The sequence below is a fragment of the Gallinula chloropus genome (assembly GCF_964237585.1).
Source record: "Gallinula chloropus genome assembly, contig: HAP1_SCAFFOLD_78, whole genome shotgun sequence".
NCBI lineage: Eukaryota > Metazoa > Chordata > Aves > Gruiformes > Rallidae > Gallinula > Gallinula chloropus.
In genome coordinates, this window is record NW_028168139.1 from 295,087 (window position 1) to 439,265 (window position 144,179).

At 41.5% G+C, this 144,179-nt stretch overlaps 2 protein-coding genes and 1 long non-coding RNA gene across 3 annotated transcripts; all 3 read left to right on the top strand.

Moving 5' to 3' along the window:
* The first annotated feature begins 21,090 nt into the window (after positions 1–21,090).
* Positions 21,091–22,603, top strand: LOC311204784. The gene is made up of 3 exons (XR_014618116.1): positions 21,091–21,182; positions 21,607–21,728; positions 22,510–22,603. It is a non-coding gene; the product is annotated as an uncharacterized lncRNA (long non-coding RNA).
* Positions 22,604–25,959: 3,356 nt separating this feature from the next.
* On the top strand, positions 25,960–27,165 carry LOC311204777 (ephrin-A4-like; the record flags this gene model as incomplete). Its single annotated transcript, XM_084281137.1, has 4 exons — positions 25,960–26,290; positions 26,672–26,740; positions 26,933–26,992; positions 27,077–27,165. 4 exons carry the CDS (start codon positions 25,960–25,962, stop codon positions 27,163–27,165), a joined length of 549 nt encoding a protein of 182 aa, XP_084137263.1.
* A 9,060-nt stretch (positions 27,166–36,225) lies between these two features.
* Positions 36,226–78,052, top strand: LOC311204779 (DNA mismatch repair protein Msh3-like; the record flags this gene model as incomplete). Its single annotated transcript, XM_084281138.1, has 12 exons — positions 36,226–36,243; positions 36,827–37,014; positions 39,049–39,217; positions 42,539–42,603; positions 43,855–43,971; positions 45,637–45,744; positions 49,246–49,360; positions 52,665–52,822; positions 71,851–72,037; positions 72,241–72,370; positions 74,525–74,699; positions 77,754–78,052. 12 exons carry the CDS (start codon positions 36,226–36,228, stop codon positions 77,860–77,862), a joined length of 1,539 nt encoding a protein of 512 aa, XP_084137264.1. The 3' UTR covers positions 77,863–78,052.
* Positions 78,053–144,179: the final 66,127 nt, after the last annotated feature.

Here is a 144,179-nt window from a genome sequence, read left to right on the forward strand (position 1 = left end):
AAGTCATATAGTACCTGCTTTCCAGAGATTATATGTTAGTATGTCTTCCAAAATAAGGTTTCAGTTCTTTTACCACTCTATCCATCTTTGAATGGAATAATATGTTAGATACTTACAAGGGAACGTGGGGTCAACAAATGACAGTTTTACAAAAATATCATAGAAATACAGTATGGGATTTAAAAAAACAAAAGCCAAATCTAATTCCATGTTCTGACTACACTAGTCACACCACTTTCAACAGTAACACTACTTCAAATAGGAGATTCTGTCTGCTGGGGACAAGAATGGCCAATGTGATGATGCAAGGAGTCAGAATAAGCCTAATATTTCTTTCAGAAATAATTATTAGCTTTTGATTTCTGATTTGTTCAGAGACTTGATGTTGCAGTTCAGGAAAGCATTCACCAGAGTTTTGGAAAAGACAAGCATGGTGGAACACAAAAATCTTTTCATCTTTGGCCTGATTCAGTATCTCCATCCCTGTGAAGGTAGCCAGTTTCATATTCATGGGCATGAGAAAGAAGGAATTTGCAGCAAGGCTTGAGTCAGATGGAAAAATCACTTTGTGAAATTAGACCTACTGAATATTGTAGGATTCCTATAGATGAGTCAAGTAGTTAACTCATACATAAATGCTTACCACTGTGTTATCTCGGTTAACCTAATGGTTTTTCTCCTTTTTGTTTTGAATTGTGGATTCATAATAATTTACACACATCTTTTGAGATCTGTATTGCAGCATCTTACATTAGCTCTCTCCTTCTGAAATTCCCCATTCTGGGCTTTATCTATATAGTGTAAATGTAAAGTTAAAATGTTATACTTAAAGGAAAAAGTCTGAAACCATTTTCATGTTAGTCCTATATAACTATGTCATCATGTAGCTTAAAATATCCTCTCTGAAATTAACTGATGTGTTGCAGCAAATTGTTCTCTGGGTGGGCAGAAAGAAATTCTATTAAAGCTAATGAAAAATGCACATCTGTGGCACAAGACCGTATCTCCAGAAGATAGAAGCAGTATGTGGAATAACTTTCTTTCAAATTTAAGCCTGATCACTGAGCTCTTCCTATGAGAGAGGCAAGCTCATCAGACTTTGGAGAACTCTGGGAAAGTTTGATACTCTGAAAAATTTTGAAGCAGAAACCTTGTCAAAATAGTAAGCAAATCAAATTAAGTAAAGAATTAGGTTGTTTTTTTTTTTTTTTAATATGGCTTGATTCTGACACATAATTTTAATTATTTCTTTTTAATTTCAAATATTCTGAACAAGTTGCACCCAGTCCTCACAAAGCAGAATGACTTTGTTAAGCCTAAATCTCAGGTTTCACCATGTTAAGAAGTACTTTAGATACATTACATACACATAAAATCATTGTTTGTAATTTACAAAGGACAGAGAAACCATTAGTAATATTAGGATCTGTGCTTTCATGAAGGAGGTGTAGTGTTGGTACATTAGAAGATGGATTTACTAGTGGAGCAGAGCCAAACATCTGTGTTTCACTGCATACATTAGTTTTGGTCCCAGAAAACCAGGAACCAACAGAACTGAGCAGAGAACATCAAACTCTACCAGTCAAATATTGCTAGGTTTTTCTTTACAGAGCTTTTTTTAACATGTCAAGGAATAAAAAGTCAATGATGCCTTTAGTATAACCATTATTTTTGTGATGGTTTTAATACAAAAGGATTCTTGTCATTCTGTGGAACCTCTTCATGGCAAGTATGTTTTTATCAGAAAAATATGCTTCTCCCCATCCCTCCCATGATATACACAGTGCTCAAATCTTCTTCGTTTGCTTTCTCATACTCAAAGGTTAACTCAGGGGTCTTTGGAATAGCTGAAGCGCTGTTTTAGCCAGATAGAGGTTGAGCTTAGTCCTTACGACTGGACCCTGAATTAACTTCTGGACTTCTGAGGAATAAATTTGCAACTCTTAGAGATTCATTTTGGCCTAAGATAGCTTGCAAAATTAATGAAAGCCAGGACATTATTTCAGAATGAGATAAATGTTCCTCTTCAAATGGATGTTGTGGATGTCCATGGCAGTGTTCAAGGCCAGGGTGGATAGGCCTTTGGACAACCTGATCTAGTGGAGGGTGTCCCTGTCCATGGCAGTGGGGGCTGGAACTAGATGATCTTTGAGGTCCCTTCAAATGCAAACCATTCTGTGATTCTGAGATTCTAAATAGAGTGCTTATGACTAATAACCAAGAATATTCATTGCTACAGACACTAGAGACAGCTTTCTGAATATGGCCTTTCTTCATTACTGTGTCTCTGTATCTATGATTACCTTATCTGTAATTCTCCTGTAATTGTTGATAATCTCTTAGAGACCAGCCCTCTAACTTTGGCACAGACTGTAAGCAGGAGTCACCACTGCATATTTCTGTCATTAAGATTTCCTCTGCCAAGGCTCACACACACTGTATTTTCAGAAAAAAAAAAAAAAGTATAGTGCCTTTTCTTGAATGCAAGATGGGAACTTGGGGGACAAAGTCCATCACACTGTAAGTGAAGACAAGGTTCGTGACCTTGAAACTTGAGTATCCCCAAGTGCATAGGACATGATGAGATGCACCCAAGAATCCCAAAGGAATTGGCTGATGTAGTTGCCAAGCCACTCTCTATGATACTTGAAAAGTCATGGCAGTCAGCTGAAGTCCCTCATGACTGGAAGAAGGGAATAATTACAGCCAGTTTTTTTAAAAGGGTACAAAGGACAATCCTGGGAACTATTGCCCTGTCAGCCTCACCTCTGTGCCTGGGAAGATTATGGAATAGGTTCTTCTAGAAGCTATGCTAAGGCACATGGAGGACAGGGAGGCAATTCAAGACAGCCAGGGTGGCTTCACCAAGGACAAGCCCTGCTTGACCAACCTAGTGGGTTTCTACAATGGAGAAAAGAAAGCTCTGGGAAGACCTTATAGCAGCCGTCCAGTACCTGAAGGGGACCTGCAGGAAAGCTGGGGATGAACTGTTTATAAGGGCATGTAGCAACAGGGGCAATGGTTTTAAACTAGAGCAGGGTAGGTTTAGGTTGTTCATTATAAGTTCTTTATTAGGAGGGTGATGAGACACTAAAACAGGTTTCCCAGAGAGTTAGGGGAGGCCTCATCCCTGGAGACTTCAAGGTCAGGCTTGATGAAGCTCTGAGCAATCCAATCTAGTTAAAGGTGTCCCTGCCTACTGCAGGGGGATTGGACTAGATGACCTTTAAATGACCCTTCCAACCTCACACATTCTATGATTCCGATGGAAGTGAAGTACTTGAAAGCTGTTTCTTCTTCCTTCTGACTCTGTTCCAGCTGTTTGATCCCATGTCTGTAAGTTATACATCATTAACTACAAACCAGCAGAAACAGTGTTTGAGGTCAATCTGTATGTCACTTATTTTTAGCTTTTTTTGGCACCATAATATAACTACCCAGCTCAAAATAAGTGCAATGACCTATGTTTCTTCAAATCACAAGGTCTCACTTCACCATAATTTGCATGAAAAATAGTATATACTCTTTTTTTTTTTTAAGAAAAGAAGACAGGATTACAAGGAAAAAAGAACAGATGCATAACATAAGCAACATAAACTTTTTTTTTCCATAGTGGCTTTTTATCTTGCCTTTCTCTTATGTCTTGCCTTTTCTATTCATATAACAAGACAAATATGATGACAATTTATTTGTTTTCATAGTCAGTAATTCTGGGATTACTTTTTAACTTTGGGATTTTTTTTTTTAACTGTGGGAGAACAGGGGTAAAACCAAGAAGTATATTTCATCTGGCAAAGTAGGGTTTTTTTTATTGTTTGTCTTTTTTATTATTCAATTCTTAGACATTTCAAGAGTAGACATGAAGTTTATGAGTCTAAATGTTGAAAGTAAACAGAATTCAAGCTTCTACATTTTAAAAACACTTTTAAAACCAGAACTTCAACTCCAAAGTCCTATAAAAGTTTTGTGTATTTTACCATTCTCTCTTCTGCAGTATTAATTGAGTTTAACCAAAATATTTAAATACTGCATTTATTAGCAATTTAGGAAAAACATTTTCAGATATTTAAAAATAAAATGTCCATTCAGTTTTCTAGTAACATATTGACTGAAATCAGAATTGTCATTAAACTAGTATTTGGGATTTCCAGTAACTCATCCTTTGATATATGAATGTAAATACCACTCATTATCAATGTTCATGACAATTAGAAGACTGCTTTGTGTTACCTGCTACAGAAAAAAACAGTAGAGGAAAGAAGCTATGCTTCCAAAGGAAACACCCAGTCCAGAATTAAAATCCTGGACCCTGAATGCTCCAATAAATCAGCTCTGCCTCACATCATGTCCTGACTAAGGCCACTGTTCACCTTTTCCAACAATTTTGTGCTTTATTGCATAGACTGAGGAATCTAGAAAACTTCACAGATGTACTTTATGATATAATGTATAAAATTTAGAATGTATAATAAATAATATAGAATATCAAGTGTGTAATTATACTATATAATCCACAGTGTACATATAGCTATACCGAATATAACATGTATAGAATATATGTGGCACATGAGATATACATAAATATATATAACTTTCAATATATTTATATGCATACATTTACTATATAGGATATCATATGTAACAGTCTCACCCTTTAAAACCATTTAAGTTTATAACTTCTGATAAGGCTCACAAGCTAAACATGGACATCACATAATTGAATATTATACCAGGCAACATAAACCTCAATTGGTGGAAGAAATTTAGCTGCAATAAATGCCTTTAGCTTCACCTTTTACTTTGGTTGAAACTCCTGGAACATCAATGTTAGAACTGATTTCACTGGGGAAAAGACATTATGCACTGGAAAAGATTTATGTCAACACACCAATTTTCTATTCTTTTTTTTTTTTCTGCCCTGAGCTCAAGTGGAAGAAAAAGAATTGTCTGTGGGAAAGTTACAGCACTTCCAAGTTTACATAATGTGCTGTGGCTGCTCTCAGGTTGGCTGCAGATCGTGGAAGCATCAATAAATTTGGTATCTCAGCAAAATAGACAAGTTCTTTATAGTGATCTTTTCATGACCATAATTTGCTGTTTTCCCACTAGAGTATTTCATAATAAAGACTTTGAATTTGTTCCCTTACAGAAGACTACATAGGTGAGGCATATTTTTTTCACTAAGTACCTACAATAAGGTCGGGAAAATTAATTCTCTTTCATGGAGACCAAAGTTCATATTGATTATATGTTCAAATAAACTATAAAGGAATATACAAATAGGCAGTATTTCATAAATTCTCACTTGGGTATCCAAAGAACCTATCTGAAAATGCAAACAATATTGTAATAGCATTCTGATTGATCCCTTACTCATTCTTGGGTGTTCTTCATATCTGCCCCTCATGAAATAGTGTTATGGGGGCCCTAATTATGTTGTTTATACTTGATTATGAAGTTAGAGGAAAAGAAAATAAAACCTTACCTCATAATTTACCATTTTATAGCAGTGGGTTTATTTCCTGGTTTGATAAATACCTGAACAATATCAAACATACTTTAAAAAAAAAACAAACTTGACTCATGAGTTCTCATCTTATTTTATATGGATTTTTTTGCCATGTCAAAAGTGCAGACCCATAATTATCATTATACTCTGCTAAAATATTACACATCTGGCTACATGCCTTTGGCCTTTACAGCAGAAGATGTCCCTTTCTCCAAAATAAAGCAAACACCAAACACAGAGACATCCCCATATTAAGCTTCAAAATTGCAGAATTTTGATCTACCTGCATCTCCCGAATCAAAGGCGCTACTGGCAGCCAGCAGAAAGTCACTTCACTCCTCTTAACACCAGTTTAGAAGCCTGATTGTAAAGAAACCTCCGAGTGAAGTGCTCCTCAGGCACATGCTGCAGTTGCAGGCTCAGCCATCTCCCCTTGCAAAGAGTTCTATCCCTCTCAGGAGTTAGGGGGCATTTGCTCAGAATGATCTGTTAACAACTGAGCAAACTGTTATCCCCTCTCCTGGCTGATGCAGCAGCCTCGGGTCAGCTTTCAGAACTTTTAACCACAACATTCCTATCCAAAAGGTTGTCCCACCTTAGGGGTGGCTTTCCTTACCATGACAAAGCACTAAACCAGGAACAAATTCACATCTCTAATGAACAAGAGGCCAGGCACAGAGAGCTGAAACAAAGCATCATCAAGCCCAGTTTCATTTTTCCAAACAACTCCCTAGCAAACCTCTTTAAACCCAACACAAATGGCATCGTGGCTGGGAAGATTTTATTTCCAGCCCATTCGTAACAAATCAAACCAGACTCCACAATGTCCTGGGAGCAACCCAGGAAAGAGGCCCACAGTGCACAGAAAAAACCCCACAGCCACAAAGTCATAAGGACGTCATGCAATTAAAAGATTTATAAAGACACCAGGGTGTGCGAGATGTTTCAAGCAAGTTTCCTTGGGCTGCCACTCAGGACCCAGCGACCTGGATTATACAGACTCCCCGTGACCGGCTTTCACACCACTTCCCCTACAGCCAGCAGCACGTCCAGCGCCTGCAAAGCTGTGAAGATGTAGCTCGTTGCTGTTGCCTCCCTACGGATATGGTATTACTGGGCTCATCTGCACACACCTGGGTAAGAAAGACAGCCAGCTGTACACTGTAACCCCTTGAGTAACGTGGCATCTTAGATTGTAGAAAGATATTCTCATTGTCAGGTCACAAGTACAATTGATCACTGTTACAAAACATTCGGTAACACTGGAATATCCAGCTCAGGAAGAATTTTGTTCTTATTGCTGCTATACGCAGTTTTAAAAGGCAGCAAGAACCTTCTGATTCCCCAGTGAGGTAGAACAATTAACCTTCTTAACATGCCACTCTGGTGCAGGCATTCACCTGTAGCAAAGCCAGGATCCTGTCTCCATCTCTCTAAGTTGGGATAATGTTTTCTTAGTGTGAAAAAAACAGTTTGACAATTTGGAGGCTCCAGCCCTGCTACCAGCACCTCTTTTGAATAGTATTTCCCTTCTTGCCAGTCCTCCAGCTTCTCTAACTTTCTTCTTATGTTCCCCCAGCCCCCGGATTTAGCTACAAATTGTCCCATTTTTGCCCTCCCGGGGGTCCTGCCTGGTTCTGTCTTTCCCAAATTCTTGGTCCAGCTTGTCTAATCATTCCCTTCTCCTCAGCAGTGAACAAAATCCCTAAAATGGACTGTATTTCTTCCCAGGTAGAAGTATTAGGGCCTAGGAATTGGTCCAGTTTTTCGGCTACTCGGAGGGGATCATCTAACAGGGTCCCCGCTTCTTACACCTGCAGCCGGAGGTCGGTCTAGTGCCGGTGCTGCTGATGGTGGAGGCGCAGGGGCAGCGCTGGTACCGCTGGAAATGCCACGACTCCCGGAGGGGCAGCCGCCGCCGGGCTTGGCAACGGCTCCCACGGATCTTCAAGCCCTTCTCCTGCTTTTAGTGCAAACATTGAAGCTGGAAAAGGACGTCAAGTCCTGACTGCACAATCCCTCTCCTCCTGACTAAAAGGCCTTTGTGAATTTACACGCCTGTTTGTCCAGCTGGGGGTTTCAAAGGAGCCAAAACCAGGCCAAAGGACAGGCAGCCTCACAAGCCCCTCTGGCCATCCCACACACAACTCTGAACTCAGTTTCATTTACTTTTTCCTTCTCTGGGGCCCCGATCATTCCAATTTTTAATCAGCATTTCTAATGGACGTTGGGTAATTTGCTCCCTTTTCTTCTGGTCCCGGGGTCTGTCGTCTGACCCACCTCGGAATTTCACTCCGGCAATTCCTACAGCCCTCGGTTACCCGTAAGAGTGTCTTGCAGGGGGCTGGGGACCTGTCACCCCCCCGAGTCCTATAGGACTCGCTCCGGCCCTTCCCTGACGAGTCGCTGGCGGGAGATCGGAGCCGCGGTCAGAAGAACCTCCGCACTCGCTTCGGAACCACGTTCCGTCTCAGTCGCACTCTCACACACACAGGCAACCGAATCCCACCCAACCCAACGCTACACGCAAAATACTTACGACTCTGTCGTCTTCACTCGGCCCCAACCCCATGGGCCGGGCCGACGGACACGGCTCCTGCCGGCCTCGCTCGGGCAGCCGAACGTAACCCGCCTCACGCTGCATGACTGGCGTCTCCTTTGGGTCTCTGCGCGCACAATTCCGGGCACAAAAACCTGCTGCAGCCGGCAAGGGAGCTCGTAAAAATCTGATTCTCAGGTTCAGGATGGCGTTAGTCCCGACCCGAGCAGGAGCCACCGAATGGCGCGGCGCCCCTCCTAGATCACCTCAGCGTTCAGTACTAGAGCCATCCCGGACGAGCCCCCAGTTGTTACAAGTGACTCGGTCCCAAACAGGATTAGAACCAAACGGAACGATTTTTTAAACGAACAAAGGCGAGCAGACGGCACCGGGCTGCAGGCGGCTGCTGCGGGAGGCTCCGCTCCGCCAGGCTCCGCTCCGCCAGGCCGCACCCCGTACAGCCCCAGCCCCTGGCTTAGATCTCTTCCAGGGCCAGCACCGCCGGCCGCCCCACTGACAGGCTGGAGCGCCCGCCAGGCCACCCCCACCAGGCATCCTTTAGGGCAGCTTTAGCTTTTGTCTTGCTAACAAAGTCAGGCAGCTGGTTCTGCAGACTTGAGGCAGATTTCAGGAGCCTTCCTATTCTTCTGTTCCTCTTCATCACCTCCTCCTCAGAGACCAGTTGTTTCTCCTCAGGTATCACAATGCACACAATGTGCTAACACTGTGGTCCTTTAGGCAAAGCTTTGCACATCCTTTATCTAGTTTGTTGCTGCTTCAACATCCTTCATTCAGCACATGCAAGAATCTTAAACTGTCCCTCCCAGGCCCCTGGCCATACAAGGGTAGGTCATGATGCACCCCCAACATGATTCCATATTAACACGAATCAGATGGACATATATCACACTAGGGAAGCAATTGTACCAGCTGGAGCATCTAAACATGCTGCAGTCCAAGAGCAGAAGTTCACCTCGAGGCTGTTAAATGCAGCAGAGCTTTGAGGCTGCAGATACCTGTCGCTGGCTGCAGCGTAACACGGAGCCAGGAATCTCCAGGGAGGGAAAGTTGCCCTTAAATATTGCTTTGAAGTTTCAGTGAGTGGGGGTGGTGGCACGAAGCCTAATGCGGTCACTGGACTGCTGTCAAGTGCTGGCTCTGCCGGAGACCCCATGGCCAGGGCTGGAGACCCCATGGCCAGGGCCGACTCACCTAAAGCAGTTGGATGGCAGGTTTTCTGGCACCCCCATGGCTGCAGTCATTCAGCATTTCCAACTCACTGTTCCATTTCAATGTGTTAGAAATGCCAATGGTCCTAAAGAAAGGACTTGAGGTAGAAACATTAGTGAAACAGTAATTTATTATACATTCCTGCAAGAGCGTGTGACCTAACTAAGTAGGCACAGCTTTGGTCAGAGTTTGTAGCACTGTGGAAAATGCTGGGAAATGTTGCTTTTGCAAATTGAAAAGGGTTATTGTATTTTCTGTAGAAGAATTTATATATAGAAACTCTTGATTAACTGAACCAAACTAAACTTTATTGGTGTACAGAGCTGTAACAACAATAGAAACCAGCCACCACCAAAACCAAAACCAAAACCAAAATAGCAACAGCTCATAACAGTGCATAGAATTCTATCAGACGGCATCTGCAACCCTGCGAGGAGAAGCATGGGGCCTCTGCCTAGAAGGAAAGTGTTATAAATTGAGACTACAATGGATCATAATCCAATTAGAATTTTATTAATTATAGCAAGTAGAATATGAGCAAAGACAGTGCTGGACGGCAGGAGAGTCTGCGCTCCGCCAACTGCCGTGCTGATCAGTTCAAACAGTCCCTTTTTATATATTTTTTACTTCCGTGTTCATGAAGTAGTGGAGGTACTCTGCGCATGCTTCAGTTGTTGTTAGGGGGTCGTTTTCTGCCTCTTGGTGGTCTTTGAGGCCGGAGTAAGAAGTCTTCCTCCTTTGTCCTATCTGTGGTTCCTGGACATCTGGCGGTTATCTTGCACAAGCGGTATCTGGTTTAGTTTGTGTAAGCAATTGTGGTTATCTTATCCTGGACAAGCGGTGTCTGGTAGCTTGCATAAGCAATTGCACATTTTTGGTAGCTGCTGGCATAAGTGATTTCATATTAAGCTTAGCATAAGCCTTAATAAAAAATACTCTGGTCCATAGTTCCTCACAGTTATTTTTACAAAATAAGATGTGGTGACCGATTTCGAAATGTGTCAGCAGATGTTGTGACGGGTTTCGAGATATAAGTCAGCAACCTCCCTGATATTAGAACTAATATTAGAAGCTAAGTGGTTTCCTGTCATTCATACCTTGTTTCAATGAACAAAATATTAACCCATTCACCACAGTATCATTACTTGGTTGAAATACTGATTGCGGGAAAAGACTGAGACGTTGAAAGTTTGATTGATGAGTGAACTGCATTTGAGAAGCAAGGGGTTCCAGGGAAAATTCCAAGGAAGCCAGTGTGAAAATATTTGGATGTTCAAAAGTTGCCTGAATTGTTTCATCAGTCTGCTAAGGTGCTTTAGCTACAATACCACTTCTTTGTTTACTGAGGCTAAAGGGGTTGCACAGTCACCTGGACTGTCAGCAATTCCCCAGCGGCCTTGCCCCTGGCCTGAAACCTTGTGGCACAGGCACACGGGAGGTTTTGGACGGCACAAACGCGGGAATCTGGTAACCGTGTCCAATGCCATGTACCCCGTGAAATCAAAATGGACAACAGCCCAGGATATACAGCACAAACAATACAAACCTCTTTCCAATTGTGGGACATTACCTATGTTACAGGGACACCACATTGGCCTGCAGGTCAGGCCATGGTGGAACGTATGAATCAAACTCTCAAGTGTTTTTGCTTCACAAACAAAAAGGGGGAGAGAAGGACATCTCTCCAGCTGATCAATTAAACAAAGCTCTGTATGTTTTGAGTTGTTTATGTCTGCCACAGAACAGCTTGGTACCTCCAATGTGAAATATGCAGGAGGTTTAAAAGGAGGTTTAAAAAAAAAAAAAGAAAAGATGAAAAGAAAAAAAGTCAATGTCAAGTGTTAGTAAAAAATTAAATTACAGGTAGTAATTTGGGGAAAGGAGATCTGGCTGTGTCATTACAGATGCCATGGATCCAGAAAAAAGCAAGCCTGTGTGAACCAGGCGGAGATCCTGTGACACGCGGAAAACACACTTTACAACTTAGAAAGTTATAAAGAAGGTATGTTTAATCGCCGGCGGACGCACGGGGGATAGCTCCTCCAAAGACGTGCGTGCCCAGTACAGTAACGCACTCATATTTATACCGCAAATTGTTACAAAATTCATAAGGTCGCCCAACCCGCCTATACATATGCATGGCCTGTCCCGCTTCGTATTAAAATGCGCATTTCCATAGTCTCCTCCTAGTGGCGCAGGCGCAGTGTCTTTTGAGGGTGGTCGTCGGGGGTCCCAAGATGAAGGCTCAAAGTCTTCCTCAGAAATAAACTTTTCACCTTTCTTCTTGACGCATGCGTACTAGGCAAGCTGGGCTTTTATCTAAGCAGGGGGTAACACCAGGCGCCCGTTATCTAAGCAGGGGGTAACACCAGTCCTTGGGAGTTTCCCGTTATCTAAGCAGGCCATCCATGGAATAAAGGGTGTGACATTCTTACTGGCCAGACCCTCAACCATTTAATTCTATAACAAACATTCCTATAACCTTCCTATAACCTAACATTCCCATATATAACATAACATTCCTATAACATTCCCCGTTTCAATTCCCCCCTTTTCTACAAAGTTAGTAAATTCTTTTACTACATATCCCTCCAATGTCATGAGACTTTAGTTGATATGCGCTCAATGTCATAAAGTATGCAATTGGTTACATGGTGCCACGATTCATTCATTCCCTTGTAGATTGCCCTTTTTCTAAAAGCTCTTTTGTATAATGCATTGGAGACATTGTATGCTGGTCTCAACCACAATACAAAATCCAATAATGATGATAATTATCATAATGAGGTGTCTTACCCATATCCATGGTACTGATATCCAAGATGTCAGTTATCCCCAAACCTCAGCAAACCTCCAAGAAGTATCATCTTTATTTATTCCTATTCCAACTTACAGATAATACTTCATATCCTGCTGATTGGGGTTTGGTAAAAGCACATTGCAAGAGCACTGACTCCCCTTCGGCAACTTCATATTGTTTATGTGGGGCCCATACTTCGAATCCGGCACCAATGTATACCAGGTACATACTTACAAACACAGTCACATGAGTTATCATTGTTGGAGTTGCCTCTGTAGTCGGATCTTCAAGGGTCCAGCAGGCTCACTTCTCCACCTTCCTGGGGCCTTCTTTCTGTTAATACCAATAGATATCTGTACCCCCCTTTTCTTGGAAGTTCCGAGAAATCAATTTGCCAATGTTGTCCCAGCCCCTTTCCTCGTCCAGTTTGACCCATTCTCAATTTTGGTGTTTGATTCAGTACGTCACTTGCAGGTTATTGTTGGATACAATGGGGAATTCACTATTGCAGTTTGGAAGTATGACCACACTGATTACAATCACAAAAGATCCACAAAATACTCTTATTACAATCACTGTGGCTTCCCTAAAACATAGGATCACAGCTCTCAAGCACACAAAATATTACCCATACATTAGTCACTCAGAACGACACACTTAAAACCTTAAAACATATCAAATAGTCACTTATCCCGTCTCTCAGGTAAGGGTTCCCAATACGTTATCTCAGCCAGCCACCCGGCTAAGGGGGAAGGGTCTCCTCCTAAGGTTGGAGGAACGGCTCCCAATACGAGCTCGAATGCCAGGGCTTTCATTTGGTTCATTTTGCTGATGTGTGTGACAGGATGCAGGGCTGGGCCTGACACCTCCGGCCCTGTCTCTTGCATATTCCCATTGTCTTGGCCCATCGAAACCAAATGCGGACCCTTAGGGCTTGTCAAACAGTTTGAGTAGTGGTTTGACTGGGACTCAGGACATATGTCTGTGGAAGGAAGCCAAGGCTTAGCAAGGTTCCATGCAGGTTTTTCAGGTTCTGTGAAGTGCTGGCTTCAGTCTGTTTACACACAACTCAAGTCGGAGCCATCTACACAGCTCCCCATGAGGTGTCTCTGCAGATAAAGAGCTTAAAAGCAGCCCAAGACTGAGTTGTGTATTACAACTCCCCGTAGGCCGCATGCTCTGCCTAGGCACTATTGAAACCTGTGTGTGTAGCTCAGCCTTACATTCCACACCGTGATCTGAGTCACAATTCAACCACTTATATATTACTATTGGCAGATGCATGGGTTTCATCTGCATACTTTAGCAGAGCTACATATTCCTTGGTTTTTAAGTGAACCCTTATGTGAGAGATGGATTTTACCATGATTCTTTTGATACAACTGATAGCAATACTTACTATAATAATGCAAATTATAATAACAATTAAGGTCTGCAGCAGGTTAGTAACCCACTCTGAAAATACCCATCCTATTCTACCAAAAATATTTCCCAACCAAGTGTCCTCTATTTGTTCTTGCAGCTCATGCGTGACTTCAGCTATCTTCTTCCGTGACACCCGGTATCCCTGTAGCCCTAAAAAGTTCAGTAAGCTTACAGTCCAAGAAATGCATACCTCCTTTGTTTTGGTAGCGATTAGGATGTCATCCGCATATTGTAGTATTTGACCTTCTCCTGCATTTTGGTGGTATCACAGATTCTAAGGCCTTGCTGATCGGCCATTCCGATAAATTTATCAGTGTGCGAATAATCTCTGTGGATTGCCCATCTAGGGCCGCCTGCGGTATCCCTAATGCTAGCGGTATCCCTAATGCTAGCGCCTTTTTTTCACAGCTCATTGCGCTGAGATTTGAAATGGAGATTGGTTTGTCGAGGAGGGTGGGGATTATTTCTCTCGAAAAACCGTGCTTGGCGGACCCGGCGCTGCAAATTTGGACCCTCTTCTAACCAGCCTATCTCTCTGCCATAAATCACCATTTCTTGTAATAGCTCCCCCCACGTTAAAACAGGCTGTAGCTGGTTTGGGTTGTGAGCATTACAGTCAATTGTCTGTGCAATCTTTTCCTTTAGGGTTTGCATATAGATTTTCAAGGCATGCGGGAGACCCCTAATCAATGGTTTAAGGCGGGTGGGGTCAATTGGAGCAGCAAGGGGAACACCCTGTCTCCCACGCTCATACATGGCTTGTATACACACAGCCTTTTGGCACTGATTCAGCCAGCCCAGATGATTTAAAGGAGCTAGCAGTTGTTCACCCAATCCTGTCCCTGGTGTAAGGGACGAGATCAGTGCATCTCAAGATTGTCTTATCTATCCCCTGGGCCAGGGAAGAGACATCATTAGATATTGACTGCCTTAGGGGCGGCCATCCTATAATTAGGTACAAACTTCACAGGGGCAATACATCCTGAGAGGGCCACACCTTAGTATCCAAATTTCCCCTATTCACTCTCAGGAGGTCACACTGTAGCTACACAGTTATGTTACAAACTTCACAGGGGCAATACATCCTGAGAGGGCCACACCTTAGTATCCAAATTTCCCCTATTCACTCTCAGGAGGTCACACTGTAGTTACACAGTTACGTTACAAACTTCACAGTCAGACCACTTCTCATTCATTCATTCATTCATTCACTCAGGTCACTCACACGATAAACAGTTACACTCAGTTATAGCAAAAGGACGCACGTGCAATAGAACAAGACAAAACAGTACACAGATGACTCGAGTCAACCAGTTACCAGGTACTAGACGCATGGGCCATAAGTCACAGTTCAGTGACCCCCCCACTACTCTAGCACTTCCAGGTCCAGGACAAGGGGACTCCGTCGTGCGCGAGACGTCTCTCCGCGACTTATAGACCGCCCCGATCGCGATCACACTCAGTTAATACAGGTGCACGATACGGGTGCATGATACGGGTGCACGATACGGGTGCACGATACGGATGCACGATCCCAGAAATATTATTTCACATACCTTGTCCGCAAAGAAGATGGTCCTTGTCTACCCCTGTAGTGACCAGCTGAGAGCGGAGTCCCTCCGAAAAAAGTGTCTCGGGCTGCAGCTAGGGCGTCCGCGCCTCAGGCGGTCCTGCAGCCAGGCAGAGGAGGTCCCATCTGGGGTGCCAAAACTGATACGCGGAAAACACACTTTACAACTTAGAAAGTTATAAAGAAGGTATGTTTAATCGCCGGCGGACGCACGGGGGATAGCTCCTCCAAAGACGTGCGTGCCCAGTACAGTAACGCACTCATATTTATACCGCAAATTGTTACAAAATTCATAAGGTCGCCCCACACGCCTATACATATGCATGGCCTGCCCCGCTTCCTATTAAAATGAGCATTTCCATAGTCTCCTCCTAGTGGCGCAGGTGCAGTGTCTTTTGAGGGTGGTCGTCGGGGGTCCCAAGATGAAGGCTCAAAGTCTTCCTCAGAAATAAACTTTTCACCTTTCTCCTTGAGGCATGCGCACTAGGCAAGCTGGGCTCTTATCTGAGCAAGGGGTAACACCAGGCACCACCAGTCCTCGGGAGCTTCCCGTTATCTAGTCCATATCTCTCTGGTCGTTTACATATCTTAAGCAGGCCATCCATGGAATAAAGAGTGTGACACTCCTACTGGCCAGACCCTCAACCATTTAATCCTATAGCAAACATCCCTATGACATTTCTACTTGCCAGACCCTCAACCATTTACTCCTATAACAAACATTCCTATAACCTTCCTATAACAAACAAACATTCCTTTTCCAGTACTTTCTGTGGGGAGGTGGTGAGGGAAAACTGCGCATGCGCGTTTCCGAAAGCACACGGGTAGCTGAACACGCAGCTGAGCAGCAGAGCCGTACAAAATGGCCGGCGTTAGAGAAGACGAGACCCCAATTCCCCCGCCTGAATCGCAGGATTCGTATGCAACTCCACGAGTGGTAAATGTTCCTTTCTACAGCACTATAGCCAGGCAGTAGGGGCAATGTCCTTGCTATGGCTCTAGTGGTATATTGTTCCCCTGCCATTAGACTTTCAGGTTGTCGCCTTCGGAACGAGTGCGGCTTTACCCACCGGAGCAACCGGACAGGTGGGTGTTACTGAGACTGAAAGGTCTCTTCCAGCTCAGATAATTTAGAAAGAATCAAGATTTTCCTTTTCTGTTAATTGTTTTAATTCTAGGCAGACTACCCAGGCTTCTCATGAAAATGATCTGGAGATGTGGGAGCGACGCTTTAAAATTGAATGTTATATATTGTCAGGACTTATTATTATTTTGATTCTTTTTCTTGTTGCGGCTGGTTCTATTGTTGTTATAGTTGTGCACAGCAATAAAGTTTAGTTTTTGTTCAGTTATGTGCACCAATAAAGTTTAGCTTTGTTCAGTTAATCAAGAGTTTCCATCTGTGTCTCTATTAGACCTCAGGGGGAGAAAGTTGCTACACCACGTGACTAATAACTTTATAGCAAGCATAGAAGGGATAGGGTTATATGATCCTAACAGTTACTTGTTTTGTGGGTTTTAGAAACCTGATGTTTTATTCTGTCACGGTAACCGCTTGCATGCGGTTCACCACGTGTTGGATCCATAGGATCAGACACGGTAGAAATACTGAATTTGCCATATACTCTCTCGAGATTGTTGATTCAGGAGATCTGTAGCATTGGCAGTTTTGTTGGAAATTATTTCCAAAACTGCTTGCAAGCGAATTATGCAGTTCAGGTTGTAAATTGGTTCCCATGCCCCTGTTATCAATTCATTAGGCTTCCACGTGGCCAGCCTGTAATGCTTTGTTCTTTTGGGAGGCCACTCATTTTTCCCCCTAATTTTGTGTTCCACCTATTTCAATCTCGACAGATCTTTTACAACTGCCTTGTAACTCCAGCTGCTGAGTTGAGGCTTGTATTTCCTCTAATACCAGTTCCTGTTATTTTCCATTTTCTTTGCTACGTAACCAGCCTTGCTCTCAGTTAGCTAATTCGTGAACGCTGCAAACCGACCCACCACATAAGCAACATTGCAAGATGCAAGTTGCTACATTCCATTGGCTTCCCTCTACCCCCATAAATGAGGGCAGGGATAAACACAGCTGATAAGGCAGGCATCCTCACTGTGACTTCTTTCTTCTCCCTGGAAAGAAAATAAACAAATTCGCTTCTTGGTGAGAAGAGGAAAAAACAGCAAGGGGGGAAAAGGGGAAAGTGAGCCCTTAATGTTAAAGGCAGCAACAAGGCAATTTCTTATAAAACTATGCAGATAGCATCTTCTTTTCTAAGTGTGGAGATAAACTGTAGTGTCTACCAAAAATGTTACAGGTATTAACTTAGGTTCTACAAAACAAGTAATCAGTAAATCACCTCAGTGGTTTTTCAGTGAGTTTTCTGATATATATATACACCCTTTGCCCCCCACTCACTTACAAGGGGACGAAGGAGCTAGCCTCCCGGCAGCTTGGGGGACACGGTTAAATGCAATAAAAGAGCACTAGGAACAGGATTTTCGACCTTGATTTGTGGATTTTTGGGTTGTCTTAGTACTAACTTTACCAATTTATCTGTCGGCACCCCATCATGAGTTCTCAGGGAATGCCTTTTTGCCATCCCATTGCTTCCGTAATTATTTCCCTTTTTCTTCTCTTTCTGATAACAAAATTCCATCTCCTACTGACAGGGACACTCTCAACACATAGTCTGACTCCTGTCCACACAAACAGCTTAAATTTGCCACTTGCTTTGTCTGTCTCCAGCTGCTCTCCTTGCGGAGACACAGAACCACCGATCAGCACTCACACTCGCTTCACAGTCAGACTGCATCTCAGTCAAACACTTAAATCATTCAAACAACACACGGTACCAGGTACAAGGATTTCTTGCATGTGCAAAGCACGACAATGGGTATGAAAAGGTTTTTCTCTCTCTCACAGATACGCTGCAGCTCAGTCACTCACCACTCACACCAGAGTCAACTCGTTTCACTCACACAAAGAGTTCATCACATTTAAATCGATTTCCAAAACTCAGTTCCTTTTGGCAATATCTGAAGTCGATACCAATAAATCAATGTCACCAGGAAAGGACTCCCTGTTGGGGAATGGAACCCCGGTCTCCTGCGTGACAGGCAGGAGTTCTCTCTCTTAGCAGCAACTGTTGGTTCACTTCTACCGACTGCCATAGGGGCAGCCATCCTATACAACTCAAAGGGGCAATACATCCTGAGAGGGTCCAACTTAAGCATCAAAGTTCCCCTATTCACTCTCAGGACCTCACACCTTTCTGTTCTCCGAGAATCCTGCCAACCTACACTATTAAAATGTCACGATCCACACCCAGATCAGCGGCTTTGGCAGAGGTTAAACCCCCTCGCATTCCAACCGACCTCAGGTTGCTCTGGGGGGCTGGGGGCGGCTGGGCTGAACCCCTGAGTGATGTCCAATGAGGTGCTTTATCGTGAGGAGGTCTCCACAATTCTCGGGAACAGAATTAAGACTCAAAACTGAGTCAAGGTTTAAGTTACTTTATTCAGCCTGCAACATGCGCACACTAACAATGATACTTACTCATTAGGTGACCTCATACCCCTGTACATATTCCTAACTCGTCCCGCTTCATATTAAAATGTGCCCCAAGAAGTGATTTCCATCAACTCCTCCCCATTGTGCCTGCGCACTGCTGTTTGGGGGTGGTCGTGGAGGGTCGTGGGGATGAAGTCGGATGGCTCCTCTTCCTCACCGCAAGTAACCTTCTGTCTTGCGCAGACTCAGTTACCCCTTGACTCTGATCCCAACTACAAGTTGGATTTAGCAGGTTTTGTGTACCTTGAAGGACAAGGGGAGCTTGAACTAGTTAAAGTGAGATGCTTTGCCTGCATTTGTGACCAATTAGAGACAAGCAAGGAATTCATGAACAAATAAGGAGGAGGGGGGTACTGGAACTCATTAAAGAAGTCATTTTATTTCCACAGAGCACATAGTCCTTGAGTGTGCAATTTACTTAAGACATGGTGTTAGACCCAAACTTACATCCCTTTTGATGTTTCTTCTTTATCAGTGAGGCAGAGTCGTTCAAGCCAGGCATTGTTCATGGGAGGTCACTGCTAGGGCACTTCAAGCCATCCTGGTAGCAAGTCTTCCTTAACCCTTTACAAGCATCTTAATGTAATATTTCAGCAATGTTGAGACATAAGTCCTCTGGTACAGGCATTCGTTGAGGGACATGGTATGTCACACCACCCCGTGGCTCAACATTGCCATCTTATTGATGGTACCTACTCCGTGATGGATAGAGGATGGAGATAAAGTAAGGAGGAAGGAAAAGTAAAATGTGTGCACAACAGCTCAACAGCGACAATCAAAACATTCAAACAATAAACAGTTTTCCAATTGCATTTGCAATAGTCAGTAAGAACTGTGAACATTCGACAGACATTAATTAACAATTTGAATTTGTCCCATTGCAAAAATCCCAATCACGTCCTATTGCTGCCCCTTGTAGCTCAGGGGCTGGGGGAAAACCAACCAATGATACTTTACACGAACTTTTACGAGGCGTATCGCCCTCTCGATCTTTGGGCTCAGCAGGCTCGTCACCGTCTGGGGGCTGCAAAGTTTGTGTGGCCGCCCCGATTCCCAGTTGTGGGGTGACCCACAAACATTCTTTCACCACCCTCCAAGTGTCCTGCTCTTGGGTCACCTTCCGGAGGGCCTGCACGCCTCTCCCCCACGATTTCAGGGTTTTCCCACTACCTGAGGACATAGTTTCTGCCGCAGCTGAGAGACGGGACACCGCTTCATGTAAGCAAAGTGATGGGTTGATGATGGCCAACGGCTTTCTTTTATCCTATCCTTAATGCATATTATAACTGTTACTCATGCCTATTAGAATTGTCACCACTTGATTGGTTCTTGGTTAAAGGTTACATCCCTCACCTTGCAATCTGGGTGTGATAGATGAGCCTTTGGTTCAGTAAACCACATGTACCTTGAAACAGGTTGTAACGTTCTGATTTTGTAAGAATGATTGTGTAACGTACATTGTGAGTCGCTAACGAGACATGGAATTGAGTTATAGGTCACTTAGAAGTGGAAACCACAGAAATTAAGTAGCCAATGGATGAGCTTGCTGTTAAAGATGAGCAAATATGGGAGAGGGGCCAACTAAGGGACAAGTGAACGTTTGCTGATTCCTCCGATAATAGTTGAAATAGTACGAGGTTTGGATGAATGATCATCAACGGAATGCTTTAGAAGCTTTTCTGCTTGCCTAGACTCGATCAAAATAAACTGCAGGAGGAGGGAATGATTCTTTTTATGCTTGTACGAGTTAAAACAAAGGTAAAGTATTTTGAAGTTAATATTAAGCTTATTTTGTATTATGCTTTGCTTATGGAATGGAACGAGCGATCAGAGGAAGAGAAAGAAGACGAAGCGGATTTGGAAAACATCCTATAAAAAGAGTCTGTGACCACACTAGTGTGAAAGGAAACCATGTGCGAAATACATCTGACACCAGGGTCATCGATAAGGAGGAATGAAAAAGTCTGTTTAATGATTGGACAAGAAGACGAAGAAAAACGAATATATGAACTTTGCTTGGCTAATCACAAAAATGAATGAATAACTGGAAAATAGATTGCTTTGTTTATTAAAGAGTATAAATCCTTGTATCCTACCTCTCCACAGCGCGGAGTGGTGAGACTCAGGTCTCCTCCCGCCCAGCGCTGTGTCTTTCTCTCTGAATAAACTGCTGCTAAGCACACTCCCCGCGTGAGCGTCTCGCTTGTCGGTAACCCTGGGAACAGCGTTTATTTCCCTTTCTCAGGAACAGCAGATCCTTGAAACAAACCTCTTGCTTCTCCTTCTTGTCCCTGTGTAACATTCGCTCTCAAAAACACCGACCTTCCTCTCCATCGTTTGCGTCGGGATGGGGCAACGCCTACTCCTACTAGTAAGTTACACAGGAGACTGCTCGACCAATGGCTCCATAGAGCCATGGCCTGGCATCTCACGGAGCCACTCCTCCACACCCCCCTCTCCCTCTCTCTGCAGCCGGCTGCCCCCGGCTCGGCACGGCCCGACCCGCCCTCCCGGCCCCTCCCGCCGGACCCTCCTCCCAAGGTAAAGCCCGGGCTGGGGGGCTGGGGGGGGGCGGTCCTGGCTGCCCCGGCCCAGCCGCTGCTGCATGGCTGGCTCTGCATGCGGGGGGGTCCGGGCTGCAGCCCCTGGGGGCACCCCCCCACCCCCACTCCTCCTCCTCTTCCTCCTCCTCCTCCTCCTCCCCCTCCGTGCCCGGAGCTGCCTCAGTGTCCCCGCTCTGTCCGCCCCAGGCCCCCCCTTCGGACAGGCCGCCCCCCCCCACACGCCCGCTGCCCGCAGACCCCGTGGCACCCGGCGCTCAGGTAACGGCGGCACCGGCGGCGCCGGCGTGTGGGGCAGGACGGCGTCTGCCCGGGCTGGGCCCCCCCGGGCAAGGGATGGGGGTTAGGGGACCCCCCCCCCTCTCCCCCCCATTGGAGCTCTGACCCCCCCGCTTTCCACACAGCCCCCAGGGCCCAGCAAGCCGCCCCCGCCCCAGCGCCCGCTGCCTTCAGGGCCCCCTGTGCCTTCGCTGCCCCCCAGCGAGACCCCCCCGGATCACCCCTATGTCACGGTGATTCCCTCCAGGTGAGGGGGGGGACACAGGCACGGCTGGGATGGGGGGGGGGCAGAGGAGGGATGGGGGGGCAGACACGAGATATGGGGGGGAAGGAGGAGCAGAGGGGTCTCTGCGGGGGAGACAGGAGGGATGGGGGCAGAAGGGGTTGGGGGGGACTATGGGGGGGGCAGAAGGGGTTGGGGGGGCTATGGGGGGACAGACAGGAGGGATGTGGGGCTGAAGGGGTTGGGGGGGGCTATGGGGGGGCAGAAGGGGTTGGGGGGGACTATGGGGGGGACAGAAGGGGTTGGGGGGGACTATGGGGGGGGCAGAAGGGGTTGGGGGGGCTATGGGGGGACAGACAGGAGAGATGTGGGGCTGAAGGGGTTGGGGGGGGCTATGGGGGGGCAGAAGGGGTTGGGGGGGCTATGGGGGGGGCAGAAGGGGTTGTGGGGGGGCTGTGAGGGGGCAGGCAGGAGGGATGTGGGGCTGAAGGGGTTGGGGGGGCTATGGGGGGGCAGAAGGGGTTGTGGGGGCTATGGGGGGGGCAGAAGGGGTTGGGGGGGCTATGGGGGGACAGACAGGAGGGATGTGGGGCTGAAGGGGTTGGGGGGGGCTATGGGGGGGCAGAAGGGGTTGTGGGGTGCTCGGGGGGGCAGGCAGGAGGGATGGGGGGCTGGGGGGTCGGACAGGGAGGCGGGAGGGATGGGGGCAGAGGGCTGCAGCGAGGGGGGGCGGGGCGGGAGAGCCGGGCTGCGCCCCATGGCCCCCCCTTCTCCCCCCTCTCTCCCCCTCCCCTTCTCTCCCCAGGCCCGCGCCCCCCCCGCCTGAGGCCTGAGCGCGGCCCGGGACCGTCGCAGCGCCGGACTCCGGGGGGTGGGGAGGGAAGGGCCGCGCCGGGGGGTAACGGGGAGGAGTTGGGGGGGGGGGAACCACCACACAGGGGCCGGGACTACATCTCCCAGCAGCCCCCGCGGCGCCCACCGGAAGTACCGCCCTGGGCGCAGCAACCCCAGGTAGCCCTCCCCGCCCCCTTGGTGAGCCCCCCGGGCCCCGCCGAGGCAGCCCCCCCCCCCTCTCCCCCCTATCCGGGGGGCCCCGCGCTACTGGGAGGGTCGGGAAGGCAGGACGTTGAGGGGAGGAGGGGGTGGTGCCCCCCCCGGGGGGAGCAGCGGGTTACCGGGTGCCCCCCAGGTGAGACCGAGGTGGGGTGGTACCCCCCCCCCCCCCTCCGGGATGCGGTGTCGCTCGGTGATGCCCGGTGGGTTGGTACCGGGGCTGGTACCCAACCAACATCACCGAGCGACACCGCATCCCGGGGGGGGGGGTACCGAGCCACCGAGCGCTTCTGGGCGTTACCGAGCCGGTGGGTACCCCCGGGGCGGTACCGAGCCCGTAGCAGCACCGGGCATCCCCCCGTGAGCCCGAGCCCCGGGGCGGCACCGGGCGGCACCGGCAGGTGAAGCACCCGGGGGTTGGGGGGGGCACCCAGGCCGGTGGGTGTTTTGGGTGGGGTGTGGGGGGGGGTTCGAGTCCCTGGTACCAACCTGCACCTGGCCCCGGTACCGGCGGTGTGGGGCCGGTGGCACCCGGCACAGCACCGAGCCTGGGGTCAGGTGGGGCTGCTGCGGGGGGGGGGTGGTACCGGGCACCGCAGCCCCCCAAACTGCCCCCCCGCCCCGGATTGGGGGGGCTGCCCACGGGCTGTGCCGTGGTGTCCGGGCTGGGGTCCAGCCCCATCCCTCCTCCTGCCCTCTCCTCTTCAGGCACTCCCGAGCTCCGGGCTGGGTGGGACCAGGGGGGTGGGTTTGGGGGTGGGAGTGAGGGGGCTGCACCCCCCCACACACAGAAGGGGTCTCATCACCCCACCAAACCCGGCTGGGGTGGGCAGGTGCTCCCCGGGCAGCGACGCTGGGGTGGGGTGACAGGGATGGGAGCTGTGGGAACCCACCACCCATGGGTGCCCTGGGGATGGGGAGGTGTGGGGGGGGTGTGGGGGGGGCTTTTGGCCCTTCACGGGGTCAGGGCAGCGCCCCAGCCCCCCGGCAGCTCTTGGCCGTGCCCGGGCCCGTCCCGGCCGGCGTGGGGATGCTGTGAGTCAGCAGGGAGCCTGCGCCCCGTCCTGGCCGCTGAGAGCCCCCGGCTTTGGGGGGTGGGGGTGGGGGGGGGCAAGGGGGGGACCCCCAAACCTCCCAGCACCGCCAGCCTGGGGAGCGATGCTGCGGCCTCCGCCCAGGCCGCCGGAACCGGCGCTGGTGTCAGCGCTGCCGGTGCCCGTGCTGGGGGCACGAGGGGGCTGCAGCCAGTGTTGGGGTGTCCCCCCGCCCCAGCCCGTGGGACGGGGTGACCCTGCGGGCCCCGCAGCAGCTGGGTGAGGCGGGGGGGGTGCAGCAGTGCCGAGGACGGGCCCGGCTGGGAGAGGCGGGCGCAGGCCGCAGCCTGGGCAGGGGGCTGGGGGGCTGCTGCTCCGTCCCCCCCCGCCCCCCCGGGCAGGCAGGGCCCAGGCGTGTGCACACACATGTGCACGGGAGCACACGCGTGTGGGTGCCCGTGGCAGCGGCTGCTCCACCCCGGCCTGGCTGGCTGCTCTGTTTGCACAGGCGGGAGTGAGCTCACGCCATGGCAGCGCCCGGACCGGGGCTGGGGCCCCCCCCCTGCTCACCCACCCCCCCCTACCCGGCTGGGCCCCCTCCCCTGCTCACCCACCCCCCACTACCCGGCTGGGCCCCCTCCCCTGCTCACCACCCCACCCTCGGAGCCCCCGTGCCCCCCACGCCAGCCAGCGCAGGGGTGTCACAGGGGGCAGCCCCCAGTCAGGTTGGGGGTGATGGCCATGAGGTGGGTGCCTGGGGCAGGGGGCTTCGTCGCCTTCCCCCCCCTCCAACCCCCCAGCCAAACCCATTCAGCTCCAGCAACCACAGCTGGTTGCTGATGATGCAGTGGTTCCAACTCAACCCCCCCATCCACCTGCTCCATGGGACAGGGGCGCAGTGGGGCATCCCACCCCATGGCCCACAGGACCCCCCCCCCAGTGGGACATCCCACCCCATGGCCCACAGGACCCCCCCCCCCAGCAGGGCATCCCACCCCATAGCCCACAGGCCCCCTCCCCCAGCAGGGCATCCCACCCCATGGTTCACAGGACCCCCCCCCCCAGCAGGGCATCCCACCCCATGGCCCACAGGACCCCCCCCCCAGCAGGGCATCCCACCCCATGGCCCACAGGACCCCCCCCCCCCAGCAGGGCATCCCACCCCATAGCCCACAGGCCCCCTCCCCCAGCAGGGCATCCCACCCCATGGCCCACAGGACCCCCCCCCCCAGCAGGGCATCCCACCCCATAGCCTACAGGCCCCCTCCCCCAGCAGGGCATCCCACCCCATGGTTCACAGGACCCCCCCCCCCAGCAGGGCATCCCACCCCATGGCCCACAGGACCCCCCCCCCAGCAGGGCATCCCACCCCATGGCCCACAGGACCCCCCCAGTGGGGCATCCCACCCCATGGCCCACAGGCCCCCCCCCCCCCAGCAGGGCATCCCACCCCATGGCCCACAGCACCCCCCCTGTGGGGCATCCCACCCCATGGCCCACAGGACCCCCCAGCAGGGCATCCCACCCCATAGCCCACAGGCCCCCCCCCCAGCGGGGCATCCCACCCCATGGCCCACAGGACCCCCCCCCGTGGGGCATCCCACCCCATGGCCCACAGGACCCCCCAGCGGGGCATCCCACCCCATGGCCCACAGGACCCCCCCAGTGGGGCATCCCACCCCATGGCCCACAGGACCCCCCCTGTGGGGCATCCTACCCCATGGCCCACAGGACCCCCCAGCAGGGCATCCCACCCCATGGCCCACAGGACCCCCCCCCCCAGTGGGACATCCCACCCCATGGCCCACAGGACCCCCCCCCCCCCAGTGGGACATCCCACCCCATGGCCCACAGGACCCCCCCCCCCCCAGTGGGGCATCCCACCCCATGGCCCACAGGACCCCCCCCCCCCCAATGGGGCATCTCACCCCATAGCCCACAGGCCCCCCCCCCAGCAGGGCATCCCACCCCATGGTTCACAGGACCTCCCCCCCCAGTGGGGCATCCCACCCCATGGCCCACAGGACCCCCCCCCCCAGCAGGGCATCCCACCCCATGGCCCACAGGACCCGCCCTGTGGGGCATCCCACCCCATGGCCCACAGGACCCCCCAGCAGGGCATCCCACCCCATGGCCCACAGGACCCCCCCTGTGGGGCATCCCACCCCATGGCCCACAGGACCCGCCGTCTCTCCCCCTCCATCAGGTTCCTACGGGACGACTACACCATCCAGGTGGCCATCAATGACTACCTGGACATCTACTGCCCGCACTACGAGGGGGCCGCGCCCGGCGGGCGGGCAGAGACCTTCACGCTCTTCATGGTGGATCTGGAGGGTCACCGCGGCTGCAACAAGACCCCCGGCGCCTTCAAGCGCTGGGAGTGCAACCGGCCCCGGGCGCCCTTCGGCCCCGTCCGCTTTCCGGAGAAGATCCAGCGCTTCACCCCCTTTCCTCTGGGCGTCGAGTTCCAGCCTGGGGAGACCTATTACTACATCTGTGAGATGGGGAGGGGGGGGGGGGGGCGGGCAAAGGGGGTGGTCCTGAGGGATGGGGTTACCTGGGGATGGGTCTCAGCGGGGTTGGGTTGTGTCCTGAAAAAGGAGGGGGAGGGGTCTTTGAGGGAGGAGGTGGGCGGTGGGGGTGTGCACAGGGAGGGGGTGTATGTGGGGAGGGGGGTATCCGGTTGCACATGGAGGGGGGGTGATGAAGGGGGGGTGGGTCGGGGGTCTGCGTGGCCCGGGGTGCGGCCGCTGTTGGCCAGGAGGGGGAGCCCCAGGCCCGGTTCTGGCCCGTGGCGGTGGGGGGGGGGTCCCGTCTCGGGCTGGAGCTCTGGGGGGGACACCCCCCCCCCCCACGCTGATCTGTCCCCACTCCCAGCTGTCCCCAACCCCGGGAGCGCCGGGTGCTGCCTGAAGCTGCAAGTCTCCGTCTGCTGCAGACACACCAGTGAGTCCAGTCCGGGGTGGGGTGGGTGGGGTGGGGTGGTCTGCACCCCCAAAAAGTCTAGGGGTTCCCCCTTCTCCTGAATCTGGGGCAGCCTGGTCCTTGCTGGGGACCCTGGTTTGCTCTGGAGCACTGGGGGGGGGGGGCACAGACCCCCCCATTCCACCCATCCTGACTCGGGTGGGTTTGTTCCAGCGCCGGAGCCGGTGACAGAGGTTCCCAATTCGCAGCCCCACGGGCGTGGGGGGCCAGAGGGTGAGTGTTGGGGTGGGGGTGGGGGGTGAGGGGGGCACTGGGGGGCTGCGAGGTTTGCCCTCACCTCTCACCCTGTCCTGGCAGAGCCGGTGCCCGCCCGGGACAGGGCGGCCCCGCTGCAGCCCCGCGCCCCATGCCTGGTGCTCGCGCTCCTCACCCTGCTCCGGATCTGACCCCGGCATCGCCCACGGAGGGGACACAGGTCCTGCTGCCCCACTGCCCCTTCTGGACTCTTCCTCTGCTGCCTTCAACCCCCGAGCCCATGGGGCAGCCCGGGCCACCCCTCACCCACCGGACCCCCTCCTCAAGGAGCCGAGCTGGGGCCAGGAGCTGCAGGCTGGAAGGTGAGGGGGGGGGATGCAGTGGGCTCCCAGGCAGCGGGTGTCCCTGGGGGCTTCGCCCCCCCTTGCCACAGCATCCCCTGATGGGCCTAGAATGAGACCTTTTGCTTCGTTAAGCGCATTAGTCAGTTAATAAACTAATTAATTAAATTAATCAAAATAAACATGAAAGTTGGCAGCCCTCAATATGCCAATGAGCAGAAAGCTGTGCGTGCTAAACGTGGGTGACTATAGGACTTGAATCTCCACCCAAGTCACGTTGAGCATCACCACCAGGAAAGCGTCTTCAAGATGAGGGTATTGAGGGTATTAAGGGTATTGAGAAAGCGACCACCTGGAGGGGGGAGAGAAGAAACTGAAGACCCCCGAAGAGGCAGTTGCTGGGCTGTGCTGCTTCTCCTCCACCCAAGACACAGTTACGCCGCGCGGTTGCGATTTCACCCCTTTGTTTTTGTGGTGAGAATACCCAGGGTGGTATTTCGCTAACATTTGGTTATAGTCTCAGCATTTTGTTAGAATCATAGCATTGTCATTGGCATTCTAGTCCTATATCAGTAAGTGCATTTATCAACAGCAATCGGGAACTTTTATATCTGTCCCTTTAATAAACTTTCTACTGGTTTCCGCTCTGTGAAGCTGTTTCAGTGAAAGTCCTCTGGGGGCTCTGGCTGGCAAACATTGACTCTGACATGTAGTTTTATATCTAATCCTTCAGACATAAATTGTTGACCAAGTCTGGAACTAAGACTGGACCTAGCTGCACCTTGGCTCCTCTCTCCGGAGGAGTTTGGAAAGCAAGGGGGTCCTTTCTGAACCTTGTGGCTCAGCACGATGGCCTCTGTCGGGCACACATCAGACACATCCTCTTGACGTGAGATGGGAAGGGGTAGCAACGTGTTCTGTGTGTTCAAAACGTGTCCTCTTTTCAAAATGACTTCTGCAAGAGCAGAGAAAGACCCGCCAAGGGCCAACGCTCAAAGCCATCTCATGACTGCAGCATCCTCTTGAACATTTGGCAAGAGTAAGTTAAGAGGTCTGGTAACTTCCCTGGATTTATTGCTTGAGGAGCATGAGCATTGCAAAAGAGATGTCTTTCCCAGGATGGTCCTTTTGTGAATCTACTCGATGCATCTGTCTCCTCCTTGATTTAACCAAGAGTACCAAAAAAATGATTTCAGGCTTGATTTTTAGTGCTTCCTATGCAGATGACATGGCTTATAGTTGATATGGACAGCTGATTTAAAAGGGTTTCCTCCCATTCCAGAACAGATTAGGATTTTTCAGATAGTGGAGAAAAGAGTTCACAATTCAGACCAACACACAGCCTGGCAGCCAGGTTGGCGGGTCTGTATTTGGGACAAAAAGACTCAGACCCTCGTTCTCTCTGACTTGGCCCTGGAAATTAAACTGGCAGTTCGTTTTTCCCCCATGTTGATCTTGTTTGCGATTTTGGGGGGTACAAGAGGGTTCACTCTGGACTCAGCCTCACCTTGTGGTGGTTTGCAATTGCTGTCAGACGACTTATGGTCTTTGAGCTGAGCCATTGTAAAACCACATGTATGTTCTCGGCTTGCAACAAATTTTAGTCATTTCATGATGCTTAAGACAGCTCCAACATCAAGATGACACCCTATTAAAAACAGTACATCAGGCTATGCAAGCATGGCAGCTGAATTGGAGTCTGAGCTATTCCATTGTCTTTATATTCTGCTTCTTCCCTGATATGTACACACACAGACATAGAAACTATTTGCATTTACAGCTTTGCCATTCCATGTGTTTCTTACAGCTACAAGACATTTTTTAAGAAGACAGCACAGATTTTGGGCTCTTCACAACACTGAACCAGGTATCCCCGGTAACGCCGGGTTTGCCTCCTGGAATCCTCCTGGGTTCATTCCTTCCTGTCCAAACTGAGGATCTTCACAAACCGCATTTTGAAGTATCTCACAGGAAGAGGAAATACCCGAATCATGACAAAATCGGTTTCCCGGTACCACTGTCTGAGGGGGGGAAGAAGTAGGGGGAAAAATTCCTTTTCTTGGTGCTGCACTGAAGGATTCCAGCAGCAGCCACATCCCAGTGGTGTGGACAAGGGAGAAACCCCAGCAAAGGCACTGGGACATGAGAAGGCATCTTGAACTGTGTCCAACCCTAATTTCTGTTTTCTTGTGTGGAACACCACTCCCTGTCCGCTCTGGCAGATGAGGTTTATCTGATGGGCTCTCTGGATGAGAGATTGGTACCTGTATGATCTCTGGCTTCAGAATGTGCTCAGTAACTACTTCCTCTCTTCCCACCTTCAGCTTCTTGTATTCTTTTCACATCTCAGACTATGGGTACGGAAAGTTCTTCCATCTTTTGACTTTCAAGGATGCGAGGCAACACTGCTTAAAATTCCAGAGGCCTGTCTTTCCTATTCCATGAGCCCCTGGGAAGTCCATAAATGTCAAAGAAATGTTGGATTATTTATGTATTTGTTAGGTCTATGCTGTGTTTCTGAGAAGGCCTTGTGGCATTTGGTCAGTATATCTTTAGAAGACATAACACAGACTAAGAGCACTGTACATAGATCAAAAGAATTTTGATGTTTCCCATATTATGATCAATCTGTCTTGTTCTTGAGACATTATTGTGTAGAAAAAGCACTTTTCATCCTTTCCTTTGCCAAATTACTTTTTCAGCTCTTTGTGCCTGTGTGTGTGTTTTTAAAGGATCCTTAAGCAAGGATGTTTAGTGCAAGAAAGAACGAGGCTGGTCTTAGACTTTGTGGATTTCACACGATGATTTTTCTCTGAGTCAGTTCCAAGGCTTGAGTGCTCTGTTATAACACACACAAAGAGAAGAATCCCATCAGGATGATGCTTAAGTCCTTCAGTAGGATTCAGGTAAAGATTTATGTCTGTATCATGATAGCTACTGTGTCTCTCTAATTGCATCATTGGTGCTCTCTAATGAATTGTACTCCCCACTGATGCTGTTTGACCATTCATACTCTGTCACTCAACTTCTGGCTAGTTTCAGGTAGGGTCAGCACCATCTACCCATGGTGTTTGAATAAGACAGTGCAGACAACAGCTCTCTTTTCAATCTGGGTGTCCCACCCGTGGATATGCCAAGCACTCTCTTGCCATGCCCTGCTGTGATCTCTCTGAAAGCCACACAGTGACCTCTCTGAAGCCACACTGTGATCACACTCTGAAGACACACTGTGATCTCTCTGAAAGCCACACAGTTTCAACAGCCTTTGGATTAGAAATTACCTGTAGAGACTAGAGAACCCAATCTTGGTGTCAGGCAGTACCAGGGGCTCCCCCACCCCTATTCCCCTTGTTTTGACCATGGCCTGTATTTCACAGCTTAGCTGAATTTGCCTTATGGCTCCGTATTCCAATTGAATCGGGAACTAAAAACTAACACTCTCTCTGTTGATTTTCTCAGTGGTGGTATTGCCTGGGAAAGGAATTGGAAAGACAGAACCTGTCGCTTTTGTGGCCTGCACCAATCTTTCAGATTGGTGTGACAAGGCAAAGGATTGCACGGGAACAGAGATCTGTGGTGTGCACAGGATGAAAAACCCTTGTCCACAGCTTGGCAACACACAGCATCACATAATGGTAGGCGTTGGAAGGGATCTCTGCAGATCATCTGGTCTAACCCCTCTGCCAAAGCAGGCTCTCCTAGAGCAGGTTGCACAGGATTGCATCCGGGTAGGTTTGGACTTGAGACGATGATGTTTGGCTAAGCATACTGCTGACTAATTCTTTTCCTGAAATTAAAAGCTAAGATGAGATTGTTCTCATCCTGGCAGGGGAGGCTGCTTTCCAAGTCTTCTCTGTGTTCAGTAAACATCCTGACATGTGGCCTGTCATCCGTACAGGGACAACAGGTTTTGCTGATGCCTGGATTCAAACCAGTAGCTCATGGGCATTCCAATACTTCAAACACATTGTGCTGCTCACACTACTGAGGAATGTCTTCTGAGATCTGGTGTCTCAGATAGTTAAAGCCAGTAAACTAGGAACTCTCATGTAACGAATTCTAATCACTTCTCTTTAGGACTCATCTGTCAATAGGCCCTGTTGTCTCTATGCATTTGTCCATCGACCTGTTGACATAAACAGCTTTCGCTCTGTTATTTACAAATCATTTTCTGACCCTGTTGCTCTCGTTTTGGAAAGTGCTGACAGCAGAGTGGACAAGATGTTGGTTTCGGTCAGATAATCAATGACAGATCGTTTATGCCTAACAAGAAGTAAATCACAACCCACTCAGAATGGTCCACTGGACGTTACTGGCCATTGGCAGTTATGGTGGCATGTTTATTCTCCACAGTCAGTTGTGTGCACAAATCCATCACTTGTTACTTGTTAAACAGGAAGAGCTGATACCACGCTACAAGGGAACAAATGTCCACTAATGCTTTAGTGCTGTTCTGTATTATTTTTAAAGCTCCTGGGCATGTGTTGGTCGCTTTGCACTCCAGACAAGGGATGTAAGGATGGATTGTCCAGATGATCATCACAGAATTGTAGGGATTAGAAGGGACCTCGAGAGATCATTGTGTCCAACCCCCCTGCCAGAGCAGGTTCTGCAAGAAGACAGCGTGTAAGCGAGATGTCAGGCAGCAAGGGAGAGAACTGTACAGGGGAATAAAGGCTGCCTCTAACATATTAGAGCCAGGGAAGTCCACTGATGGATGGCTTACTCACTTGGATGTCAGCACGTTCACCTGAGTGTGCACAACGTCTTACTGCTTTTCTAATGTGTTAATTCAGGACTAAGTTCAAGAATTCTAAGGTCAATTATTTGTATTTTTCATTACTGTAGATAATAAATAAAATGGCTCCAAATGTCACTGAGGTGCCATTTTACAGAGTGTGAAGGTAGAGTACTGTAAGATCTGCAAGGGGGGGTGATAATTTTTGGCAACACAAGTCTGCAAGTGTGAAAGGAGTTCATGACTGGCAGAATTTTTATGATGCTGGCTGTAAGTTTATTAAGCACTACACTGCGTAATTTCTGTCAGCATACTGCACCATTTTCTGAGCCATATAGTAATATTGCTTTGAACTTCTACAGTGCCTTCCATTTCTGTAGCTTCCTAGAAAGTGTTACCCATGTTAATTGCCACGGCATCTCAGAGGGGTAAAGAAATAGGACTTTTAGCAGTGAAAGCGAAGTGACTGTATGTCTTGCTCTTCGTCTTGGCTTTTGTGGGAGCTGGTTCCTTGGGGCAGTATGCTTTCTGGAGCGTGCTTTGCTCAGTGAGGATGGCTGAGTTCTTTGGGCTGCTACAGTAATTACCAAAAGCTCCTCCCAAAATAACAGTGTTGATCTTCTCAGGAGCGTCATTTTCTGCTAGGCAGCGATAGTCAGGCCTTCCCTGTATAGTATGGCACAGCCATGCTTCCTCCTGTGACAGCTGATGGAGTCAGCTGAGGGTGGAACCCAGTGTCTGTGATTATATCAGCATGCACCCAGGGCGCCAACACTCCAGGGATGCTGAGCTCATCACTCTTCAGAAGCTGGCCAGAACTTGGAGATGAAGGCTGCAAGGGAAGCCCAGGATGCTGTAGGCCACCGAACTGGAGATTTCTCTCACTGGCCTCGCCAAAAGTACACACTGATGTCAGGATGCACGATGCCTCCTTAATAACTGCCATTTAGCTTGAGCACAAGATGAAGCCTGATTGTTTGTAGGAGTTAATTAGGAAGTGTCAGGCTTTCTAACGCAAAGCCTGTGAGCCCTGTAACCTGTAATAGTGTGGCCTGTGCTCTGCCTGCCTGCAATGCTTCTTGATTACCGGTTATCATCTTCTGCAGCGCTGTTCCTCTGTGCTGTGGCTGTGCTGCAGCGGTGGGTGTGGTGAGCAGACCCTATTTCAAATCGAGTACTGGGATTCCAGCTGGAATAGGCACCAACTGCTTTGTGATGCTTTGTTTCGAACTACAGAAACAACCCACCCGCTTCAGGATGAAACAATCTCACTTTCTTGTCGTGGCGGAGCAGGTGACTCGGTACAGGTGGAAAAAAATATGTCCCCTTCCACAGCCTTTCTTATCCTGTTGCCATAGCAGCTGCAAGTGAGGTTTCTGCAGAAGAGGACTAGGTCTTTCCAGCCTAGAGCAGTAGATCTGTTAGTTGCCACCTTGACTCGGTGTGAGTGCCCTGGCTCCCTGCCTGGGATGCACAAATACAGCTGAGGGCTCTCAGCCCTGTTGCCTGCTTCTCACAAGTGAACACTTCTGCTGCATGGAGCCAGCTTCTCATGTTACAGAGATGAGAAATAAGAGGGTTAGTGTTTGGCTTCTGTTTACCGTAGTATTCTTTAAACCACGACCCCACTGTAGAGATACATCCCAGAAAACATGTATTCCTTTCTTCCTTCATCTCAACCCCATCAACCTTTGTAGCTGTTAACACGTCAGTGGGACCAGCTCTATGCAGGCACAGTGTGCTGCTCTAAGCAGGTCAGCAGACAAATCTCTTATAAGGGGGGTCACTGACATCCTTCTGTCTGTCTGTGGTGGCTTGATGCTGGCTGAAGACCAGGTACCCACCAAAGCTGCTCTATCACTCCCTCTCCTTAGCTGGACAGGAGAGAGAACAGATGACGAAAGGCTTGTGGGTCACCATAGGGACAGGGAGAGATCGTTGGGCAGTTACAGTCACAGGCAAAACAGAGACAACTAGGAAAAAATTATTATCCAATGAAAACAGAGTAGGATAAGGAGAAATAATTCCAAACACCTCCTCCCATGCCTCCCTTCTTGCCGGGCTCAACTTTATTCCTCATTTCTTTTCTCTCCTCCCCCTGAGTGGCATGGAGGCGAGGAATGGGGGTTCAGTCAGTTCATCACACCTTGTCTCAGTTGCTCCTTCCTCCTCAAGGGGAGGACTCCTCACGGTCTTCCCTGGCTCTAGCAAGGGATCCCTCTCGCAGGAGACAGTTCTCCATGAACTTCTTTAATGTGAGCCCTTCCCATGGGCTACAGTTCTTCACAAATTGCTTCAGCATGGTTGTCATGGGGTACAGACCTTCAGCACCAGACTGCTCCAGGGTCAGACCCCAACAGGGTCACAAGTCCTGCCAGAAAACCTGGTCCAGTGTGGTCGCCTCTCTCCGTGGGCTGCAGGTCCTGCCAGGATCTTGCTCCAGCACGGGCTTCTCATGGGGTCACAGCCTCCTTCATATGTCTCCGCATAGGGTCCTCCACAGGCTTGAGGTGGAATCTTTACTCCCCATCATCTTCCACGGGCTGCAGGGGGGGGCAGCCTGTCTCACCATGGTCCACCATGGACTGCAGGGAAAGCTCTCCCTTGTTCAGTGGTGGGTCTGTCCTTGAGCCCAGCTGGTGTTGACACTCTTGGGCCTAGGGGAAGCTTCTAGCAGCTTCTTGCAGAAGCCACCTCTGCAGGTTGCCCCCCCCCCCCCCCCCCTACATTTCTCTTCCACCCCTGTCAATCCTGGGAATATTAAGATTAGGTTTTCTGGTTGGGCAGGAAATTTCCTTGGAGAACTAAGGAAGAGAGAAACAGGGCTCAAACAGTCCTAGAGGAGTCCTAACTGAAGAGGTAAGGTCTGGCGCTCTAAAGAAGAATTTGTAATGTTCAGGATTTTGACTTCCAAGACACTTTCTCAAGTGTTGTTGATCCCTCCTTTTACGTCAACAGAGCAACCAGAGACTGCTGTTCCACTCCGTGACATCAGAGCAATAGGGAAATATCAAGTGCTTTGGAAAATAAGGCAAAATGTAATTTGGGAGCTATTTGTAGGCTTAATCAAAAGGATTGATTAAGCATCCACAACTTGAGCAGACTTGAAGAGCTTTGTGATGAACACCACTTCAGAATCAGTCCATATCAAGCTGTAGCATATATACTGCACCAGACTGATGCCTTGGTCTTTTGTCATCTTCTTCAATCTGCCTAATCTACCCATTTATCTTTATTCTAAAGAGGACTATTGAAAAACCTGCATGAAAACAATACCTTATTTTTGATAGGTCTTGTGAAAGCAGTGCCTGTGTTTCATGGGAGCACAAAAAAAGGCAGTGGAACTGGGTGTTTACCCATCAAAACAAAGAACACAAGCGAATCCCAGAGTGAATTTTTCCAATTAATAGACCTGTGTCGTGGTTTCACCCGGCTGAGGGCCAAGATCCACGCAGCTGCCTGCTCCTTAAAGGAAAAGAGCAGGTGAAAGGGAAGGGGAGGGGGGGGGTGAGAAGTAAGGGAAGGGAAAAGGAAGAGGAAGGGGCAAATAACCCCAAGATCAAGAAATTAAGAGGCCCGTGGGTTGGGATAAGGATAGTTTACTAAGATAACAGAAAGATACAATATAACAATGTAATAAAAGAGCAAAAATACATGAAGCTGTTGATACACAATGCAGTTTCTCACCGAACCCACAGCTCAGGCCGTGCCACCCAGAGCCGTCCCAGAACCCGACCGTCCCCCACGAACCGCGCATCCCGGAGCCGCCCCCGTTCTTCCTCCCGTCAGCCCCCGATATCCTGGGCAGGACGTAACTGGCGTGGAATACTCTCTTTGGTCAGTTCGGTCACCTGTCCTGGCTTCGCCCCTCCTTTCTCATGAAGAGCTGAGAATGTCCTTGACTGTCTGACAGCAACTAGAAACATCAGGGTGTTATCAGCACTACTCCCATCTTACTCTCAAACACAGCATTCATCTGCTGTTACAAATGAAATTAACTCCATCCTGACCAAAACCAGGACAGGGAACCAATATGCTCCTGCTCTGTGGATATCATGAAGCAAGCTCTGAAAGTGCTGTGTGGTATTGGCTGAAATCTGGAAGATTCCTCTTCTGTGGTACCTGGCTAACTGTCTGACATAGGTAGAACAATCTCTTTCTACCAATTGAGGATGAAAGGCAAAGTCCAGGTTAGTGTGTTCTTATTACATAGACCTAGGAGTGACCTGACAGAGGCTGAAACTGGCAATAGCTACAAGCACTTTAAGCAATGACTGCTGGTTTTCTCTTTCTGTGGGTTTTTTTTTCTTTTATTTTCTGTGTTCTTATTCCAAGACTCTGCCTCTTAGTGCCTGACCTTGTCTTTCCAAACCCCCTCTTGCCAAAACAGCAGCCTGGGGATTCAGATAACAGCACATAGATGCAGAAATCCATATGGAGAAGTTGTGGTACTCATAAAGTTTCTCAGCCTGCGTTTTTGATTCTTGGACATAATTAGTCCATTTTTCAGCTATTTGTGTACTGCATATGTGCTACAGACCACCATCCAGCAAAAAGTGTAATGTACATCAGCTCTCAACTGTTTGTTGACAACAATGGTTAAAACAATTAGTATGCTTTATTAACCTTTTGAATGTGATGATTATGCAACTGTGTTACAGTTAATTCATTTAAACTGTATTTTATGTCATTTTCCGAATGCAAAAAAACCCCAACTATGTAGGATTAAATGAAAATACACTGTAATGGTTTACATATTGCCTTCTTTCTCAGTGCTCAACCCAAGAGTTTTTCTTGATACTCAGCACCCTGTCCCGTCTGGATTTGGAAATTCAAGCTCTTGTTCCAGTCATACATTCTCAAGTGAAAACTCCACTATTACAAAATGTGCTTTTGGAAATCCCAGAACTTCTCTCCCCAGTAAAACATTATTTAAAGATCCTTAATGAAGAAGCAGCCAAGTAAGTAGAGAAAATAGATTAGTCTTCTGTGCCTTGTGGGCTTGCTGACTACATGTATTCAGTTATGTGAATTACACATCTTATTTTAATATACCCTAGGTTTATATTTTTGATTTTATATATGTACAGGTTGCTTATAGTTAAGCAGAGATTGTGCTTTTCTACAGCTCATACCCTTCCCCTAAACCAGGCAAGCAAATATTTTGCCTAGTGGATATCTGCCTCAGGTTGAAGAGTTTTTTAGTTTCTTGGCTCTTTGGGGGAATGAATTTATAGCAAAATGTGTTTTGCTCATGTTAAATTGTTTAACAATGTATGAAATACTTTGTTTTTAAGCTATTTCTTTTGAAGTGAGACTTGACCTTTAGCAAAGTGGCTGCTTTGCAGTCAGGAATGTGGCTTCTACTATTGTTTGTGAAAATTTTTCAAAGCTTTGCATGTCCCACCATCCTTCTTAAAAATACATTTATATGCTCACTAACAACAGAGAATATGCAGTTGACAGCTACATGCATGCTTGCACGTGCATGTGTATATTGCATTGTGTTAGTTGTATAGTGCAGGTAAATCCTGTAATAGTTTTCAAAAGTGGCCCTTTGCTCCAGGGAGGAGTTTGAGATTAAGGGTTAAGGGGAGTTTGAGATGTTGGGTTTTATGTTGGGGTTTTTAAACTGTCAGGTTTTGAATTTTTGGTGTACATCACATAGTGACAGTCTTCACAATCAGCTGCTGGCTACTACCGATCATTTTATCCTTTCCATTCCCATGGAAACAAGTCTAATTAGCACAAAATCATTTCTAAAAATTAGTACTGTATTTACAAATGGCATCTTTACTGTCACTTATATAATAATCCTGTGTAATGCAAAATCAAAGTCCAGCTTTGCGTTACCTGTATGGTCACTGGCTCCATCTGTAGTTTCATTCTCAAGCAAAAGGGGTATTGATATAAGTAGAAAATGAGACTTTCTATTATTTTTGTGTTTTAGTACTTTCAGTTTGCTAACTATTTGTTCTCCAAATATTAGATTTCAAGGTAATTATCTAATTAAATGGTACAGTTTTGTATTTGCTCTAAAGTACAAATGTATACTTCAGTTCATTTAGGCCTGTTTGTACTACTTTTTGTTGTTTGCCTGATAGTTATTAGGACAACTTAAATTTTTGTTACTTTTGATGACAACAATATTTTTAATAGTTTGTTCGGCTTCCAGTTTTAAATATTTGAATGATGTTATTTCAGGTTTCAATCCTGAGCTGAGATATTGCAGCCAAAACTATTTTGTCATTTTCTGACATTAAGACTAGAAAAGAGCAGATTTTTTGCATGTATTAAAAACTGCTCTGGTTAATCATTTCTTTAGAAAAGAAGCAAGGTACTCTGAAAAACTCCTGGTGATATTCTGCTTTGATGAGAACTTTATAGGATGTTTTTTTTCTTTGTAATCCTCATTAAAATCTGTCCAAATTTGGACAAATTCTAAATATGCAAAAAAATCTGTGTTCCTGTTATGCAGAAATTATCTAGAGCTTCACTTTTGATCATGGTAAAAGGGGTTGTCTGTACTTGGGATCCTCCATGTTGGGACAACAGTTGTATTCTGAAATTCTGGATTGAGCCAGAAGGGAATGATCTGTCTTGTGATTCCTTTTCTTGCTTTACTTGACTAAGGGAAAACAAGCATAAAGCCGCAGGATGCACACTGAGAGATGACAGAAATCCAAGTCAGCAGGGTTTGGCATAGAAGGGCAAATATAATGTAGACGAGTAGAAAGCAATAGCAATAGATGGGTTTTTTAATACAATGGGGAAAGGACTATCAGTGTTTAAATGCCTTTGTGTTTATATACTGTGCATAGCAGCTTTTGGTAAATGTGCTGTACTATGAACAAATAACAGAAAAAACTTACTGAGAGAGGAATGAAGCTAGTATTAAGTGAGAATAACAAATAAAAATATGGACACAGCCAGTAGAATTGGGGAGTGTGTCTTTTGGTTTTACCATTACTATATCTTTTGCTTCTTATGGATAGGACTGGAGATAAAACCCAATTGTTCAAGGACCTTACGGACTTCCCTGTCATCAGAAAGAAAAAAGAGGAGATCTCGGATGTGCTTTCTAAAATCCAGTTGCATCTGGTAGACATTCGTAAACAGATCAAGAATCCTTCTGCCGAGTATGTTACAGTTTCTGGTCAAGAGGTAATATGGTGTCTATTATGGATGGCTGTTCCCTTGCTTGTCTAGAAAATAGCTTAAAAGCTAGGCTTAACTAGAACTCTCTTCATTTAGTATGGTACTTGATCAGGTCATTTGCCTATATTTGCACAACTTCAAAAAACAGGTTTTTGACAGTGTCACTTTATTTAAGTCAATTTCTTTGGTGATTTAAATAATAAAACCACATTACTGCAGTCAAATTTGTTTCAGTAATGCTTTGCTTTCTTGTGTATTGAATTGAAAGTATCAGTGAGATACCACTGTTCAGCATTGCGCTGGAACTGAGAGTGGGAGACCTGGGGAAAACTCCACAGAAAGTTGGGAAAAGAAATTAGCTTGGCAACTGAATGAGGGTTGAGAGTAAAAGAGATGAATCAGTGAGGACAGTGTGGTATGAAGCTGGAAGCAGATCACCGTCCCACTGAGGACCTGGGACGCTGAGAAAGACCCAAGAGATGCAGCAGGGAGCAAATAGACAATGCTGAGAGGGGATGGGAGAAGGGATGAGTTAGAGTATCACTTGATAAAGACCTTGGGTGGATATTTCTTTTGCTACTGAGGTTCAGAAGAACAAACATGTGGCAGGAGAGTCGGGGAGGATGTCAGCTAAGATGCTAAGTCCAAGAGGAAATGTGGAAGAGTGCATTTCGGTATTGCATGAGGAAGGAAAGAGCCAGGATTTGAAGGATTTCTCTGAAATACTGGCTTAAGAGTTGGATGATGACATGTGTGTGAAAGAGGGAAGAGTTGATGAAAGAGGAGAGTATCAAGAAAGTAGCCAGGTCTGAACTGGAGAGTTTCAGAAACCACCAGTTAACTATGCCTGTTTTAGAGGGGCCCCTTGTAGCAGCAGACAGCTCAGAAACCATTGCAGGCAAAGAGCTCTATCTTGGGAAATTCATTAATGGAGCTGCACAAGTTAAAGCTATCTGTCATTTAATTACATCTGGTATGAGTGTATTGCAGACATCAAAAGACACAAAAGAGGAAGGGTTAGAGAAGAGGGTCAGTGAGGAAAGGGAATTGAAGGGGAGGAGCAAAGCATAGACACGAGTCTGAGTTAAGCTCAGCCTTCCTCAGAACTTGTGCTGTTGTAGCACTCTAGCACTCTGATAGATGTTGTGTTCAAGCACTTCTTTGCAACAGGACTGGTCAGAAGTAGGTTTATGGTTTGCTGGTTCTGGAAGAAAAAGAAGCTGCCAGGAAATCTGTTCTCTTTATCTTCCCACTCTGAACACATTCAGAGAACAGACGTTCTGTCAGGGAGGCACTCAGATTCTTTGCTCCTGCATGTGTGCCCTCCAAACACACTCTTATGAATGCAGTCAGCCCACAGTTTATTAACTTAAATTTGTGAAGATCCACTTGACATACACCTTTTCAAAAATATGAGGTTACATCCATATCTATCTTATCTTTCATTTCCAGACCTCTAATGTAACTAATAGCATCACTAAACAGGACAGAAAGCTGTCCAGATAGTGATAGCATTGCTATTCTTTTCAGGCAGGATTTAGAGAGAAATTGCTACATTTGGGAAAAGTTTGCTTCCTGATAAGCAGTGCTTCAGGCCCAGTTTATTTAATACTGCACATATTTATATAATAGGCCTAAGAATTAAAGGGTAAAAAAGGAAATGTTTTTGTTGTTTTGAAGAAGATTGCAACCTCTCTACTTATTTCTTGCTAGCCACACAAACACACCAGGCAATTGAACTGGCTGTGTAACTGTTCTGAGTTCAGTTAGTCGTCTAGCATAGACACAAATATGGTCTTGTTTTCTGACTACTCTTCATGAACACAGCTTGCTTAATTGTTTTGAGCTAAAATTCAAGAAAAAAATGCAATACTAGCACATCAGCAACACTACTAGTAGCAGCAGCAGTTGATTCATTTTCAAATCTTTGTCTTGTGTATTATGCAACTTCAGGGTTTCAGAGGTACCGATTATTTTCAAGGTGTTTTAGGTAAATTAAGAACTAGTGTAGTCTGTCCATTCTGGAGTGTGCTCATGTTAGGGTTATTCTTCTTGTTTGTAGTCTAAGGTGATTGCTGGGTATTCTGGTGAGGTGTGGAAGGTTTTATCTAAATCATACTAACTGTAATGTAAGAGCTTTGTCAGATGAGTCTTGGGCATTTCTGTAAAGGTGATCAGATACTGGGCTAATCTAATCTCTGCTGGAAATTAATTTTCCATCTGTGTTTTTTATTCTTTGACGTCTAGAACCTCAGGCTGGTGTTATAAAAATAACTGACATGAATTGTATAAAATACTGCAGGAAAGACGTAATGTAAATTTCACTGGACTAAGCTTCTTGCCATTACTGCTGGTTTCCTCTGTTCTTTCCATTTCTGAACTCCAATTGATCCAAACGTGAAGGAAGGTACTGTACATGCAGTGCTAGCATTTGAGGTTTTGAGCTCTTGTCTGTGAAATACTGTAGGTAAATATGGCTCAATAGGAATCACTGATCCCTGGGCAGGAAAGCACATCTTACTCGTAAGGCTGAGGGACTTGGGACTCTTTAGCCTAGGTGAGACTGAGGGAGGATCTTACCAGTCCTTTTAAATACTTGTAGGCTGGGTGTCAGGAGAACAGGGTCAGTCTTTTGACAGTGATGCCCTGCAACAGGACAGAGGCAATGGGTACAAAGTGAAATATAGGAAGTTCCAGCTAAACATGAGGAGGAACTTCTTTACTGTGGGGGTGGCAGAGCTCAGGGCCAGGGCTGCCTAGAGAGGTTGTGGAGTCTCCATCTCTGGAGACATTCAAAACCTGCCTGGATTGTGTCCTGTGCAACCTGCTCAAGGTGACCCTGCTCTGGCAGGGGGGTTGGACTAGATGATCTTCAAAGGCCCCTTCCAACCCTGATCATTATGTGATTCTGTGAAACAGCCTGAGTACAGCTTGTGTATAGTGTAGAGTCTGTGTAAATGCTGAATTCTCTGCGAGGCCCAGTCAGGATCAGGTAAGTCTTAACTAGCTTTAGTCTGGGTTTGGCTTGGTAAGAGGGAGGTGAGCAGAACATTTTAGTAGATGGAGGAGCAAAAGGGCAAAGATGAGGCAGGAACATGGCAGAGCAAAAGAACAGCTCAGGGTAGAAGTTGCTCTATTGGCAGCAAATGTACGTGATTACCCTCCTTTTTAGGGAAGAAAGAACATTAGCTTCTGGTCTGCTCAGTCTCTTCAGGATGAGTATGGGTTTCGTCTGATGCTTGCAGATTTCTTGATTTCATTATGGTTATGCTTCTGTAGTCTTCTTAACTTCCCATGATGTGTAATATTATATTTCTGTTTGTTTAGTTTATGATAGAAGTCAAGAATTCCAATAAATCATCCGTTCCATCTGACTGGGTTATGGTTAGTAGGTATGTAAAATGTCTTTAAAGTTTGCTGTATTTTAATATATAAGGAAAAAAATATAGTATGGGCCATTTTGGTTTTACAGTTAATTAGATACACATTGTCACAGCTCCATGTGTGTTTGTGGTTTGGGGTTTCTTTAAACTAAAAGCAACCAATGAAAATGGTTACATTGATTTATTGCCATAGTAAGTTTTGCTTAAAACCAAACAAGACCAAGCTGAAAAACCGGAACTTTTAAAAGTGTTTATTTTTAAATAGTACTTAATGTTTCAAAGCAGATGTATTGGCATGAAAATTACGGTTTTGATTCAGTTGTGCCTGTAGATTGTAGATATACATTTTTCATAAAATTTTAGTTGTTCTTACTTTATTCAGAAAGGTAAAAGTAGCTGTGCAAAATATCTCAGTATCTAAGACTTAGTGTATTAAAAATGTTTTAATTTTATTTGTTCATACAAACAAGCTTTGCTTGCTTTGTTACTTAGTGTTGTGTAAGCATGATTTTAGATAGTTTAGATACTTTTTCCAGTACATGAAACAGAGGTGAACTGGAAGATCATTTATTATTTAAACAGGTAGAATACCTTATGTTATGATGTGTACACAGAGCCATGTCTCATCAGAAGTAGGCATAATAAAGGTGAACTCTGAAGCGATGTTCTATTCACTTATGCAAGAATTCGATATTGAAGTGCACAGAGTAGACAGAATTAAGGCGATGAAGGAAAAATACAGCTATTCTGGATATTGTAAAAGAATGCCTGGGAATGCCAACATGAGTCCTTAATGGAAATACATAAATAAAGAGCAAGTGCCTTAAATGGAAACTAGTATCCATGCAATACAGTCTGTATTTACTAAGTTTATTCCAGGTTTATTGTGAAGTTTCAGCTTTAAAGTAGAAATTTTTTTGTTGGAGGTTGTTGTATATGCAGCCAGTCAAAGAAAAATCATCTTTGTGAAGCCTGTTGCTGAAGAGAATTTTGTGAGATATATAAGCTTCAGTGATACATAATACATTGTGAAAAATGCAGCCTTCAGAATGGGCAGCAGTACAGTAGCCAATCACTTTATTCACAGTGAAGATCACTGGTATCAATAGAGTTTGGTACCACAATAAAAGAACTGGCTTTTTTACCGTGCATTTTCAAGGCTCAGAGTGAGTTAGAAAACTAGTCCAATTTTGCATGTAGATGGTGTAACTGATTGCTTAGTAACCTTGATTTCCTATTTGGCTTCTCTCTGTTTTCCAGCACAAAAGCTGTCAGCCGTTTCCACTCGCCGTTTGTTATAGAAAATGACAAACATCTGAATCAGCTCCGGGAGCAGCTAGTCCTTGACTGCAACGCTGAATGGCTAAACTTTTTAGAGTGAGTTGACAAAATAGACTCATTTTTTATTATTTTATTTATTGCTGTAAGAACAGAAGAAGAAAGAGTTTTATCTTAACAAAAAAAAAACAACCAAAGGAAAAAACGCAGTTGATAACTCAGCTATGCTGCCCATGGTAAAATACTGTTCTTCAACATAAAGCATTTGAAAGCGAGACCTTTACACACTAAGTCCTGAAGGCAGCAGTGATGTCTCTAGATTTTAAAATTCTGATGACAGCACACTATTAAATATATACAGTGGCTCTCAAAATTTGAAAATGGAGTGAAACGGAATCTAGTACAGTGTAACTGAGATGAGAATAGAATTTATTATACAACAATTGCAGTGTTACAGTTTTTCAGTTAGGAATGTTCAGGGTGTTTGGGCAGTTGCTTGTGTGAGTGTGATTCTCCCTACCCCTGTATGGAAAGCGGCCTGGTGAGCACTTCTGCTAGCTCCTTCAGCACCCTGGGATGGATCCCATCTGGCCCCATAGACCTGTGTATGTTAAGTTTAAAATATATTTCTCAAACTTCTGAACACCTTTAATTTTCAGGTGTCAGGTTATAAATCACTGCTTTACTTCCAGGAATTTCTAGCACACTGAAATTATCCCTCAATTCTTGCAATAATAATTAACTCACTTGTGCTTTTTTCCATACCACAAAAACTTCCTTCTGAAATTGCCTCACTGGATGTAACTGATGCCAAGTTTTGCCTCTTGGTAGGAACCCAGAGGTTCTGTAAACTTTATTAGAAACTGAAATTCCAATTCACTCTTCCAGATGTATTGCCTTTGCAATACCATAAAAATAGTTACATTATTTTTTTTGTTACTATATTAGCTATATAAGTTTTAGTAGACCTTTCTTTACTTAGATCTGCTGCTTTTCATGTTCACTTTGATGATTTCAATAGTGTCATATGATAGCAGCGTACAGCAAGGAAAGATGTGTAGAGAGTGATCTTCCCCAGCCCTCCATTTATTTATTTATTCATTTTTGCTCCCTTACTTGCTTTATATTCCCCAATTGTATCTTTGAGGCTAGGAGTGGAGAGAAATAAATTCTACAGTACTAAAAGAATGAACTCTGCTTTCTCCTGGTAATGTTATTGTTGTACTAGGGGCATCGGTACCATAAATGGAAGGTGAATTCTTGAATTTTCTATTGTACTTACCATATTTTATTGATATTGTAGACAAATCCTGTATTCAGGCACTTCAGGGTTTGAGGGGTTTTTTTTATTGTTTGGAGGGGGGGTTATTTGACTGTAACTTACAGCTGAAGTGAATTGGCAGTTGCGATTCAGCTGCCACTGTGATAAACAGTGGCATTTTCAGAGACCTTATTTAGGCAGCAGGGATCAACTGTGGACCCTTTATATGCTATTAAATGAGTTTCATTTTGCCGCCTTTTTGTGCTTAAAAATAATGCCCTGTTACAAGGGAAGCACGAAGTCTGCTGTGAGCAAGATTGTGTCCTCATACTGTAAGTTAATACACTGCTGGGAGATTTGAATTCAGAGTAATTTAGAGACTGTAGAGAGCTCTGTGAGAAGCATGCACGAGGTGTATTTTGACAGTACATTCCTATCTGTATGAAATGATTTTTTTTTTTCCTCTTTTCTTCCTCCTGTTATTTTCCCCTGTTTTGGTGTAGCCATTTCAGTGAACATTATCACCCCGTGTCTAAAGCAACTGGTCACCTAGCAACTATCGACTGTCTGTTCTCATTGGCTCAGGTGGCTAAACAAGGAGACTACTGCAGGTAATAAATGTTTAATTTTTATGTAAGATTTTATAGGGAATTATGAGAGAGCTTTTTAAATAAATTTGATTTTAATATGTGTACCGTGATAAAATGCATTATTGAAATTGTTTGCAGTAGTTTCGACTTAATCTGATTTTGCAAAGCGGCACTTCTGGGCTTAATTCAAGTCTGTAAACATTGCGGTTTAAATTTGACATCTCATGTTTGTCTGGTTTTCAAACTGTGTGTGGTTGGTAGATGATATCTCACAAACATAAATATATGTTGGACTTTGCATGGAAATTTTTTTCCTCCTATTTCTTTTCTCCTCATCAAAGTCTGACTTTATAGTGTATAATACCTAAGATTTTAAGGTGTATGAGGTATGTTTCAAAGATGTATTTCAGGTAAATAATAGGTAATTAGAGCCAGCTTCCAGAGCAGGGATGGTGCCTTACCTAGGAATGTGTGTTAAATCTGATGAGCTGTGCCCTTCCCTCTGTGCAAGACCCACACGTGCACACCAGGCACCACAGCCTGCTGCATTCTGCCATGAGGAAGCATGAACCCTTAAGGCTTTCTGCCTCAGAGATTGGTCCAGAGCTGGCTCCTGAGTGTGTACAATCTGCAACTTGGGTCTTCCTCCCCCTCGCAAACCCACATCCCTTGCACCTACACAGAGATAGTCAGTCTTATTGGTGTGTTTTCTTCTATATCACGAGGTCTGTGTCCCCAGAGAGACTCGACGCTCGCTGAACCACTGCTTCAGCTTGCTGAGTGCTGTCCTAGAGATTGGCATTTACTGTTTCTGAGGCTTACTGTGAACACCCTTGTGAGGGCTATCTGTTTCCAGTCCTCAGCCATTCCTTCTTCCATACAGTCCACATACTCTTTTTTTGAAAAGTGCTGTGTGGTTTTTAAATGTCATTGTGGGGCTACATTGCAAGTAATTGGGCAATTGCTTATGTATAACCATATGAATTGGTAACATTTGTGACCCGTGGAAATAACAGCAAATCATGTATTAAATGTGTGTGGATAAAGGGAAATCCACTTAGATATCCTTCTGCATTTATACAGCATTAAAGACAGTATTGATCACTTCTGGATTCTTGATCATGCCTGCTGCTAATCAAAATCTCTTTAAAAGTAATTGCTCGTTTATTCTGTATACTGAGATGAGAAAACAAACTGAAATTTTATTAATTCACTGTGCAGTGTTTAAATAATTCACTGAATTTTAAAGAGTGGCTTAGAGCTTATAAACTGGCAGGAAGGAGACTTCTCAGTGAAACTTCAGCTGCAGGGAAGGTGTCAATAATTAATTTTGGAGGACTACTGAAGGAAAGACGGGACATCCATATTAACCAACTTGAGTATTTCGGGAGAATGTTTTTTTGATTGAGGATTGTTTCATATCATCCTACCTGAGGCAGGTAAACAAGTTGTGAGGTTGGGAGCACTGGTGCTCCACATGGTTGTTGGAGAGTAGTAAGCATATCTTGGAGTTTCAACCTGTCTCTGGAACCCTGCTTTGGGAGACTCAACCCTGACATGGACAATGTAAGGCATTGGGCTCCCAGGACACAAAGTTAGATGCCTAACTGGTGTAGGTAGCCCAGAGATCATCATCTGAAGTTTGAGTATCCATTCTGCAAGCAGTGAGTTTGTTTAAGGAGCACCATTGAAAAGATGCATGAATAAAGGACGTTATACATTCCAGAGCAATTTCCACCCCCGTCCCCCAGTTCTCTCTTACTGCATGACATGTGATTGTCTAACTGGGACAGGGAAGAACTTTTAAATGACTGTGGCTGAGGGCCTGCCTCTGCAAGCCCCATTGTGTGAAACCAGAATAGGCAGAGTCAGCAAGGCTCATGGCATCTGAAACTCACATCATATTTCACAGTTACGTGTATGGAGGCTTGAGCAGTTAGGATAAAGACAATTATGCCCAAAGTAGAGGGCAGAATTATAAAATGGCAAATGGATCATTCAGCTGTTATGCCTCTCTTCTGAATGCAAAGTGGAGAAATCCAGAAGGAAGTGCTTCTAGGGATGTTCTCCCTTTTAGGACTATCATATTACAGCTCCAAACAGCTTACCAGTTCATCAGATGGAGGGTGACATTTCCTTTCTTTATCCCAAAGGCCTAAGACTCTGTCCATATTGGTTTAATCTCAGCTATTCAACTGCTGGAAATATCTTCGTGCTAAAAAGAAACCAACCCACACCATTCTTAACTTGCACCTCTTTCTCCAGTGCATTGTGCTCCTAATATGTCATTTATTTTATCTCCATGTTCTTTTCAAATTGCATCATCATTCTTCCACTCAGGAAAAATCACGCTCCTCGCGTCTATTCTTCCCTCCACTCTAAAGTCCATCCAAAGTGTTAGTTAATTTCCAGTAAAAAAAATATGTGTCTTTATTCCAGTATTACTCTTTTACTCAGCTGTCGTCACTTTCCTAAATTACTGCTCTTATTTCAGAGTGATTATACTTCTTGTGTAACAGAATGTTGCTGAGACATGACACCACATTTACCTCTCCATTGAATGCTGCACTTCAGTTTGCAATGAAAAAGTAAATTTAAGTTGCAAGAGAACAAAAGGAAATCACAGTCATTATTTAGTGGAACATGCTTCTTTTGCATTTTTCTCTCTGTGAAGAGCACACAGCTCTTGGAGGTAGAACTTTGTTGATGTGAAGATGTATAACGTGGAATTACACATGTATGACTAGACACATAGATAAATTTGTAGCTAAGGTGGAAGCATTAAAGGCAAAACTTTTTACATGGTTTGGAGATGAGAGAAGAAAGTAAGTAGTATTGATCTGGTTTGCATACTAATCTCTGAAAAGGTACTGTCATTTCAGTATGTCAACTTAAATAGTAAGCTCTTTCTATAGACTGTTATGGTTTGATGACTCATATGTTTGGGAGTTGCTGTCACATTATGAGAGCTGCTAATGTTTATAGGAGAGTTACAGCTCTGTCATACTGTACTCTTTGATTTATATCATTTAATGTGTTATCAGTCATAATATACAAAGTTGGACAATTATTTTTCCACTCCCCACACTAGTTAGGGTTTAATGCAGTAGCAGGTTGGACTAGTTCAGCAAGATCATTCTGAGAGTATGAAATGTGTCTGCAAAAGGTGGCACTTGCAGAAGCCACTGTAGTGGTGGGAAGAAAGCAGTCCCCTCCAGTTTGCGTATTTTTGCTACTGCTTGTTCATTTTGTAGTTCCTAGTATTCCTTTAGAATACAACTAAACAAACGAAAACATTCCCTAGGGAGTGGAAAAATGAAGAATTCTAAAATTTTGTTACCCAATCTGCTAATACTTTTTTATCACTGAATGAAACCAGGGAAGTCCTTAGAAATATTTGACAGCATTAATTAATTTTTGTCATTTCTATTTTTTTCCTACCCTTCTTCAGGCTTTAGCTGCAGTACTTCTAAGTAATCAGTTACAATGAATGTTGAAATTAATGTCTCTTCCTTTCTGCAGACCAACTGTGCAAGATAATCGTCGAGAAATAATTATAAAAAATGGGAGGCACCCTGTGATTGATGTGCTACTGGGAGAACAGGATCAGTATGTTCCAAATACCACTAACCTTTCAGTAAGTACTGAGAAATGGTTTGAGCTTCAGCGTCATCCAAGGGGGGGGAATTTGGCATCTGCATCCTGGCCACGAAGTTAAAATAAATAATTTAATCATACAGCTTTCTGCTTGGTTACATTTCAGAGAGATATGGCTAGATGTGATCACATCTGTTGTGTCCTTTTTCTGCTATCTAGCAGCCAGACACTCTCTTTACAACGTTGTTCGCTTTTCACGGCATTAAGAAAGATCACAGGATCACAGGGTTGCAAAAGACCTTTGAAGATCATCAAGTCCAACCAATCCCTTCCTAAGCTAAAACAGATGATCTCAAAACTAGGAAAATAAAAGTTTAAAGTGGCTCTTTTTGAAAAACAAATTAATAATTCCAGGGGTTTTACCAGTGTTATCAGAAGAAGTCTACATTTTGTCATAACTTTATGTGAGATTAGTGGAACTTTTTAATGTTCAAATGCACAACAAATGTTTCCATGTCTTACAGGCTCACTTTCCAAGACAGTTCTAAGATAGCTCAGATCATTTTTGGTGGTATTACTTTACTATGTGTTTTCCTTTCTTTCTGGAGGTATTGATTTCATGCAGCCTTTTTTAATCTGACAGAGCAGATTTGGAGCTCTGACTCTTGACTGTGTAGTGGCAAGTCCATTCTTTGTAGATTGCACACTGGTTGGAAGAAGCCTTTCATATTAACATATGCTAAAGATCCCCCATGCTTAGCTTGCAGGCAGTGTGTTGCCCCTAAGTCTCCTTCTGGCTGTTGTTTTCTGCAATAGAGAGTGATGTTGAGAAGTAGTAAGACTCTTGCTTGTTATTGTTGCCAAGTCGTCAAAGAAAGTGGGTAGGTTATTTCCTGACATTTTCTATGCAACATTACCTAAATTGCATGACCTACATTACCTAAAATTGCTATAAATACACAATTACCACAGGTAGGAAATATTGTCATATTTTACTTCACTTAATCTGTTTCTGATAAACATCTTTTATTTTGTTTCCTCCTTTTTTTTCATCAAAACCTAAATTTGTTTTTTTAAGTGGCATGCCCTTTTGGCGTTTTTTATTAAATATTTACCTTTCTGAACCTTTTTTTAAATACTGTGTTTCTGTTCTTAATACAAAAAATGCACTGAACTGTGTATACGTAACTGCTTTTTCATACAGTTGATATATAAAAGGTATGTCAGTGTGGAGCATGGGCTGTGATAAATACCATTCAAATGTGTATGTATTTCTCTGGAGATATTTTTAAACCATGTTATATACTGAACAATGATACAGATATTGTGCAATACATCAGGGAATGTTTTCAAAATTATTTGTCAACTCCAAACAAACGACAGATGGCATTTACAGAAAACTCATCATTTCATTCAGTAATCATCATGCACTTTCCCCTGTTAGCCCCATTCTTATGTTGGCTTTCTAAATACTGAATATTACAAAATCAACTGATCGTGGTGGAATTGTTTTTGCCTCTACTGTTAGAGTTCTGTCTTTTTTGAGAGAGGTAGGTGGGAACCAGTTTATTAAAACGTGTCTGGTTTTAAGCTGATGTATTTGAATCAACAGTAAAATGCAATTGCTGTCATGTTTTCAGCTGAAATGTTGTCAAATAACTAACTTTAGGAAAAGCTTTCTTGCAGTGCCCCGAAATAAACATCTTATTTTTCAGTTCTCCCTCTCTCATCCAAATATTCATGGAAATTCTAACTTCATCCATAAATTCCACTAAGATGTTAGCTTATGGTTCTGTGCAATTATAAGGGCAGATGGGCTCTCTGGTCTGATGTTACAGCATATGTTCTTTCTGAAAGCTGGCTTTGCAAGCCAGCCACCAGTGTCAGAACATGGCTGGAGGGACCCCAGAGGGATACCAAACACATGGAAGAAGTTTGTGGGTTCTAACAGATTAACTCATCCTGGATTTAAGTATCTGTAATTCTGTTGTGTTGAGCCAAATGGTGGTCCTGATGAAGTTTCAGTTGCTGTATTGAAACTACACCTCAGAGACTAGAATGTTGTGAGTTTTGTTCTCATGTAGTCATATGCATGTTATTACTTCCATTCTTTATTCCTGATAATGACATTTTTTGGGTTTTGACTTTATTGTGACTTCCTTATGGACAGGGTTTTTTTTTTTTTCCAGCAAAAGCTAAACAGTTTTCTGCATTGACCTAAGACTGATTCCATCCATCTTTTCTATGATGTGGATTATGACATGTGACATATAAATCTTATTTGCCTCCCTCTTAACAAAATGAAATCCCTGTAAAGATAATCATGTTTATTCCTCAGAGATATGTTGTTGTCATCACAGTGCCTGGTCAGTTCCAACTTCCCTAAGTAGTGTGTCTAATGTTCATTATGCTTGTCCTGTCTGACATGCCCCGCCTGTGGAGCAGTGAAATATGCTGACTTTTGGTTAGTTCATCAGTTGTTGGATTTCATTGTATGTATGTAGTAGAAAGTAAAAACTCTAGTTATTCAACATCCTTGCATAATCTAATTTCCTAGTTTTGATGCAGGCTGTGATAAGGCTTTATAGACTCATTGATGAGTTTTAATTTTGTATTAGCAACTGTCTTCCACCAGAAGATGACAGTTTTATTCTGGAGCCATAGACCTACAGCAGTACTGTAGGGACTTTTACAGCTGAGACAAGCTCTTGCATCTGATTCATTTTTCTGTAAGATTTCAGTGGTTGGATGCACCAGTCAATCAGAGATTGGATACAATCTGCTCACAATATCTGTGTTGCAGTCAAGTATTGCCAAACTCAAAAATGTCTTGATTTCTTCTTGTAGCCCTTCTGTTTGAATGTGTGTGTGTTGTAGCAAGGCAAGCAGTTATGAAGGGGTCTAGGTCTGATCTTTGGCTGCCAGATTTCCCCCCCATTTGGCAATGAGAACTCCTTAACTGGAGCAGAATCCAAATTAGGACAGCACTGGCTGTGCTGAAAGCTGGTGAAGTTCCCCCTTCAAATGAAATTGTACAGATGCTTCATGGATTCTCTTGGTTCCTTGATGGACCAAGAAGGTTCTCCTCACTTTGTTTTGCTCAAGAGTAATGAAAGATGATAGTGATGCTCCTCTCTTATGAGCCTGGAGAGGACTTAGGAAGATTTTTGATACGTGGCATCATAAACTCTTGAAAACTGAATGCTGTGAAGGAAGCTTTTTCAACTACAGACTGTGTCCTGAGGGCTTGTCCTTTATCCCTGTAGGCACATACACTCAGCAGCCTTTCTTAGAACAGCACCATGTGCAGGACAATATGTTTCACCAATGTTTTATGTTTCCAGGGAGATGGTGAAAGGGTCATGATAATAACTGGACCCAACATGGGAGGAAAGAGTTCATATATAAAGCAAGTTGCATTGATCACAGTCATGGCACAGATTGGTTCTTATGTTCCCGCAGAGGAGTCGACGATTGGTATTGTGGATGGTATTTTTACCAGGTAATCTTTCAAACTTTGCTGTATGTTTATGAAAATGTTACTGTGGTGGGGCATGTGTGTGCACATCCAAGTATAATTTAATGTTTCACTTAGAGCTTTAGAATTTATATTTGATGTTTCCCTTTTTCATTTTAAATACGTGCATTGGTTGTTGGGTTTTGGTTCTGATTTCCTGCTAAGCTATGGTACTTGTTTTGGAGTCTTTGAATCTCTAAAGGATAAAAATGTTAATGTGTCTCTCTTGATTAAGATGCAGGTATTGAACATCATGTGTCTGAATGGACACCTCAGCCAAATTTATTCTGCCAGGTGATAGCCAAATGATGTTTCCCCTAAAATGAATACTGTCACCTCTAAAAATCAGATCGGTTTCTGCAGGGCAGCACAGTTGTACATACAGTATTTGACACTGAGAATTTTGGGGTTTTGTCCTTTCTGTACTATCAGTCTTGAACACACTTCAGGTATTTTAAAAAAATTAATAATGGCAGTTCATTTCACTTAACATGTCTCATTTTCAGGACAGTGCTGAGTAATTTTTGAAGTCAAAACTTCCCTATTTTACTGTCTAATGTTTGCCAAGGATCATCCAGCTGGTTTTCCCCCCTTTTTTTTAGTCTGTTTTTGTAATCAGCAGAAGTTCTGTGTTACTGGTGGTACGGGAGATGGAAACTTATTTGTGGTTTTAAGTTTCACAACAATTATATATCTGTAGTAGGATTATTTTTTCTGAAATTCTAGTTCTGTGATGGCAGAGTGCATTTCTTAATTTTACAAGGAATCTAAATACTGGTCATTTGGGATTGCTTCATCATATAATGATGATATGTTCTTAGGCCTCACTGTGTCATGACAAAAATGAATGCAGTTGTGCTTTGATGCACTTTGGTGCTAAGCAGGTGAATAAATTAGAAAACAATTTCTGTTATCTTTATAAAATTAATTGGAGCTGAAAATTCAAAATGGTTACCTTTTTCCCTGTCCTGCGTTGAAAGTAATTGACTGGTTGATTGGATGAGCTTTTCTCAAGGGAATATAGGACACACAAGATCTGAATTACTTTACAGAAAAAAATTACAACATTATTAACAATTTGAACATTATTTTTGCTTTCCTTTGTAAGTGAACAGAGTACTTATCTTGTGTTCACACTGACAATTTCTAACCATACTTGCAAAAGTCTGTTACTCTTAAGCTTAATCTCCCCTTTTCTCTATTTTTATTTGGCTGTAATTGCTTATTTTTGCAGAAAAATTAAGAAATGTGACAGAGTCACTGGGCATGCCATTTCATTTTGTACCTTCTAGAAAGAGAATAAATTGGTTCTTATCCTCTACAGTACCTTGAAATGTATGTATCTGAGTTCCACCTGTTCTGCACTGCATTTCTCTGATTCTACTTGGCTTTTCTCTACATTATTGATATTGTTCAGATCTGTTCTGATAATGTAGTGTGGTTGAAGATAGAATTTATTCTTTCAGGTTTCAAGCCAAGCAGACACAGAGCATGTTACTTACTGACTGAGGTTTCAGACCATTAATTTGGAGCCCAGACAAATTCTAACACAGGGGATTGATTGATTTATTTTTTTCCCTTGTCTAAATTAGCTTTGGAAGCTCAGCTAGATATGCCATTCTTCATTTAATGTGAAATGTGTCAAACACCAGATGAATATGGTAAAGAATTACTTAAAATCTTGTCATTGTGCTGGCAATTAAGAGTAAGCTAATTGGCTCAATATTAATCAAGAAGAAATTGAACATACATTGAGATAGGAAGAGTCATGCATTAGTTAAAAGGTTAACAGGAAGGATAAAAAAATAGAAAAGAAGCTGAGCTTATGTAATGCATTCCTTCAGAAATCCAGGGTGGTCACTTCAGTTTGTAAAAGACTGTAAGTGGATCTGCTTGTCTGCATCTCTTTAAACTTCTCTCTTCTGTATAGTGTATTTTGAGGGAATTGATTGTACTGGTGGGACAGGCATTAACTGTGGTGTTCTTACAGGATCTTGACCCAGTTGTAGCTTTTCTTTCGGTAAAAATGCTTAAAATACTTGGATCATTTTGCTTCAGCCTATGGAGTATAGCCCTTCCTTGCTGTACATATCCAAGTGATCATCATCCATGCTGATGATTGTAGGTCAGTTGTCAGTGCTCTTTTCTCTTCTGCTGTGTTGGATTGTCAGTAGCCACAGAGTGGTCTTTTGTCCCCAGTCTGGGCATGCCTACTTCCTGCTTTGTCCACATCTTCTCCAAATCGTGAACTTTGCTCTCTGCCATGAGAAAAGGAGAAACTTAGCAGATTCTGCAACTCAGAGGGAAAACGTGTACAGAGACTGTCCAGAAAGTTGGTACCTCTGTTTTGGTTAGTTTGAGAGTTTGGGGTAGGGTTTTTTGGGGTTTTTTTTCAGTGTTCTGGGAAGGCCTTAAAGTATGTAAGTCTAGGTTAACGTGGTGTTACACTCATAGTATTTCTTAGCCCTAGGAAGTAATTGATGAGTAGTTTTTAATGCCTGGTTGGAAGAGAAAACCAATAAATTCAGCTACCATGCAAAATGTCTTACATTGTTTCTTTAGTGCTCTCACTGAACAGACATGTATAAAGCCTTAGAAAAAGTTCTCTGCTTTTGCCAAGAACTCTGCTCTAGTAGGGAATGAGCTTGAAATTATTAGATTTTTCTCTTGACTTGCCCCCAGTTTTGGTTTGGCTTTTTTAGTTGTTTTCTTCTTCTGTGTTTTGGATTTTGGTATCTTTTTAATCTTTAAAAAACATTGCATGGGAAGATGTCAGTTTCCAAGTTATTTTCATCACTGCCATGGTGTGTTGTTTTCTAGCACCCCTGCTGTGAGGGATGCTTTACAGGCTGACTCTGAGGAGTTCTGTGCATAAGGAGCACCAACAGTTCTGCTGCTTGCTAAATTTTTTGAGATACTGGTGCTTTATATTGCAGACTCTTTTGTTTGTAGACTGCATCTTTGAAGTGTGAATTTATATAGATTTAAGAGATTAACATTCATGTAAGATTTGATCATGTGTTGTAAGTAGGGTTTCCATGGAAATGGAGAGGTTGCTACTATGGTTATTCCTTTGGATCTGCCTAGTATTTATGTATGATAGCTTCTCTAAACTGGCTTTAAATACAGCATTATATTAAACATTTTTAAAGATGCAAAAGGAATTATATTGGTTACAGGTACGGTGAAAATAAAAGTGATTAATCTTCATTACTGGGTGTATACACACAGTAGAGTGCTAAGGCTGCTCTGAACATTTCACAGTAGTGTTGAGCATTCCATCCTAAAGAGGTATAATAGGAGAAAATCTTCTACTGCAAAATGTCCCTAAGCCCAGATGATATGCTGTTACAAGTCTGTGAATTGAAAATTTGGAGGGGTGGGGGTGAAAAGTATTCAGCTCGTGTTATTCACGTAAGTATCTTGAGTGCTCTGATAGACTCTCCCAAATCTCACCATGTTTTATGCTTAAAAATAGCCTTAAGTGTTTCCATTGATAGGATTTTGTTCCTAAACCTGAGAAGAGGGTGATAGTGGTTGTTAGTAAGCAAAAAGTTTGCATTACTGTTTGGTGGTCCGAGCTTCATAACATCAGACTAAAAAAACCACTGAAATATTCTTCATATTGCTGTATTTAAAGCTGTGTTTAGCGTAGTTTTGGAAAGATCAGTGCTCAATTTATATTGACTTTCAGTGTGATTTGAGTACTTAGTTCTCTGATGTTTGAAAATTCCTAATCAAGTTTCTCCGTTCAGTAAATGGGTTGAATTTCTGCTTCAAATTTGAACATTCAATTTGTTCTTCTACTACAGTTATTCAAACATGGAAATTAACATGTTTGTGTTTGTGTAGAAAGACAAAGCAAGTGTGGAGATGTACATATGGAGGAACTAATGAGAGAAATTCTGTTGACCTAATCATGTGGTCAGAAGAGATGATGTTTAGCTGCTGAAGAAATCTGACCTTTAAAAGAGGTCTCACTTAATTACTAATGCAGTTTCTTAGAGCTAGAAAAGTACCTGTAAGTCACCAGTAGCTTTTCATGAGGGTCAATTTTCAAAATCGAGAATAAGAATGCTAGAACAACTTCAAGGTAAAATGTGTTCAAATAAACAAGGTAATTAATAATTCAAATTACTGAGTGCCTTGTATTCAAGATTCTGACTCAATTTATTAAATCACAAGCTGCCATTAGAAAGAATACTGTGAAAGAGGCCAACTCCTACCAACTCTAGATGATGGTGAAGGGACAAAGAAGAATTTCCTTCCTAGAGCGCCTACCTGCCTGGCTCTCCCTGTGTGCTGAATTAAAAGCAGTTTCACTTATATTCAGTGATCAGATGCACAGTCACACTTTGGTGACATGCATCTTCCAAGGACATTTAACACCATCAGTCAAATTGGGCTTACTGTTGAAGGTGCAGCTTCAGTTGACTGAGCTAATACATTGCGTTGTGCTTCAGTTTGGAAATTGCCTCTTGCAGGTTACGTGCCACATGCTTAAACGTTGCAGGAATAAATAGAAGCATCAGTAAGATCCATGTAGATTATCCTTTTGTGCACTTTGTCTCTTCTGAAAGTTATCCTGCTGTCTACTGATTCTCAGCATGTCTTTAATCTTCATGATAGCAAAGAAATATAGAGTTTGAGTTGTCTATGGAGGTGTATTAAGAAGAGAGAGAGGTGGTGGAGGTTGGCAGTACAGGTTAGTGAGTGATAGTGGTGGGTTGCCTGGGTAAGCAGCAGTTTAATGCTTTTGCTTTATGTAAGACATGCAGTTGCCTGCACTTCCAGGCAGTTGTCTTGGTAGAGGCTCTGTGCATTGCGTGATCTGTATGAAGGTTTACAGAACTTTGTCCTACATTTTATCCTTGTAACAGATGATTTAAATGTATTTTTAACATGGAGGGCACTCCTTATTGCTAAATCTATAGCTAGGAGATACTCAGCTCAAATTCCCCTGTGTATCTGAAAATGCTGTGAAAACAGATGGTAGTTGTTCACCTCAGCTGGGGAGGAATGGTTTTGTTCTTCTGGCTTGTATTGAGTGTCTGTATACAGGGTCTTTCTTATAGACAAGGCCACAGTGGAATCCTGAATCCGTTCTTGGGCTTAAGTGACATAGCTGTGTCACTGGCTTGTCTGTCTGTCTTTGTATAATGATTTTGAACATGTGTAATAGTTGCTCATTCAACTAAAACTGGAGTGCAAAGATCTTCAGGCAGCTGATCTTTAACACGTCTGTTTGGCATAACAAAGTTGCAGAGCCATATAAATTAGGCCCTCTGACTTTGAGCTGTTGCCATCATACAGTAACTTGATGCTTCTGATCGATGCAGCAGAAGCTGTTTCCTGCTGAGGTACTTGTGTGTGTCCCTGGCTTGCACACAGCCTACTTGTGTTTGCAGATATGGAAACCAAGGGAAAGCATCAGGTTCAGGCTGAGCTTCTGAAAGGTGACTTTGAAGGCAGTCTTCAAACCTCTGCTCAGAGACCTACCTCATTGTCCTTCACACACAGGACACATTTGTGGTCTTTGCTTTCATAAGGAGAGAGGGGAGGCAGAGGAAAGGAAAGGATGTTTTTCTATATTGGTTGAGAACTGCCAGCCTCATTTAATACTGAAATAATGAGGCAAATTCATCCTCCTGGCTGCTGGCCTTAGTTGGGTCGTTTATTTCAAGTCCAGCATCCAAGATCCAGTTCCAGCCACATACCTCGGCCAGGAGTGGTGGTTCTGAGTTGATCAGGGGGTTGGTAAAGGGAAGGAGTTTTGATTGCTACAAGGAACAACAGTGCTATTGAGATTTGCCAACTGAAGATCAACTCCTGCTATTGAAAACTGCATTTCAGGCCCAACCCATGGTAAGCATCAGCTATGTCCTCACAGCTGTTAGATGTGGTGACAGAGTTCAGGGGCCTCTCTCACCTCATTGATCTTTTTCGAGTCTAAGAAATCATCTCTGAACAGGCAGGCTTTACCCTTGAAAAGACATCCCAGGTGGCTGCATTGCTTGGTTTGCCATTGCAGTGTCATTGAGCAAGACACAGCCAGTCAGTCACAGACCAGCACATCACTCCAGCCTGGATTTTTTATTCCAGTTGAGCCTTCTTGTGGCAGAGTGGCACTCTGTTTTAGAGGCATCCTAGTAGTTCCCACCTTCTTTCTCATCTATGAAAGAGAATAGGTGTAAGGAAACAAAGCTCTTTTTGTGTTCTCAGCTCTTTGAACAAAGTGACCGTGCATGTTTTCAGTCCTCTTCACAAGTCAGTCAGTCAGCTTCCATTGTGTGTTCCAGAGTAAAGAAGAAATGGCATTATTTGTATGTATGCCTGGCTTCACATGGTGACGCTGATGAGATTAAGTCTCTCTTTGTTAGTAGGAAGCTGCTTTAGAGGCCAAGACATTTCATCACCAAGTTCCTCAATGCATCGTGCTGTTCTGCCAGCTGGTGGCTGTACTTCCCTTACTGCTTGTCATTGCTTGCTCTGCTACTGCTCTGGTAGCACCTTTAACTGGTCCTGAAATGCACAAAGCTGACATGTGGGCCATTACACTTTACCTGTGAACACTGCATGCTTGCATGGGTAGTGAGAGCTGATGTTAGATCTAAAAAAGCAACATCTCAATGCTTGCTGATGTGACTTATTTCCATCATCCTGTGAGCAGAAAGACTTTTGTCAGTCACGTGCAATGGGATTCATGAAGATGGAAGAAAGAGCACTTATGTCATCCTGAAGTGACATTTCTTCTATGAGGTGCTACAGCCGTCATGGACTCTTCACCCATTTTATTTCTCAGCCTTGGTAGTTGGTGGCACAATGAGAATTTACTGGCCAGAGAGTAAGGGAAAGCTTCTGGCTGCACCTCTGTAGGCTCAAGCACAAATGCAGAATGTGTGGAGCTGTTGGCTTGTTCACATAATCCCTCCAAGGACTGCAGGTATCTCTGCTTCTGCAAGGTGTGTGAAGAGAAATCTTTTCCCATTGGTGTGCCCAGCTTTTGGGGATGAGAGGGTTGTTTTCCTTGTGCCAGAAAAATCTCACGTATTGTCAGTGGCATGATCATCAGCTGAAGCACACAAACATGAGATGCATAAGACTCAGGGGAGTGTAGATAATGTATTCTTTCTGTCAGGTCTTCTACTGTGCACAGCAGAGTGTGGCTATTCTCTGCCAAGGTGAGAAAACAAACTGGGATCAGCTTCTGACTGACACATTGTTCTCCCATGTAGGAGAAGTATGTTTATTCCACCTATAGTTGTATATTACAAGACAGAACTGTGACTAGTTGTAGTAATTTCTTACATATGATACAAAGGACCTTTAGAAACAACTGAATTTGTTTTGAAGCCCTTAATCCTTACCTTGTCTAGAAGATGAGATGATACTCTGGAAAGAAATGCTGTTAAAGCTGAGAAGATGGTGTAGATATGAAGGATTTCTTCAAAGTAAGCTAAAAAACCCAGGAAAATTCAGCCCTTATAAATCCACATTTCTTAAAAGGCTGTCCATCAAACATGCCATAATGCTTTCTTCTCTGTGTTTTATTCTGTCTGTTCTCTAAGTTTTGGACTTTCAAAAAGGTTGGGTCTCACAATAGATAAATTTTGTATGTTACCTCCCTAAGTACTTTAACAGCTATTTAATTCTGACAACTTGACAAACTCATTCTACAGTTTTGTCATGAGTGTGTGGAGCTGAAAGAAACTATTAGACAAACCTCACTATTTTCACTCTAGACAAGCTTTTAAAAAAATCTATAAAATGTACATATTTATGGCATCATTACAGATCTAATTACAATTAAAAACTGTGATGCAAAGCAAATACTGTGCATAAAACCAGCAAACATTTGGGCAGTCAGTTTTAGATGTTTGCATTTGTTTTTTTCTTTGCTTCACTGGACTGTCACTGTCTCAATAATTTTACAGATATTTAAATGGGGATGATTTACTTTTACACAGGTTAAAATGTTTCAAGGCTTAAGATTACCTTTTATAAGAAATCTTGAAAAAATCCGAAAGCACAGGATGGAGTGGTATGTGAAGCAGGAAAAAGAGAACGTTTCTGTTTGAGTGGAAATTGAGTGGAAGATGTTTCCCAGGTGCCTTTCACAATAAATTGAAATCTGAGGTAAATCACTTAAGAATAAAAACAAAGTAGTGCTTGTAAATATTAATGGAAATGAATTATGATTGAAATTATGAAGAATTTTTGCCACCAGCATTGATGTAGCTGCTGGTGGCAAAAATTCTTCCCAGCTTTTTCGAACTACACAAATAATGTTGCCCTTAATTTCATTCCAGTTTTACCAGTTGGTCAGTTGGAGGGAGGTGCACAGGAGCAGAGGGAAGATTTTTGTATTTAAAATAATAAGTAACAAGCTCCATTTTTTCAGAGCTCCACTGCAGAGATGGTGCTATTCGGACAGCAGTAGGCAAAAAGAACAGTTTGTAACCAGGATGCAGCTTGTTAGATTTTTATGCATTGCTTGGTTCACAGATGAGCTGTATTTGGATAGAGATTGTCCAGGAACACGCTTGCTTGAAAGTGGGTTAGAAGTGTTCTTCATTAGAAATCTCTTCCTACAGAGTGATTTCACTAAACACGATAAAGAAATGGACATCATCCACCCAAAGCTGCTCTGTGTGTTTCATCTTGATTGCTGAGGGAGCAGCACACTGATGACATTTTAAAATGGTTAGCAGACCACAGGAGATTTGGGGGGCTTTTATGTCTTACATGTGCCTTTCCTATCTTCTTGTTAGTCTTTTATTCTCTGGATGGAGTATGATGGTACTGTTTTTCACCCCTTGAGGGGGTCTGCATTAATTCTGTTTTGTAAGAAATCTTAACCAACATATCCTATAGTATATTCTATTATGCACTAGAGATTACATAATCATGACTTTTTTTTTTTAAATCTATGGAAAAGCCTTTTCCTGAAATCACTACATCACTACCATTTACAGGTTTCTGCGTCTTTCTCAGAATTGTTGTGCTGCCCACAGCCTCCAGAATCAGTCAGAATCATTGGGCTGGACTGAGACAGGTTTTGAGCATTCACATATTTAGCATAATAAATTCTTGTCCTTTCTGGTAAACTCCTCAGTAATTTGCCAGAATAGCTTATAGTGTCTGGCATATCACATGCAGTCTTTATTGTTCTTAACTCAAAAGACTAGTTTCTAAACTAAAAAATTCCTTGCTTCCATATATTGCTTTATTGATTTACTTGAGGCTTATAGGGTGGGATTACGAAGATTAGTCTTCCTGTCTGTCCTAGAAATATCAGTTAAATCACAAAACTTGGCATTGAAATTCAGCTAGTCAGTTTCTTCATACCTTTACCATAAAAATCTAGGCTATGAAATTCAAGTCTTGAGGTGACAGCAGTGTTGGGCATCCTATGTAATGCAGAAATCACCGTGAGACTGAGTGCTGAATAGAAACTGTGGAGGGGTTTATCTCAGCAGAGTAACTTGTCTGTGTCTTGCCGGGTTTTCTCTAGAACTGTGGTGGTGGTTGTGTTGGCTTTTTTTTTTTTTTAGTTTATTTTTAGTTTTTTTTATGCCTGAAAATAATCATTTAAATTTAAAGTCATGCAAAAACTAGATTCTCTCAATTTGCCTGTGTAGTTAGATTCTTAAAGGCTAGAAAATTAAAAAGTAAAGGTACCTTTTCATGTTTATTACATATGTGTGTATCTGTATATGTATAGCAGTGCTTACTGGTTTTGTCATACACACTAATTTATCTATTGTGCAGGAAGCAGGGAACTGTTATTACAATGCAGTTGCATACGTGTAATTATATGCTAAACAAGCATTGTTCCTATTGCTCTGGAAAGCAACAATGACAGTCAGACAAACAGAACTTGTTAGTTGTCAAGAACCCAGAAGTAACTTCCAGAAATGTTACTGCTTTGTGGCAGAGTAATTTATTTTGTTTGTTTCTTGCTTAATTGTGTTTGTGTTTATTGCCAGGATAACAAAAATTACTTAGGCCTTTCATTTATATTTACAGTGTTGTAATGATGCCTCTGGGGTAGATTATGCCCACCTTTCAAGGGGAAAAAAAGGTGGTGTAATAATATTCATTGAACCTGTTTTCTGTCACATGGAGATGTTCTTTTTGAAAAAGACAATAATATGTAAAAGTTGTAGTGAGTGTTCAAATAAGTTGAACATTATTTGCTGTGTTTTTTTCTAAAAATGTGTGTTGGACATATCACAGTACATCTGAACTGTATTTCTGACAGTGTTAAGTAGCTCAGTAGAAATACATTAAGCTGTGCTGTACATATATTTGTAGATAATTTAGCTTCATGTCTGGTCATTTCATAGTAACATAAATCTCCAATGTTAGGATTATATTTCATATACATGTAATAATATTTAACAAAACAGTCTTTGGCTTATGTAACTTTCATTTGATAAAATTATTAATAAAAACACCTGTTTTGTTGGCAGCATTTTAAATCAGGCTTGAAAATCCATTTAAGTTAATAAAAGACAGTTATTTAAACATAAAGTGAGATTTATAAAACAACTTCTGTTGCTTATTGCAGTATTACTGATAGGGATTGAAAGGCTTTCCCTGTGATAGTATTGTGTGGGCAAGGGGGAGGGGGGACAAACAAAAATTTGACTGTGAAGCTGACCAGCTCTCTTAACAGTCAAGTTGAAACTCTGACACTGAACAGTGGTATTTATCTTTCTAAAACTCTCCCCTGATATGATTTAACCTAGTCACAATTCGAATTGGATTTTCCATAGCGTCCACAGGTTTAAAGGGGAAAAGTTCACTTGCACTGAATACTTCAGCTGTTGTCCCTAGTCTGTTACTATAGTTTCTGCCTTTTAATCCCCCCTTGGCCTCAATCCTTCAGCTACATATGCACATTAACTTAATTACCTCGAGTTCCCTCCCTGGAATCCAAGAGTAGCAAGTGTAAACCTGTGCATATTTTAGGGATGAGTTTTTCTTTGTCTCCATTTTTTCAGCTTCTTTGGGCTAATATTGTCAGCTCACAAGTGAACACCCTAATTTGGATATCTCTGCTTGTAATTTAACCTTCAGCAAAATGATTGTACTCTTAATCTGTTCTTTCCCTTGTGACCATCAACAACATTTATACAGTGTTAATGGTTTCCTGTAGGAAAATTGGGGTAAACTTGTTTGGAGCTTCAGTTGCTTAATGCAGCTTTCATAAACTTCTCCACCTTGCACTGGCCTTCTGCTGTGCTCTCTGTCAGTGCTGGCAGATCTGTCCCTCAGGAGACACTGCAGTAGGGAAACCTCAGTTTGGTGCCTCTGTACAGGAACAAGTCACACCTTTCTCACTCAGGGCAAGAAAAAGAAATGCTTAGTTCTGTGTTTGAGTAAATGTAAAAGCTGATGGACCTGTGGAAAGCAGTCCATTGATGTGTTTGGCATGTTTGAGCGTGGAATTTAAGCTATTGCATCCTCCTCCTGCTACCAGACTCCCTGTTCCTCTGAGGGCTTGACTCTTGTGCCTTGAGAGCCAGCTCCTGTAAGGTTGTGTGTAATGTGGGATGGACAAAGTGAACTCACTCAAGCAAGTCCAGTTTTAAAAATACAATGGAAAGATTTAGAATTAAGCAGAAATCTGCCAGATTAACTGTGTGTAATTTATGTTCCTTAGGTGACAGGTATTTTTAAGGAGTTCTCTTATTATTGAGGGTATCATTGCTGAATTTTGGAGAATAACTTTCTTGGGTGTTCTTCACTAATTAATGTAACGTAAGCTTTTGGAAGGAAGCTTACAAGGACAAGTAGTGATAGCACAAAGGGTAATGGTTTTAAACTAAAACAGAGTAGATTTAGATTAGATAGAAGTAAGAAATCCTTCCCTGTGAGCCTGAGCCTGGCGCAGGCTGCCCAGAGAAGCTGTGGCTGCCCCTGGATCCCTGGCAGGGTTCAAGGCCAGGCTGGATGGGGCTTTGGGCACCCTGGGTTACTGGAGGGTGTCCTTACACATAGCAGGGGATTAGAAATAAATGTGTTTTGAGGTCCCTTCCAACCCAAACCAGTCTGATGCTGTGATTCTAAGAACAACTGAATTTCTATTGCCTTGTAAAGCATTAGAAATGAGAGGATATTAGTAACTTCTTCTCATTCAGTGACTGTACTGACTAGAGCAGCATTGTGTCTTTTGAACTCAGTCCCACCTGAGTCCCATTCAGTCTGTTGAGGTGAATTCAGCTTTCAAATTATTAAATGCAATCCAGGGATGTTTTTCTGTCCTCCGGTTTTCAGCAAGTAAAGCAATGCAGTTCACATCTTGAAAGCCAGTCCTGTTAGATACATCTCTTTTAACATTCTGGGGTGCTTGCCTGTGCAGCATGCCTCTGTTGGCCAGGTCTATAAGGTAATGAGGATTTAAGTGATTACTTGTGTTGACTATTCCAATTAGCTAGTGATATGGGGGACAAAGGAAAAGGTTACAAAATGCTATGAAACTGAGTATTAAAATGACTTTGGACTTACTTTTCTTTCCAGGATAGTACAAAGTGTGTATCCCTAGTGATCTTAGGCTTTCACTAATTTGTCAGAGACTGAGAATACCATGTGTCTATAATAACTTACAAAATAAAAATGTATTTCATATTAAATGTATAATGTGTTCTGTCAGGCTTTTCAACAACTGTTCTAAATAAGGTAACATCTTCTGATTTCCTACATTGCCATCCACGCAACTTTGCACACATTTGCTTCTTAGAAGTTGTCCATGAATAATACAAAAATAAAAACTCCTGATAACAATGATTAGGATAAGGAGGTTTTTTTATAATTTTAAATTCTGTAATCACAGCTCTGTAAATTACTGTTCTTAATTGTCAGGTTTTAGTTTGAATCAGTAAGAGGTTCATGGAAATGAAGTGAATGATTTACCAGTACCCTGTGGGGGAGTGTGAAGCATTAGTTTCTTGCCAGTGAACAGTTAGAAATTTGCAGATGCTGTCTTCTAAAGAATTACTTGATAAATTTTCATTGTATGTGGCAAGTAGCCAGAAGTTAGGATATCCAAGTTGGGCTACTTTTATACTAAACACTGTTAAGTTCTGGTTAGCAGTTGGAGTCTTTCTAAAATACTCAGGGTTTCAAATTTCTTTTGTGGGCAAAACTGAACAATTGTTCTGGTTAAAGGTGTTTGGGATTCTTGGTACCACAGTAGGAGAGGACACAGAGTAGTCAGCCTGCCAATCCTCTGATTCAGATGCCTGTTTTCATTTTCTTGGCAGACCTGTTTGCAAACTTACTTTTAATTTCTAACCAGTGAAGTCTCAGTAAGTGTTGTTTGCTAGGTGCCTAGCAGAAAGTCAATAACCTGGTTCAGTGGCAGAGGATTTATCTTACTGTTGTGTTCCTCTGTTCATGTCAGGACCAGTAACAAGTGTTTCTGTTCTCATGAACATCATCTTCAGATAGTGCTCCCACTTTCACAGGCATTTGTTTTCTGCAGACACTTCAGCTGGTTAGAGTGTCTTCTGCAAAAGATGAAAGGATACAAGCAGTGTTCATGAGATCTTCAAAAAAAAATGAAAAGTAGTAACTGTAGGGTGTTAATGTTGTAGAGAACTAGAGAAGGAATAGGATAACCTCTAAGGCAAGACCCCATCTAATCCTAGAATCATAGACTGGTCTGGGTTGGAAGGGACCCCAAGGATCATAGAGCTCCAACCCCCCTGCCACAGGCAGGGCCACCAACCTCCAGGCCTGGAGCTACACAAGGTTGTCCTTTCTTCTGCAAGCTACTTATTTTAATAATTCCTGTTCAAATACAGTCAACTTTGAAATTATATTTTGAAGGGGTTTTTTTGTAAATTCGTCTTAAGGATTTATTTTATTTGTTTTTCTCAATGTTCTTGAATCACAGGAGTTTCTCTCTTGGTGTTGAGAGAGTGCTATTCTACACTTTACATTTAAGATATTCTCAGAGAAAAGAGTAATTTTAATGTTAATTGTTCTGGTTGAATAAATAATTTAACTTTGAGTGCATCCTGAGATGAAGCCTGGCTTCAGTTCTGATCCCAGGGAAGGTAAACCATAGCTGGAAACCAGAATACTTTCACCTGAAAATGACAGAGGCACTGTGTAGAGATTCTATACCAATCAGGTTTATTCTTCTGCAATAGGCACTAGGTTTCTTTTCTCCAGTAAGTATTTTAGATAAACTTTTGAAGTCAAATGCATATTTCTACATCTCATTTAAGTTTATTTTTCAGCTTTAAGTATTTTATAGTTAATAAATAGTATCAGGATTTTGTCAATGGTATGTAAATAAGGCTTTAGGAACGGGTTTGCAGTCTTGTTTTCTGGGATTTATTCAGTGCTATGTAGTTGCTTTTTGTTACCATTGGGAGCTCTTGGGCTGTGTGGTCGTTTTCACAAGCACTGTGAGGGATTTGTCCCAACAGAAACGAATAATATGATACCTGAGGTCCATGCAGTGCTCTTAATTTTATAATCAACCCCACCAATAGCATGTTAGATAACTTCTTCTGAAAGGCAGCATGGAAAAAAAACTTAACTGGAAGTGTCTGGATTTCAGATTAATTTTTCTGCTAGGGAATTCCTCCCACCCCACCCCCTCACATCCCCCCCCCAGCCCCCTCCTTCTCTCACCCTGGGGCAGTCTCAGTTTGAAGCTACAAGTCATCACGTTCACCCCTGGACTGCTGCACAGGGGAGCTGCAGTTCTCTGGGAGCCTTCTCTGCTCTGCTCCAAAATAAGGTTTTGTGTTATTCTGTTGGTTTGTGCCACTGGTAGTCATCAAGCCTGCAAGTCTTCCCTGTCTCCAGGACACTTTGGTTTTTTAAGAGCAGGATGCTGTGAGAAGGAGCTACAGGAAGGCCTCCATGGCCTCAATTTACATTTTCTCCTTCTAAACAGCTCTTTAGGGGTGACTCTCAAAGCCCTCAGATGTTTCTAGCTGATCAAAAGCTTGAGAGCACCAGACTTGGAGGTGACTTTCAGGGCCACGCAGTTCAGGGATATTAGTTCCTGCCTGTTGAGTGCAGGTCTAAATGGATACTAACTGCATAAAAATTCTTCAGCTGCAAGGAAAAAAGGTACAAAGTTACTATTTCATTCTAGTGACATCATAGCTTGTATCATTAAAAAGATTCCTTACATCTCCAGAGCCTCCTTGAACAAAATATCACTGGATAACTTCCTAGAATGATGAACACTGGCATTGGAGAAGGTCAGTACTATGTGCAGGCACTGACTCAGGAGAGCAGATTAGAAAAAGCACCCTTTGAATGCTGCAAGTGTAGGATGTGGAAATCTGTGTCTTTCTCTCTAAGGGGTCACATGCAGGTTAAGCATGTTGTACTAGCTGGTTTGTATAAAGCTGGCTGGTGCTGCTGCATATCATCTAACTTATCCCACCAAAATTAATTTTTGGAAACATTGCTTCCCTGTTGTTTTCTCTGAGTTTATAGACAAGAATCTTTACCACTTGAAACCTAGCAATGAAAAGAGATAATGCTTCCTCCCTTTTTTTTTTCCTGTTACATAATAGATGTGTTGAACATTGTAAGAAGAAGAGCTTTTAATTTTATGAAATTTGGTTGGCTGTCAAAGAGACATTATAAAAAGTGGTTTCTAGCCAAATTGCATTTGCTGAGGAGTGATGAATCTCTTGCCAGCACTAAAGAGGCACTCTCCACATTGGATATCTGCACACTTGTCATGGGCAGAATGCAGTAATTTTTCTGAACGTAGACAGTAGAAATTCCATAGCAGAAATTGAAGTTTTCGTATTAACTGTCACTGCTTCCAGCAGCTGGTGTGCTGACAAATAGAGCAGAGGTGGTGGGGCTGGGTGGTATTGTTCCTGCTCTGATGGTTTGCTGTTGTGATTGCCTTACTCTCTTGTAAACTTCATTTTCCTGTACATGTTTGTGTTTTGTTGGTTTGTTGGTTTTTCTTTTGGGTGGAGGGGGGGTGTTCAGTTAAGAGAAGGAAGAAAATAAATATTATGCAGTGCATAACATGACTGCATCACTCAGGGATGACTCATACCTCTTCTCATATCCCACTGTATTGTCACCAGACATATTGTTAGGGTGAATGCAGTATTAAAATGTAATCAAATAGTTATTTTTGTGTACATATAAAAGTCAGAAAAATATCTGACCCCATTGGAGGCAGGGTGCCAGCAAAAGTGAGGCTTGGAGACTTCATTTAGGACCCTATGTAAAACAAATGAAAAAAGGCAGACAAACAAGATGATTTAAGGGGTGACAGCTTTAAGGCTCAGTATCTATAACATTTCTCTTTGCATTTTTACCCTAAAAGTTCATTGGGATAGCACCCAGGTATTAACTGTAAATTAGCTGCTAACAGTGGTAAATCATCTTCATTCTATTGAACATCAGGAGAAAGTTTAATGTTTTGACGTATAAAAACATTTAAGAGGCAAGCTACATTTAAATGTAAATTGAAAGCGACTGAATCCCACTGTAGTGGGATTTATAGTGGCTGTTTTAAACCTGAAGAAATGTTTAAGCAATAGGTGTTTTGTATCAAAAACTTCATTAGATCAGGAATAACACACAGTTGGAGCAATGCCTTGCTGCATATTAACTGTTAGTTTGATAAATGCAGACGTCCACATTAAAATATTTATTCTTACTTTTTTTGGATAAAATTATTGACGAGATATATTTGAAAAACAAGTGTGATTCTTCCTTCTAGTGTCAAGGGCACAGGCAGAAAGAACAATTTTATCCATTTTCAAAGGAAGATATTTCAGAGGTTTTATATCATTGAGAAACATACTGTTTTGTTTTTTTTTTTAAATCTGTAGATGAGCCTGAGTTGGATTTGAATGTTTCAAGATGCTGAAAAGAAATCTTCTTTTGCAGCTGTTGTTAAGAACAAGAGAACGATAATACTAATTTCTGTTTGTATCTTGAGCATTTAGTGAGGAAGTTCTGAAAATTATTTTCCTGAATGCAGATAAGATGCAAAATGGCTAAATGATTTTGAGGGCTCTATGGATCTGATGCAATCCAAGAGAAAAATAGAAATGAGAACTCTGAGTGTAATCATGCTAAGTTCAGAAAAGACAGCCTGTTAGATGTTCTCTCTGTAATGAAAAGCCAAATAAAAATTACATTGTAATAATGCTAGGGTTGTAAATGAAGTTGAAGTTGCCCATTATGGAGCCAGAGACTGTTTGGACATGAAAAGTATTTGCTGTTCTGGTAAATTTATTTGTAGTTAATAGTGATAAGCATAGTAATGTTGGAGTATACCTACTACTCGTGCAATCTTAAGTGCATACTCAGTGAAGTGCTGTTTGCTTGTTGTATGGTAATGCCCTGCCCATCTCCAACCAAGATCAGTTCGTCACAAGATTCACATGTCATGGAGTTACACATGACACCATACAAAATTTCCAGGGCAGGAACCAGAGGACCTACAGAAATCATAATTTTAATGTGTCCAGCCTATTTGTAGCCAGTTACTCTTGGCAATCAGAGATCCCCATAAAATTATGAGTATCTTGTTAGTGCTTCTGTAGGCAACAGAAGCGATTACATTAGAGAGATGCAGCAAAAGATTGAGAAAAAAAGGCTGTCTTGGGATTCTCTTTAAAGGTTTTGATTGGCTTTAAATACTGTTGTGGCCAGCTGTTATATTTGAAAATGTGATATGTTAAGCCCAAGAGTCAGCTTTCCTTAAATCAATGAGGTTTGTATGTAACTATACTGTTGGCTGATGAGAGCGAACAAATCCGTTCTTGCAGCTGCACTCCGTGGGTTGCTCATGATAACCTATCTCAGAAGTGGTATTGTAATGTGGTTAATGTAATTGAAAAGCATATGTGGGAAAAGGAAATTCTTTCTGCCAGTTAGAAAGCGTATTAATTGAATAGGTTAGGAAAGCTGCAGAAGAGAAGAACAGGGTGGATTACCAGTCGGTTTCTGAGGTGAAAACTGTTTCATGATTTGAGATAGAATCTGACTTGAAATGGTGCTAAAAGACCTGTATGAAACGTGAAGGAATTTGTGTGTCTGAGTTTGCATGTGGATGTGTACAGAGCGTAAGAGAAGCTCACCTGCTTGGAGACCATTAAGTTCAGGGACATTTGTGGAAAAGGATGAGGAGAGAAATGTTTCTCTTAAACATGTTTAAACATGATAGTGAGATTGTGTACCTGTGTAAGTAGGGGAAATCATTGTTATATTGTTACAGCCTGAAGAAACTAGCTTCTGTATCTGTTTGGATGCTTAAATACCCGGTCACCTTGAGTGTCCACTTTATCACTACATGGAGATTCTAATATCTGACACTTTCAGGTCTTGTAGGCATTTATAAAACATGCAAATTACATGGTCACACTAAACCAAAGAAGTAAAATTTGTTTTCACTGCTACATTTGCTGTTACCGTTCTAGTGAGCTGAATGGTATGAATTCCCAGGGTCCTTTTTAGGAGAACAGGCTGCCTGCTACTGTTTGTGAAGGTAGAAGAATTGCATGATAAGAAATACCCCCTTGTCTACCTCATCTTTTTCCTCTAATTCCTATAGTTGACATGTTATGCTGAGATTCCTGTCTACAGATTTACCTTGGGACTTAGATTACTGATGGCCCAGAAAAATTCTCTGCTGTTCCTACAGTCTGACATTCCCCAGAGGCCCATAGGGTCAGTATAGTCTTGGAGAATGCAGGCAAGCCTTTATTAATGGTACATGAATATTTTATTAATGGTACATGGATAGATCTTTCACTCTTTTAGAGTAACCTCACATCTGCAGCATGTACTCTTGCAGCTTTTTTTCCTAAGCAGTAGCTTGTTCTGGAAGGTGAATGTTCTGCCTTAGTTTTACTGCTCTGCTTGGATCAGCAACATGACATTTATAATAAAATGGTTTCATTATAAGAAGGTTTTTTTTTTTTTTCCCCCAACATTATCTGGCATTTATTTGAAGTTAATAAATTGATCTGTTTTGAATCTCAATGCAGAATGGGTGCAGCAGACAACATTTACAAAGGTCGAAGTACTTTTATGGAAGAACTGACAGATACTGCTGAGATAATAAGAAAAGCAACTTCAAGATCACTAGTAATTTTGGATGAATTGGGAAGAGGAACTAGCACACATGATGGAATTGCTATTGCTTATGCTACACTGGAACATTTCATTAGAGTTGTAAGTGTTTGATCTGACATGTGGTTGTGAATGCTTTTTCAGCCTGTACCATGTTAGGCTGAACTGGACATGATGCCTGTTTCCTTGTAGAAATGTAGCATGTCTAGACTCAGAGCAAAGGGGCATGGATAGAGGATACCAGTGTTGTGTTTTATAACTGTTTTAAGCCAAACCTTCTTACATGCCTTACCTCATTGTTGTAGGTGGAGTCACTGACACTGTTTGTCACTCACTATCCTTCGGTTTGTGAGCTAGAGAAGATGTATCCAGACAAAGTTGGTAATTACCACATGGCTTTCTTGGTGAATGAGGAGGAAAGTGCTGAACAAAAAGGTACAGTATAAATCCATCTGAGGTTTTCACACAACAGGTGTAGGCAGAAACTGTAGAAGTGTAATTTAAACCTCAACATGAAAGTTACATGTTCAAATTCACTAGAATATCAGCCTATACAGAAATTTTGGAGGGCTTGAAAACTGTACAACCATTTCTCTTTCACATTTAATACAAGAATCAGTAACCTGGGTCAGATAAAAGAGTCACACAGCTTGGTAACTCACAGTAGATGAATACAAAGGATTAGGGAGGAGGGATTAGGGATCAAATGTGTGTTAACTCTTTCTCTAGAAGATCTCACTGTCTGCAAACATTTGCTCTTTTGGGGGCTTCAAGAGCTAGATGGTTTTCTGATTTTTATTATTTTCAACAAGGTTGTCTAGTTTCTCTGTGTGTGCATGTGTACTTTTGGCATCTTCATCCTATTGTGTAAGCAGTTTTCACTGCATTGTGTGAAGAACAACTTCCTCTTGTTTGTTTTGAAACTCTTTTGAAACAACATGTAGCTTCACCTGGTGGTCCCAGTTCTTTGAATTGGAAGAGGCAGAGGAATAATCTTTGTTCTTCCTGTCTGTGCCATGCCTAATTTTGTAGATTGCTGATCATAATTGCATCCAGTTCTGCTCTTGCCAGGCAGAAGAGTTGCAGCATTTATGCTTGTCACTGTTGCTCTGAATTAGTATTTTCAGTAAAGTTTGTCAGCTCTCTGCTTAGCCCTTTTCCTTGTTTGACAAGTACCTTGAGCCTCTCTAACTGCAGTGATGATCACCCTTCATGGTGAGAACTGACTGTTACTGTAAGTTTCCTATCTTTTAACCGATTATATACAAATGCAAAGGCATTCCTTTTAGATTATGGCTGCTTAGTTTTCAGAGGAGCACTTGATGCAGGGCTCTTGTCAAATACCTTTCGAAAATTCACACAGGGTTTATCCACTACATGTGTCTTACTCACATGGCATCCAAACTTAGAACAGATTTGTGATGTAGGAATTCCCTCCATACCTTTGCTTTTTTTTCTTTTTCTTGATGTATCAGGTTTAATCAGGTGCTTGACAATTCTGCTTGTATTCTGGTTTTCCTGCTTTGCCTGAATTCTTCTTAGGAATATTTAAGAATTGATATGAGCATCAGCATGTCCTTTGCTCACAAAGTTCATTAACTGGAGTGTTGATCTTTGATCCCATGATACAACTGAGATGTTACCAACATTCAGTACTTACTAGTCCTTAACAGCTGTGTCCACAAAGCCCTATCATTTATGTTTCACTTTGTCTTATTTCATGTTTATGTCCTGCTTCAGCATTTCTACCTTAAATGTTATTTTACCTGAACCTTCAGGTTATATGTAGTCTTTACAGTTTTGCTACAGAGAGACACAATAGCCTGTGAGCAAAAATGCATCTGTGTTTCTTACTCTATAACTTTAGCTTCTGTTGTCTTAACATTTTAATTGTTTCATTTAAGGTGAGTTTTATGGCATGTTTTTTCCCAATCTTTGACTTAGATAACTCAATTCACCTTGAGTCATTATCAGTTATGGAAATGTCCATTGTTCCAAAATCTTGCAATCTTAAAACAGAAAAGTGAATGGTAGTGAATGATGTTGTAGAGTTTCTGGTCTTTACACAAGGCCTGGCTTGTGCAGAGTTGCAACAAGGATGTCTTAAGAGGAAAAGGAAGGAGTCATAGGACCTATAATGATGTCTTTTACATTTGTACCTTTTCATCCTGTAGAAAACCCCCTAGCAGAGGATCCACCATCCCAACTTGTATTTTTTTCTAAGCATTTTTTATGGCTTTCAGCCTCCTGGTAGGCAGGAAGCTTTTTAATGTGGTGTGGTTATGGACTTCTTGACTGATAGGTTACTGACACTGTCATTGCTTAGCAGACATGAGATGGAGTGTCCCAGTTGCAACATAATTAATCAGTTTGACGTACAGTTTTTGACACACAGAGATAAGTCTGCTAAAAAAGACACCAGGTAAACATCTATTTAAGAGTTTTTTCATTCTCACAATGGGTAGGTAAAACAGAATAAATCATACCTGAAGCATGAATGGCAATGAGACCACAGTCTTTGTCATTTCAGTCTTTGGTCTGCTGTGTTTTATTAACATAATAGTTTCTCAGTTTGGTTTTATTTTTTAGGATTTGAACACGAAGAGAATCCTGAATTTATCACTTTCCTTTATCAAATCACTAAAGGAGTCTCTGCAAGGAGTTATGGGCTAAATGTTGCCAAACTGGCAGATCTTCCTGAAGAAATCTTGAAGAAGGCAGCTCACAAATCAAAGGAGTTGGAGAGGATAGTGAATATGAAAAGGTCAGAACAATTGTGATTTCCCCTCTCCTCAATGAATATTCAGCTATGAATTTAAGAACATTTCACACAGTATGCATTAAAAAATGTACAGTAAGAACTACTTCAGCTACCCTCCTCTACTTTTCAGGGAAGACAGTGAAACAAACCTCAAAAAAAAAAAATCTTAGGGAAATCGTGCTATCTCTTTCAATCAAAGCTTTAGATTTAAAAGGTAGATACTATGTCAGAGGTTAATTGCTGCTCTCTGAAACAGGATTGGAAAAAACTAAATGCACGTTGAGCTAACATTAGGAATAAACTGTGGGGGGTCTTTTTCTTATGCTAAATACGTAATGTATGCTTTCATGTATGTATTTTCTCTGTTTTCAGAGAAAATATTTAAACATATATTTAATATTTAGAATATAACTCACATCTAGTATCTCTTCTGTTCTACCAGCGATAGTGAAAATATTAATATATTTAATTTGGAAAGGATATTATTCTCCGTGGAACTTGTATTTGCATAATACAATATAGATGAATATTCTTCAGTTTAACTTAAAAAATTAAGTATTTATGATTTAATTAAAGTATTAATAATTTATAATTTATTTTGTTTACCTCCTCCTCCCACTCCCCGACACAACACACAAAAATTTACTGAAAGTTTGGGCGTTTTAATATCTTTCTGCTAACCACTTTTCATTTAGGAGCTTATGCACTTTATATAGAGACTAGTTATGAAAATTCTTATGTGTGTCAAATAGTATCACCTCTATAAAACCTGTAACATTATATATATAGTTTAGATATAAGTATGTGCGAGCATTCATTTTAATTTCCACTGAATTTTTTGTTATTGTTGTTTTCAGTGGCAGTCCTATCAGTAAACCTTCAGGAATATAATAAATTAACATCCTTGTTGCCTGGTGGTTGTAACTAATCCTGACAGAATAATTTTGTATGAGAAAATTTTGAGTACTAATTATTTGTAGGTGCAAGCAGTTCTTTTGAAACTGAACAGTGCTTAGTGCTTAACACCAGTTTTTATCCCTTTTTCAAAAAGCAAAATAATTCTTTTGATGATACATGACAGTTTGTGGGAAAAATAATGTGGTGGCTTCTGTTAATTGGAAATAATAGCCCATAATTGACAAAAGTAAAACAACAAATTACTAGCAGTGACTTGACTCTGTTGTTATGTGGGGTTCTAAAATCAAGGAAAAAAAATGTTTTCCAGAAAGGTGAGAGTATGAGCTGGAAGGGTAGTGTTACTGTGTAATAAAATTAAGATGCAAAATAATACTATATGTACATTTAGCTTGTATTACTTTGTTCTGTGAAAATCATGCTAGCATATTACTTGGACAGGGCACAGAGTTCTAGTGTGTCTCCAACCTGTGGGCAGTAAAACTACTATCCAGTGATGTCGTTAGAAGATTGATTTACAGTGCCCATGGAGGGGTAGCATGAGGGCTGACCAGCCAGTTTTAATTAAGGGACTTAATTGTGCCCAGTTGTTCAGCTTTTGAATAGGTAGGTAAGCGATTGTCTCTATTTTAGATTTTGGTATAGAATTTGCTTCTGTACTTGTGGTGGTTTGGCCCTGGCTGGAGGCCAGACACCCACCAAAGTCGCTCTGTCACTCCCCTTCTCAGCTAGGCAGGGGAGAGGAGATATAATGAGAGTCTCAGAAGTGAGATGAGGACAGGGAGAGACCATTCCACAATCAGCACCAAGGGCACAACAGACTCAACATGGAATAAAATGCACCTATTTATTACCCAACTGAAACAGGGCAGGGTAATGAGAAATCAAACCAAATCTTAAAACCCCACCCCTCCCATCTTCCCAGGCTCAACTCCACCCCCCATTTCTCTCCCTCTTCCCCCAGCAACACAAGAGGATGGGGGCTGGGGTCAGTCCATCAGATGTGGGTAACCTGCTGCCTCTGAGACTAGCTTACACCATGTGATGTTTGACGCTTTCTCTTCTCCCTTTAAGGACAGTGAGCTACACAGGGGGTGAGGGACAAGGGACATCCAAGGCACATCAGTTGGTAATTCATCAGATTTGACCTGTAGCAGGTTATTCCTTCCCTGGAGACCTTTTGCACACACTTTGTAGGGAACTTCATGCAGCTGTATAAACCTGGAGCTCAAGTCAATGACAAAGTAAAAAAAAATCCCAACAAACAACTATTATGTCCAATGACTTCAAAGAGTATAAATGATTGTATTAATTTTTCCAGTTCTCCCGTGTAGGTCATTATAGAAATACTTGCTTTTGTATATTCCTGTTTATTTTCCCTTATTACCATGATGTCATCTAAATGCCAGAGTATTTTCCTATACCTTCTCCTCAAAAGAGGCATTAACAAATTCAGAATTTGGTATGACATATCAGTGGTAGGAAATAAAAATTATCATGAACTTGGGAATAAAACTCAGACCTCTTCGTAGCAGTATACTTGTGGTGTAACAATACCCACAGGCTAGCTGTCTTGTCTTAGTTTTTAAAACACATTCATTTTATTTAAGAAAATCCACTGTGTAATTCCATCCAGTCTTGACATCTTTGTCATCAGGAATGTATTAACCTATTTTAAACATCCTGTTGTTATTTGTGTCAGCTCTTTTTAAATCAAAAAGTATTAAAAAAAGAACACAGAAGGATGTGTCTACTCATTTATATTGAAAATATCTCTTTATGGTTCTACTAATGCACATTTGTTGGAATTGAATGCTGAAAATTAAACAGTGCAAACTACAATGCTGTTTGTTGCCTTTGCTCTTGCTCAGTGTTCTATTTCATCTCATCAGTGTTTCTAGTGCTCTGAAGTTAGCTATAAAATTAAATTGTTGACTGACAGAGCTGGAATAAATATGTTTGGAAATGTTAACTAATTGTTTAAAGATCACATAACATTTTAAACTGTGCAAACTGCTGGTTTTGACTGTGTATAAAATTTTGCATAAGACTATAGGGCTTTCAAGGTTTGATGTGTTTAATTTAAAAATACTTCCACATTCTGACTGACATTTGTTTGCCCCCCACCCCCCTTTTTTCCAGAAAAAGGCTAAAGTGCTTTGCTGAAGTATGGCAGATAAATGATTCTCAGGAACTACAGAAATGGAAAAGTATGTGTGAACCTGAAGATGAAAGAAAGGACAGTTTTTAGTCTTCAAATCATGCTTAAAGATTGAAAATATTGGGGATGCAAAATACAGATCTGAAGACAAACAGATTATAGGTGCATTAAGCTGACTTTTCTGCCTTTTGAGAGATAAGAGATGATGCATTGTGATATGATGCTCCACACCCACTTCCTGATTGTATCTTTCTCACTCCACATTTCCTCCCTGAAGTGTTTTCACCCTTTTCCTTTAATGCAAAATGTCTAGTGGCATTGGATTTGGTTTCTAATATGTTTAGAAAACAAGAGAAAAATTACGTTGATAAATAATTTGGCAAATATTTTTAAATAAAATGTCTTTTAAATTTATCACATTTCAATTTCTATAAAAATCCCTCTGTGTTGCAAAAATGTAGCTGAGTCTTGACTATGCTATACTGCTGTGCAACTGGTAAATGACTGCCATAAAGAGACTTTTCTGGTTTGTTTGTTCTAGTATTAATGCATTTAAAAATCACTGGTTTTGTAGATCACCCTCTAACATGCACCATGAATTACGAACAGTGTGTGGCTGGATAGGAGAGATGGTGCAACTAGTAGTTCTCAAAGCAGCAGCACAAAACACACATTGACTGGTTTTCCTCTTCATTCTTATGCATACCTGCTTCTTTTTCAGCTTCAGCTTCTGATATTGGCATGGTCTGAAGACTGACATACCCTAAATAATGTTGGAGTACCATAAGATGAGATGAAAAAGGCAATTCAGACTATGCAACTGACATCCCCTGTGCTCTGTCAAATGCAGAGTAAAGCTGGGAAACATGTTTAAAAACAGAAATGATGTTTTTTAAATTTTGAGTGTGATATCCAATTGATTTTCCTTTATAAACATAACCACTTGCTATGAAAGTGGACAGTGATGTCCAGACACTTAAAACTTGGTAAATACTTTGTTGTGTTTTAAAAAAAAAAAAAAAAGTGGAAAGAAATTAAATAAAATATAGTCTTTATTTTAGTCTTTTTTATAGTCTTGATGAAATGAGGTTTTGTAATCTTGGAGACAGCTGAACCTTTCTAATTTTTTTCAGTTTATATTTTTTTTTCTGAATAATGCATGTCAGATGAAGATGAAGTAGTGATATCACATGGGATTGAATTAGCCTTTCCAATATAGAGAACTTCATGCAGAAAAGCTTGTAATTTTTTTTACCTGTGAAAAACAATTGCTAACCTGCACCAAATATTTTTTCCTGATAGTTCAGATGACAAAGCATAATTAAAAAAAATATATAGTTTGTCTGCTTCAAATAGCAGCATCTATTTAATACAAGCATCTGCTTCTGCTGTGTGTGGTGTATTGACGTAAATCAGAAGAGCTGAAGAAGGAAGCAGTTTTTTAAGGTGTTGCTGCCCAAGTGTTTTTAGCTTTGCCACATGTTGTGAAGCACGAGTGTAATACTCCATTATTAATGCACACAGCTGTGGTGCATTGGAACTCAGGACTTGTGACCACAGTCTTCAAAGAGAATAAATAAGCCATTACTGAATTCCCATATGTGCTAAATGTGCCTTTAGTGAGACTCTCTTTACCCTCAGGGGAGCATTCAAACTGTGCCTCTGACAAGGAAAAAAATACCCACTACACCTGTATGAAGTCTGAAAAGAACTGAGAAATACAATTAAGGATGGAGAAATGGACTGGCCCCTTCATACTATCAAGAGCAAAGCAATTACAGCAGGCTTTTCTCTTAATGCCTGCGATCGTATTAGAAATAACTTCTGAATTTAGCCCTGCTCAGTTCAAGAACAGAGTTTATCTTGCTATCCCAGTAAGGTTTATTTCTAGATGTGCAGGCTAATTATTAAAGCCACTGTTTTATTCTCTGCTGATTCCTAGCAGATAGGTAAAAAGTTACAACCATTTGAGGATGCACTATGAAGAGATGGCGTACTATTGTTACATGTGTTTGCTGCTGATTTTAGGATACATCTGTAATGAATCACACAGTACAGTGCCACTTCATCTAGAGCTTCTTCTGATGACGTGGAGCAGCCACCCTCATTAGCAGGGTGAGTGCCACGTGAGTGTGATGACTCTGGGATGTGACGAGTTCAGACCTCACTTGGGTACATTTGCAGAGCATGAGATTAGGTGTAGTCTAGACAGGCAGCCAGACAGACATTCCTTGGCCTTTGTTAGCACAGAACACTAGAGGGATATAAAGAAACAAAGGCTTGCTGGAAAACCTGCAAAGGCATTAATTTTGTAGGAGGTTTGGGGTTTTTTTCCATGTTTTTTTGCTGTTGTAAGCTGGGACTTGCGTGTCTGTCATAGCAGGAGTTCTAAGAGATGGAAAGATGAGAAGCCTCTTTTGTGTTTTCCTTTTTTTCTCCTTTCTTCTTTTCTTTTCAATTCCAGCGCAGTAAGTTTCATCATAAAGACAGTTTGAAGTACGGTTTTTGGTAGGTGGTACAATCCTAAACATGTGCCCAGTTTTTAAACCAGAGAAATAAACCTTTTGTCCCAGTGCTGAGTCAGCAAGTTTGGATCTTTCATGCTGACAGCTGCAAGACTAAAGAAGAGTGATCCATACACAGAACATGCTTGGTTGTAGTGGGAATTCGTGCTCTTCTGGAGGTCGCCTTCAAGAAAAGAATGTCTAAATATCTTTGTCAAAATATGAATATTTTTGGGAACCTGCACAGTGTTGGCTCCTCCTGCCTGTGCCAGCATGTTACTGACGATAGTAAGATGTAATACTGATGTGAAAAATACAGATTTGTACTATACATAAAGGTATGGTCTCCCTGAAAGACTTTAGCACTTGATGGCTTTTACCTGGTTTCCTGAAGTATTTATCACTCCCTTAGGCTTTCCCACTGTTTCCTCTCCCCTGCTCTTGAAATATAAATTTTAATGCCTTTGTGCATCTTGTCTGGAATGTTATTGCCTTTAGAAACCGCAGTGCCACAGGTTAGCAACAAAAACTGGTAGATGGTTTTGATGGAAGAGAAGGCGAGAGAGGGCTGGGTACACTTGTCACTGCCTTTTTGTGTTTGGTTATGTAAGAACGTAATTATAGAATACCCAAAGTAAAACACATTACCAGTAGCAATTACCTTTCTTACTGGCATACAGTGCCTTTCACTGAAGTAACTCTCAAGAGGATTTTCCCATGTATCACAAAGTTTTCCAGAAGCATTTATAGAAATTACATTAATTTACCTACCACATAAGTTTACAACCCGTATAAATGAATTTAAAGATCACTGAAATGTCATCTGAGTCAGGTATTGCAGTTAAGTCTGTTCACTGCAATGAAAGTATTATTTATTCAAATCTGTGGGAAAGCAAAGCATCCAAATATTTCTACTATATGTAAAATTCAGTGAGAATTTAACTCAGTTATTTGAATTTCTTGCAGGTCTGACATAAGTGCATGTTTCATAGGGAGATAAGAGTTTGGTAGATTGCATTGCACTGAGAGAAGTAGGACGCTGCTCCAGAATCTGGATCACACTGCTAGAATGGCTGTTGGAGGGCCTCCTCCCCACTCTCACCCCAGGTGGCCACTGCAGTCTCCTTCAAAATCTTAGCACCAGCACTGCCAGTCTTGGACAGCAATCTGAAATGTAAGTCTGAGCCCTCTGCCTCTTCCCCCTCTCCAGTTTTACAGCCCATGAATGGACTGGATGCTTCTCATCACCTTTTAATTGTTCCTAAACGCAAAGGCCACAGCAAGCGGAAATTTACCATCACAGCATCATTTTCCCATCTGTTTTCAAAGCCTCCCTCACACCTCCCTGCAAAATCCTTGACACTTGAACCCAAATCAAATGTTTGTTAAATCCCAATTCAGTTCTGGGGGACCTACCAGTCCAGCTGGTAGGTAAGCATAAGATTCAGCTGTAAGACCACTTATTTGGGTCTTAGAACCACATCAGTCCAGTGCTGTTGACGGTCCTTGTTTTGTAGCTCTGCTTAGGAGAAGCTCTGGATTTACCCAGCTTGGTACAGTCCTGTACTAAAAATTCTCTTACCAAAATTATAGAACTCTGCTCACTTTGACAATGCTTCATTTGTCACTGTACATGGCTAAGCACACTTGGTGTGGAAATCCTTCCCTTGAACCGTATATTAGTTTCTTCCTCAGCTACTGATGCACAAGCTTGATGACTTCCTTAATTACATTATAGATTTTTCTCCTTGCCTAGCCGTAAAGACAAGTAGGAAGCAAAGGATGTTCTCTTAATTAAAAAAAAAGAAGAATTTCTGAAACATCTTGTTTTGTAAGATGTGAGTCCTTGCAGGTCATGCTATTAATTGTGAAATAATCTATTTGTCCGAGACTAAACTGGATTAAGTCATAAATGAGCTGTAAAGAAAAGGATGACAAGGCCTAAGATACTATTCAGGGGAAATAAAGGGTGAGCAAGATAAAGACAAATACAGAAATCTAGGAATAATTCACTGTTCTAAGAACAGCAATAGGAAACGGAGTGAGCAGGCACTGGTTTGATGCTTTGGCTATAGGTAGAAGACATAAGGTGAAGAGAGCTTGCCCAAGGCTGAGTGCTGCAGTGAGCTCTTGTGCTGTTGCTGTGGATGGCCAGCACTCAGACTACAAGCAGTATCTTTCCTTCAGAGGTGTGATCAAGAGCATCTTGCCCAAAGTAGTCACAGGGAGATGGAGGTGGTGCCTGGTCATAGGATTCATGTCATTGACATCGCAGCTTGTGGAGGATGAACTAAGCCATCAAGGGAGGGCAGGGAGATAAGTTTGATGGCCCCTCTCCTCTCTGTGGGTCACACACAGAGGTGTTCTCATCACTCATGATGGAGAAGGCGTTTTTATTCCATCCTCAGCCCTGCACAGGTTCATCACAGAATAAAGTTCAGCCCTGAAATAGAGGGCTTTGCCTGTCTTTTAAATATATATTTATATAATGTTCATTAAAAGGCAGAGTTTTCAAATATATTTTTTGAACTTGCAAGGAATTTTTAAAATTTTGACTGCCTTCCTTCCAGATGTTTCCTTCTAAGTAACAATATTTTGGGGGGTATTATAAAATGAGGTAATTTTTATTTAAAATACTGGTAGATGCCCCTAGTAACAAAACTGAAAAATACTTCTGATTTAAAGGTATTTTTAATGTTTGGGTCTTTGTTTGTGGCAATCGGTGATTCCTGGGAAAGAAGGGATTGGAAAACACAGCAAAATTTAAATAAACAATCTGCAATGAAGAAGTAGAAATCAACATTGCTTTTTACTTACAATAATCCAAATATCCAGGGTGACTTAAAACTCGGTGTCCTGAATACCAGGAAGATTACTAGATATAATTATCTCACTCTTATGTAACACAAAATAAAAAGTTTCAGTCAAGTGCTGAGCTTTTCCTTCTGCCTACATACTGAAATATTTCTCTTTGCATATTCCCCTCTGCGTAAAGCATTAGAAATTGACTGTCACCTTAGAGCATTTCAGAGTGACTCGTGTATTGTGTGAGCACATGTTTTTAGTTCTCAGTTTGGGGAAGGGGAAATGACAGCACCGTGATGCTCACGGCTAGAGGCAGGTACCACTGAATTTGCCATACGGGACCTCCTTTTGCTGGTAGGTCTGTCAGGGTGGGGGACTGGCGTTTGCCTTTACATGGCTGAGTAGGACGCTCAACCTCCCCCAGGGCCCTGGTCCTCTGGCTGGACAACATCACTTGGGAGTAGGGGGGCTGTGGGTGGGGGAATGCCAATGTCCCTTCCCTGCGGGATCCAGCGGGACAGGAGGACCAGGCTTGTGCCCTCGGAGGACTGGGTTGTTTAGTCAGCTGAGGTTCCCACTGCTGTAGAGGAAAGGAGAAGGGAAAAGGTCTGTTCTCTAGTTGATCCACCACAGGGGACAACACCACACAGGGCAAATATTTATTTAGCAGTGAAAAGGCTAAAGATCGTTCCTTAGATCTCTACTTGGATGTGCTAACAGGCAGCTTGTCAGCCCCCCCTGTGTGCCTCAAACTTCTCTATTGCAATCACTGGAAAAACAAGTGCTTCAGTGAGAGCAAGCAAAGAGGGAAGTGGGGGGGATGTTTAAGGAGAAGACCTTGAAACAGCGTTTTTGTCAGAGTTTAAGTCAGCCTATTCAAAAAGCATATCTCCAGGGAGTGATAAGGCTTGTAATTTGGGATTTTTTTTCAAAACTCCAAAGTAACTAAGTTTTAAGAAAGCCAAGTACACAACACCAAGGTACGTTGAGCTGGCTTTTCCAGCTGGAATAGCTGGAATGCTCCCAGCTATTAAGATTGTCACATTGCAAGAAGCATAGTGTCCAGGGAGACTTCCCCTCTTCCCAGCTGGTTGGTATCTGTGGTGTTTATGTTCTCCTTAGATATGTCTTGTGCATACTTTGAGTTAATGTCATTTAATTTTGGCTCACTGAAGGCATCTCCGTATACTGCGCTCTATTTGCAGTACTTTACTTAAGCAAAGACTGCATTAATGCAATAATTAGCTATATTAAACCAGCTGATCATCTATGCAAATTCATATTTTTAATAGCTTCCACATAGAAAAATAAAGCCCTGCTAATCCTTTAATTAATTTGCAATCTAAAACTGTGTAAGCCTTTGACACTGTTTTCAGGAGCAATTAAGTTCAAGCCTGTGGCCAATGGTAAGTTCAGCTTGAGCCTGTGTTATGTCCCACAAGCCATCAGGATGAGCAGCTGTAGTTTTCCTTCCCCTCTGTACCCAACAGCTGGGAAAAAATCTCCACCTGTTTCCCAAGTGATGTGTGGCACACAGGCAGCAGGTATGCTCACATTTTATCCACTCCCACAGAGTTTTCATTCTTGACCTCAAAGATCTTTTCCAGCCAAAATGATTCTGTGAGTCTATGATCCTAAACAGGACTGTTTTAATTCCTCTTTGGGTCTCTCCAAGGCACCTTTGCATACTAACATCCTCACCACCATTGCTGCCCAATTTCCTTTAATCACAGTCTTACTCCATGTAACAGTTCTAACAGGCTTTGCAGTATGTTCTTCATGTTCACCAGTTGTTTCTCAGCTGGTATGTGCTACAACGATCTCATCCATCATTGCCAATAATTTTCCTTCCTCCTGATGAAGACAGAGGGTGTTCAACAAAAATAAAATAGCCCCTTGTCCCTGAATTTAAACTTTCCTCTGTACAGCAGCACCTTACAGCTAATTCCTCCTCCCTCTGATAACCAGGCATTTCAGCGGAGGCTACGACATTGCTCTGGATTTTATATTCCCAATGCTTTAATGTAAGAATGCTTCCATACATTCCTTCATTGTGCTGTTCTTCAGGCCAGCGTGTCCTGCAGTCTCTCCTCTCTACCCCAATTTCTGTGAAGACCTGTCCACATGCCTCATAATCAGATGCAGGCTTGATGAGACCAGGCACACAGTAAACAAGATGCTTGCCTGCAAGGATCTCTTCCTACAGACTGGGAAATGCTGGACCACACATCTCCTTGCATCTTGCCAGGGTGAGTGGGTTTAGTGCTACCTGCAGTTTCTCAGCACATCCTCAGTTCTAAAAGCTTTATCTTCAGGGCCCTTTAAAAATGTTCCCAGACACTCTAGTGAGGGTCGATTTAGATTCTAGGTTAGGAATTGTTTTATTTCCCCTGTGTTTACAAAATCCCAGCTAGCATTGTCTGCATAGCTTTGTTTTCAATTTACACATTTAATAATTTCTTCCTTCTGCATTTTTGGAATGTAGGAAAGAGAATGATAGGGAGAGGCATTTTGACTCCTCCTCCACCTTTATATGGTAATCCTTTAATACTTCATTTCAACACCATGGTGATAAAGCAAGGGAATTGTAGCCTTCCAGTACCTGAAGGGGCTACAGGAAAGCTGGAGAGGGACTGGTTATGAGGGACTGTAGTAGAGAGGACAATGGAGAACGGCCTTAAGCTGAAGGAGGGAGCATTTATATTAGATATGAGGCAGAAATAACTCCCTGTGAGGGGAGGCCCTGGCGCAGGCTGCCCAGAGAAGCTGTGGATGGATGTCTCCTCCCAGGCAGTATTCAAGACCAGGTTGGATGGGGCTTTGGGGCAACCTGGGCTAGTGGAGGATCTCCCTGCCTGTGACAGGAGGTTGGGACTAGATAGGCTTTGGAGTCCTTCCAACCAGAACTCTTCTAGGATTCTGTGAATATCTGAAATTAGATTTTTCAAGTCTCGACTTCACTTGGTGTTTCAGTTTTATATCCACTAAGCCTCGAGGCACGTTGATAGTGAGTGGCCCAGTGCTGCACATCAGTTTCCCTTAGCTTGTTTGACAGATCTCTGTGATCACTACTAATAATTTTAAAAATTTCCCTTCCATTTCCTGTCCATTGTCTTTTGGCACCACAGATAGCTGCTTTGTCAAGCACTTACTGAAAGTACATTTTCTTTTTTTTTTTTTTTAAACCCCACTCACTTCCTCACTTTCCTAACAGACCTCACAGTGAAACTGTCTGCTAACATACCAGTGTAACTGCCCTGCACTGAGGAGGGAATCGGCCCACTGTTGCTGTGAGAAAGGAGCAGAGGAACTCTGAAGGCGACTGAGCAGACCCATGTCATGTGTTAGTGAATGGGGGGTGCTGCTCCTACAAGAGCTTTCTATTAAGCACTGAGCTGGTGGGCTCTTCTCTAGGCTTGGACACAGCCACGGTCTTGGAGGAGAGGAGAAAGTGCCTGTGGCAGCGATGTGTAATGCAAATTCCTGAGGCTGCTAAAACCCCGAGGAGACAATCTCAGTGTGAACGCTAAACTGTGTTCCCTCAGAGCTGTGCTTGAAGAGGAAACATGCAACATCTCCTTCCTTCACGCCTCCAGCCTCCTACCATGCATTTAGCAGAGCAGGAATTGTCTTGGCTGATAGGTACAGGAGAGCTTAACTATCTTGCATGGTCCTGTCTCCTTAGAGGCTTGTACAGCTTCTCAGTGGTGCTCATGAAAGCCAGCAGCAGGCCAGAAATCACTAAGAGGTGCTGTCTTGGTTTTGCCCCAGCTGAGAGCTGAGCCCCACGCAGACGATTGTTCTTTAGGAGGGAGTGTGGTGGGCACTACCAGGACAAGGTAGATACAAGTTGGAAATTAGGAAAATGTTCTTTAGAATGAGGGTGTTACATCACTGGATCAGGTTGCCCAGGGAGGTAGTGAAGGCTCAGTCCCAGGAGATACTCAAGGTCTCTGAGCAACCTGATCTAGGCAAGATGTCCCTGCTTCCTGCAGGGTGGGTGGACTAGAGGACCTTTAAAGGTCCCTTCCAACCCAGTATGAGCATCAGCTTCAGGCAGGGAAAAATGCCAAACCCAAGACTTTTTCCAGTGCACAGTCTGCCTTCTGTTTGAGTTTCCCCCCAACGTGGCTTCTTAGGCAGCAAAGATTGCTGATGGCTTCTTCTCATCTGTCTGGCCTCAGCTAGGTCAGCCCTGGACTATTTGTGCTTCTGATCAAACGTGTTGCCATATTCCAAGTTCCAGGAGCATGGAAATGACATTTTCAATCCGCACAGGGGCCAGTGCCACCCTGTGCAAGATCGCCAGGAGCAGGAGGCCCACTGTGATGCCAGCAAGCAGTGGGATGTGACGTCACGTCGCTGGGTGGTTCTCTTGGGGCACCGGCAGAGCCTGGCTCAGTCTGGCTCGTGCCTGGACTCCCACTGAGCGTGCCTGCGAGGTGTGGAGGCTCGAGCCAGGCTTCTCTGGGTGTTTTGGTGTCTGCCATTGGCAGCTTTGGTGCCCGTTCAAGAGCCGTGCGGTGTGTTTCCCCAGCCCTGCCTGGCTGAGGCAGCTGGACACTGTGTGGTGTGCTTTTGGCATTGGAGGTGAGCCGTGTGAGGAATCGTGGCTATGGGGTGGCCATGGGGTGGGCTGTGGGGCTTGGGGAGCTGGGAGGGTGTCCTTCTGGAGCCAGGGGCCAGGGACCTGCTTCCTCCTCTCCCCTTCCCGGGACAGCCAGTGACTGTGGCCCCTCTCCCTTCTGCGGTGCAGGTCTCCCCAGCCCGCTGCAACAAGTCAACATGGCAACAGAGGAGGAACAGTGGAGCTGCCCCATCTGCCAGGGTGCTCCAGGTGACATGGCTTACGTGACACCCTGTGGCCACAAGTTCTGCCTGGGCTGCGTCCTGCGGTGGGCAAAACACAAATCATCGTGCGCCCTGTGCCGGCAGCAGGTCAACACCGTCCGCTTCTCCCTGCGGTCTGAGGATGATTTCTTGGAGTTGGATCTGCCACCACCATCAGATCCACTGGAGGACCACGATGACCAAGAAGAGCAGGAGATTGAGGAGCCGGCACCCAGCAGAGATGTGGCTGGCTTTACACCTGAGGACTGGGCAGACTATTTCCGCCAGTCTGAGGAGACACTGGAGCCCCTGCTCCCCTGGCTGAACCAGCATCTGCCATCTGGGGCTGAGTGGTGGGACGCAGATCTTCTGAAGAACACCGTCATCTTCGTTCTGTGCAGCCAAGGACTGGACGAGGTGTCCATGGTCCGTACCCTGCAGCCCTTTCTGCACGACCGGACAGCCAACTTTGTCAATGAACTCATTGAGGTCGCTGCAGAGAGCTGCAGGGAGCAGATGCTCCTGCACATGGGCTTCCCATTCTACGAGGCTGCTGAAGATCAGGAGTACAGCCCTGCCACCAGCCCTGTGCCTGCCCTCATCCCTGGGGGGACTCCTACATCATCACCGGAGGGAAGTCCTGTTCCTTCACCGCAGGAGACTCCTACCACCTCCTCACAGCCCACTCCTGCCCCCTCGCCGGTGGTGACTCCGTCTTCCAACACCAGCGCAGAGGAGGAGTCCTTGGAGGAGTTGGGACAGGAGGTGGCAGCTTCCTCCATGGCTGCCCAGGGCAGGGAGTCATCACCCGGCAGGAGTTCCACCTCTTCACCACGGCGGCCCCCGAAGAGGAGAGCGAGTGGGTCCTCAGACGACGCTTCAGACCCCAAGAGGCCACACCACCGGCAAGACTAGGGAGACCCCGGAGCCATCGAAGCCGGGCCTGGACCAGCAGCTGGGGCAAACACCAGCCCCCACGGGCACTCCACAGCACCTGTTCTTTTTCTCAGTCTTTTCGTTTACTAAATACTCTTTAGGATAGTTATTTTATTGTAAGAATAGAGCCCCCGTAGTTAAGTCTCATTTCTTTATGAATCCCCATTTCACCTTCCTGATACTTTGAACTTGTTTGTTGTTTTATTGTTTTATTGTTTTGGTTTCCATTTTCTGTTCACCTCATAAGGAATAAAGCATTTACCACATTTACTTGATTTTGAAAAGGACAATGTGTTCTCATTGACTGTCGTGGTTTTGCCCCAGCTGAGAACTGGGCAACACGCAGCCACTTGTTAGTTAGGAGGGAGTGTGGGGAGTGGGAATTCAGGGAGGGGGAAAGGGAGGGAGAAGCAAAACCCAAGAAACCAAAACCTTGTGGGTTGGGAGAAGGATAGTTTACTGGCATAACAGAAAGATAAACATAATAATAATGACAGGACTTCAGAGCAAAACACATGAAACTGGTGGTGCACAAGGCAGTGTCTCAGCAAACTGCACAACTCAGCCGCACAGCTCAGAGCTGCACTGAAACTGGATGGTCCCCAAAAATGTGTGTCCTGGAGCTGCCTGCTCCTCCCCCCACCTGCCCCTCTTTTTTGCTGAGCATGACATCATTGGTATGGAATACCCCCTTTGGGCAGCTTGGGTCACCTGTCCTGGCTGTGTCCCCTCCCTTCCCGCTAGCAGTGACCTATCAACAACTGAAAAGTCCTTGACTGCTTGGCAACAGCTAGAACATCAGTGTGTGACCAGCACTGCTCTCAGCCTAACTCACTCCCAAACATAGTATTCCATCAGCTCCACTTACTGAAAGTAGATTTTCTTTTTTTTTTTTTAACTGTTGTGTTTAAAACCCCACTCACTTCCTCACTTTCCTAACAGACCTCACAGTGAAACTGTCTGCTAACATACCAGTGTAACTGCCCTGCACTGAGGAGGGAATCGGCCCACTGTTGCTGTGAGAAAGGAGCAGAGGAACTCTGAAGGCGACTGAGCAGACCCATGTCATGTGTTAGTGAATGGGGGATGCTGCTCCTACAAGAGCTTTCTGTTAAGCACTGAGCTGGTGGGCTCTTCACTCGGAGGAGAGGAGAAAGTGCCTGTGGCAGCGATGTGTAATGCAAATTCCTGAGGCTGCTAAAACCCCGAGGAGATTTGCAGTGGCTTTACATGTAATTCATTCCACAGAGAAGATGATAGGTTTTCCCCAGTTAAGTCCACAAACCCTGACAAAAGATTTACGCCTTGTGTTTGGACTGGTTTTGCAAGTGAGGGAATGATTGCCCATTAAAGGACCCAAGGCAATACAACCTCTTCTTTGCTGGCAGCACGCGGCGGAAGCGTCAGGAGAGTTTATAATGTCTCAGGCTGTAGGGGAGATGAATTATTTGCAAGAACAAATACTGGTTCAGCACTAGTGTCCAAGCGATTTGGGCACAGCTTATGAGGTATGCACTGGTGAGTACTAGAGGTTTACAAGCCATTGCAAAGCTATTGGTGTACATCAGCTTCATGGGAAAGTGCACTTTTTCTTGCCTGACTCTATTCTATATTCTATAGAATATTCTGTATTCTATACAGAACTGAGTGCTGTACCTTTTGCACAACTCTTCTGACTGTCCCAAGACAAGTACTGTAACTAACGTCAACTATGGTCCATGTTACCCTTACTAAGAAACTGATAGTCAGGTGAGACTTTGTGCTGCTTTTGAGATTTCAGCTTCGTGACTCTGAAGAAAGAAAAGAGGAAAGGAGCAAGTGGAGAGGAAAGGTTTGGAGATAGGAGTAAGCCGTATTGCAGGGATGCAATAAAAACCTAAGGAAGGGAATGTAAAGTAGAACAGAATTGAGTACAAGCAGGATGTCAGAGTTAGTTAATTACTATTAGGAAGGAACAGGATTAATGATAGGGTATTTATGGCAGTGTAATCACTGGTGTCTACTGAAATTCTTCACCACCCACTGCTCAATACCCACCAGAAGAAATGATTTTCATTAGACAATGCCCTACTTGTGTTTCAGGTTCTAAGTAATGCTACCTTGGTTTGGTTTGCTCAGATGATGGCTGAAATCAACAAGAATCATCCTGCTGACTCCTGAAATTCAGACCAGACTCTAAATGGATAGTTACATTGTGGAAAAAACTAAAATCAGTATGTAAGAACTAGTAAAATATTTGAAAACCCTTCAACTTCTTATATGAGAAGTCTGAATTTACATTAACATTAGAGGATTAGAACTCAGTAGGGAAAAATATGTGTAGTGTAAATAAAAATTTGGAGCTATTACAGAACATGTATTTAAATTGTTACCTGATGTTACACGTTAGATTTTATGGGGTATTGCTTGAGAACTTTTGAATTATCATTTGTAAATATTTCTATGGGAAGACTGGTAGTATAGGGCAAAATAAAACAGTTGTTACAACTTAAAATGTGCAAGTAAATAGAGATCCATGTGGATTTTGGGACATAAGCAGGCAGGGGAAACAATACTAGAGGAAGAGTGTGACTACAGGGCTGTTTGGTCCTTTTTCCACTGAAGCCTGAAGGGGTAGAGTTGAAATCATTGTTGCTAGTAAATGCCCTTTAGAGTGTTCAGCTGGAAGTCCTTTTTTTTTTTTCTCCTATTTTTTTTCCCCTTTAGGTGAGCACTCAGAATAAGTGATCCCTGCTTTGAGCCCCCTTTACTACTCCAAAGTGTGTACTAACTACTATATCAGAAAATGGAAGGAAAGTAGGAAAGGAGCGACTACTCTTTTCTCCTTCCTGTCCATATTTTGCCCTCAAATTGCTGTAATTTATTGTTCTCCTAAAATGGATCTTACTGAACACTTTAAGCTTTGGAAAGAAGGGGGGGGATTTCTTTAGAGGGACTACACTTCCTCCTTTAAACATCAGATGATTATTGAGTGAACTTGTACTGGTCATCTTTTATTTCAAAAATACATATCATTCTGCCTTGAAAGGTTATTTTCTCAGTTCTTACTGTGGTCCATTTTAGTGTTGTATATGCAAGTTATTTCTTTTCTAACAGATTTTTCTTCTCTGTGCTATGTCTGAATCTATTTCTTGAGGAAATAATTGACATCTCAGGACAGAGTCATAATGACATCACTGTGAGTGATCCTATGTCAAAGTTCCCATTGAAGTTGGTGAGATACCTGCCTACTGAGAATTAAGAACAAACATCATATCTTTGTAGAAAATGGCAAATATAGGAATTTTTGCCACTTGGAAAGCACAAGAACACTCACGTAACAGTTTAATAACAACAGTGCTTCTCATGTGAAACCTTCCTCTAGAAATGAAAACATGGATTCATCTTGCATTTTATCGCATACACTCGTGTGTGCACAGTACAGCTACCAAAAATAAATAGAATGATATGTATGAAATGACTGGGTACTGCATAAATGTCCTAGATGTACAATTACTGCAAATAGAAATAAAAATACTGCTGCATTTACAGCAAAGATGACTTCCTGCCCTTTTTGGTGTTGTCTGTGAATATAAAGTAGAGAAACCTGTTGCTTTGGCACCTTCAAGCTGGTACAGGCTTTGTGATATCCCCTGTCATTTGTACACATTGTACAGGCAGCAAACTACACCTTTTCCATACACTACTTTGTTCTTTTCTTATCAGTCTAGTAATGGCTTGTTCAAGAAACTGTTGTGTTTACCAGCCTTCTGCTTAGAAAAATCACAGAATCACAAGGTTGGAAAAGACTTTGAAGATCATGAAGTCCAACCATTCATGTCCTAAGCTAAACCATATCCCTAAGTACCTCATCTACCCTTTTTTAAAAACACATACAGGGTCGGTGACTCAGCCCCCTCCCTGGGCAGCCTGTTCCACATCCCAACAACTCTTTCATTAAAAAAAGTTTTTTTCTAATATCCAATCTAAACCTGCCCTGGCACAGCTTCATGCCATTTCCCCTTCTTCTATCTCCTGTCACCTGGCTGAAGAGACCATCACCCACTGCTCTACAACCTCCCTTTAGGTAGTTGTAGATGGTGATAAGGTCTCCCCTCAGCCTCCTCTTCTCCAGGCTAAACACCCCCAGCTCCCTCAGCCGCTCCTCATAGGATTTGCCCTCCTGCCCCTTTACCAGCCTGGTTGCACCTGGCAGAATTAGAAGTTATCCTTTAACATAAAATATCTATTAGTCAAAGGCAGTTGTGTTTAATGCATTTTTGGTACTAAGTTGCGTCAGACCCTTGACACAAGTTGTTAATGTGTTCTGCAAGATTAGTATCATAAAAAATGCTTCATTATTTTTTGATTTTACTGAGGTAATTCAGTTTTTTAAAAATCCTTGAGCATCTGATGGCATGTTTTTTGGGCTCTTTTCTTAAAGGGGGCACTGTTTTGCTGTAGCAGGGAAAGTGAATGAATAAAAGGGCAGTGATTTCTTATCTCTTCTTATATGGGGAGGCTTAGATACAGTCTTCAATGTTATTTGAAACCATATAGTAGTATAAATGTAATATTTAGTGCTTAGAGCATCTCAGTAAGGAAGTAGATTTTTTCCCTGTATTTTAGCATTTGTGGGAAGAAGTGGAGACTTCAGTAAACATGAGTCATGGCAGCGAGAGTTATGGCGTAAGGTTCTGATTCATTCTAGGCCAACCAGAAAACTGTGAGGTGGCCAATCTTGCATTTGATTTTATGGCATCGCTTTCTGTTTTCATGTTTCCCTGACTTTTGGTTGAAGTAATACAGGTGTTGTTCATGATGTTCTGATAAAAGCCAAGAAATATGCTGGTTCAAAAAGAAATTACAAGTACAGTCTGGCGCTGACTTGAATTTCGTTTCTTCAGATTGTATGTTTACATGCTGGATTTCCTCTAGTAAATATTTTTGTCACATGTACTCTCAGCTTGTACTAGAAATGATCTCCCTTACTGTAGTAGTTGGGTTCAAGGTCTGTTTCTGCAGGCATTCTGCAACACGTGTTGTGTTGGTAGTGCAGCTGATGGCACAGGAACTTGACAAATTATAATAATTACATTCTTATCCATGAAGTTTCTAGTTTGCAGGGAACTGGAGCTGGTGATACTCTTTTGCAATTAGCTTTGTCAACTGCTGTAATTATACATTTGGAAAATGATGGCATTTTACTTTTCCGCGTTGTTCAGAACTGATGACTGTAGACAAGAGTACATTGTAATGGCTCTGAATTACATTTAAGTGTTTGCTGCTTACTACTGCCTAATCTGGTTTTACTACTTGTATTATTTTTGAGTGTTTGCTTGGGTTCAGTTTGATGGATTTGATAAACTTGGCATGTCTGATTACTCTGGCTTCGAATTCCAGTTAATATATAAACTGCTAAATTGTCAGTGTTACCATGTATGTACACATGCCATATAAGCCCATCTTTGTTTACATACCATGTACGTTGTGCTGAAGTTGATTTGATATCTTTGTCTTGTGCCCTTGACTGCTTCACTTGCTTCTATGCCTTTTAATTTCTCTCTCTTTCTCCGGGATTTACGGTGGTATTTCAGTTTCATGAGGCGTTGCGAATAACTGCCATTAAAAAAATAAAACACCTCAGAGCAAACCATTTTCTCTTATGATCCTCCTCTCCTCCTCCCCATGTGGAGCTCCACTCCTGCCCTAACAGAGAACTTCATATTTTGCCAGACATCCTCGTCCCTGTTGCTGTGAATTGAACGCAGGCATTTAGTTAGCATTATGTGTAGTGGCTGATGGAGAAGTCTCTGTAATTTTCGTTTCATAAAGTACACAAGTCTAGGTTAGCAGACACAATTTATGTTATTAAAATATATTTTTCTGAAATCTCAAAAAGTTATTTACTGTTTTTTCTCAAGTTTTCTCCACAGACAGCTTTTACAGTACCGTGATTATAAATCTCTCAAAAGAGATGATTTGCAGGAAGATCTGTGAAAATGTAGTGTTCAAATAATCATGTCCTGTGAAGTTGTGTCATTCAGTCAACATCTTCATCCCAGCTCACTGCCCTACTCTGGTTGGATTTTCTTTAGAAAAAAACAGGTTTAATCATAATTGTAAATAAATTCCTTAGGGTTGTTTTTTTTTTTCCAAAATGTGGTTTTGCAAATAAGTTCACTTGTGTCTGCCTGAATCCTTTCTCTATCATTATTCAGAGTGAAATATTGCTTGCTCAAACCTAAAGAGCCACCAGTATAACAGTTTTTTTTGCATATTACAATACTGTATGTCTAAGTCTGATAGCCTATGCCAAGAAGACTATATACTGTAATTCCTGTATACCTTTTCTTAGCTGCTTATTCCTACTTTAATTTGTAGCTCTGTGGCTTGTGCTGGTGCACCTCTATGTGGAACCATGCTGTAAACTGGATGACCGTCTGAGTGTCCTCCTTTCACTAAAGGGTGATTGTTGCAGCTCTGTTCAAGCTAGGAGAGAAAATGCAGGTAGTGACCAGGGGATTGATGCAAACCTGTGTTATACTTCGCTCAGAGTTATGAGCGTGGTGACGTACATTTTGATCTTTTAAAGATCTTTGTAGCCTTTTATTATGTATGCATCATGATAACTGAGATATAAATATCCAGAGATTAGGGAGTATTTGAAGTCTGGTATGAAGTGAAATCTGAATTTTTGAGCAAACTACTCAGATTTTAAAGGTGAAGATTAAAGTCCAGAATCTGAAGACTACTTTAGCTGCAGAATAGATGTGACTAACATGAAAATAATAGCATTTCTGTTTGGATACAGCATGAGAGATTAGCAGTGTACTTTTTCTAGTAATAATGGGTCATAAGAATTTTGGAGGGTGGAAATTTTTACTATAAAATCTAGGATAAACCTATGTATTTAAAATACTGAGAATATCTTCCACTTTGCTTTCCTATAACTGTTATGTATGAACTTCAATTATGGTTCTGGGCTTCATTTTCCTCTGTGCACTAGAGGAAATTTGGGCTTATTAAATCCTAAGTCTTTTCAGCGTCTATCACAAATGTAAATGAACAGTCTGTAGTGTTGCATGCTCTCTGGATTGCTCTGATGATCATGTTGCCATGGTGATAACAGAGCATACAGGTTCATGAGACAGTATTAGTAATGCAGCAGTTTGAAACTTAATCAATGTACTGCTACTTCTCCCTATTTCAGTATCACTTCAGCAAAACTGAATTCTAGTCAGTTGTCAGTCCAGTTTATTTCCTATGGATTTCTTCTACAAAATTTCCCTCTTTATTCTAGGCACTGATCATGATCCAGTAATTGAAATCTGTAGTGGTCTGTCATACTGATTATATGACTGTCTTGTAGCAGGCAATCTTTTATTCAGCAGCAAACAGGTGAGGAATATTTTGGGCTTGAATAAATTATAACTTCTGTGCAGAAAGAAATTCTCTTTTTCAGAAGATTCATCTTGTTGGATAGTTTTGTTAATTGTGAAAAACTTTCAGACCAGTTTAGAACTGGAAAATGAGTGCCTATTAGATGTAACCAGAGGTATCAAAAGCAACTAAATGGATGTTGTCTTCTGGATGTTAAGAATACATTGAGGAAAAGGTATTTTACCCTTATGAAACTTTAATTAAAAAATATGTTCTTAGCAGTGTTTCATATTCTTTTGCTTCTGAGAGAATTTTAAGTTTAAAAATAATGTCACTAAATGTTTATGGACAATTATTAATCTATTGCTAGTGCCATTAAAGGCAAACAGTGACATAGGGATCTATAGGTTTTTAGAGATATGGTATGTAGTTAAAAAAAAGGCAAATTCTTCCCATGAGGAATAGCTTTGGTAGTAATTATTCAAGAGTAGGATAAAACCCTTAAGTTTTTTCTATACTGCATCTCAGTACTAAAAATTACTTTCTTTTTGGGTGCCATATTAATCACGTTTAACGTGCAAGGTCATGCAAAACTGAATTTACACCTATCATAATAAACCACAAAAGCCATTCTCTGAAGGTTTGTATTATCAGAAAACAGTACACCTGTATAATGCAGCTGTCCCTGGACTGAATATAGGCCTGTAATTAATTTCAGCGCCTACTCTTATGCTGTTAACATCCAGAAACAGCTTTTATTGGTTTATGAGTTGCAGACTGCAGAGGGTAAATTCCGTTTGATAGGCTCTCCTGGGTCACTTCTAGGAATGGTGTGTCAGAAGACATTGGAGCTGAAATTGAAACTGTACCAAAATGTCTATCCAGAAAGTTTCTACTCTCTTTTTCTTATTCTTTTCTTTTATTTTCCTTATTTCTAGTTAAAGCTGCTGTTACCATCTTACAGGCTAGAAAGTGGAGTAGCAGCTTTGTAGGGATCTGCATTGGCTATTCAGGGAGTTGTCACCTTAGCAGGAAACAGACCTCTAAAGCTTTTGTCCGTGATCTCTTCTAGCATCTGGAACATGTTTGCTCTTCGGGCCTGAACAGCTTACAGTGCTGCGACACACAGATGAGAGAAGACAAAGTTTTTGGTTTTGCATAGACTTGTGTGTGTTGTTTTATACTACTAAACTAAAACAAGTTAACATTATTTATTTAGACAAGTAAAGGCAGCAAGGAAGACCTTTAAGAATACATGTGATTGTTTGCGAGGTTAACTAGTTCATGAAGCTTTGTGGACAAAATCAAACTTATTGATTCAAAACTAATATGTTGGATATATAGGATCTATTTCTTACCAGATATATATTGTATACTTTCCTTTTAACATCCTGCTTTTAGCAGGTGGCATGCCTGTGAGAAACTGTTGTCGCAAAAGCAAAGATTTAAGGGGTGGAACGTGATCTAATGGGAATACAGGGGAGAAAAATCACTCTGAGGCAGACCTGGAGGTACAATCCCTCCTTAAGGCTCATTTCAGTCCTCCAAAATTGCTCTTATGAAGGTTGTTAGTAACAGACTGGTTTGAGGCCAGACCTTTGCAGCTGAAAAAGTCAATATACGGAGCTGTTACTTTTTCTTTACTGCCCTGTTCTCGCACACAGCTTTCACCAAAAATCTGTAGGGCAGCAACTGGTCATGCCTCTGAAGAGGATGCATCCAGGAGCAGTGCGTACAGTCAGTGAGCTGCACTAAGTGTTCTGTTCGACCCTTTCAAGGCTCTGGATCCCGAGCAACCAGTTTGCCACCTGCCCCCTCCCTTCAGATAAGCCTACGGTAGTTTAAAAAGTTTCTCAGGGAAATGCAATTAGTAACGAGATTTAATAAAACCAAAACAACTGAATATGAGGAGCGGAGTCACTAGTCCTTTGTTCTTCCTATGTAATGTGAGATAATAGCGAGAAAGCGATTACATTACAACTAAATTAATTAAACAAAGCTCCAAAACATAAATTAGAATTTAACTGTGCCATTAAAAACTAATTTAATTTGCAAGCCATCATTACTAGATAATAAAGACCTACTGCAAAATGCACAACAATCTCTTGTGAACACAGGAAAAAAAGCAAGCAGTAAATCTTGTTGAGCAGATGAGTTTCTGTTACATTAGTAGAGGGGAAAAAAATGCTGAATGGATGTTTTAGAGCATAATGAGAAAGAGGAAGTAATGGAACAATTGGGCAACTTAATTTTAGCCATAAATGGTTTTATCGTTAAGGGAAGACCCTAGGGAATATTACAATAAAATGTATGCAGTATTGATTTTCTTGGTATGAAACTTTTTTGATTCAAAAAACCCTTATGAATTTACAGTAACTTTAAGCTGACACTCCTGAGATGTTACCCTTAGTTTCAGGAAAAATCAGAGTGGAAGGCTTCACTTCTGTGGAGATGTGTGGCATGAGATTACACGGCACAAGTGTGCACCAAAAGATGTACAAACAAGGCAAAAATAGTCTTCAGGCTGATTAATGCTGTTCTGTGTTGCTGGAGTTTCATCTTGTGTTGAATTGGTATACTGGCTGGACTAGAACCTGCTTCCAGGTCTGCAGATGTAAGCAGACATTTGCTGTGTTTCTGCAATTTCCCTTTGCTTTTGGTTTTCTGTATAAGATTGTGTTGGTCCCTGTTACATCTTGCAGTACGTCTCTGAAAACATCATAATCTCTGTATTTCCTGATGCGTTTGATGCAGTTGCTGTAGGCAGGGCGTGCCTTGGCGGTTCAAGCCAGTGCTGTTATTTTGGCCAGGAACTTCCAAAAAAGTATTCTGCTGCCATCTTTCATTATAAGGCAGTGCCAGCAGATGGCAGTCCCGTACTTTCCTTTAGTCTAGAGGTGGTAGGCTTAGAAAATTACACTTTTACTACAATTAATACTGTTGCTAAAAGAAATGCTTTTCCCAATGCTTTTCCCAATGCTTTTTCCAATGGTTTTCCTTTTCTCCCTTCTTTACCAAGGCTCTGGTGGGAAGTTTGCCCCTTTGCTTTCTCTTCTGTGTGACGTCAGGGTTTGAACTTTATTTCTGAACAAGTGGTGGTGTGAAAATGAGGGAAGGTGTATGGAAGTTGCCGTATAGTCTGTCCCTGTGGCATTAACAGGACTATATAATTTATAGGGTTTATATTTTAAGACTCATTCCGTCTGAGTAATTTTAATCACTCTACCTGCAATTCTCCCTGTAGTATCATGAGGTCAGGCGCTCTCTTGCCTCAGTAGTTGTGGTGTGTTGATGCATGAAGCTAAAACAGCTGCCATGCTCGATCACAGAGGCATAAGGAATGTAATTTGTAATTTAGGCCCAACTCTTGACAACATTTAAGCACATGCCCAACTTGAGGCATGTGAGTTTTCCTGTTAGCAATTAGAGCTGCTCACAGATTTAGTTACCTGTAGATAACAGATTGGGGCACTGTGTATAAATCTACAGGTAGAACTGGTCAGGTTACTTGAATCACTTTGGATACAGAGCGCTGCATCAATACCAGTTGATATTATTTTGCCAAAAAATAAATGTCTTTTCTGACTCATCGTATCCACCAAGCTATGAGTCCTCAGAGAAAGACAATTCTTCACTCTAAGCTTCCACAGGTCATTTTATTTTTGCTTTGTTTATTATTTATGTGTTCCCATAAATGCTTCTTATGCTGTTTCTTTTGGTGCATACAAGAACATCTTCCAATACAGCAGCATAGACCTTGTCTTTTTAGGGGTATGACTTTTCCTGACAAGAGAGAGTGTTTGGGAACTCAAGGGATTCTGGAAGCTATGACTGCGCAGAATAATTACCCAATATCTCCTGGGCTGTCATTTTCACCAGCTTTTCCCAGTGCAGACTTGTGCAGAGCAGCGGAAGGGAATGTGCTAGAGCATTGGCAGAGGTTTCCAGAAGGAGCTTGAAATCTGTCAACACACATGATTGCATTTGAAAAAAAAACCCCAAAACCAAACCATCCTCCACAAAAAAAATCTCAAACCAAAACCAAACACCCAAAAAACCCCACCTTAAACCTTTTTCCAGTATTGCTTCCTGTTGTGTCTAGACACGAATTTATAATGGAGATGAAGGTGATGTGCATTAAGGATATGCTCTGAGTATAACTTTATTTACACAGACATGCTTCTCCTGAAATGAGATGGTCAACACCAGTGGCTAGCTAATAGACTTACCTGATGAACTGATAGGATCCGATCCAAAGGCCAAGGTTTTACTGCTTGTGACGCTTTCCCTCTCCCCAAGCTGCTTTGACGTTGAATCCTTAGATAGAATTGAGTTACCACCGCTGTGTTTTCTAAAATCGAAAAAAACCTAAACACAGGCTAAGAAAGAGAGATTGGTAGGTTATAATATCTCCACAGGATGATGCTTGAGAATAGGCTTAATAATACTAGTAAAGTACTGTTATAAGGAGTTGGGGTGGGTGAGAATATGTGTAAATGTACTATGCTATACTGTTCCTTCACTCTTGCTGTGACACCAGTTCTATCTGAAAAAGTACTGAGATCAGCTGCTCTTGAATTAAATAATATCTAACCCTGTAATTAGTGGTGTGGAAACCAGCTGGACTTCAGAGTGCATAAAATGTTGGCGTAATTTGGCTCAGAATAAAGGTATGGTGCGATACATTCTCACTGGTAAGTTGCCTTTGCTAGTATAATTCCACTGAAGAAAGTCAGATTGCTTATGTCACTGTGAGTACAATTGCAGAATTAGTCATTAGATTGTGCTAGCGTATCAGGACTGTGTAGTTTATATAATGCACAACCATAACCCAAAGAGCAATTAAAAAACAGGTAATCACCCAAAATGCTAATAGGCTTGTTGCCACAGAAAAGAAATGTCAATTAAAATTCTTATGAATTATTTACACAATATCCCCCCCTCCCCGTAATTTGATTTCAAATTGAATGTTAGCTTTAGGTCAGGGTTTTATGTGAAGATCTGTAACCCTTCTGAGCTGCACATGCACTCATTAGCTACAGGCACATTTGCAAATGTGCTGGAGTTCTCTCTTGCAGTTGGCAGTCTATTAAATACTGATCAGGTTCCCTCCTTTAAGCACTGCCACTGTGTTGCATCCTACAGGAACATGCCTTTACGCAGTTCCAAAAGTTGACTTGGCCTAGGGATTCTTTCTCAGGTTTGAAGAAATGTCCAGCTGTCAGATTGACAGGGTTGCTTTTGAGCTTACATTGATTTCAGGCAGCCTCGATCAGTAGTGTAATTATCCACAAAATATTAAAAAAATAAATTATGATACTCTCTGTGTGTGTATAATGCCTACCTATTAATCCTTGTGGCTGTGCAAAACAAAAGTCATTTGCATAATTCTTCAGCAGAAATATTTTACAACATGTGAAACTTCTACATGCCACCTGAAGCGTGCGTCTTGGGGTATTTTTCACACTTGGCCTCTTTAACATAGGAGTGTAATACCTGTTTTGATGCTGTCATGATAGATTAAATGAGAGGATTGGAATGTCCTAGATGTAGATCAAACATGTTAAAAGGAGCATAAAAGATGGTAACCTATTTAACTGTCACAATGAAAACCATGGAATTAGATTAGCTGGTGTTTTTTCTCCTGTTCCTTTGATTGTCTGCTGCTGTGATTTGATTTTGCATGTCAAAACAAATATCTTTAAACTGAAGGTGGCTAAATGAGGCTTTTCTTGTTAGGCACTAGTTGACAAGTGGGTGGCTTTTCTAAGGACAAGAGAGCCACTTTGAAACTGAGCTTGTGTCTTGTCTGCAGGATAATACTTTCCTGCCCTGTGAACTTTCCTCTCTCTTTTCTCACTTATTATCATTATTATTATTATAACTACTTTATGAGTAGTCATTCTGATTTGAACAATTTGGCTGTAAGCACAGTGTTTACCAATGAGTGGGATTTTCTTCTTCCTGTTCTCTCAGTAGCATTGCCGGCCAAGCTTCACTGTTTGGATCAGGTTCATGGCCAGTCAGGTGATACTGAAGGTCTTTACAAGAACATCATGGACTGTAGGATCAGTTTGACTGTAATTGTTTGGGAAAGCAAAACAACAAACCATTACTGCTAATAACGGAAATACCTTGTACAGTCTCTTTGGTCCAGATAAACTTTGCACTGTTGGAAGTTAAAACAGAGTTTGCATTTACATGCAAAGTTGTGTATATTTGACTAATGAGTCACTGAAGGACAAAATATTCCCTAAATAACTGCAGAACAGACTTAAGCCTTCATTAGCTCTTTCTTTTCCAAATATTTCCCTGTCTAGAACATTACTGGAGTAATTTGTTGGTAGTAATTTATTACAAGTTGGTTTCATTGCATTGTAGAGCTTGTAGCATCTGGTTTTGTATGCTGCCTCTTCCAGTGACAAGAGCATGTATGAGAGAAGAAACCTGCTCAGATACTTCTTAGATGTTTCTGGATGCTGTCTGCTGTAGCTGTTTGTGTGGCGTAGAGACCAGGTATGTTGACCGTAGGAATATCGGTTCTCTTGCTGTTGGAGAATTCCAGGAAGTTTTTCAGCCTTTTTAATATTTGAGTTGAATGGAAGAGGGAAAGAATAAGGAGGCAGACTTACATTTTTTTGCTTTTATCTCAGTCTTGTGAAGTGCCTGCTGCAATATACTGGGATGGAAACGACTGTTTTTCTTCTGAGCTGTGTAATGATACAGACAAAATACTTGTCTCTGCCCTGACAAATAGTCAGGTATTATGTGCAAAGTGGAAACGTTCCCACAGAAAAGGCCACCAGAAATTCATCAGAGATTACTGGGCAATAAGGCATTTAGGATGGCTTCCTGCAGAGTGGGAGAGGAGGACTCAAAACTTCCCTGTCAAGCTTGGAGTGGGATCCCAATTTAAGTTGGATGGGGCAGGTAAGCTTTTCTCCCAAGGGGATACTGTGAAGGAAAGGAACATGCTAACTCTCTATTTCCTTGGCCTAGTGACATTTTCTTACTTCTGTTTCCCCATCTTCCCTATCATCTCCTTTGAACAGTTCTTCACCCAAAACCAGGAAGCTAAATTGAGTGGAAATCAGTCTTCTGGCAGCTAAAACTCTACTACCAATGAGTAAAATATTCATCAGTAATGGCTTCTTCCTATTACTGGCATTGCACAGGTTTGGGCTTGAAGTGGTGTTACCGGTGCTTGGGAGCTCTCAGTAGTACAAAAGTTACAGGAATAATCCTGACAGCTCTGGGATTTTGTGTTCCTTAGTAAATCCTGTCTCAGATGTCATGGTTTGGTTTTTATTTTTCCTTTTTCCTCTTAACAGTATGTTTATGGGTTTCACAACAATATCCAGGGATTTGTGCTTCCGTAAAGCTGGTAAGAGTGATGTGGTTAATCTTCCTCACCGCTTCCCAAATGTATACCCTGTTTCTCAAGCTTACTAAATAAGTATTTTGTATATTTCTTCTTGTCATCTTCTTCACATCCTACTTTCCCAATTCTGTTTCATTTTATTAATCAGCGATTATAAATGTCACTTTCATAATACCTAATCTATCCCAGCATTAGAATAATCTCCTTTAATTTCAATGTTCTTAAGTATTATTTCTTGTTCTTTTTTATATAAAAAGGAGCCAATTGGCCAAAAGTTGAATCATTTTCACACATTATTGTCAACTCACTTTTCTGGCCAGTGCCTTTTACCAGAAAGAAACAACTACCTAGGAGAGGGAGGGGGGGGGAAAGGACTGGCAGAAAGGCAGCTCTATTAGAAAAACCTAAGTTTATAGCATACCACTTTTTACTCTAGAATGTTAAAATGCAGTCACCTCTGTCCATTGAAGATAGAGTTCCCTTTTCTTGTTATTTTGTCCGTAGATTCATTATCTTACCTTTTTCTAAATTGAATTGCATAAGCCACTTATCTGCCCATGATTCTAGGCAAGCCAAGTCCCTGTGAATTTTATTGCTTCCCTATTGTGTGTTTGCTGATTCACTCTATTCACATCAGCAGCACATTTCATCACTTTTTACTGCATTTTCCTCTTTTCAGGTTTAGAAAGTAAACAAAATCAATACTAACGTTACAGTATTCCACAATTCAACTCCTTCCGCTTGGAACTGCTTCATGCTATAAGTACCTTTGGCTCCAGTATACTAGCTAATTTTTATCCACTCGAGCTGCTTGTCTCTTATATCACAGGCACTAAAGTGAGCATGCAACAATTTGCAAAACATCTTAGAGCATTCTTCATTAGAAGCCAAAAACTGCTTCCAGTCAAGCCTGAAACACGCTGACCAAGAAGCTGTGTGAGCTCCTTTAAAAAGCCAAAAAAAGTCAGAGAGATGATCCCTAGAGGTTATTCATAAAGAACGGGAGAGCTCTGAAGCATTTGTATCTACTGCCTCTTTGCTCACACTTGTCTCATGTTATGAGGCTCTTCTGTATATCATTATATGACAGGACAGGTTTTTAGTGGGTGAAAATTGGTGAAGCTTGACTAGTCTCAATAGTGCTATGGTGATTTATGTTTGATTAACACCTGCCTCAGGCTGCTGAAGTGATGAATCACATGAGTACCCTGACATAATGGTATTTGCTATCCCTGAATGTGATTTTGTGACTTTGGTATCAAGTATCATGGTTGCATGCAAGCATGATGATCTTCAGGATCAAACTCAAGATACTCTATACCAAGAAGGCAAATCACTGACACTTGTGCAAGAAGGGCAATTGTTAACTCCAAATGTTTTAATCCCTTGGTATTGGTCTCTGAAGAAACTGGACAAACAACATCAAACTGCGGGCTTTGCATTCTCCAGAGCAGATCCAACCTATTTGCCAAAATATTTACAATTTATATAAAACCAAACATATAATAGTTATAAAATATTATGTTGCAGCATAGCATCTGTCATGTTTTCTTATTATTTAACAAGAAACCTACACTTGAACCTCCATTTGGAACGAGATCCTTTAGTCAGTGGACCTATGAGGAAAGTTTATGAAAGGAGGAGGGAGATCTACGTGTCCCTGCCTTTTTGCTAAAGTGCACAAAACCAGCTAGTATGGATGAGTGTGTTCTAGGGAATCCCATTTTGAACATGGACTGAACCTTGACATGACAGTTACCTTTAGTGTGGGTGCTTGGTCTCATTGCACCAGTCATTTCACCAAAAAAAAAAGTGAGGGGCAGTCAACCCTTAGAAGTATAGAGTTTCAATAAAAAAAGCCAAGTCTGGAAGCGAGAGGAGGGAAGCATCAAGATGTGAAGTAAATTGATTATAGTCACACTGTAAGTAAGTGGCTTTAAAGGAGTTTTATTTATATCCCTTGAAAAATAATACATTTTAAGCGAGCCTTCAAAAAAAGCTGAGATTCATAACTTCATGAAGCCCATCCTATTATATCCAGTGGCATGTACAAATCAAATGGAATTTCTTCAGTGCCCTTTGACTCCACAATAAATTCCAGACACAAAAGAGATGCTATCCTTTCATTTTCACAATATGAATGTTATCTTCCCTTCTATTTCTAGTTCATGTACTTGTGCCTGACATTAACAGGACTATCTGTTGGCAATAACACCTAAAACGACTTCTGGGGTAAAATAGAGTGGATGAAGGGCTGATCTACATGTTGCAAGCATTATTGACTGAATTTATTTGCTTTTAGAAAAAGAAGAAGAAAGCCTATGTTTCTGCTTCATCAGAAGCAGTCCTATGTCTACAGCTGTCTGGCTTTTGACATTTACCTGATTCAGTTTTAACACTTAATTGTTATAAGATGAGCTCTTTGTCATTATTTCAGGTCTGTCTTCAAGGTCTGTGGACAAGATAAGTAGTGGGATAACAGCAAAGTGTCCAGTCTAGCCATGTTTAAATCTTTGTCCTTTCACGGTAACTATTCTCATGCCTACTGTTCTGTTCCTGAATTGCACAGCTTAATTGCATTTGTCAGCAAAAAGAGCAAATTAGGTATTACAGGTGCAACAGGGTTTTTTCTCCTGGCAAGTCCATTGACAGTAATGAATGGAAACAATGCCCCCTCATTTTGCAACACATCTGGACTGGGCGATGTATCTAGTCAGTCATCCTTTTAATTCTTTTTTTATTCTGTGTTTCCTAATACTCCATTGAAGTGGTGGATTCTCTGTCCTCATAATCTCATCACTCAAAGCTACTATGTTCTTTCACCCTGAAATTTTCAGTATTACTATTAATAGAAATAAGAAGATGACCAGTTACCTTGCTGAGTCCAGTTCTTGTCTTAGTGAATCCTGTCGTTTGCACGACAGATTCTGTAGACTTGATTCTCCCTGAGTAGCGACCCATGCCCATGTCAAATGAGTGTTCAGAGTGGTCTGTTTTAACACCCAGTCAGGATTAATGTCAAGGAGTGCAGGGCAGTGTGAATCAAATGTTTCTGATTTCAGTGTATATCAATGAAAATGAAGAATTTTTTTCTGGGCTTAATTTCCTTGATAACTCTGTTTTGATCTGTCATTCCAGTCAGAAATGAAGGGTATAAATAATTCAGATATTGCCCTTCATATTTGTATAATGCATCCTGTTTTACATATCCTTAGCCAGAGGGTAACTACTGTGTTCTTCTGGGTAGTACTAATTCACCACTGCTGCCACAGCAGGGAAATACCTTGCCCTTTCACAGAGCACCTCCCTGGCTAGCTAAAGGAGACAGCCACAAACAAGTTTACTAATTTTCTTGATTTTGAGTTATTTTAACCCAATAGGATTTCACAAAGGAGTCAAATAAAAATTGCAGTGTGGTATGAAAAACATCCAGATAGTATTTTAATAGTTACAAATAGATTCATACTGGGAGTCCTTAGTCCTCAAGCTTGTTTTGGTTTTGAAATCTTCAGGGAGTCAGAAGACAGAGGAACCTGTGAGTTCCCATTAACTGTTACAAGTCCCACACTGCTCTTCAACTACCAAGTAAATAACAGTGATGGAGACCAAGAGGACCACAACTCACAGCGAGTGCTTCTGTGAGACAGCAATAATGAACTCTCCCTTTTGAGGTGCATTAGTGACACGGTTTCTTTACTTGCTGACTGTACCTTAAGCTACAAATGAATTTCTTTTGTTTCAGATACAGTTAGCCACGTACCCATGCATCGGCTGTCTTGAGAATGTAACTGAATTAGGTGCTGATGGTGAGGAATGTACCTCCAGTTTTCATAGCAGCTGACCCATCACATACACTAAATGGACTTCGGTTGCTCTTTGGACAGAGGCAGAGTAAATTAAATTAGTCAGATTAAAGTAGTCTGATACTGGTAACACATTTCATGGGTACCTCCTGCTTTGTGTCTGACTTGATCTCTGTGAGGCTGCTGCATATAAAACACTTGGGAAAAGACAATTTTATATTTCTGAAAGAGAGAGAAGTCATAGACTGAAACAGGACATTCTTTCTTTCTAACTGACAAGCAATATCATAAAGGCAGCTGCTGGGAGCATAGCATGTCTGTCAAAATGTAAATTGTTTGTGACTGAAGCACCCTTTTGCAAAGATACAGCACCTACCTCTTCAAAGGAGCTTCTTGGAAACAAAACTGTGCAGATATCATACCTTGTTGTAGGAGAGCCTATAAGTGAGCCTTTAAATATATCTCCCATCATTTCCATAGGATTTATGGTAGGTTAGATTTCAGGATATGCTATTTTTTTAGTACAAATTACTACAAAGTTATTTTAAAAATGTATAGATGCAGTGAACCTGAATGGAATCCCTACTTTCACCCCCCGCCCCTCCCCCCACACACTCTGGAAAAAGTCAGGGTGGAAATATTTTGACGAATAACCTTATTGCCCCTTTCAGAAAATTGGCTGGTGCAAATTCTCTCTAGATGGCAGTGCAACCCTTTCAATGATGGATCTGCTTCCTTCCCCCACCCCCTTTCCATTTCTTCTGGAGACTCATTTCCAGCTGTACTGCACTATGATTTAACAGGGCTTTGATGCTGTAAGATGTTGGCGGGCACAGATTTTTTTTTCTAAAAGGATAATATACTGCTTTTTCAAAGTCAATTAACACTTAGGGCAAATGAAATGGGGAGAGCTAAAGGTCAATTACTAAAGGATGGCCACAAAAACCTTTCTGGTTTACACAGCATTCATCCAGGGATTGCAGATCACTGGGAAAAGAAAGGAAATAGTAATTAGCTCATTTCATTTCTTGATGGTCACCAATAAAATAGTTCAATACAGTTTATATGTTTTATTTTCAATTGAGTGTGACTGGTGCTAATAATCATTCTGACCAGCCTGGGACTCTGTTGTTTCAAGGCGTTGTACTGTCATCACAGTAGCCGGGAGATTGGTGTGGCAATTTATGCACCAAGCAAATGTTAGCATAGAGAATAGCATTAGTAGTTCAGGTTTGGACTGCACTTAATAGCCTTGGTGTGTAAAAGGAATATTGTAGCTGGGCTGTCCAGCCATTACATGCACGAGAGCGTGAGAAAGAATGCCAGTGCCATTTTTTAACCATCATTCATCAGTCTATTTAAAACAAGCAGTTAAGTGAAAACTTAGTCTTTGGAGGTTTGTGATGTTGATTCATTGTCTTACTAGCTGCTGACTTTTCATGCTGTAACTGTGATGCTGTTTTACAGGTGTGCTGCTATGGAGAGGAAGATTTAATCAGATAGGGCTCCAGTGCTGCTTAGACTCACCCACCTTCCTGTTACTCACGTGAGTCAACCTGACACCAGTGAGGCAACTCACTGATGTAAAGTAGAAGCAACGTGTTAAATGCTTTTTTGAGTTGTGTGCCTTGTTTGGAAAAACGGGAGACTTATTTCAGGAAAGCATACATTTTAAGGGAAGCTTTAATAAAAATAATAATAACCCCAAATTAAAGGACCGTTCATAACAAAATGAGGTAGCAGATTACTGTCTTGTCAGCTTAATGGTGACTGTACATGAAAATGGCCAGGTCTGACTTGAATCTGTGCTTTCTGCTTGCCTTTTGTGCTTTGAACAGCTTTCAAGGCAAGACTCACACTTAAGATTGCAGTCACAGTTCATTTCTATCTTTTTAAAAATAACTCTGCTGAGTTTAATAACCTTTTCCTTTTTGAATAAGGAGTTTCTGTTTGCAGTCACATGAAAAGAAAAAAAGGCCAGTGCTACAGACAGCAGGAGATTATTTCATGCCTACCTACTCAAAGAAGGTTTTACAAGAGCACAAGGGCCAGGCAAAGCACATAATGAGCAAACTCTTGTGAGGTAAATTATTATTTGGGATTATGAATGGGCCCTTAATGTGTGTGGGAAATTGTGCTGCCAACTAGTTGTGTGTGGCACTTGACTTGCAGGTAAGTAGCAACTTATCTGATGGCTGTCATCCTTGCCTCATTTCACTGTCTGGCAGCAGGGAAGGGAAGAAAAAAGTGCTGGACCTGGAAGTCATGCTTCCTTGTTTGCTGCTGTGTCAGAAAGACAAACCTCTTTCTAGCCACGATTGTGCATGTGTAGTGCGCTAATTGTCTGCCCCTGCCTACATGCAGCTGGCAATCTTTGTCCTTTTGGTTTGAAAAGCACAGCATCCCAACCCTTGAGCAACAGGCACTGAGGCACAATGCCTAATTTCTTTTCTCCAGTTTACAAAGGGAGCAAGGATCAAATGTGGAGTTCCTGTTCCTCAGCTGCAGACTATATCCCACTTTAAGGATATGCGGTAACTTTTGTCATGGCAGTGGCTATAGTATGATGACATGCTAACTGGAGAGTACAGAGGCTGTAGATACACTGCACACTCTTCAGTTGCACAGTCAAAAGTGATGCGTTTCACTTGAAAAAATGGCAGCTGTGTGTATGTGCAGTGTTTGCCCTTGTCTGATTCAAGCTGTTCGAATACTGGGGTAGCTACTGTATGTTTCCAGGGCAATGTAGCATGTAGGGCTGTCCCAGTGATGTGGTTGCCGTAGCAAAAGACTTGACCAACTTTCTGGACAGGTTTTATAGCACATGCTAACCTACGTAGTGGTGAGGGGTCATGCTTAGCTTACACCTTACTCTGTTGTTCATGTTTTTCTAGTTGTATCCACTTATTTTGCCAATGATTTTGTTGAGGCAGGAAAAAAAAGGGTCTGGGATATTTGTTTGGAGTGCTGAATATCCAGAAAACCGGAACATGTCCACAGAGGATATTCACATCAGTTGTACTGTGCCTGCGAACTGACCTGTATGTGTATTGTAACACAGTGCAAGGGTCATGTGTGGCGAAGAATACACGTGTATCTTTTCATCCAGAAAAAATGCCAGCTCTGCTGAAGTTGTCTCAGGCTTGTTGCTGTGATTACTCTAGAGCAATTTTGGGGAATGGTCCTCGGGGTATGAACTATCTCACCACAGTATCTGTTCTTCTGGGGAGCAAGAAATTCTGTCAGTGTGTCTGGAGACACATATGCAGGGAGATTAATTTTCCCCAAACTAGCAGAATCATAAGACTGGCCCCCCTCTCTCCCTTTTTTTGGACTTATCTTATTCGATGGAGAGAAAAATAAGATCTATCCTATGCTATTAAAGAAAAAGGAAATTTGGATGCAGCTTTTGTCTTCACAGCTTTGAATTGGTAAGCTTGTGAGAACAGCTGTTCTTTATTTCAGCAAAATCAGGAAATGCAGAGATGAGCAACAATAAAAAAAACCCTGGGAGATCAAAACCAGTCCCTAAAGCTTTGTTTGTGTATACTGTCTTTGCATCTGAGCCAGCATCCATTGAAATCAATGATAGCTCCTTTTCTTTGTTGTTGATGGAAACAGCTTCAGGCAAAATTGGCAAGGTATGTTAGACCACAGCTTCCCAGTGTGTTATGTTTTAGGGAACCCACTCTCCCCCCAGCGTATATAGTATGCAATCCATTGTTTTACATGGAGAAAGAAAGTGAGAAATACATATACTGCGAGCTTTTAATTTATTTGGTTTTAATGTGTGGATTTAACAAATATTTTCTTAAAATATATTATGAATACATCTTAATCTAGAACTTACAAGTAGGTAGGGGAGGTTGGGGGCAGAAAAAATAGTTAGCCCTCTGCAATAGTAAATTTCTTAAAAATCTTTCTTCATGAGCTGATGTCATGGTTCATTTCAGGCGATCCACCTGAATAGATGTATAAAACCCAGGACATCATGTGGCAGTTGCTGCTTAAGCCTTCTCATGGTTTTACTTGTGAGCCACTTAGGTCAGGCAGAACCTTTCTGAAAATATGCATTTTATTCTGAAATCCAAATGATCAGGTAGCTGGAGAGAAGTGATTTATGAGAAAAGATTCAAGTCTCCCAAGAGCAGTCAGTAATGCATTTGCAGTCTTCACTGCTTTGATTGCTGTTGATAGTAAGGCCAGAGATATGAAATGTATGTTTACTGGATTTTTCTAGTATTTCAGTATTTCCAGTGGATTGTATGGAGAGTAGTAACGAAAGTTAATTTAAAATAACAAAATATTTCATGACTCTTAATTTACTAGATACATATTTGTGAGATCGACAAGATTTGCTAATCCATCTTCTGAGTAGAAGATTAGGTTTCTCACTTTATTTCAGGCTATGAAAGTAACACAATTTTGTTTTTCTGCCTTCCTGGGAATCTGGTCTCTTGTGCCTCTTGCCTCTCATAAATGAGGTTTGGATTATCCGAAATTGTTTTCTGGGGTTTTTTATTAGACATTAACCTCAAGTGACAAGGTCAATAGGAATTAAAAAAAAGATACAGAATTAATATCAAATTTTGCTCATCTTTTGTGTAGCTAAGAAGATAACTTAAAAGGTCTGTAAAGGTGTTTCTTTCTGGAATGAAAACAAAACATGGCATGAGGGTAAGGAAGCCTAATGGCCTGTCTCAATGCTGTTTTTCTGTTGTCTTGGAGCTGGAAGGAAATCTTAGGGTGTCAGAAACCACATGTAAGCGTGATACCTTATGGGCTGCACAGGCTTTGTCAGGGCTGGGAATATTCATATGCATTCCCAGTCTTTATTTTTTTCATGTAAGAAGGCCCTTGAAGGCTGATTCTTCAGGAAGCTGTAGCTATAGGAGCCTGAAGCACTACGGCTTTGAGGGAGGAGGTAGAGAGTGTAATGAACTGAAGGTTGAAGGTCTCTTGGTGGAGGAGTTTCCCTGATAGACAGCTTATAGTAGTCTCACTTTGTTGGACAGATCTACAAGTAACAAAGGAGCATCTCCTTTTTAAAAATTTATTACATTTTTGGTTTTAAGCTGTTTTGCAGATCAACCTGAAAAGCAGAAGAGAAAAAGCTGTGATAGAGATCTTCACCAGTGGGGAATTTAACTGAAGTACTTTGTCAGCCTCATCTGATCCAACAGCCAACAGACTGTGATTATCTGTACTGGATTTGAATGCTAATGGGCTGCTAAAGGTCCTTATCCACTATGAAATAGGATTTGAATAAATATAAACTGCTGCTTTGGTCCAAACCAGCCACAGCAATGGTAGCTAACCCATGTGGAAGTGAACTCTTCATATATGTATTTGTCCTGTAACCATGAGATCCCTAAAATATTGTTGGAATTTGGAGCAATTAATCACAAAATTGAGTTCACTCTGAGCCAACTTTTTAGCATAGCCCTAGTTTCATGTGCTTCAAAAGTGAAATAAACCCCTGCCTCGTTCTGTTCCCAGCGTCAGACTCAGAACAGTCATTAGCCTTCTTTTTGTTCCTCTGCAAAGATAGGATTCAAGAAATTTCTTGTTTTGCAGCTCCCGAGGAAAGGAATCATACTCAGGTTTGGGGTTTTTTTGCTTAATTTCAGCAGTGCTTTAATTCAAGTGCCGATTAAGCAGCACGTATTGAATAATGCTGAATTTATCTTGTCTCATTCATATGGTATTTATACCATTTCCTATGGACTGAGTTTTAAGCAGGAGATTTAACCATAACTTTCTCTTCAAGCAGATGCAGGTTGATTTTCTGAGGGTGTAACATTATGTTTTCACGCTGCTGAAGAAGTGATCGATGGGTGACCTTCTTTCCTGACACACTTCAGAGAATTTGTGAGGTAGTCCATTTGTTGAGTGTTACATGTTTCATCACATGATTCTAAACCTTTTTTTTTTTTGAAAGGGAGGAGCTCTTTTTCAATATACCATAAGGAATGATGTGCAAGAGAATAAGCATGTCAAAATCCTTTCAGATTCATCATTTCAATATTTTCTTCTGCTACAATGGTTTAATTAGACTAGTCGTCTATTGGTAAGGGCTTTTGTATATCTTTAATGAAACTGAAGAGCATGAAATGTGGTTTCCTTGCCTTTAAATGAAGCCAATTTTAGAAAAATAAAATGCGAAATGAAGAAATTGTTGGAGTCACAGTGCATGAAATTAAGAGAACCCTGACTATATTGGCAACAAGGTTTTTTCTCTAGCATTTTGATGACCATGTAGCTAAATGGGTTGCAGGCTAGCTGTGGAGAGATCACAGAATCACAGAATTGTAGGGGTTGGAAGGGACCTCGAGAGATCATTGGGTCCAACCCCCCTGCCAAAGCAGCTCCCTAGGACATATCACTCAGATAGGCGTCCAGGCGGGTCTTGAATATCTCCAGAGATGGAGACTCCACCACCTCCCTGGGCAGCCTGTCCCAGGGCTCCCTCACCCTCACTGGGGAAAAGTTCTTCCGCATGTTGGTGTGGAACTTCCTGTGCTCCAACTTGCAGCCATTGCCCCTTGTCCTATCTCCACAGACCACTGAAAAGGGGCTGCCTAATTCACCCTGCATTCCATGCCTAAGATATTTATAAACATTAATTAGATGCCCCCTTAGTCTTCTCAAGACTGAACAGCCCCAGCTTATTCAGCCTCTCCTCATAGGGGAGATGTTCCAGGCCCTTAATCATCTTTGTAGCCCTTCTTTGGACTCTCTCAAGGAGATACCTGTCCTGTTCAGGGGCCTGACCAGGGCAGAGTAGAGGGGGAGGATCACCTCCTTTGACCTGCTGGCCACACTCCTCCTGATACACCCCAGGATCCCATTGGCTCTCTTAGTCACCAGGGCACACTGCTGGCTCATGGCTAACCTGACATCCACCAGGACCCCCAGGTCCTTCTCCATAGAGCTCTTCTGCAGTAGGTCATCCCCCAGTCTGTACCGAAACGAACGGTTGTTCCTTCCCAGATGCAAGACTTTACACTTGCTTTTATTGAACCTCATCTGGTTTCTCCCTGCCCAGCTCTCCAGCCTGTCCAGGTCTCACTGGATGGCAGTGCAGTGTTCCTGCGTGTCAGCCACTCCTCCCAGCTTCGTATCATCGGCATACTTGCTGAGGGTGGATGCTATTCCCTCATCAAGGTCGTCAATGAAGATATTAAACAGGACTGGACCCAACACCGATCCCTGGGGAACACTGCTAGTCACAGGTCTCCAGTCAGACTTTGCTCCACTGATCACCACCCTCTGGGCTCGGTCCGACAGCCAATTCTCAGCCCACCTCACTGTCCACTCATCTATCCCATGCTCTCTCAGCTTTGCTATCAGAATGTCATGGGAGACAGTATCAAAAGCCTTGCTGAAGTCAAGGTAGATGACATCCACTGCTCTCCCTCCATCTACCCAGCTGGTGATGACATCATAGAAGGCTATGAGATTGGTTGAGCACGATTTCCCCTTGGTTAATCCATGCTGCCTACTCCTCATGACCTCCTTCTCATCCAATTGCTTGGAGATGGCATCCAAAACAAGCTGTTTCATAACCTTTCTGGGGCAGAGGTGAGGCTGACTGGCCTATAGTTGCTGGGATCCTCCTTCTTGCCCTTTTTAAAGACCGGAGTGACATTGGGTCTCCTCCAGTCTTCAGGCACTTCTCCTGTTCTCCAAGACCTGTTGAAGATGATAGAGAGTGGCTCAGCAATCACTTCCGCCAGCTCCCTCAGCACACTTGGATGCATCCCATCCAGGCCCATGGATTTGTGTACATTAATCCCTTTGAGATGCTCCTGGAACACCCCCACCTCAACTAGAGGGAAGCTCTTCATTTCCCAAACATTACTTCTTTCATCCAGTGTCTGTGGGTCCCGGGGGGCCTTTGAAGTGAAGACGAAAGTGAAAAAGGCATTCAGTATCTCCGCCTTCTCATCATCCCCCATTACCAGGACATCCGCCTCGTTCAGCAGGGGCCCTACATTATCCCTGGTCATCCTCTTACTATTCACATATCTAAAAAACCCCTTTTTGTTATCCTTTATGTCTCTTTCCAGCTCAACTTCCAAGTGGGCTTTAGCCTTCCAAGATTTTCTTGGTTTGGATCATATGCTTTTAACAGTTATATTGGCTTCAGGTTCTTTTGAGGAATTCATGGTCCCAATCCTGCAGTTATCTTGAGGCAGGTGGGGCTTTGAGCTCTGGTGGATGCTCACTGGCTCCTAGTTCGTCTTTACACCTTTACTTTCTCACTGAGCAGTGCAGGGTGTTGAGGGGATATGTCATGGTCTGAAAAGTTTCCTTTTGGAAGGACCTCCCATGAAGAAATTTGCTTCTTCTGAAGTAAGTTGGCATTTCAGTCTAGAAGAAAGATTGTTTTTAAATGATAAAGAAATTTTTTGGTGTTTTTTTTCTCTAAAGCAGACATCCAAAAATGCTCACTATGGCAGTTTTCTTCTGCAAATTGCGCTTTCATCTAAATGAAAATGTTTCCCAGAAATTTGCAGTTTTGAATTAAAAAAAATCTAAAAGTAAACACTCAAATTGAAATTGCAAGCTACTTACAGATTTCATATTAAATTCAACTTAGCATCTAGGAGCATGTGAAACAGGCACACAAGACTTTGTGGCCAGCTGGTGGGTTGAGTACAGTAATACCGTCATAGAAGATGGTTCCTTATGTGCTTTCTTCACTGCCAGTCAGTCATGGCATACACTGCAAACCACAAAGTACTTTCAATATCTTCTCAGACTTTGGATTCTTCCAGGGCTTCTGGAAGCTCAGTGACTGATGAAGTCCTGCAGATATAGGGGAGGAGAGAGAAATTATGTTAATTAAACCCCCCCCCGAGTCCTTAAAAAAAAGTAAACCACTGAAAAATCATAAAATATTCTGAGAATATAAACCAAAGATATGGCAAATTATTTAAATATGCCACCTTTTTGGAGTGTTTAAAAATAATTATATTTTAAAATGGAACAGAAGTTCTGATTTTTCTACCACAAAAAAAAAAGCCAAGAGATGTTTTAATGAATAGAGTCCTGATTTTGAATGAGTACTCATCAGAACAGATGAGTATTCTACCATTTTTGCTAAATAGAATGTTTCTTTTTAAAAGCACATTGGCAGGTGTCAGCTTTTTTTGAATTGTGACACTTCCTTATTCATTTTCAGTTTTGTGTGTGTGTCTAAGCACTGTCTCTGTAACCTAAAAGACAAGGTCCATGTTCTTGATCACAGTAAACTTGTGATTCACCAGTCCGTTGGTGTGAGCAATGAATGTCCTTACACTGCTGTTAAACTTTACATGCAACCTGGCCACTGTTGGTGGCATGGTGCTGAGGAGGCTTGGGATATAAATCAGAACAACTTCTGTGAAGGCAAAAGAGATGTAGTGAAATAACCAACTGAAGAGATGGCTTCACGTGAGCACAACCTTATATATTTAAATCAAAGTGCACTGCCTCTTCTGGTATTCTGCTGGAGTTAAATATATATCTCCAGTAATTGCTGCATGGTAACACATTTGTTCACCATAAGTTTGCAAGCTTCAGATGCTCATAAGCCAGTTCTATGTAGTTTTTATGGGAAAGATGAGAAAGGAGCAAGTTTTCTTGAGGAGGGTGGAGTGGGAATCCATGAGAGAAATTAAGAATTTAGCAGAGATAAGTATTATTTGGTCATGTAGTTTGAACTGCTGGCAGTGTAAGCTTTGACTCTGTGTGTGGACTAAATTGCAAATCATTAAACCCTGCCAATAATGCTAAGTCTTTTACCCTGTCTTGGAAATTAAGGATCAATTAATGTAACATAAAAATGATGGTAAATCAGGAGTACTGGTGCATGAGAAAGGAAACAATTGTTTGTGGTTTTCATGAGAAGATTACTGGTTTTCAGGATTTCAATTGCATACAAACTGCTTTTGCATCTCTAATTGAAGATGTGTTGTCATTAGGGAGGGTTGACTTGACATTGAAAAACTTCAACACAATACAAAGACATGAAAAATGGGCTTGTGTTTGCCTTGAAAGTGATTCACTGGCTCATACCGTGATGTTCCTTTCGTTCCTAGGGATGCTGTAGGATGCTAAATTTCCTTCTGCATGAGGCTAAAGGTACTAGTTTACACAGCAGCAGTAAGAGGTGTTGAAGCACAAAGGGGCTGTGCAGAAAGTCTCCAATATCCAAAAGCAAAAGCTTTTCTTTTAAGATTAAAACATGTACAAAGGATGACTTTGAAATAGGTTGTGATGTTTTCTTTTTGATGAGTAAAACTCATACCAGAGCAGACACAAGATGCTCTATAAACTTTATTTAAAAATTGATACTCCTTAGACTAGGAGGTCTGGATGTATTTAGGAGAGCTTCATCCTGTATAGACATAATTTGGGAATCTTACCTCATTCTTTCAGGTGATACAGCAATGTGTATTACTCAGCTTTATTAAAATATAAGTTATTTTGCTAAATAATGGGTGTTTTCTGCATTTTTTCGAGGTCAAGGTTCCTGTATATTTTTCTTTATAAAAATTGTACATCGTGCTGTTTTGTTTGGGGTGTGATGGTTTTGGGTTTTTCTTTTAATTTCTAAAGGACAGGATTGGATTTCTTTCATACTTGCTGGGATCACTTCATTCTTTTCAGAGTAATCACTGCTAGGTGATAAAAAATGGTGTAGTTTCTAGGAGCTGAACATTTTGTCAATAAAAGTCAAGGCATGATACAAGATGATAAGGAAGATAATGTGAATTTGAAAAAAAGGGTGGTGCTTTAGCTCAAGGACATTGTCCTTTTGATATGGCCAAACCAGAACTGAGTTGGCTTTTCTGAAGTTGGCTTTGAATAGAGACAAAATTTGTGACATTTTTCTTCAGCTGCCTGTGAAGATGTACTTATTTTTATTACAACTCTATGCTTTAGTACATGATAGGTTGCTGCTAAACAAATGATAGACTAATTTTCTTGCTTTATATATTTGATAAAAATAATGCACAATTAAAAATATTGATGTTAACTTTATTCAAAGTGATGCTAAAGACACGTGGTATATGGTAGCTAGTAATGTATAGCACATTTAATTTGAGAGGCTACAGGTTTACAGCAGAGCTATAATCTGCAGTATGATGTCCACAAGAGTATAGAGCAAATACATTTGCAGGCACTGATGTGGTGTTCTTAAGAAAACAGAGCCAAGTATACTATTTCATTGGGAAACTATATTAAGCAATTTAGTCTCCCCTAGGCTGGAGATGCATGAATGACTTTCAGTTCTGTTTCAGCCACTTGGTTTTCCTATATTTGAGAGAGACTTTGCAACCTAACCTGTATTTTTCAAGTGGCAGTTTTTGAGAAGTGATCATCAGTAACATCTTGTTAGAGACCATGAGATGATACAAGTTTACAGGATCTTCTAGAGAATTTCTTGCAATGAAGATATGTTTCCTGACTGTACTCTTGAGATTTACATCGCCTGTTTAATCATCTTGTCTGTTCCTCTTCGAAGAAGGGATAGATATTAATGTAGCTATAGGAGATCTGTAACAAATAATAACATATGCCTAGTTGCTTAACACAAGTGTTCTCATCTGATTGCACTTGAAAATGAATGAGTGGGTTATTCATGCCTTGTCTAAAATAAATTTGCATTTATGAATTGGCAGAAACAGACATATTCTCTGGATGAGTGTTAAAGTGCCTGGTATACCACCAAGGATTTCAATGACTAAACTGTCAATGGATATTATTATTAAATCCTAGGGACTAAAAAACCTCAAAGAACCTTGTTGCAGTTTTATAAAGATTAGGGTTTTTTTGTTATCTTTACCTGAACTAATTTTCACCTTACTCTGTGTCTAATCCTCTGATTTGTTAGTTTGCTCACAGAGTAAGAGTCTCTGAAGTATGAGTAGCACTTAGGTTAAACATACCTTATTACTACCATCTGAACTTGGCCCTTGATCCTCCCCTTCCCTCCACCCAAGAAACTGCAGTTTTTCATCTAGCTTTAGATCACAAAGAAAAAGCAGGACAAATTTCTAGAGCAGAACAACTTGCTTTGTCAGGGTATCATGTTGTAAACACCTGTATTGTGGTTATTAAGAAAAAGAAAATTAGTTGCAATAATACTGTGTATTTCAACTGTTCAATACACATGTAAAGAATATGTGAGTGTATTATGTCATTTTATGTTGTAGTACCTTACTGTAAATGGAGGTGCTCCTATGAAGTGAAAAAAAATATGCAGTCAGCAAATGCCGTTCCTAACAAAGAATTTTATTTTTAAAAATAAGAGTGCAGCTGCCAGCAGAGTGTCTGCCTGCCTCTCACAGAAGAACCATGCATGTGACAGGGCACTCTTTGCAGAGACAGTTTTGGTGTACACACAATCTGAACACGTCAGTGCTTCCAAGAGAGAAAGACAGATTGACTCTTACAGAACAAGTTCTGTGCGTTGACTTTTCATTCTCTCTAGCCAACATATGCAACCTTGAATTAAAACTCCTTTGTATCTGCATGCAGCTTGGGCAGGATATTTAAAAGCTCTTCTCATTGTGCTTCTTGTGTTCTCGTGGGTTCAGCTGAATCTTTGCAATGGACATAGTGAAAGGAGAACTTCCCAGAGGAGTTACTAAGTCTGACTACTTTTTACAATTGATCTTTTTTTTTTTTACATTAAAACAAAAAAGCTGAAATCTGCCCAAATTAATAAAATTTTCTGATTGGAAGAGAATTTTCATAAAATAATCATTTTAGTGAAATAGCTACGAGAATACTTTGTATGTATCAGAATGGTAAAATGAATGTGATGCAGTTTGCTAGCAATATCAGCATTCCATTGATATGGTCTTCCTGTACCTACAGATTTAGTGTATAGCATACTCATTACTTATAACAGTTATATATCATCTAAATCACATCTTTCTAGATTCTTAGGTGTTGATATTGTTGAGGGTCTTACTTTGATGTAAAACTGTTCATTTTTTTTCAAGTATCCTGCTTATGGGGACTGTTCCCAAGAAAGGAGAGCTCAAGAAATCCTTGTAACACCTGTGGATGAAATGGACACTAAAAGAGTAAAGAGAAAAAATGAAGCTCATTAATTCCCAGACTGGAATTCTCTTCATTTAAATCTGAAAGAAAACATTGTCTTTCTGGAGGTAAGAATTTTCTGTGTGCTACTTCTTTCCCATTCCATTTGAAATAGTAATACAATGTTTTTATATTTTACTTTGGCATAACTTGAGTTAAGAGTACTTGTTTTTAGCTTCAGTTACACAAGTTATTTTTCAGAGGTTTTTCTGGACATTATTTAAAAAAAATACACTAAGTTCTTAGAAGATTTTTGCTCAGGGTTGTTTGGGATTACTTGAGGCTAAAAAAACCCCAGAGGTTGAAAGCATCCTGTACTCACTTGTTTACTCTTGGGCTGTTTGGGAGAAGCATGTCACTACTGGAGACTCTTGATATGTACGTCATGTTATAACTAGCTGATACAGCATGTAAAAAGTATGACTGTGTTACTTTACCTCAGCTTCTGGATTCAGCAAGATAATTTTAGTGCATGTCACGTAGAGTATGAATCTTTACGTGAAAGATACAGAAAAAAAAATCAGGCTAGTAATTAGAACCCAACTTTCCTTGCACTGGCAGCAGCCAAGTCATTTATTAAGTCAATGTAGCAGAGTAACACAGCAACATCACACTTGATTGAAATCTTGGCCAAGTCTGACAGATGTTTTCAACTCATTGTCAATCTCAAGTATGTTTTAATGAGTTTCAAGTGGCTGGAGCTCCCCTCTGCAGATGCCACTGTTACTGAAACCGTGAAAAGAATCTTTAGGGCAATGACAGCATGGAAAATTCTTTTGAATAAGTGGTGTGTCCGAAGTTAGTCCTAGCTAGCAGCACAAGTGCTGTTCCTGAGCATGATCCCCACCTTTTGAAGAGTCTGAGCTTTATGCAAAATCAGATAGGTTTATGTGAATACCCCAAATTCTCAAAGCATTTGATTCGCTAAAATAAAGGTGTAATTTTGGAAGAAAGAATCATTCAAGGATTACTGATAGTTCCTGTTTCCATGTAACCGAGAGGAAAAAAAAATTGTGTAACAATTGATTTTTCTGTTTACACTTCTGGGTCTTGCTAGGAGTTAGAAGAACAAAAGCATATCAGAATAGAAGCAACAACAAATCTTTTATAGTGGGCTAAGCAGGAATGCCTGTTTCTCTTCAACTGTGATAGTATGATAGATTCCAACTGGCTCAAGTGCAAAGCTACTGATCACTGCACTTATCTTGTTGGACAGTGGTTATGCACTACAGAGCCGATAAGTGGGATGGCTAAGAAAAAGAGATGGAGATACAGGGGGTGCCTAAGATAGCAATCCATTTAATCCTTCAGTTTGATAAGGTTTATTAAGTTCTTTGCTGGGCAACAGACCAAATGGATGTAAAATTAATTTGGGGCAAACCAAGTTTTGGTGGGTTGCCATGTTAGTAAAGGAGACCTACCTAGAAGTTGATGAAGCATAAAGTGACTGATTGAGCCTTTTTATGACAATGTTCTCTTTCTTTTTTCCACTCGTCCAAATTAAGCTATTTGAGTGTTCTTACTAGAGTTTTTCTCCTATTATGCACAATATTTTAAATGGTTGAAGTCTAGTATGTAATAGGACATATTTGAATATTTAGATATATTTAGAATTGAATACAGTTACAAGAAATCAGTTAATATGGAGAGTGGATAATTTCCTTTCATCCTACTTAAATGTGCTCTTGTATAATTTTTTTTATGCCTGAGTGAATGGTAAATTTTGAACACAAGTCATCACTATCTTCATTGGTCAGTTGGATGTGAGCTACATTACATCATTTAACTTATTTGTTAATAGCCAGAATGAACACCATTAAGTTTCCCAGGGAAGGCAAGTCTCAATATTTCATGTTTAATCATACTAAAAGTCATCCTGAAACAAAAACATGTCCTGGAGAGGTGTTATTTAAAGGCCTATTAGTTTTTTCTGATGGTCCCAGTAACACTTAAATTTATATACTTAGCTTTGAAACTAAAACTTTATGGTTCAACCACAACTGTGTTGGCTTTTTTGTGTTTTGGGGGGGTTTGTTTGCCCTTGTATCTTTATCACCTTAGAAACCCATCTGGAAGGTGAAAAACTTTTCCTGATAGAAGAAAATGCTGTGGAAGTACAAAGCTATAGGCTCAGTGTTAACATATTGTTTGATGACATATTTGTACGTGTATTCTTTGCTGAAGTAGCATGTCAAATGGAGTTCAGTATTGCCCAGTGTATAACATCCAATTTTATGTAATGCTGGCTTGGAATTTAGAATGTTCCAAACCATCCCTTTAAAATCTATATAACCTACTAAATGTGCTAACTGGAAGTGCTACCTGCTTTAAGAACTCTGTAATGTCAGGGCAAGGAAGAGGGAAGTAGTTGCGAGAAGCAGCTGGCCAAAGCATTTTCTGGTTTTAGGGATTTTTTTCCTTTAACAAATCATGCCATCTTTTATCTCTGGTTTAAAATAGTTCCTGTTTAAAATATTTTTTCAGAATATTTCTGCTGGTACTAAAAACACACTAAAGCACTTTTTGACACACAATTTGAGTAAATGTCTAGATGTACATAAAACATCAGTATACAGAAATTCAGAAGGAAACAACCCACATAGAAGAGACTTGGAAATAAGTTCAAGGTGTCAACATATATTGAGGATGACTCAGATTTATCAAAAGTATTACCTATATATCTCTAATTAACTAAACTGAGTATAGAACGATATAATTTCTGACAAACAAATGCTGTTGGGACACTTACGAAAGTAAGGGCTTCCTTCTAACAAAAGGGTTTATAAGACACATGTAAGAAACAAAAGATTGATCCTTTTAATTAAGTTTTGTACTAGTTTCTGGATTTCATGTCTTGAAGAAATATATTAAAAGCAGTGTTTCTGAATGATGAATCCAGAATTCCCTCTAAAACAGGATCACATGCCCTCACCTGCCCAGAAAAGCATGCTTGTCTTAAGATCTGAAAACTGCATGGAAAACAACCATCAATACTATCTTTGTACCAAGAAGTGCTCATCTGTTATTTCAGAGAGTTTGAGTTAGTTGCTCTAATCCAATGTCACTGGAATTTGTACTTCTACCTCACTGAGGTACATGTTAAAGTATGAACCTCAAAATAAGTCTTATCAAAGATTTCTTTTTTTGTATGTATACAAACAAGCGAGAAGATGTAATTTCATTGAGAAAACTGTTGCTCATGCCAACATCTTCAGGAATCTGGCTGTTAGGCTTTTGATTACATCAAGCTTGTTGAAGCCATGTAACTCCTTTTTGGGCCTTTCTTCTTCTAGCTTTACTGTTATCGTCTGATGCACACCCTGCATGGCTGGGGAACATGAGAATGAGCACTGTATGACCGGAGGTACTACATAAATTTATGAGACTTCCTTGAAACCTATTACAGTGGAGAAAAGAAATCAGTGCTGAAATGGTTGCAGCAGGTTTGGAGGTAAGAGGACCGAAAGGGAGGAGTTGTGGTATTGGAAGCAATTTGCAGGGTGCAATTGTGTATAACATAAAGCATGAAATGAGAAAGTATATATGTGATATATGTGTTTCTTCCACTTCAAAAGCTGTGGCTGTCAGACTGGACTTTAGAACTAGACATTTTTCTGGCAGTGCACCAAACTAAAGCTATGCTGATATTCTTTATAGTAACTAGTATCACATTCTTAGATAATCACAACTTCTTAAGTGCAGTACACAACATATTATTTACTTTAACTTCAAACCGAAGAAGGAAGGACAAATAGAAAATTAACTGTTCCAGCCAAAACCAGCACACAATGTTAACTTGTGTTTTCACCACCTTAATACAACAACATATTCTGATTCAGATATTGTGCAAGTAGGTCTCTGAAAAATCCAGGATTAGAAATCTGGGTCCATGTTTTGATAGAATCATTGAATGATTTGGGCTAGAAAGGGACCTTAAAGATCATCTAGTCCCAACTCCCCTACCATAGGCAGGGGCACCCTCTGCTGAACTAGGTTGCCCAAAGCCCCATCCAGCCTGGCCTTTTCAATGGTGTAAGCCACAGTTTGGGTTTGAATTTAGGAGAAGGAAAAAGGGGTGTTGGCTTGAGAAGGCTCTGGTGCCTCTGAAACATATGTGTTGATTAGCAATGGTGTGTCACCAGCTGAAACTACTTAAGATAGAGGGCACTCTATTTCTTTCCCTCTCCATCAGTAATTGGCAAGTATATTTTCTGCCTACAATCAATTGGTTTTTATATTCTGAGTAATATTTCTAAGCAAAAAGAAATATTACAGCAGCTAGAGAAGCTATTGATTTTAGGTAGAAAATGCCCTTTCCAAATGTCACTCCAGATGACTGAAATACAGAGAAAATCTGTGACATCACTAACATGGCCAATAAACCTGTCACTTGGCAAACCAAGGAATGAACACAAGTAAACATAGTTCCTAATTTAGGTTATGTGTGATGCATGGCACAAAGACAAGTGAAAGATCAAATGGGGTCATCACATGCAAAGCGTAATCTTTTAAGCTAGTAACTGAGGGAGAAAAAAAAATGTGTAAGATGCCCTGTTTTGTTTTAGGAAAGCAATTGAAATATGAGTTTCAATTGAAATATGAGATGAGAAAGAGAGTTCTTGCAGCCCATGGGCAAATATGTGTGTTGTGGTACAGTTCTGGATTCACAGATGATGTCATTTCAGTCTTTGATCTATTCACCATGGTCTTTGAGTGCTATAACTTGTACTTCAGTGACCCTTGCCAAGAACTGATTATTTTAGCTGCTACTGGAAATGCAGAACAGAGGGTAATGGGAGCACGTATCTTTGGAGGTGCTGTATCCAGTTGAGACCCTGCTCAGTATAGTAGAGGTCAAAAAAGAGAGCCAATACAGTTTTCTGGTTACCTTTTTTTTATCCTAAGTGCATCAGTCATCCATCTGGTTATAATGTGGCTGTGTTAACATCCTGAAGAACAACACAGACATTTATTTTTTTGTCTACAAATTGTGCTCTGTGAATGTTCTAACAAGAGTGGAAGGAATGACTTCTTTCTTTTCTGAAATCTGAAAGGTTTTTGACCCTCTTTTTGTGCTTGAGAAAAAAAAAAAACAACTTCCTAAGGTGAGGGACCAGCAGCATCTAGACTAGTGATGATAACTTGTCCACTGACAGGCCCATAGTTCTTACAAATTAAATCTATCTCTGAGGAAACTGCTCATGATAGAAGCCTTAAAAATAGTCAAGGCTATGAGTCCTTGATAATTATGAAGCTCAACATTTAGATTTTCAATAGAAGCTTTTATTTGTTTGCAAGTCAGCCTACCAACAAGAACACTGAAATGATATCTTAGGATCCTTCTGTGTCAACAGTCTGGTTGCTGCATTTAGAATTACTTGAAGGACATATGTCTTGTCTCCTGTTCCGCTCCCAAGTGGTGTACGCCCCGTGTCCAAAGCTTGAAGCTAGGCTATAGGAACATCTTAGGAATGGTCTGTGAATGCATGATCCTCTACAAGATTCTTTTGTAGTATTTTAAGATCATCACAAAAGATTCCCTCTGTATCCCCTCCCTTCTGTTGAAAAATTGCTGCTTCTTGAATTTTATAGTAAGGAGAACCATGAGAACCAGCCCAGTTCCCCTCTCCTCAGGTGGCACTGTGTTCTTGCTGAGTATTTTATGAGTGATAAACAGAAAAAGAAATGCATGAGAACTAATCAGTGAAGGAACTGCTGCATCAACCCTTGTCCCATTCAGGGGAGAGAATAAATTGTGACTTTTGAGTCTCCTCTGCAATTTTAATGAATCTCCTTGAGATGAAATGCTTGACAAAGGTATGTTTCATTCATTGTCCAAGTTGTGCAATTTATAAAATAGTCTTTAGTGTCACAAAAAGCATGGTTTTTCATGGTATGTTTTCTACACCTCCCTTCCAAGCTAATGTTAACAAACAGCAAAAAAAAAAAGCCAAGATGTATATTGTGTAGTGTTATGTGTATGTTTTAAGTAGGCTGAAGCGAGCTCATGTCATTTCATTTTAAGTGCCTTCTAGGGTCACTGGGACTTCATGTTTCGTATGTCACAGGAGATCAGTCTTGTTGCTGTCACAAAGCACTAGTCTTTTTACTGCAACAGTACTATGTCTTAAAACTGCCTCCAGAAGTCAAGCGGATTTAAGTCAGCTGTTCTGTCAAAACCACCTTGGAATGTTGTCTGTCCAAGGCATTTTTGGGCAGCACAATGACTTTTACCTCTTTTTCTTCTGGAGATAAGAGAGAGAACATGTATCTAGGGTCACAAAGTTGTGAATTAGTGGTGTAGCTCTGTAGGTCCATTCTTCTAATATACAATATTGGATACCATCATAGCAGTACACTGTGTCACTTTGCACTGAAGTCACCATAATTTTTTTTGTTTGACTATTTGAATAAATTTTCAAATTCACTGTTTCTTTGGTATCAGCTTCCAGCACTATAAGCATTCTTGTTCTCACTGTTCTGTTAAATTAAATGTCAACAGGTGATGACTCATGAGTCACTGGTGCAATCTTTCACTTTATCATGCAAGATGTGTTTTATTTTTTACTCCAGAATCTAGTATTTAATGATACTATTCAGGATTGCTGTGAATTTCTTGCTTCATGCCCAAACCTTCTGCACTTCTCTGAATAAAATGTGAACTCTAAACTGCAGCCTATTGCCAGCTGTTACTGTAAATTTTATCCTGTGACGTAGCCCCAAATTTGACAAAAACCCCTGTCACTCTGTCAATGCTAGTATCTTCTTAATGAACAGCAAATGTGGAATTTCTAGTTAACTTTGTCTGAACAGGGGGCACAAGGTGATAGGCATAGGAAGATGGAGCATCCGTGAGCAATGACGATGATTTGTAAATGCTACCAGGACTCTTGTAAGGTGGAGCAACTGATAGGTTAGTAGAGTTGAGTGGCTATGCTGCTTCTGAGCAGTGTCAGTGTGCCTGGTCTTGAGTTGCACCAAGAACTTGTCCTCTTTGGAGTGAAGTTAAACTCACTCTGTACAGTAAGAGCCTGCTCATGATGCTTCTCACACCACAACCTTTGTTTGTAGCAGGAGTCAGATGAGCATTTGAATATGTGACCATCTTGCATGTGTAGGTTTTTAGATCTAAGAATTAATGATGTTTTATAACCTCAGTGGAGAGAAACTTCAGTGGGCTGTGCTGAAATACCCTCGTTTGATACTTGAAAATGGAGCAGCTAAAGAAAGATTAAAAAAAAAAAATGCTACAGGCTTCATCTTTCAGGCTTTCATAAAAAGGTGAGATGAAAGACAGCAGATGGGTTTATCTTTTTACTTAGCAGCAAAACTACGAATCAGCCTCATATAAACAGATCTCTCAGCCAAATATAGCTTGACAGTAATTCTATAGGACTCATCAAGTTAAGGGAAGTGATTAGGTCTGATGCCATGAAATAATATGAAAGTAGGATATCTCATATGATTTAAATATTTCAGACTTGAGTCCATTAAACACAGCTTCCCGATGAAAATGCTACCCTATGTTGCAACAATTTTCATCCTCATGTATTCTGTAGAATGCTTCGTAATTCTTATACCTTCCAAATTCTCATTTTCTCATTAACCTTAAGCATTACTGAAACAATTTCTAAAGTGTAGATAATCCTGTGACTTTCAACTTTTCTAAAATGGCAAAGGTCTTAAAAACTCACCTTTTAAAACAGTTTTCTTGGATATTAGTCTAACAGGAATGCTTTACCCATTCAGGCTGTCCATACAATAGTGTCTTGACCTGAGAAAGCTCCAGGAAAAACACATAGTGTAGGATATTTAATGAGATGCTTCACAGTCTTGCTTCTTTTTATAACACCCAATGATGGGTCTGCACTGCCATGAAACAAATTGAGACGTTTCCCATTGCATGAAGTCTCTCATATAATTTATTCTAATGCACTCTGCCTAAGATTCTAAAATGGCCAATCTCTATTTAATAACTTCTAAAAACCCATGTGTCTGAAATGTGCTGAGGCTCTCATGCACTGAACAACATAGGCTCCTTACTCTCACTGACTCAATAGAAAGGAGATGCCTAAAATGCCTTCGAAGGTTTGACTTAACTTCTCTTACAGGCTGAACTACATGTAGAATCCAGTGATAATGATGTACCTAAGTCCTGTTTTTATAAGTGACTTAAGGCCAATTTGAAACAAAAAATAGATGCCCTATTATAAGTTTGCCTTATCAAAAATCACAGTTTCTTGATTTTCCTTGAAGTTAGGTAACCAATTGCCTTCTGGATGTGATTTTTCATGTTAGTTACCAACATATACTAAATAAGATGTGTGGAAGTGTTTTATTGCTTTGCTTGCTTGTACTATTTAAAGCACAGTAGCAGAGTATTTTTTTTGTTTGTTTGAAACCTTTACAAGGTTTGTGTACTGTTTGATTCAGCTGTCATATGTCTTTGAAATGATTAATTGATAACCCAAAGCACAGCACCAGAAGAGGATGTCCTTGTTGATGAGTCTGGAAGATCAGGTCTGAACATGCAGCGCTGGGGAGTTGTGCTGCAAAATCTCATTTACACAAACAGATGGCAGGCAGAGATGGCTTGTGCACAAGAGTAGTACTGGGCAAACCAAGGAAAGAACTGGCACTAGAGCATACAGAAATTAAGCTGGTTTTTGGAATGCCCAAAGTCAGCAATCTGGTAAGTACCCAGTTGTAGGAGCTCTACCAGACCTGCGCAAGGGTGGATTTTGCTGATATTACACTGCCAAATAATGATTGTCCAACTTGAGGCTATTGACTGATTTAACTGGAAAGAAAAGGATACCAAACGTGCCAGGTTCTCTGTAATTACACTGATCTTGAGCAGAGTAATCTCTTTCCTAGCTGTACTGAAGAATAAAAATCTAAAATTCTGTAATGAGTATGAAATTTGTGAGCAAATGAATAGCATTAGTGATGTTGGCAGCATCTCATGGAAGAGAAAGATTAATAACAATCCTTTTTAGTGACCTCTTTCTCACTGTAAAAGATGCTAAGTGGTATTTTTTAGGACAGCTTTAAAGCAAATTTATGAGCAGGTTTCCAAACCAAGCTCTTAGGGGGAATGGTTTTTTTTGAAGCAGATATCTCAGGTTAGATATCTAGCCATGTTTTTAGGCCCTTAATTAGAGTTTTCTTCTATAAGGGCTCCAGGGTGACTGCAGAAGTCTCTCTGCAGGGAGCTCTTTGTAAAACTAGGTGTAAGTGCCTCAATTTTCAGGCTTCACCTCTGCGAAAGAAGTCCTGAGCAATATGTAATGGATTAAATCCATTGAGCCCTGTTTAATAGGGTTCTAGGGACTTGCAAGAAAGAAGGTAGCTTTCTTTGAACTCTTCCATGTCAACTCACTGTTTCCAGCGCAGATTGTTTTAATGGCTTAATTTGGAGAAGTTGCTAAGGATAACAGCAAAATGGGTTCCCAAATGTCCACTTACTCTAGAGAAAGGGTCTGTACTAATGTTTTCACTGTTGGGTGCAACTAAATAATCTGTTCAGAGTTTATCAGTTCTCTGGGTATTGTATACTTACAAAACAGACAAGAGAGCTGCCCTTATACTCCTGAGATAGTGTTTCCTTAGGGGAGTGGGGGCTCATCCATCTCAGGTTCCCCTATTTGTGTTGGCTGAGCTGTAGAAACCCATAAGGACGTTGTTAAAAATGACAGTCCCTGGGTATGTCTGTTCAAAAGGTTTATTCAGCTTTTCTGTGGGACCTTTGACTCTGAAATGTGCAGAGTTGCTTGCCCTAAGAAGGGGGAAAAGGCAAAGGCTATTGCCATAAATTTTTAACCCAGTGTTAGTGTTGTACAGTTAAAATTACGGTAATATTAATGTTAGGACTTAGTTGATATATGTATTTTAACAACTTACAAGCTAGCTGGGTACGCTGCTATATTGTCGATAGCCATCATTGTAGTGAATGTACCAAATAGACAAGTTTCAAGTTTAAAATCTTACAAAATGTCCCAAGTAGCTTCTTTCAGATGAAATCATGTCAGTTGTGGGTGAACTTTTTTTTTCCTTGGAGTATACTGGCTCCTGGGGTATACTGGTTAGCAATGCTATAATACTTCATTGATTACATTGTCTGCCAAAATGAATGCCAGGCATGCTTAGAGACTTGTTTATTCAGGAGACAAGACATAAAATTTAATGAAAATGTCAGCAGGAAAAGGGGGGTACATGCTTGGGTACTGTAACTCCTGAAAAGGCAAGAACATCACAAATATGAAAATTGGAAGATATTGGAGGCTATTGTATGCATTTTTCATTTAGGTCTAATTGAATAATGATAAAAGAAGATTGAGGGACTGAGCTTGTGTACTTTGTGTGGAATGAAAAGGCTGTTATTGAAAGAAAAGCTATTGACTACAGCAGGTAACAACATAGCTCAGTAACATTAAATACTGTCCAGTTGACATATGCTTGGCTGATACAGAGAGAAATAAGTAACAGAAAGAGCTTCCTTAAAACTTGTGTTATGTAGTTAAAGGTGTTTTTATTTTTCTTGTGGTTCAACCTGGCTAGCAGCTAAAATAGCCACACAGCTATTTGCTCACCACCTTCCCCCCTGCCCAGTGGAGTGGGGAAGAAATAAGGGGAGGGGGAATGAAAAGGTAAAAAAAAAAAAAAGGAAAACTTATGGTTTGAGATAAAGACAATTTAATAGGTCAGAAAAGGAAGATATAATCATTCTAATAATGTACAAAACAAGTGATGAACAGCACGGTTTCTCAGCAAATGAAGCCAGTGCTCATCAAGGTATAGCAGCCTTCCAGTGGCTGAAGGGGGCCTACAAGAAAGCTGGGGAGGGACTTTTTTTAGAAGGGCATGTAGTGATAGCACATGGGGGAATGGTTTTAAATTGGAAGGGGGTAGATTGAAGTCAGACATTAGGAAGAAATTCTTCATTACAAGGGTGGTGAGGCACTGGAACAGGTTGCCCAGGGAGGTGGTGGATACCCCTTCTCTGGAGGTGTTCAAGGCCATGTTGGATAGGGCCTTGAGCAGCTGGTCCAGTGAGAGGTGACCCTGCTTGTGACAGGGCGGTTGGAACTTGATGATCCTTAAGGTCCTTTCCAGACCTAACTATTCTATAATTCTATGATGAGGTCCTGATCTGCTCTGCCTCCTGGCCAGCCTCCCCAGTTACATATGGAGCATGACTCCATGTATGGAATATCCCTTTGGCCAGCTTGGGTCAGCTGTCCTGGCTGTATCCCCCTCTCCGTTTCTTGTGCTTCCCCAGACTTCTCACTGGTAGAGCAGTCTGAAAATCTGGAAAGTTCTTGACTGCTTGGCAACAACTAAAAACATCAGTATGTTATCTGCATTATTTTCACCCTAAATCCAAACCACAGCACTATGCCAGCTGCTAGACAGAAAATGAACTCTATTCCAGCTGAAACTAGGGTAATTTTATTAATCAGAATACTACCTTTCTTTTCCGGTCTTTGAACATTATCTTATTAGCTAAACTCAGTCTAAGATTTCAAGTACCTGACTTTGGTAGAACATGTTCTATGTGCTAAACTTAGAAAGTAATAGTCTACATCTTAATTTCAAGCAAATAACTTGTTTCACCCAGCAATTATCAGTTTAGTGCTCTGGTGGGATCGCCTTCAGGTGAAACTGAGTGCTCCTGACAAAGAGAGGCTGCCATGCACCATTTGTGACTGTATATGAGGAAGAAAGGCTTGGAAGTTACTTTCCTTTTTTCCTTTCTTCCTCTGTGCCTGGAGGTTTTGCTTTTGTCTCTGGGGGAAGGAGGCTTGTTTGGTTTTGTAGATGTGGAAGGGCGTCCTGTTCAGCAGAGCTCTTTTAGTTTTCACAGTGGAAAAATTGTGACAGGTCTTGATCTCCAGACCATCTGATTGTGAAGGTATGTTTTCTCTGGGTGTGGAGTTGGGCAACTGCCTATGGTACAACAAACATTTGTGGTGGTTCTGCTTATTACTGTTGATCTAGAGATAGAGATTTCTCAGTCTTGCCTAAGAAGTGGTGCAGTGAGCAACTTGTTTTTTCAGTCTTTGGCAAATTAACACTGTGATGAGCAGCTGAGTATTGCTAGTGGAGACATCTTCATAATACTTTTTTTCCCTTAAAAATGAGCAGCTTTCTAAGAAATCTTGTAACTGGAAAATGTTAGCCTCTTCTGTTTGAATTGTTGAGTGCAGTGCTTACTTTAAAATAACCAGTGTTTTTGGATTTCATTATGTAGGACTTGATTCAGTAGGAAAAAATGCTAAACCCTTCTTAAAAAAAGTTTAGAGCCTTTTAGTCTCTGTAATGCAACAGGTAATTACTTAAACTTTTTGAAGCATTAAGTACTAATGGTTATTCTAGTAAAATGCTAATAGTCCGTTCTGCTTCCCATACCAACTTTAGCCCTTTTCTCCTTTGGGTTTTATTTTTCCTCCTTTCTCTAAGGAGACTTTAGTGGTGATGGCTATAAGGTTTTCTATAGTAGAAAAATATTAGTATGGTAGAAATTCCTTGCTGAATGAGAATCTAGTGTCTTTGATAGTATGTGTAAAGTAAACTTGTGTAAAAATTAAGAAGTTAGTCTTGGAACTTACTAGACTTCAACTTCCTAGTGTTTGTCTCTATACGCTCTCACAGTGCTGTGTTCCATTGAGCTTGCTATGTGGTTAATGTGTGCAGTTACCTGTGAAGACTTTAAGTGAAATCAGGAGGTAGTCATGATGCTTACTGAGGCTATTGTATAGATAAATAAATGAAGAACTTTAATATGCTTTGTACTTGAATGAACCGATCCTTTGAACTGAGATGTCTGTGTGTAACTACTTGAAAATATCTGTTCATTTATGATGTTATGGAAGACTAGTTTCAGACTCTGATTCTAAGAGTTAATGATGTTTTGAGTGGAGATGAGGTCTTTGAGCCAAGACTGGGAAATACTTGAAATGTGAACGCAAATGAAAAAAGTTACTTAGTGAAGCTTTATGGTGTAGGTATAAAACAGCTTAACTAGTACTGCAATGTTTTTAAAAATACCTTCAATAGAGCTCGGAGATGTAGGAGAAAAGATCTGTCGCTTTCAGAAGGCTTTCTCAAGTCTGTTTTAGTAGAGATTATAAAAGAATAATTCATGGTGCAATATGCTGAAATTAATAAGTATGGCAGGCTGAAAATGAATTCATGGAACTTTCTTTTATCTTCAGGAAAAAGTCTTTGATGCTATTCTGAATATGGATGATGATTACTTGGATCAATCTATTTTGTTGACGTTTTAACTATGCTTTTGTGTGTGTTTGTTGAGTTGTTTTTAACCATGCAGTATAATCACTAAATTAGTTTCTTTGCCAAGAGGGTAAAGATTCTTATGAATCTCATTTCTACACATGCCATAGCGATTTTCTGGATATCCAACATGATGATCATTAGTTAAAAGAGTCTTTAAGACTTTGTGATTTCCAGATCATGCAAACTGTAACTGAGGAAGTGTTGATGTTAGCGAATTCTTGGCACTACAGTCTATTGTCCTGGACTTGTATTGCCATAGATTTCTGCTAAATTATAAATTGCATATTTGATTCAATAATACCTATCAGTCTTCTGTGACTGAAAAGATAAACAGTTATGATGATAGTAAATTGTACTGTACATACTGATCTTGTAAAAACTAACAATTGTAAAATGACACTAACAATGTGTTTTCTTCCTGCAATGTAAAAAACAGATTTTAAATATTTGTTAGGCAGCCTGGTTGCTTTTCAATACCAGGAAGTTGATCACTTACCTTTACTTTTGGTTATTTACATACTTTTCTCTCCAGTTTTCATAGAGGAATGATCCCGTTCATATGTCCCCTGGAGTAATCAGTTAATAACAAAGCAAAAAATTATGCTTGGCCTTGGTTTACTGTGTTGTGTGAAAGTAGTTGTTGATAGTATGTGCAGCTGCTGCCTAAAATGATATTTTTGGGGGGAGTCTGACTGCTCTTGAAGACTTCACTCAAGTCATATTGAGGTTGTTTGTGCCTGGCTGTATTCCTACAGGAATATTAGAAATCAGACAGCCTTTGTGTACTTAGGCTATGGTTGTTATACATGTGTTGCTTTCTATCAGCTCTTTCTTTCATTTAAGGAAGTGTAATACTGCAAAATAGTGTTTTCAAAACTCCTATTAGCAAAATTGTAATCTAGAGATGGGTTAACAAGTCTTGCTGTGGAAGGTGCTGTCAAAAATTACATGTGATCTTTTATGCATTTCTGGTGATAGGATCACAAACGAAGTCATGCAAATGAAAAATGTGCTGGTCTGGCAATGTCATGATCTGTCAAAGATTTTTTGGTAAGATATTTTACTCAGAATATACATGGAGAGATGTATTTATTAAAATGCAATTTACCTTTTCTTTATATTTCCTGAACTGAAATCATTTATTAATTTGATAGTGAAAGGAAGCTAAAATCAAATAGATCTTTTCAGCTACTTGCTTCCCCTTAAAGTTTTGCTGACTGTTCTTTTGGATTGGCTCATGAAACTTCACAGCGTTTATTTGAGAGAAATAGGCTAATATATTGGTGTAATATGTTGATGTATGTTATTTCAGTAAACTTAGCTATTCTACAAGATTTTTTTCACTTCAGAAACCGTATGTTGGGTGCTTACTGTAATTCTGGGTATGCTAAGACAATATAAGCTTACCAGGGTAGAATGAGAAAGATGACCCTTAATTTCTGAGTGAATGCTCAGGGAGGGAAATTTTGAGGAAATATTTGAGGACTATTCACAGCCAGTCATATTAGGAAAAAATCATCTAGTCTACTACAAATCTGGGTAATAAGTCTGTTTTCCTAAGGTTATCCATTGGTTTCTGGTTACTTACTATAGCACTTTCAGAATAAAGGTCTTTTTAGTGTTTTAAGACTCTTGGAAAAGAGAGAAGCTTATTTAGTAAGCATAAAGGAAATGGAACCCTGTAGACAGTTTTACATGTGATAGTAGCTTGAAAGTGTCTGGTTTTGCTGCTACTTTAGCATCTCCATTGAAGTATAAGGTAGCTTAAAAAAAAAACCAACAAAAAACCCCAACTTTAAAAATCAATCCACTTCTGTCTCTGGGGAAATTGATGTGTTGAAAGTAGATGACAATGAAATCTGCAGACTGCCAGATATTTTTACTCAGCAGAGGGCTTTAGAGTGAGAAGGTTCAAGAACTTAAAAAGAAGCCAGCATGTCTCCCTCCCCACATGGCGTTATGAAGGAAAGTAGGATAATTTTGAAGTGGCCTATAGTGGTAACTGTATGATATATCTCAACACATTGAGATGTCACACAGTGGCTCTGCTGAATATAAATTGTCAACATTGAATGTAATTCTTAGCCTTTTCTTGGAGCACACAGTGCAAAAATGAGATGGCTAGGTGTCTAAATCACATAAATGACTATTTTGTCTGTCAGTCTTACAGATAAAAGCCAGTAACAACAAATAAAATATATGACCTGAAATAGAATTTTAAATTGAGTAACTTATTGCTTCTGTATCTCTACTGATGATATTTATTAAGAGAGCTCTAATAACAACATGTAGCACCTTACCAAAGCACGCTTTCACAGCAGTACAGTAAGGAATGCCTTGCCTTAGTCCCATTACTGCTACCAGAATTTAAGGCATTTTTCAGTACCTCTTATTTTGGATACTTTACCCCATAAAGCCTCAAGCATTTGAGGAAGAGAAGGATGTCTGCAACTGTAGCCTGAGAAATGAAAGCTGACAAAGTGAAGTGTCCAGATGCAAGCCAGAACTTTCTCTTACAAAAAAAATAATAATTCTGTGTTGCTGCTGGAAGATAGGATTCTCTGTGCCTTGAATAGGATTGCTTTGAGCAGATACTTTTATCAGGTATGTTAACAGGTGAAATTCAAGTGAAAAGTTCTCATTTGTAAAGTTTTTAGAAATTGGAGAAGTGAAAATATTTGATTTCCTGTTCTTAGCATATCCATTCTGAGTAGTGTGACTTAAATTTTATTTCTGTTTATATCATATAAAAGAACTTTGCAATGTGCCTACCCACACCTGGAATCACAAAGAAGCTCATTAGATGCTTAGCTTTAAGGAAGTGTGCAATCCTATTGATCTCTGCTGGTATAATTAAGCAAGTGCTTTTTAGTACCCTTTAGTGACACAGCCCCAAAATATCTGCTTTTTTTCCATAACTTTTTAATATGTTTTACTTGTATGTTTGTCATCATGATACAATTTTATGTTACTTAGTTATAAAGATGTGTTCTGTTAAATTGAAATTATTGATGTTTATGTTTGAAACAAAAGACCTATTCTCGAAAAGGTACATAATTTTGTGTCTTATATCTGCACTTGGCAGCATGCCTCCAGGAAAGGAAAAGGTTCATTATTGGGCCATATTTTTTTTTTAATTCAAATGAGTTTGTTTATTTGGCAACAGCTCTGTTTGAGTAGCTGTACCTTGAATTTGAGAGGCTAGTGTCTGTCAGTTTATTGTTTGTCATGAGCATGTTTTGCTGAAGAATGTAATTTAACTGAAACTGTGATTAAAGACCACTTCAATTTTTGCCAAGTTGGTTGCTTGGCAAAGTGTCAGCATAAAATCAGCAGCTATTGCACATAAAATAGCCCATTTTAAGTCAGTGGTGTACAGTGGGTCATATTTAGCATTGGCTTAGCTCTAATTGATTCCCTGGAAGTGCACCCAGATTTAAGTTGGCTCATTATTTTAAGGCAAACCTGCATTATTTGCATTGAGGGCATCATTAGGGTTTTGGGGCATGTAACCGCTGTAACACAGCTAATGAATGACATAGTGCCAGGTTCAGTTGCCAAGACTTTTTTTTGTTTTCTTCTCCTAGGGAAAATTTGCTCAATGTGTTAGAGGTTTAAAGCCCAGCTGTTTTATTTGAGGAAATCCTGGGCATCCCAACAGCATTCAGATTGCGTTTTATCAATATGCCTTCAGTTTCAGGAGCTGTCTCAGCCTTTGATACCATCCCTAAAATTAAATCGTGCCCTTTGTGGGAAAAGATATGGAGGGATGTGTTTGGAAAGCAAAAGCCCATGGCCTGTGTTATACTGTTCCTTGTCAAGGTGATGGAGAGCATGGTGTTAAAACCCTTTGACTCATATGTGGCTGCTATCAGTTTCAGGTAAATAGTTTTAAGTTAAAAGTAAGTGGTATCATTATATAAGACGAGAAGGATTATGTGCTCATGCAGTTACTGTATTATATCTTTGGTGCTAATTCCCAGTATGATTAAATAATTATCTATTGCTTTACAGTAATTGACAATATGATTGTCTTGGTTGCTTTAAATAACATGTTCCTCAGAAAACCATCGTATAAAGCATTGCCATTCTTTTCATCAGGACCACCAAAATCATACCGTAGGTAGACAGTGTTTGATAATGAGATTTTAATTATTTGTGTTTTAATTGTTTTGATATTGGTTAAAATTCCATCCAGAAATAAATAATGATATCTTGAAAGTTTTAGTATACTACTGAGGTGATAGGTAAGGAAAAACACTTGCTAGTCACTGTGCAAGTATTGTGCTGACTTTCATGTGTTAATGCCTCTATTGACACACGTTCTGTCTGTGGCTAATGGTCCTTGTCTTATGTGAACAAAACCAAAAAGTAAAGAAACATTAATGATGTATTGATGTTAAATGGTACTGCAATGATCTGAAGACAAGGGTGCTTACATAGAGTGCACTCAAGTCTTAGGAGTAATAAAAGCACATCCAAAGGTTAAAATCCTCCCACCTGTAGAGGAATCCTTTGAACACTCCAGACTCTATTCTACTTTTCAGGCTTTCACCATGAATATAACAAAAATATAGGTATCTTTTAATTTTCAACAGATTTATTCGGGTTAAATTTCACTGGCTGGCAATCACAGGACAGTGGGTTCAAACCCCTCCCCTTCAAAATGTAAAACTGAAGGCAGAGCACTCACTGCAACCAAATATTTACTTTACTGTGTAGGACCCCAGAGCTTACAGAAGTATGCTGTATGTGTTTAAAAACAAGTCTCACTGATGCTAATTTAGGGGAAAGGGGAAGAAGCTCCATTTCACACTGGAAAACAATTCCTTTTTTCTCTGAAGTATTTTTATTTCTATTTTTGTTCAAATGTAGGTAGAATAATAACTTTTAATCACCTTTTTTCAGTTTTATTTTTTCTAATCCTGAAATTGTGCCATCCTACAGCAGATTTAACAGTAGGCACATTACAAAGGGGTAAATTCTTTGCATATTTGCCAATACTTGCTGAAAAACTAAAAGAAGGTCGGCAAAGAAGGGATAGTGAATCTGTATATGGTTTTACCTACATGCAGAAATCTTGTATTAAAGTTGAATCTTGATATCTTGTATTTAAAGGAACCTCTGCTCTAATGCACACACAGAGGAGCAAATACACCTAAACTAAACCAACCTCAATTGAGATGAGGTTTCTCACGGTCTGGTTCTTGGCTTTCAATGTCTGTAAAGCTCTCCATGGCCTCTCTTGGCAACTTGCTCCAGTTTTTCATTGCTCTTCTACTGGGCGTTCTTTTCGTAATATTTTATCAGAGTTTTTCTTGTTGCAGCTTTTCCAATTGTCTCTTGCTTTCACTGCATACCTCTGAGAAAAGTCTGATGCCATCTTCTTCATATCCTTCTAATAGATAACTGAAGACAAGATTCCTTCTTTGGTAAATTCTGTTTCCTTCCCCAAAGTCTTGATCCTTAAAGATCTTTTGATATGAGACCGCTTTTCTTTCATTCTGAATTTATATCAGTACTCATACACAGCTGTCAGAAGTAGCTGAAGACAATGTCTACAAATAATCCAATTACTTTTAAGTGTGTGTGAGACCTACAAAACATTGGTCAGTGACTCTTCAAGGTGAATGAATGTATCCCCACTCTGGGATGTGGGAAGATTAAAAAAACACAGTGAATATCAGTTTCTTTAGGGACATAACTATATCTTGCTCTGAAGACATGTTGCAAATGTGTTTTTATTTGGAAGTCTTAGCTATTTGTATTTACTTGCATCTTTAGATGTATGTTGATAAGGTAGCCTTGGCTTGTTTATTCACATGTAGCATCACTCAGATAGTTCATACTGAGTAAGATAAGATTTTTTTTTCCGCTGTATTTAAAACTATTTAAACTAAAAACTAAATAAAACTATTTAAAACTAAGAAAAGTCATCAGAAGAGGAAAGTGTGGTACTTTTTGCAGCATGAAACATGAGTATTAGGCATTTTTCCACATTAATGCCTGGTTAGATGTTATTGAACAAATCAAGTCACTGTTGACTTGTTGAGAGAAGAAAGGAAAAAAACCCCAAACAAATACAGAAAACCTCGCCAGGACACACAATAGGTAATTGACACAAAATTAAAGGATATTTAAGTTTTGAAGAATAATTTATACTAGAAAGCGTATTCTTCTGTACCTCTTCTAAATAAATAATAAAAAAAATTGGAAAATTTTCCCTATTAATGACTTATTTTATAACTACCTATTTTGCAGATTTACATGGCTTATAGCACTTTGTGTTAGGATTTCACTGACTACAGGATATAGAATAACTTTTGTAGAAGTATAAGTAACAGCAATGTTTGCTGTAACACTATCCTTGTTTGAAAAGCATTTATGCCACAAAGCGAATTCTACAGTGTTTATAGGCATGCTGAAATGGCTCACTAAATAGGTAGCAGAGATATTAAAGAAATTTGAAAAGTTTTTAACTGTTTTACCTGTCTTTTTACTGCATGTGCATCAAATACTTGCACGGTCTGTGAGTGATGAACATATGTAAAATATGGGCTGTGAAAACACATAGTACTATTTATCTCCCACTAGGAAGAACAGTTAGGAGGTCTTGAAAATATGCTTTTCTTGCCAATATGACTATCAACTGAAAATTCAGATCTGGCAAAATATTCTGATTTTCATGGACAATTAGCACATGTGTTCTGGCAATCTCTGGGTAAGTAGTGGGTGATAACAGCAGTGCTTCCAGATATTTATGCACACACATCTGTTTCAGATACATTTACTTTAATTGTTCTTGCATATGTGAGAAGAGTAGTGTGCTTGATTTTGCTGACAACACGCTAGGAGCTCACATTTTCAGCGTTACTTCAGAATGCTGGTCAGGATGTGTGTTTTATAGTGGGGCTGTGATGTAGGCTTGTCTAACACCAATGAAAGCACTGGTAGAAAAAGTGGAAGTAATGTGTTTTCAGACTTTTGCGGTCCCTCTCTGAAAAGTTAACCATGATATCGACTAGGGGTATCTTGTTAGGCATGGGTTTCTGGTAGTTGTCGTCACTATGGAGACCTTTCTGCCACAGTCTGGAAGTAATGCTTGGTTTGCTGGCTGCTCCTTTTGCACTAGATTGCAGGTGCACAAAAGCATGCCAGCTCAGAATAAAGGCAATCCTCCTAGCTTTTCACTGTTTAGTGTGTCTGGTGGTACTCTGCTTCCCTCTGCGGCTGGTGTTGGGGTTGTGGCCTCCATATTTTGATGCTGTAGCTCTCTCCATTATGCTAGGACTCATGAAGAAATTAAATAATTGTAGAAACCAGTGTTTAGATGTGAGCAATACTAGGTGTGCTTATCAAGTTTTCTTCATCTGACTTAACAAGACAAGCTTTATGAATTTGTTTATAAGTAGGCATTGTGGAGAATGTCAATACATGCACTGATCTCCTGCTGTATCCTGTTATGCAGCCAGCTGAAACTGTCAATAAAGCAGGCTGTTAGAATCAGGGGGAAACAAAGCAAGAACGCCAAAAAATTGGTTGAAATAATGCCATAATTTTGTTATCTGTTAATATTTATTTATGAATATTTTCACTTAGAAAAATATTATTTAGGAAATATATAGTAATGGGGGAATTTATGAAATGAAGATGGTGGTTTTGAAAAAGCAGGATTTTTTGGTTTAATTTCAGAGCAATGGGATGGAGCAGCAAAGAAGTAAAAATATGTAAGTCTTAAATACATGTAGAAGTGAAAAAAGCCTGAATGGGAACGAAGAAGCTGCTAGTCATTTTCTGCACCAATTTTAATGTTACTTGAATATGTTATGTCTTTTATATAACATCAGTGGAGTGCTGGAATGAATTGGATATGCTCAGCAAAGATTAGCACATTTTTGTAAAGCCTACCTAGAAATACAGTACCATTTGAGTGGTTATACTAAAAAAAAAAAAAAAAAAATTAAACACTGCTAATATTTGAAACAGTAGCTCCAGGGATTCATTAAAGCACACTGTGTTGTACAAACTGGTACTGTTTAGTTTTGATGCTTTGGTCTTTACCTAATATATAATTACAGAGCTTAATCAAGGCTTGAATTCATGGCCTTACCAGTACATTTTGAAATTATTATTATTAAAGAGTCTTTTATTTCTATTTTTAATCTTTTATACCTTCCTTAAGATTCAAGCAATTTCTGCTTTTATATGATTCCTACCAGTGCAATAACTATGTTTTTCTCAAAGTAATGGAATATCTGTGCTAAAGTTAGATTTCATTAGGTACAGTTTAGGCCAAAGAAACAGGAATCCGAGTAGACTCAGTATTTGCCTTGACACTGCTTTCCTCTGTCCTCAAAGTAAACTGAAATATATAATGAAAAAATTTTTTTTTATTATGCCTCAGTGCAGTAGCTCAAGGTGTACAGTTTTTTCAAGCGAGACTGTGATATTTCAGAGGATGGAGGAGACTTCCTGGTGCCAGATCAGATCATGGAATCGTAGGGGTTGGAAGGGACCTCAAGAGATCATCGGGTCCATCCCCCCTGCCAAAGCAGGTTCCATAGGACATAACGCTTGATACTTTCAGCCTATTTTCATTTGGCAGTGATCATTGCATTTTCAAATACAGGTAACTCTTGCCCAACATAATCTGGCACAAGCTGTGAAGCTGCTTATGGCTTAGATCAGGTGATGTACTAAAGAATTGCCACTTAAGTGATGAATTTTCCTCTCTGCTTTAATTTATACTTCTATTGTTTCTCTCTCTTTTTTTTTTAAATCTAAGGTATGATTTAGGCAGTTATTGTCACTGGCTTGCCTATTAAGGACTAGAAAAATGAGATATTTTTCTGAAATGTATTCCTATTTTCCCTGGAGTAACTGCTTACATGCACGATTAATACTCATTGATGAATTCCTGGATAAAAGAGTGGGAGAAACCCTGTCCTCCATTGTAACTGTGATACTCTGTGTATGTGAAGACTGGCTCTGGAAGGCTATTTACATAATCCTATATAAAAAAAATCCCTCTTCTGAAATAAGTAACCTTTCAGAGAAAGGGGAGAAGGCGATTTGCTTAACATCTTGCTTAAGAAGATTTTTCCTGTTGAGCCAGGAGCAATGACTCTGCTGAATCGTCTGTTTGTCCGGGAGTCTGCCAAAATAGAATTTGTGCAGTCTTGTGTACAGAGTTGGGCTTGAAGTATTGTAAGATGGTCCCTCCACTATCCTCCAGCTAATCCTGTATCGAATGTGACAGAAAAATTCCTTCTTTGCTCTCTTCCTCTCTTCCAAACTTCCTCCCTTCTCTCCTTCTGCAATAACTGATGTGCATATATCAGGATATCCAGACTCTTTCCTATATAAGACAAGAAACAAAAGAGCAGTAGTGTAAAATAGGTTGTGAGCCAGTAGGCTCCTGCTGCGTTTTTTTTTCTTAAGATGCAAAAATGTGAATTTTCTTTCGAAAGACTAAATATCTTGTTTGGGAATAATGCTTGAAGGCACGAAGTGTCATCTTAGATTAATGGCCTGATAGACCTGATAAAGCCACTGTGCTTTGAGACTAGAGATATTAGGTGGATTTCCCCAAGTGTTTAGTTTTTTCTTTTTTATTTCTCATGAAATAACTTCTGAACTTTTAAATCCATCTTTGAGAGGCTGATTTATACTCCTGTTCTGTTGTAGTGTGTAAAGACTTTTCTGCATGTTGTGCAGGGTACTTTTTATAGGCATTTCACATGCATGTAAAGGCCTATTTGTGAATGACTTTGGAACTGTTTCCCTTCTATTTGCTGCTCTAAAATTTCACTGTCACTGTGCTGTTTTTCACATGTATGGTTTCCATTGCTACTAATAAGGTTTGCTAGTTTTACTTAGAACTTTTGCATTATACAACATTACCACCATTATCCCTTTATTATGTGACTCTTGGGAGTGAATTCGCAGACCAAATGCAGATAATGTGACCTATGAGGGCTACTTGAGAGAAAGTGTCTGCCTCAAAATCCCCAACCTTATTCTGTTTTTACCCTTCCCTTCTGAAAATGAAGGTGTTCAAGCAGCTTTTGATTACTGCTTTATGCAGAAGACTCTGGTGTGTAACGCTATGTTACAGAAACTTGCAAATCTCCAACTGTCTTGCATCAGATTCTAACTAGGATGCTTTACACTATTTGCAGTGCAATTACTTCAGATAAGGTCCTTCTTAACTAGGAATCATTGCCTCAGTCTTCATTTTTCTTTTTGGGAGTTACAGTGCAATATTTTTATTTGCTTGCAGTGAGCTTTGAATAGCACTGTTGTTAGGATGATCACAATTTAGAAAGGAAGCCAGTGTATAAGCTGCCAACTTCAGGTCTAAGCTGTGCAAATCCATTTTTT